The sequence below is a fragment of the Hydra vulgaris genome, chromosome 10, assembly GCF_038396675.1.
Source record: "Hydra vulgaris chromosome 10, alternate assembly HydraT2T_AEP".
Lineage (NCBI taxonomy): Eukaryota > Metazoa > Cnidaria > Hydrozoa > Anthoathecata > Hydridae > Hydra > Hydra vulgaris.
Window position 1 is genome coordinate 13,030,769 of NC_088929.1, and position 144,179 is coordinate 13,174,947.

General features: G+C 27.6%; 2 protein-coding genes across 4 annotated transcripts; both read right to left on the reverse strand.

Annotated features, from left to right (window-relative positions):
* Window positions 1-12,646: 12,646 nt before the first annotated feature.
* LOC100214023 (small G protein signaling modulator 2) lies at window positions 12,647-71,164 on the reverse strand. Its single transcript, XM_065807286.1, has 20 exons — window positions 71,030-71,164; window positions 64,884-64,959; window positions 59,463-59,645; window positions 53,152-53,287; window positions 50,086-50,153; window positions 44,313-44,599; window positions 40,725-40,917; window positions 37,067-37,348; window positions 36,463-36,607; window positions 33,122-33,186; window positions 29,197-29,333; window positions 28,828-28,896; window positions 24,150-24,920; window positions 23,767-23,894; window positions 22,199-22,281; window positions 15,329-15,438; window positions 15,003-15,099; window positions 13,691-13,802; window positions 13,026-13,081; window positions 12,647-12,894 (listed from the first exon to the last, which is right to left on the reverse strand). The coding sequence occupies exons 1-20, from the start codon at window positions 71,066-71,068 to the stop codon at window positions 12,761-12,763; spliced, it is 3,171 nt and encodes a 1,056-aa protein (XP_065663358.1). The 5' UTR covers window positions 71,069-71,164; the 3' UTR covers window positions 12,647-12,760.
* Window positions 71,165-98,597: 27,433 nt separating this feature from the next.
* On the reverse strand, window positions 98,598-136,866 carry LOC100202086 (amyloid protein-binding protein 2). Of its 3 annotated transcripts, none has more exons than XM_065807287.1 (17): window positions 136,638-136,866; window positions 131,881-132,015; window positions 122,066-122,154; window positions 121,535-121,674; window positions 119,107-119,233; window positions 118,860-119,028; window positions 113,007-113,063; window positions 112,788-112,888; window positions 111,369-111,474; window positions 107,863-107,987; window positions 103,637-103,722; window positions 102,952-103,057; window positions 101,922-102,006; window positions 99,703-99,762; window positions 99,456-99,561; window positions 99,268-99,345; window positions 98,598-99,158 (listed from the first exon to the last, which is right to left on the reverse strand). In XM_065807287.1, the coding sequence occupies exons 1-17, from the start codon at window positions 136,656-136,658 to the stop codon at window positions 98,983-98,985; spliced, it is 1,767 nt and encodes a 588-aa protein (XP_065663359.1). In that variant the 5' UTR covers window positions 136,659-136,866; the 3' UTR covers window positions 98,598-98,982. The 3 variants fall into 3 exon arrangements, with proteins under 3 accessions (XP_065663359.1, XP_065663360.1, XP_065663361.1); XM_065807288.1 differs by lacking the exon at window positions 136,638-136,866 and adding an exon at window positions 135,648-135,674; XM_065807289.1 differs by lacking the exon at window positions 136,638-136,866 and adding an exon at window positions 135,030-135,179.
* Between the last annotated feature and the right edge of the window lie 7,313 nt (window positions 136,867-144,179).

The window sequence follows — 144,179 nt, forward strand, 5'->3', positions numbered from 1 at the left end:
ATAAAAAGACCCAATGTTTGAAATGGTCGGGCATATTGAAGCAGACATAGCTTTCAGGATATAGTAATAAAATTGCTAGCGCAGAAGGTGACTTAATATTACTTTGATATTAGGATAGACACAGAACACGTTGGCCAACTCAAGTTTATTCAAAAACTAGGCTCTTTAATTAGCCACGATTGAAGGTTAGTTGTACTGCAACCCAACAACATTCATGGCGCAGCATTCAGATTTATGGCTTAGAACCAAGAGGTTCGAGGTTTGATTCCTGCTCTGGCTAAGGGAATCGCGAAGGAAGGTGTGAACTTCCTGGTTTTCTTCCAAAGAAAATCGGGTTATATTTAGAATTAAGACAACTTTTTAAAGATGTTTGATTAGCAACGGCTAGAAGTAGTAAGTTTTGAACTTTTTTTTTTTTAAGTATTTATACTTATTGGTATTTATAATTATTTATTATATATTGGTATCTTTTTATATACTTATTTATTATATATTGGTATTTATACTTATTTATTATAGTATTTATACTCATTGGTATTTGAGATACTGCGCTAGCCCAGGCGACATGACCTAACAAAAATAATTATAAATATGTTGATAACCAATTAAGAATTTTTTATAATTTTATTTTTTAGATTTTTTCCATTAAAAAAATTAAGAAATGGGTCATTTACGGAGCTTTTGTCTTGTTTTAACAATCAAGTTTTAAGTGATAATTTTCAAGTTTTGGAGGACTTGTTATAGTTTTTAATAATTTTTATTGATTTTTTAGTACAGCTGTAGCTTACTTTTATGTTTCTGTTAAAGATTTTGAGTAATTTAAAGGTTTAGGAAAATTTTTGTCTACAAGTTATAAAACGGTTTAGCAACACCCCATATAACAAAACGACTCGGTTTAGTAGAGACGTTTTGTTTTATGGGGGGTTGAACTATTTGATATTATGTTTAAAATTTTTTCGTTTGGTTTTTCTTCATAGTGATATGTTTGCTCCGTTTTAAAATAAATGTTGCAAAGTTTGAGCTTTGATTTTTGGGAAAGTAACATATCAATGTAGATAAGTGTTTAAGACTTTGTTTAAGGTGATTACAAGATGCATAAATTGTAGTGGAAAAACGTTAGGTTTTTAAAAAGGTTTGTAGATGTTTCAATTATTTTGAAAGTGACATCAAAAAAGTTGACTAATTTCAGGTTGTTTTTTTTTTCTAACTTATATCTACGGTATATCTACTAATTAAGCAATATATATATTTTAATAATAACGTTGTTTTTATTTGTCTTGTTTTTGTTTTTCAGTTCAAGGAAAATAATAGAAATTAAAATTTTATGTTACATATAAACAAAGCTAATAAAGTATTTATTTATTATACTGTCCTCATGTATTTTTATTTTCAAAAAAGAAAAAATCCAAATAATACATTAATTGTATAGGATTTCATCTGTGACCAAACTTTTGGTGTTTTTTTTTTTTTACTAACATCAAACAACATGTGGGAATGCGAATTAAAGACACCAGTTATATAAAGTTGATCATATTTGTTGCTTATCATTTAGTCCGACTATTCAGTTACAAACTGCTGAAAGCAACTTTTATATATCTAATTATAGAATAAAAATTTAGGGCAAAAATAAAACCGCTGGTGTTCGGAATTACCATACGTACGTAGGGTAATTCAGAACACACCTTGGGGTAGTCACAAACACTGTTGTGTAATAACAAATAAAATACTAATTATAACAACTAAGTGCAGAAATTACAAAACCTCAGGATATGCACACCTCCACCAGGCCCTACAATTTTAAAATTTGTGCACTTTTGTGCAACTAGGACCGGCATTTATAACACATAATCCAGTCATTTGTAGATGGATCCTTATACTTTTCTTCGCAAATTAAACAAAAAAGTTCTTTATCACCTCTGGCTCTCTTTTTTTCTTTACATTATGGTACATAACCAGCCTCTAAAAAGATTAAAGTTATTCTTTCTCTTTTTAATTTTACCAGTAGTATTTTTTACTTATTTCTTCTTATTTTTCTTTTGCTCTAAAAGCCGCCTGACGTCCGTGTGTTATTAATGACACTTAAAACGTTTGAAATTACCCACTAAGATCGTTCGTTATTTCCCCACAGATACAAACAAGTTAAATACGATTAATCTATTGAGGTTGCATTGGCATACCCAAAATTTTAATACATGTTTAAAACTCCTTGATTATGGTACTATGTAACAACAACAACAACAACAAAAGGAGTGGTTTTATTTCCATAGTAGCTACAACAGGAATGTTTCTCAAGCAAAAAATTACATGAAATTATCAGAAAAATTTTATCAGGATCAGTTTATTGGGAACAACTAGTGCAGCTTCACTACACTACTGCATGTCTGGAACTGAGTATGGTACCCCCTCTCAGCAGGCAAAAAGAAATTATTAACTATCTTTTTCTACCATGTCGTTTTGACCATGTTCGGAGTTACCCCGCGTTCGCCATTATCCCACTCTCCCCTATACTATTAAAAAATTTTATTTTATCAAAAAGTGCTTTATTATACCGAGTTTTTATTATATCGTCATCTTGGTTTGACGCCACCCCCTAGAAACCTTTTTACCTCTTACCTGAGTGACGTATACTAGTAGAGGTCTTTATTTTATTATTTTATTTCAATTAATTTTACGAATCGTTTTTCAAGCTCAACACCACTTCTTGAAGAAATAAAAGTTTTAAATATTTACAAACTAAATGTTTTGAATATTTTATGTTTTATGCTTAAATCTAAAGAAAATACATCACCTAGTGTATTTATAAATCTTTATAACTTGAAACCTAAAAACAAGTATGATCTTCGTGCTAGTAAAAGTATCGAAGAGCCGTTTTGCCAAACTAAAATGACCAGTTTTACATTTCTTATCGTGGTCCTTTTCTTTGGAATAAAATAATTTTAACTAATTTTGGTTTTTCTTGTAATTGGTCTTTTTTTTCTTTTAAACGGAAAATAAAAGAAATTATCTTCACAATTCAACACAAAATATTTATATCTATTTTTAATACTTTAGTTTTTTTGATTTATACATTATTTCGTTTATTATATAGATTGTGAAGAATATTAGAAAATTGTATTTTTTTTTTTTGTTATATAGATTGTAAAAGGCTTCATGATAGGATCCAGTGATCTTCTATAAGTCCTGCCGTTAATATATTCAATGTAAACTTACCTTGTACATATTCTGGCAAAAAAAAGATAATAAATAATTAAAATGTGCTTTGTTGAACTGAGTTTTTCACCCCATTTTAGGTTTTTTTCAAGCCTGTAATAAAAAACAATTACAGAAAATTTTTCATGTCTAAATTTTTTACAGGCACGAAAAGTTTTTTAACATTAGCAAAAAATTTTAAGTCTTTAGATTTTTATATTTAAAAAGTTTTTGTGATGGCCGCCCTGTGTTTTGCTCATAGTCAGTCTCATTTAAAAGATCAAAAAGTTTTCGCACCTTAATAAGAAACAGAATAGAAGCACCCACTTTCAAACTGAGTGACTTCATCCATAACAAAAAACATGACAGAATCCATTTGTTCGATGCTAACTGTTCAAGAAATAAGAATTCGGATGTCATTGCCTGTATTGTTTAGCTTAGCCCTGATTGGCTTAAGGGCAGCTTCTGAAACTGATTGCACGATATTGTTGCATCCTGAAACCATCTTAGCTTAACATATTGGTATAGTTACTAACATTGCAAACCAAAACAGAAAAGCATATGTAACTTTCTTTCACAAGAAGATAGTGGTATAGTTGCATCCTGTTACTATATAAAAGATTTGAAATTCCATTAATAAGGTTGTTATTTTTGGCAATATTTATTGAATTTTTATTTCTAGTTGTTTGGCTTGCTTTGGGGAGTGAAAATTAAAAGTACTCTAAAATAAAAAGTTTAAGACATTGGTAATTGCAGATTTAGTAGCTGCACTGAAAGGTAATGATTTTTTCAAAAGGGTTGCCATGTAATAAGGTGTTGTAAAAACAAAAATAGCAATGGAAGTAATATTGGTAAAGTTTATAAGCCATTGTTGAGTGATGCTATAGAAAATGTTGTTACCTAATGATGGCTAATGGTTACTAATGAATCATTTATTGCTAATAGGTCATTTAATGCTGATGGCTAGTTTACTTACTTTGTCGTTGTTGATTATGGCTCAACTGCCATATAAATACCTGTTATCATAGATGGTAGATAATCAAGATCACAAAAAATATTTCTATCTAATGTAGGGCTGTGATAAGTTCTTGTACAACGGGACATTTCCCGTTTTTAAGCTCTGTGCCCCAGTATCCTTTTCAAGGAACTCTTTGTCCCGGTCAGTTTAAAATTACTAGACATATTTAATTTTCTACAGTTTTGAACATACGTAAAAATACTGATATGCGATCATTAAAATACTAATGTGCCGATTAATGTCTGCATCTTCATCTTCAATAGATTCAACATATCATCCTTTCTTATCATAAAAATTTTTCAGAAGAAATTTTAATATGTGCTGCGGAGTTAACAACTGCATATAAAATAGTTAAACACTATAAGACATTCAGTTTATAAGACTGCACAACTAAACTCGATTCTATCATGGGAATTACAAAATTCTAGGAATTACAATTGGTTTTTTTTAATGGAATTTCTACAAATTAAAGTAATCCCAAATACATGAAGACGTTTCTAGTACTCATTCATTATTTCATAGAATGTGATGACCTAAAAGTTAAATTGCTTGAGTTACAAGCCTTGCCTGATGAAATCACCAATACAATAACAGCGTTTTGTAGAGATACATTAAACATTTCAGCTAAAGCCCTTGTGACATTTGGGGCTGATAATAACATTTCAGCTAAAGCCCTTGTGACATTTGGGGCTGATGTAGAGATACATTAAACAATTATAACATTTCAGCTAAAGCCCTTCTGACATTTGGGGCTGATAATACTAATACTAATTTTGATGGAAGAAAAAGACGTGGAATAAAAATATGTTTTAAAAATTAAAAGAAACATTGTCTGTAAATATAGAAGGAGGCGGTTGTCCTGCACACATTATTCATAATACAGCTTCTATTTCCGTCGATGTCTTATTGACATAGAACTGTATTTTTAAATATTCTGTAAACACAGTAAAGATAAACACAGTAAACTTAAAGTTTTTTGCTAGTTCGCTGAATTAGCATATAACAGCATATTATCACATTCAAGAAGTAGATGTTTATTGCTCTTTCCAGCAATTGAAAGAAAAAAGTTGTAGGAATCATTGAAGAATTTTTTTCTTAAAAAAAGAAAATCCCGCTAAAAGCAATAATTTTCTCAAAATTCGATTATCAGATGTGTACACTTTATTTGTACACAAATTATTTATATTCATATTTGTACACAAATTATTTATATTTGTATTTATATTTGTACAAAATTGTAATTATATTTGTATTTATATTTGTACTCATTATTTATATTTGTACACAAATTATATATATATACAAATTATTTGTACACAAATTATTATATACACACTTTATTTGTACACAAATAAAGTGTATACTCAAATGTTTTTGTTTAAAGGCATATTAGGAAACTCAAAAAATCAATTATAACTGTTGTTGAAGTAAAAAATGCTTTAGAGGACTTTTTTGAATGACACAAGAAGAAGAATTTGAAAATGATGTAAACTTTTTAACTGTGGAATTAATTATTTGGCAAAAAACCATTATATATTAAAGTGAAAAGGGTTTACTGTTTACGAATTGTATTTATGAGGAACTTATGTATATAAAGTCTTTTATTAGAACCGTATATATAGAACCGTATATATAGAACCGTATGAAGAATGGAAAATGAAAGATGTGCATGATAAATGCTTGCAGACGATTGTGCCCCCCCCCCCCTCACTTCGAAACCCGTGTCGTCGGCCCTGCTGAAGAGACAGAAAAAAAGGCTTGTTCGCCATTCCACCGCATAATTTGCATTTTAAACGTGTGTTTTCATTAGTTCAAACTCAATGGACAGATGAGTGCAATTCGTTTTCTATTGGCACGGTGGAATGTATAATTCGATTATGATTTTATGAATTTTAAAACAATAGTTCTGCAATTTTAAAATAAGTTCTGCAATATAATATGAAAAAGAGCAGCTACAAAAACCCAGAACATCTGAAAATTATAATGAAAATTATTGGGCAAACTAGAGCGATAATGAAGTCAAGAAAGAGTAAAGATGAGTTAAAAATGTATGTAATAAAACATTTTAATAAGCCAGTAAGAAGTTCACACGTTCCGGGAATCACGAGAAACTGTCACGGAAGACTCTGAAAAAATCCTTTGGAGGGAATGATCCTCACACATTACTGTTCTCAAAAATGCAAAAAATAAAATCTTTTGTGACCGTCCGAGAAAAAAAAATAAGTTTGAATTTTTTCATTTATTCCTTAAAATCATGAAATGACAACTCTAACTCTTTTTGCATTTTTACAGCATATCTAAACAAATTCTACTCAAGCACTCATTACATATGGATACTAAGATGAATGTGTACACAATAATCTTTAAAAAGGATTCCTAAATCAAGCCAAACAGATTATAAACTCTTGATGACTTTAGACACTCTTGCTGTTGAAGTCAACCATGCATGTTTTGAGCCACTTTGCAAACTCTGGATGGTTGTTGGGCCTTTTGTATCTTTCCCAATGATATTTAAAGTTGTGATGCAGTGCCTGAGTGGCTTGCTCACTGTATTCACAAGTGATTCTTTTTTCAACAGAATAAAATCTTCCACATGGAAGAACACTGCATGGACTTTTGGGGTGACACTGACCCCTTGGAGATGAAGGTATGATGCTCTGAAGGCCTGAATCTTTGAAGCGAAGTGCGGATCAAGGGTGCTACCAAAGCAGGAGGACACTACAGCATCAAACTTTTGAAGAGTGTTGATGATGCCAAAAATATTGAAGGCACAATCCTGTATAAAGAAATACTCAAATTTAGTAAAGATAAACAGAAACAAAACACTATACCATGTACTTCTGAAGAGATTAGCATAAGGTAAGTTGTAAAACTTAAAAAGTTCCTGCTCAGCCAGTTGCCTCAGCACATCTACATTCCTCAGAAGCTTACGACATTCATTGGAAATGCTGGCTCTTGATGTGCAGTGATCTTGGCCAATCATCAGCCTTTGGCCAAGCCTCTTTCAAGGCCTTGAAGAGGTGATTGACCACACCAAGGAGGAGGTGGAGCTCCATGGGTGCTATGAAGGTGAGGACCAAAGAGCTGTCTGGTTTGTCGAAGAGTGGCAAGTGAATGACATTCTTGAACAGTCGTGCTTGTTTTGGATCTTGCCCATGCGCCTGAAACACAAGAACAATTTTATTTTTTCCAGTTTTTCTGTCAAATTGACATTAATGAAAGAATAAAGGTTAGATCTGGTATTAAGAAACAGTTATTGTTGTTTGGATTGGTAACTGAAATAATCAAAAATTAAGACAGTTATAAATTTTCAACGTAAATAAGGAATGTAATTTTTACCTGAAAGGCATCAAATCACTGTCGCAGTGACCCAAACATCTGAAGGTTCCCTTTTTGAGAGAGTTTTTTACTTCAACATCACACCAAGTGCAGGGATGTGAGCAGGAATGGGACTGAATACCACATACAATGTTGGCCAATTTTAAGTTGCAGGAAAGGAGAAAGTCAATTCCATCAGGATGAATTAAGTCAAGGATCTTCTGAATATTGGTGTAGTTTTCAGGAACATCTTCAGCAATGGCAACCAGAAGCTGGCGCTTGACGCTTGTGTCTTTTGCCAATTGTGAAGCCAGAGTCTTTTTTCGAGGGGGAGATTGTAAGTCTTCAGGTTGTTCAACTTCTTGAACTCCGAGGCTGATCTTGAGAAAGCTTCCTCCACCATCAATGCCAAGCTTCACGACATGTTCTGAGGAAATTTTCCTTTGGAGCAGCAGCTGATCAAGAAGGTCTGCTAGTTTGATGCAGTGAACAACAATTTGACTTCTTTTTTCTATTTTGTCAGTGGTGATCTCAATTGTAGGTTGGGTAAAGTATTCTGCTGATTTACAAAAATCTCTTGAGTATTTAAACCACGAAAATAATGTAGCAGTACCTATTAAAAACAATAAGTTTTACCGTTCTTCACTCGCAAAGGGCGCCCACCAGAGGCTTGAGCCAGTTTCACAGTCCCATGGGGAGAGGCTTCCTTGGCAGCATCTACAGATGCTGCAATTTGCTCTCCAACCTTAGGGTTTTCAAGTGCAAGTGCTGTCATATTTTCACTGAAGGGGGCATTGCTGCAGTTGTGTGGCACCCCTCTTCCAATTATTGAAAGGCAGTCTGAGCACCTCCACTGTGTTGCTTTAGGCTGTGCTGAAGTTGAAGACGGTGGGTTGTCCAGAGGATGCTTTTCAAGGAACTTCATCCGTCCTATCTTACAGATAAGACAGTCACATGCTTGCTCTCTTGTAACTGGTCTCATCCTGATAGGGGAGAAGTCAAAGACAGGAGAAATGGTGACGGACTCTCCCCTTGCTTTTTTTCCTAATGCAAGCCTACATGTGTCACAAATGCCTCTGGGCACTCTTGAGTCACTGAAGTCTATAGGAGTTGGAAGGATTTCTAGCACAACTTGTATCAAGTAGTCTGTCACCTCTCTGACACACTTTCTCATGCAGAGAAAACAAGCTTTTTTCATGCATTTATCATGGGACTTGACTGAATTAGGCATGATCGCAAAGCAGACCTAAAGAAAATCACTACTTTTATGCATATGATTAGGGCTGTCATTGATGACTAGCAAAAGTTGACATTAAAAATGTATCTAAAAATTAAAAAGAAAATGAGTTATTGGTCAAGAAACACCTTGTCATCATTAGATTTAGATTATGGAAAATTTACCTTTAAAATGGGATCCGAAGCAGATAAATTCTCATCCACAGATATGTAGGTATTGCACACTTTATTTTGACAGTGCTATTTCCCGGAATTCAGAAAAAAAATTTTGATTAAAAATATAGCACAAAGCAAATATTTAAAGATTGGTCATTTAGACATATTGGGAATAACTAACAAATCCTGTCTAATAAAAAATTACATATCAGGAAATGGTATCATTTACGGCTTGTTAGAATAGATATAAAACTTTAAAAAGGATTTATATTAATATATTTATATTTTACTTATTTTTTCTTAGTAAAGATGTTTTTGGTCAAATTCATCTCAGTATCCATATCTAAAGAGTGCTTAAGTAGAATTTGTTTAGATATGCTGTAAAAATGCAAAAAGAGTCAAAGTTGTCAATTCATGATTTTAAGGAATAAATGAAAAAATTCAAACTGATTTTTTTTTCTCGGACGGTCACAAAACATTTCATTTTTTGCATTTTTGAGAACAGTAATGTGTGAGGATCATTCCCTCCAAAGGATTTTTCGGAGTCTTCCGTGACAGTTTCTTATGATTCCCGGGACGTGTGAGTTAGGTTATGTTTGGTTATTTAAATTTAGTTAAATCGCTAATTAGTTTATTTTTATTTTTTTTTTAGTTTTGTTACATTTGCACCCACAAAAAAAGAGAAAATTTTCCTGTTAATCAAAATAATTTAAAGCAAATCAAGATTGGGGCAAACGTTTTGCCATTAGAATATCGATGATCAATTGCATTTTAGTTTTTCATTTATTTTTTTAATATAGAGCACCAATTAAATTTTAATATAGAGCACCAATTAAATTTTAATATAGAGCACCAATTAAATTTTAATATAGAGCACCAATTAAATTTTAATATAGAGCACCAATTAAATTTTAATATAGAGCATTAATTAAATTTTAATATAGAGCACCAATTAAAAGTTTTTATGCCCGTTTATACTGTTTACTAATTTCAATTTGATAAAAAAAATTGACAGAACCACTTGACAAAAAATGATTAAGAAACTATTGTTTTGTAACTGCATCCATTTAATACTTTTAATAAAAAAAAACATAGTTTTAATACTATTTCTTTTTAATTCGCTTTCTTAACGTAAATCAGGTTACTTTTTCTCTGCAAGTTCATACATTCTGTAACTTGTTTTCCATCATTAAAATAACTTTTTTTGCAATCTTGACTTTTTGATTCAATTATTCAATGTCAGCTGTGAAATGCGTTGATTTTCGTTTATGCTCTGTTTTCTCTTTCTCTTTTTTAGCATTATCCAACTCAATTAAATATTTTTAACGAACAAAGTTACATAGCAGTGGTGATGAAATCTTTAAACTCATAAAATACCCAAGTAAAGTTTTCAAACGATCTACCAATTTTTGTTTTGTTAATTCAAAACATTAGGGTCAAAGTTATTGGTTGCTCTTATTGATGAATAATTCAATGGAGAATTTGATTTGTCCTAATAGTTTTTTACTATTTAAACAACAAACTTCTTACCCATCTCAAAGAACTCTTTTCAAACTTCTTACCCATCTCAAAGAACTCTTTTCAAACTTCTTACCCATCTCAAAGAACTCTTTTCTTTGAGCCAATTAAGTTATTCTTTTAGAGATGATGTAGTTCTCCAGTAACAGTAAATCTTGCGTCAATAAAAGATCTTGATCTTTCAACATGTTTTAGATTCTGTATTTTTTGAGGACATCTGGTTTGGCAATAACTTCAAGCAACTTTATCATTATTTCCTTTACATCAAAATAGGATGTTTGTCAGTTTTAAAATTTTAACAAAACGAATTTAAAATGAGGAGTCAAACCGTGATTTAACTCAAATGAAGTTTTGCTACAACCTATTTGAAATTGCGAAGCTATATATACTGTCTTGAAACAAAGCTGTTAAAACGTGGCCATTTGAAAGTAGGGAAAATCTACTATCCACATTCTTGAGCTGCCAGATAATTTCAGCCTCAGTAAAATCTAGTTTTTTGAGACACGAGTCTAATATTTTTTGTTTTTCTGTAATTGACTTATTAGAGTCGGAAAAAAAAAGTCATCAGCCGAGTACCAAGAGGCCGTATTCCACATTTTGTGTTTTTTCTGTGTATTATCAATAAATATTCAACATTCAATGGGGTATGTGTCCAATAAATCTAGTCAAATCTAGAACAATACAACTTTTGAAAATATTAAAAAATTTTTTCGGACATATTGGCTAAGTCTTTACAAATTAAATTTTAAAACTTGATTTTCTCGGACACAAAAAATGAACATAAGGCCTCTTGGTTCTCGGCTGACGAAATGTTAAAGAACTTTTCTCTTTTCTTAATTCTATATTGTTTTGCTCCTTTTGCGTTGTTTGTCAAGGCATAGAGGCCACTTGAAGAGAGTTTTATTGACCTGAGGCAAACTGCACATGTTGCTTTAGTATTATCTTTAAGATCTTTTTCAGCCGATAAAGTTATCAAACTCAACTTGCCATCTTCAAATTGTTTTTAATTCTTCGCTTTTATCTAATTTCATAATTATATTAACTAAAATAACAATACTAATGAAAAATATAATACTTTAAAAGGAATAAATATTGGTAATAAGATTTAAAATAACTTTAAAAAAATCAATAATTAAAAAAATCAACTAATAAACAAAAAGTTTTTAAATAAACTTCACAATTTCGGCGTAATTACATTGTAAAGTTTACAATATTGTAAAAGTTTTACATTATAAAAAAAGAATTAAGTCCTTCCTAAAGTATATGACACTTCAGACTTTCTAACTAACCTAAAGAATAAAATAAAAAAATTTAAACTAAAAAGACTTGCTATAAAAGCAATATTTAGTAACGATTATTGGCTTTTATATTATGATAATAGTAAAAAAGCCAATAATCCAGGACCATTCTGGATTGGGCTAATATGCAATTGACGTAAATTATAATATTACAGTTAGCACTAAATGTGGTTTTTACGCCTAATAACTCCCCTGCGGTTTCTGGCATAAATACTTTTTTTTTGTCAGAGGCCTCGCACATCAAAAATAATCACTTATAAAACTAGAAAAACTATACAAATTTCATTGGCTTATTTACTGTTTTTTGCTTCCAAAACATTTTATCTTTTGTGATTGAAGTGCCAGTACACATAAGAAATAATTTAGTATTTAATATATATATATATATATTTATAAATTGCGAGATCTACAATATTTACTAATAAAATAATTTAAATAAATGGGATTTTTGATTTAATAAAATTTACAACATGTACTTAGACTTTATTCGAAAGTTTTGAATAGATATATACAATGTTAGATAATATTCTTATAATTCTTATACATAAGAGTGTGTGTGTGTATGTATGTATATAAGTATATAAATATATATATATACACAAATATATATATATATATATATTTGTGTATATATATATATTTATATACTTATATACATACATATCCACACATACATGTATATATATATATATATATATATATATATATATACATATATATATATATATATATATATATATATATATATATATATATATATATATATATATATATATATGTATATGTATATGTATATGTATATGTATATGTATATGTATATGTATATATGTATATATGTGTATATGTGTATATGTGTATATATATATATATATATATATATATTCTTTGGATTGTTTTGTGAATAACTAGGAAATATCTTGAAGGACTATCTTTATATCATTAAGGAAATAAAAAAAATTCTATTAAAAAAGCAATTAATTAAAAAAGGTGAGCGAAACTAGAAAAAATTCTTTATTGTGTGACCATCTTAGCTGTTTACATGCACTGTACTTTCAACAGAGTTCGATTCTATTTCACCAGGATGCATTAATTCTTGCAGTTTTCGGACAATATTTCTAGCCAAGTTAAGAGCTGCATGCGCGTCGTGTTGCTCGGCCATTTCTATACACACGTAAAACTTTTAATATAAAAATTTTTTTAAAGCAAATTCCTCATACAAACTTTTAAAGGGTAGTGAATTTTTTGTTTCTTCATCAGAACATATGTTTGCACAAAAATAAAAAAGTAAATACCGTTAAAAAACTTTATGATATCAGTAAAATCCATTTTATTATCAATTATGATCTCTCTAAACAAAAATTAAATAAAAACTGTTTATTTGAAGCCTCCATTGACATACAGAGTCCTTTTATAAAAACAAATACACCCTAATACGCACAAATAAATTAATAAATCACACTCATACAGCTACAACAAAAAACCGACTAAACTAGGTTATGCATACAATCCTCAAACTTAAGTAAGTGCGAAGCATTGCAAAAACTTTAATAAATGCAAATCTGCATAAGTGCGTCAAAAGAATTTGCAAACACTGGCATAAGTAATCTTCATGAGTGTCAAGCAATAGCCAAAATTTAACTAAGTGTGAATCGACATAAGCACGCCAAAAGAATTTACTAACACTGGCACAAGTATAAACTTGCATAAGTGCAAATTTACATGAGTCTAAACTACACACTCATTTGTATTTTCGCTTTTTATGAATTTGTTATAAAAAAAATTTCTCACTTTTGCAGATTTAAGCTTTTTCAAGCTTTTTACAACTGCTTTGTTCTAATGTCAGTGATTGTAAATTCTTTTGGAGCACTTATGCTCATATTCATTAACAACATAAAAGACCCAATATCTTATTCATAAGAACTATAAACTAAATTTATAAGAACTATAAACCAAATACCTGTAAAGCTCAATTAAAGCAAGCGCAAAAAATAAACTGAAATTTTCTGAAGAAACAGAAGCAGCAGACCAAATCGTCTCCCAAACCAAGAATATGTCTTCATAAAGAAGTTCTAAAAATAGATTCTTTGATTAAAAAATATTGTTGTTGCAACATTGTGCACTTAATCTGCAAGTAGGTGCAGAAAACCGGTGAATGTAAGATAATGTAGGCAGCCATTTATATATTTTTGTGAATTAAAAAAATTAAGAATTATTCACTCTTTTAAATGAATCACATAAATTAGAATTAAAAAATAAATACACCTCCATGCAATCATTCTTCTTATATGTAAGATTTGTTTTATGTATTCAACATGCAGTACAAATGTAAATGTATTTTACTTTTTTTTTATATATAATTTTTTATTTTATATTTATTTATAATTTATTTACTATATAGTTAAAAAACTTTAGTTGTATTTTATATTGTATTATATTATGTTGTATTTTATATTTAGATCAAAAAGTTTCAAAAAATACTCAATGTTAAAATTACAGAGAGATTAAGAAATATAAAGGAGTTACAATAAAAATTGTCTAAAATCTGAAAACACTGTTGAGCATTATCTAACTAGAACCTTTAAATTCAGAAATTTTAACACCAAGTCAAACATGAAAAATCATATTTGATTTTGAGATTAAAATTTTTGAAGTCGAAAAATGTTCAAGAATGTCAATTTTATTGATTTTTTTAATACACGTTCTGTTTTTAAAAAAAAATGAAATTAATCATTTTCATTAAGTTTACTGCTCTGTTCTTTATGAACATTGGGCTTTCTTTTTGTAGAATACACTAACATATTTGATATATTTTAATTATTAAGTTAAACCTTTCCTGAAAAAAATCTCCTAACATATCATGTTTTTCATTTTTTTATTAATAAACAAATGTTTTTCATAAATAAAAAACTATAGTAATTTTTGGATTACTAAAACATTGCATACATTTTAAACTAAAAAAAAATTTTCATTAAAAAATAAGAAATAAATAACTTTTACAATAACAAATCAGAAAAACTTCTATTATGAATAAATACTTTAATAACTTCTGAAATATCAAAAATTTAACAAAGCGTGGAAAATCAAAAAAAAAAAAGCCTTGCCTAGTAGCCCTTGCCAATTTTAAAATTTAAACAATACCAGGTTTAATAAAAAGGCCAAACTTACACTAATAAATATAATACTTATTGCATAAATTTATTTCTCTATTCAAATTAATTTAAAAAAATTACTAGATTTATTTTTAACAGAAATATGTTTAAGGTGTTTACCTCTTTTAAAGTCTAACAAAAGCCATCGATAAGCAAAATAAAATATACTTTCGTCCTCGTGTACATCAAACACTTCATAAAGCTCAGGATCAAGAATCTAAAATTTAAATAAATAACTAATATTCAAAAAAGTAAACAAAAATAAATTAGATAAATTATATATATATATATATATATATATATATATATATATATATATATATATATATATATATATATATATATATATATATATATATATACACATATATTATATAAATCATATTATATAAATTTAATAAAATTGTATTAAATATATATATATATATATATTAAACTTAACATACTTGGACTAAGGAAGCAAGATTGGATAAGTGCAGATCCATTTTCTCACCATGGGGAAAATTGCCTCCAATTCTATCCATTAATTTTACAAAACACCCATAAACTTTTGCTTCTAATAAAGTTAAAAAAACAAAACTGAAAATTGTTCTATTTATTGATCACATAAGAAATACTTATTCTTTTATATATGAACTTAATTTTTTTTCACATAGTCATGATGATCCTGATTCAATAATGCTTTTTCATTATTGAATCATAATCATCATGAACATAATGATCATGATGATGATTTGACGATGTGATGATGATCATAATCATGATCACAATAATCATAATTATTTTAGCATCCTTTTAGTAGCTCTTGCATGAATTGGAGTGGTCAACAAAAACAATTGTCATGAACAAAAAACATTGTCAGTCAATTATTTATATAAAGTAAATTAAAAAAGTGGTACTAATAAAATACTGATAAGCTGCAATTTACGATGATTGATTTCATATTGATTTACTCCCAACAAGGCCTAAATTTGGCAATAAGTTTATATATTGGTACAATACAACACACAAAAGCTGGTTTTCCCAACATAGGCTTAATCATAAAACAATTTTGTCTTTTAACATTTTTAAGATATAGTTAATGTTTCAAATTTAGTTTTTATACATTCTTTTTCATACATTTTTTTTCCATTCTTTGTGAATTCTTATGTCACCAATTCTGTCTAATTTTAGTTTAAAAGTACTTGTAATGGTGAAAATGTATTACAATTAATTTGATAACTACATCATACAGTGTGCCAAAATTAAAAAAAAATTTTTTGTTCAACGTAGGTTTAATGGTAATAGTTGTTTTCCATACTTATCAAGCTTTAAAAAAAAGATATTTTTTAGTCACTAGCTTTTATATTAAATTTTATATGGCCTGTTGAAGTTAATTTTTTTTGCCAGATTTGTAAGTTTTAAAATAAAAATTAATAAAATATATGTGTTGCTACACAGAAACTGTCAACTATTTTTTAATTAAAATTATTTGCGCTATAATTTTTTTATATATTGATAGATTGATACTCTTTGAAACAAAATAACTTCCCTGCAAATTTTTTGCTTGTAAGTAAGAATTTTTATTTAATTTTTAAGATGATGTGTTTTTACAGGTTTTTTTAGTGTAAATTTTTGCCTACTTTATTTAATTAAAAAAACCTTCAAATCCTCCAGTCTGAAAATGCATTAAAATCTTTACTAAGTATATATATTATAATTTAAAGTTAGTTTTAGCTTCAACAAAGTACCACCTTGGCCAAAAATTAACTTTTAGATAGCAGGTTATAACTAAAATTTTGCCCGCAACAAACAAATCACGAGTTTTTTTAATTAGTTAATTTTTAATTAATCACTTGGGTTTTTAATTAAAAATAAAACACATCATCTTTAAACTTTTAGGCATAAATATACTGTCATTTAAATGATTTCTAATGAATGCATTTTAGAATTTATAGGTTAAAATGAAATACATTGATATATATACCTACATGCTAGAAAATAAATTAAAAATCTCTGACCATGGTGTTTTAAAGGATGTTATCAATGGTATGAATCTGGTAAACCCTAACCCTAAGCTGGAAACATTGCTAATTCATATAAGAAAGAGATGGCAGGACTTAAAAGGTAACCATATTTGTTTCGAAAAAAAGCATAAAGAGTGGCTACAGACAGAGATTGATGTTTTTACTGATATTCCTGTGAAACAAATACACGTGGCAGGCCATCAATTGAGAATTTTGATGACTGTTCACTTCGAACAAAGTACAGGCGTACCAACTCTCTACAACATGGGCATTCATCAAATGAACTACTTTTTGCAGCAAAAGTTTCTCTTAAAAAAGAAAATAAACTTGATGAGGTACATGCAGTAAAGAGAATTTTTAACAATAGTAACAAAATATCTCAACAACTCTCTGGCAATGAGGCTCTAGCTTTACTTTTAGATACAAATATGACCAAAGATGGATATCAACTACATCGAAATGCTGCTTTAAGAAAAAACTGTGAACTTTATCCTTCATATCACATAATAAAGGCAGCAAAATTATCTTGCTATCCAAATGAAATAGAGATAGATGATTTTTTTGCTAAAATCTCAATGCAGAGCTTGGTCAACCACAACAGTTGCTGGTGATACAACTATATTTGCTACTTTAAGACACAAGGCAGGATTTGATGGCTCAACAGGACAAAGTGTTTATAAGCAAACAGTGTCTAAAGATGGTATCCGTAATATACAAATAGAAGAGTCATTGTTTTTAACTTGCATAGTACCACTTGACTTGAGCTCATTTGCTGGTGGAAAAAAGACAACTTTGTGGCGAAACCTAAAACCATCATCAACTCTGTATTGTCGCCCTTTGCATTTTCAGTTTGAAAAAGAGTCTAAAGATATTATAATCTCTGAAGAAGCTCAACTAAAAGAAGAAATAAGGAATTTAAATTGTACAAAAATTATATTAAACAATGGAGAAGTACTTCAAGTAAAGCATGTGATTGAAATAACAATGATAGGCCACTAACTCAAGTCAGTGTTGCTCTATCTGTGGATGCTCACCAAAAGAGATGAACAACATTGATGCCAGCATAGTAAGAAATTACCAGGCAAAAGGCTTGCAGTATGGTTTATCTACACTGCATTGCTGGATTCGATGTTTTGAATGTTTTCTGCATATTGATTACAAGTTGTCTATCAAAAAGTGGCAAGCAAGAACAGCAGAAGACAAAGCACAAGTTGCTGAAACAAAGTCTCACATCCAACAAGCTTTTCTTCAACAGATGGGCCTTGTTGTTGATCAACCAAAGTCTGGAGGATCTGGTACATCTAATGATGGCAACACTTCTCGACGAGCATTTACTGATGCCATATCTTTTGCAAATATAACAGGTGTTAATAAGGAACTAATTTTAAAATTGCACATTACTTTGTCAAGCATATCAAGTGGCTATGAAATAAATATTGAAAAGTTTACCATGATGTGTACAGAAACTGCAAAGTTGTTTGTGAAACTGTACCCATGGTACTACATGCCACAAAGCCTCCACAAACTGCTGATCCACGGCCCAGCCATCGTTAATAGAATCTCACTGCCAATTGGAATGATGAGTGAAGAAGCGCAGGAGGCAACAAACAAATTTTTCAAACGGTTTTGTGAACGTCATGCTCGAAAAGCTTTAAGATGTATAGCAAATGAGGACATTTTGAAAAGATTTCTATGCTCATCTGATCCTGTCATAGCATCTTTGAGGCAAACCTGCACTTCAAAAAAAAAAGACTTTCCTGTTGAGGCTTTGGAGTTATTATTATCAGGAGAAAACATTGTAAATACTTCATTTAAATATATGCAGACATAGATGGTTGCCTTAAAGTTGTAAATTGTGTATGAATGAGTTGATAAGACATGAAAGTATTTTTTTCATAAGATTGTATACCTATTAAAAACAGTAAAATGTAATTTTTTAATGTTTATTGTGTGGATTGTGTTTGAATTGAGTTGATAAGATGTGAAAAAATGCATTTTTTTAATTTTTTATTGCTGTATTTATAATTATTAAGAAAAAAAAAAATTAATAAAATCATTTTTTTAGTCACAAATATGTTTAGAAGCTCTAAGTATGTTATTTATACCAAATTTAATAATATTTAATAAAAAAATAATTTTGGCACAAAAATGGGCATTCTGACCCTCTGTGCATCGTAATGAAATGTATAGTTCAAAGTTTGTCGTACAACTAGCACAGAGTAACGCCTACCCCTATCTAAATTTCCTATCAATTTTATGTTATTAATGTTTAACATTTTGTAATCAACTGGAACAGTAATTGTATGCTTTTTTTCTTTTTAACTGTTTTTTGGATTCAATTATTAATAAGTTCCACTTGGTAGTCAGTAAAATGCAAACTGCAAACAGCGAACCGGTAAAATGCGAACTTTTTTGCGAACTATTATATTTTTAATGACCACAGCAGTTATGATATTTAAAAAACATTTGCTTTTCAATTTTTTAATTTAATTTAAATATAATGGTATTTGATATATTTTATTTAAATAAGACTGTAATTCTTTTAAATTAATTATAATTTATGTTTCTGCCTGAAGTCCATAAAATATATAGGAAAATAAACAATTTAACGGCAAATGGAAAATGAAAAATACTACATCATTAACAACCAACAGATCTTTATTTCACAAAAAAGTTTGCATTTTACCGGTTTGCAGTTTACAGTTTGAAGTTTGCATTTTACCTATTACTGTTCCACTTCTACTAATTTGATAACCTGCAAAATATTAAGAATTCAGATCAGGTTATCCTGCTACTGGTAACATGTAACACAGTACAATCTGCTTCATGTCCTACTGCCTTGTAGGATACGCCTTTTTAGGCAAAGGCTAGGAGATACCAACTCCGATTTAAAACACCACATGCCTTAGGGCTCTTGGTTGAGTAAAGGCTAGAGATGGTGTCTCGATAAAAACACTCATTTGGGCAGATGTTAAATGCACCCGGCTACTGTCTTGTAGAAGGCCTCCTAGGCAAAAACTTAAGGGGTAAACAGATTCTATCTGTTGACCAGCCTTGCACCCCTTCTTCATCTATTAGGCTGGAGCAGATGTATTTTTAATACATTGTTTCCAGTTTAGGATGTTGAATGCTGGATCTTCTTGACTCAATGCATGGGTTTTGCTTGTGCCTCTGTTTTTATGACTAGGCAACTCATTCTATTATCTCCTAATGAGGGTACAGCTCTAAAAGTCAGTTTTATGGTTCTAAGGCCGGCTGGTAGTCAGGTTTCCCTAACTCTGTGGTATCTCTCAGAGAGGCTGATTCCATCAACAGCTGAAAAATATCAAAGTATTAACAGTGCCATGTTGCGCATGGATGGTGTACCTGTTTGTACTTTTGGTGTGCATTGTGGAAGCCACATTTGGAGCCCTTTGTTACGGCTTATTAGTAGTAATGAGGCAATTGCTTGGGCTATGAAACGGTGTTCTGAGTACTATCTATGCCTTGAGTCAAGTTCTTCAATCTAATTTAAAAATGAATAAAGTACCAAAAACTATAAAACACAAAAAACCATCATCATCACCAAGTTCTCTAAACCTACCATTCACTAATATTCGTGGTCTTCGAAGTAACTTTTCTTCTGTTGAGTCTTATCTCTTGCAAAGTTCACCAGACCTACTTGCTCTTTGTGAGACTAATTTGAGTTCGTCTCATCTTGTGATCTTAGTGTTGATGGTTATCTTCCTTTATTTCGTAAAGACTCCAATAGTCACATGCTTGGCCTGGGCATTTACATTCGTAAGAATTCACCTGTTTGTCGCGAAACTAGGTTTGAATCCACAGACTATTCTTTCATGTGCTTTCGTTTAGCACCACTTCACTCTATTGCCTTTCTCTTTGTTCTATATCGCTCTCCTTCATCTCAAGACTGCACTCTTTTTGACGTTATTTCTGATCATATTGACCAAGCCCTCTCTCTTTATCCATCAGCTAATTTAGTTGTTGTCGGTGACTTAAATGCTCACCACTCTGAATGGCTTGGCTCTAGTGTCAGTGACTCTGCATGCATTAAAGCCCACAACTTTTGCCTTTCTCAATCCCTAACTCAAATAGTCAACTTTCCAACTCGCTTTCCTGACAACCCGAATCATTTACCTTCTCTACTCGACTTATGTCTTGTTTCTGATCCTAGTCAGTGCTCAGTTTCTCCACATTCACCCTTAGGTTCTTCTGATCACAGTTTGATCTCTCTAAAACTAATATCTCATTCTTCTTCATCACCTGATACCCCCTATTATCGAACCTCTTACAACTACAGTAAAACTGACTGGGATTCTTTCCGTGATTTTCTTTGTGATGGCCCTTGGGTAGAAATCTTTTGTCTTCCTGTCAACAAATGTGCTTCTTACATAACTTCGTGGATTCAGGCTGGCATGGAATCTTTTATTCCTTCTTGACGATTCCAGGTCAAGCCTCACTCTCCTCCATGGTTTTCCTCACACTGTGCTGCTGTGATTGCCAGTCGAAACCGTTACTTCCATATTATCGGCAAAACAATTCTCCAGAAAACAGACGTCTGTTTATTACTGCTAGAAACCATTGTAAAAAGGTTTTGTCTAACGCCAAAGCCCGCTATTCTCAGGTCATAAAACCTCGTATTTCATTACAAAAATTAGGCTCTTGTGACTGGAGAATCTTTAAATAGTATCAATAATAAGGGCAAATCTGTAATTTTACCTCTCTTGTATGGTTCAGACTTTGTCACCTCACCTAAAGATAAAGCTGAATTGTTTGCTTAAAACTTTTCATCAATATCATCTCTTGATTTCACTAGTTGCGTTCTACCTGATATTGCCAACAAACAGGTTGATCCATTGCTTGACATTCATATCACTCCAGCATCTGTATCTAAAGCGATGATTTAGATACAGATAAGTGGATGACCTCATAAACGTTTTTAAATGATTAGTTGTTTTAGTAAATGTGCTTTTATTTTAAACTACTTTTTTATAATTACTACAATTATAATGTCAAACTACTTTTTTATAACTACTAAAAAAGCTAGTACACAAGAGTGAGCTCTAAACGTTAAAAATTAGATATAGAGATTAAGTTGAAAATAAACGAAAAAGAGAAAAAAGATGGCATTTTTTGTCCTTTTGTAAATTTTTTATCCTATAGTGTTATACTATGCACAAACAAACACTAACTCAACTAAGGAAACATTTCCATACACACTAAACCAATAACATCAACAAAAACAAAATAATCAATAAAACATAAACTCTGTAATGCACTAATAGTTTAAAAAAATAGCTGTGAATATACCGTCATCCAAAATAACAAGAAGAGGAGCACATAGGTCACACATCCCTTGAATGTAGCCAATATTAAGTCGTTCCCAAACATAGCTAAATTAAAAAAACATATTCAAAAATTGAAAAACCCTTTTCTTTTTGAATAATTTTTAAGGTGCTCCTACTAGAAAATTTAACTATCATGGAAGAGCTTTTGAAGAGATCCTCACATACTAAGATAGGTTGGTTTCGTAACTTTAATAAACCTTAGGAAATAAGTTTAATGTTATTCATCATGATGTTATTAAAACTTTACTATTTTTAACTGCATTTTGTTAGTTGTAGAGGTAAGTTTCAGTTCTTTAATTATTATTGTTTTTTAAACCTGGACTGATAAATTCGCTTTTGTAGTTAAAATTTAACATCAATACAAAAAGATATTTTTGAAATAATTTAAAATCAAGTTAAAAACATTATTTTAGTTTACCGCATTTAATCTTTAACAAAAATATATAATTATCAAATGAAAATAGTTATTTAGGTTTATACTAGTTATTTTGATTCCATCTGAAATAAATCTGCGGTAGTGTTAAAGCGCTTGCTTCATAAGTGAGAGGTTCCAAGTTCGATTCCCACTAGGTCCCTGGTAGTACTGCGCTTAACTTGTTTCTCCGTGCAGCATCCTTGTTTGCCAAGGTTCGTGTTTCGGAGTTTTAGAATTGAGAGAGGGTTATAACCACTATTAAGTAGCCTCCTCATCTGTAGTGGCCGTCTCGGCCTTGAAGAGGTGAATAACAAAAAAAAAAAAAACAAAAAAAAAAAAGGTTATTTTTAAAAGATATTTATTAAAATATAAATAAAAAAACACGTTGCTTTAATAAATTCTAAAAATGTAAAACGTTTTTTATTTTATTTCTTTAGTTTTTAAAAAAAAAATACAAATAAACTTGTTTTGGCAATTATAGATAAAAAAATATTCTTTAATGTATCTTTCAAATAAAAGTAAAACAACAGTGTCCTTTGTTAACAAAATATTTGTTTTGTTGAAAGTCTCAAGTTGTGCCATAAACTAAAATTGCTTAAAAACACTTGTTTTTAAGCAATTTTAGTTTCTGGCACAAGTTAATATTAGGTGAGTGCACACAATTTTTATTCAAAACAGATTTTTCACAAGAGAAAAAACGCAGATTTGTGAAGTTAATATTAACTTCATAACCAGAAAGATTTTTTGTAAATATGTCAATAAAAATTTGTTTCAGAAAGCTATTTCCTAATAAAATAAATACAATTTGTCTCTTGAGGATCCCTTAAATGAGAAAGTTTTGTGCCATTTTTGGAAATGTCAGTTTTATGGCCATAGGTGTCATCAAACCTTAGACTTTAAATTATTATTGGCCACATCAAACTTCAGAATATTTAATTCAGATTTTATAAGTCAGCACTCTAACCACTTTATACCATAAAACTTTAAACATGAAATGATAATCCATATACACAAAGTAAAAATGGTTAAGTGTACTAACTAATTAATTATAATAATATTAATTAAAGTCACAAACCATGTCTTGATTAAAGATAAAAAAACAAAAATAAAATTACCACATTATTATGTTCCGTAGCTTTTCTAGATTTGCTTCACTAGAGAAAAAAGGGTTGGTACGATCACATCTAAGAACATCTTTATCAATGCGATGAATGTTAAGAGCAAAGTCTTTTAAGTAATCATCCTAATAAAAACAAATATAAATTATAAGTAGTAACAAAAATAAATCTTATATAAATTTAAAAAAAAAATACTTTTAAGCATAAAATTTTAACATTTATATATTTAAAAATAGCTAATAAATGTTTTGTATAAAATTAATATTATAAATTAATGAATAATTATTTTTTTTGTAAAGATTTTTTTTATAAAATGTTACAAATTTTGAATGTATAATTTTGTACGTATAATTTTACTTAAATTAAACTTATTTTTGTACCGAATAGTTACTTCCAATTGAGGTAACGGAGTGCTTTTTTTCTATAGGGATATCTTCACCATTCTCATTAACAACATCATTTCTATTAGACTGTGATTGGTCATCAATCATTTCAGATGAATCATTGTTTAAATCAGTCTCTTCAACTAGCTTCAAGCAAGAATAACACTTTATACTGTCATCAATCTTGTCAAGTATGTCATGAAAACTGCTTCCATCAACATCCAATTCTTTACCACAAACACAGCATGCTTGTGCAATATTAAAACTTTGAGTTTTAGGAACAAACTTTTGATGTAAACCTTCAAATTGATTTTGAGAATCTTTAAAATTCCTCCCTTTTTTCTTTATAATATTTTTCCATGCCAAAACACCTTTCTTAGAAGCTTTTTGAACCATTTCTCTTAAACTATGCTTTGTTTCAAGTATACTAGCGATTACAGAAAATTCATTGTTGTTATCGCTGTTAGGCTCTTCTGGCATTTTAATGTCATTTGAAATAGAATCAAGATTATCGGTACAATTATCAGATGACAAAGTATCATTTAAACTAGACTTTGCATCACTTTGAATTTCATGATGGAAAAATGTTTCTCCATTAGCAAAACCATTAAGAGCTAAAAGTTCTCTTTCATTTTCCTGCAAATGCCTTTCAACAACTTTGCATTCATTTAATATAGTTGCATAATTCTCCTTAACAATTTTATCATAAACATCAATTAGATTGTCTTGTAATGCAAAAGTATAATGTCCCAGTATATACGGCCATACCTAAAAAAAAAAGAAGTTTACTTTAGTATATACAGCCATACCTAAAAAATTGAAGTTTATTTTGAGTAATAATATCAGTTTCAAAATTTACTTTAAATCTTTTTTTATCATGTAACAAAAGTGATTATAGCTGTATTAGCATAAAAAGATAATTAAAAAAAAAAGGAATATGAAAAAAAAGGAACATACAAATGTTGGTTCATTTGATTCAAAAATTCATATTCAAAATTTATAGGAGTTTTTTAAAGTTAAAAAAAGAAAGTTAGAAGCACAATATACACAGTTTTATGAAGATAAAATTTGAAAAAAGTACATAAATAAATACATTAAAGAATTATTATTCTATATTTTACATGTGTAACCTGCTCTAGCAAAAAAAAAAAGCTCTTTTAACAAAAAACCAAAATAAAAATAATAAGAACTTTATAAAGAAATGATAACAATGTTATAAATGTCAAAACATTTATCAAACAATATCTTTACTTTCAAGTTTAGTCCCAGTATTTTCAATGAACTTGATAGAATATCTGTTAAAAAGGAATTTATTCAAAACTTAAATTTCGAACAAGGTGGAAAAATTTTTAAAACTCTAATTATCTGAAAGTACAAAACTGAGAAAAAGAGCAGAAAAATTTTATTACTCATTCACTGTAAAAAGTCCTTAGTAACACAAGCTTAATGCAATCTTTTCTGTTCAAAAATTGACATAGACATCAAGTTTGTTTATTCTAATAACGTATTACACTTGTCTTATTTAAATAGTGTTTGAAATATACTTTTGAAACCAAACTAAAGATTTAGTTTCAAAATTTTTCATCAAAGACATGAATTTTACCAAATAAATTTTTAACAGACACAATTTTTATAAAATGTACTATACTTTTTATCAATTTTTATCAAAATCCAAACAAGGAAAAAAAGAATATTTTTGACTAGATTAGTGTTGATGATAATTTATACTGTTTTAACTTTTGCAACAAAAGCCCCTTTTTGTTAGAAAAGGTGGCATATATTGAGCAAATAGTCATAATTATAGCCAAATTTAATTTTTTTTGCCACAACTTTAATTTTTGGGTAATAAAAGTATAAACACAACAAATAAATAAAGCAAATCAAAACAAATATAAACTGTAAATAAACACAAATGATATGTAAGTAAGAATGCCTTAATTAGTTTATATGATTTAGAAATATCTGGAAAAAAAGAAGTTCGTTCTCAAGTTTGTTCCGCCTTAATATACAATCTAACTCTAAGTCATTTAGCATAAGTTTAACAACAACACAATAAAAAGTGAGAACATTTTTTTTTTTAAATTAATGCTTTTATATATTTTTTAAATGCCAATAACACAATCTCATTTTTGTATTATATTGTATATTTTATACTTTAATTATATATATTAAGAATAACAAAGCTTTAATAATAAACAAATACAATAGTTTGAATTTTGCTAGTATTTTTACTATTATATATTTTACAATCTTTTATTATATTGACTGTAGAAATAATCAATACAAATAACTTTGACATAAATTATTAATTAGTTACATGTAAAATTTTAAAATCTTATGTAACTAAGGAACCAAATAACAAATAAGATTTTTTTAAAAATAACTTTTTTTTAAACATTTCAATTAAAAGAAATGAAAAATACTTTTTCTCAAAAAAAAAATTTAGGTACATATTGCTATGTAAAAGTTTCAGAAATATTTTTCAAATAAAATCCAGGCAAATGACTAAAATAGTCATTTGCCTGGATGGTTTGGATAGGATAAATAATGATAATGATTTAACACATACTTTCTAACTAGATATGAAAAACCTCTGCTATAGGGAAAAAGAATCAAAACAATTGATGTGGATACAAACGATGAGTATGAAAACAAACTTTAAATAAAAGATGTTGAACTTTAATACTAGCTTATTAACAGGAAAGTTGGGAACTAGTTGGGCAACATCTTTATAACCAGACATTTATAACGACCTTTTTAACTATACCGAGCTGGTACATACTTATATAATGAGAAATACTGTCAAGCGTATAGGTATTATAAATGGTATTGATTTAAAAACCAATTTTATTAAACTGTTGAAAAAATATTAATGATAATCAAAAAAAAAAAACTCTGAAAAAATCTAAAAAAACCTCCCTAAGAATAGGGAGTCCATTATAGTTAATGAAGGTTTAAGGAATTTTTTTAAATACTCTTCTTGTAGCTGAAATAAATAAATTGAAGATTATTGAAACTGTTGTTTATGAAAACTTTTGTTGCACCTTAAATATCTTGAGTATAATATCTTGAATACCTAAACTTTGAACTTGTAAAAGAATTTAAGCTGTGCCACCACCTGTTACCAAACCTACAACTGTGACTATAAATGATTATGTCAGACAATAAATTTTCTTTCGATAACAATATAAAAATTTTTATGACCAAAACAAACAACAAGGATCCATCATTGTCAAGCACAAATGAACTTTAGTTCCAAGTTTTTGGTCAATAATAAAGTTCAAACGGTTTAAAATTAACATCTGGCCATTGTAGCTAAGTATATAACAATTAACTTTTTGTAAAACAAAAATAATCTTAATATACCCCATCAGATTTAATATAAAATTTTATATCTTGTACATGTTACTTATGATTTAATAAAAATATCTTTTACTTGATTGTCATAAGATATACACATCAATAAGATAACAGCTTGAATATTAAAAATTAAAACAGCACATATTATTATTGTGCTATAAATATAGTGGATGGTACAACACTTCATAACAAGACCTGCAGATATTTTCAAACCAAAATATTCAGGCATAAGACATATTTGATTGGACAAAATGATAGTTAAGATAGTTGATTGCTTTTACTGGACAAATATCAAACAATATTTGATAATTGGATTTCAAGCCCTGTTAAGCTAGTTTATTTTTAACAAACCTCTCTCAGCCCTATAACTTCAAAACCTTGAAGAACATGTTTGTTGCACAAAAAAATATAAACTTTGAAGAACAGGGTTGCTACTCAGAAAAACACAAACCTCGAAGAACATATTTGCTGCACAGAAAAACACAAAATTTAAAGAACATGTTAGCGGTACAGAAAATACAAACCTTAAAGAACATGGTTGTTGCAAAAAAAATACAAACCTTGAAGAGCAGGAATTTGCTGCCCAGGGAAAAAACACAAACCTTGAAGGAGTTTCTGAACAGAAAAAAAACACAAACCTTGAAGAATAGGGTCGCTGCACAAAAAAAACAATTTGAACAGAGTTTTACCAGGAATTTGGTGGGTAACAGATTGGTCATTCTTGTTTACTTTGTATTGTGAGAACAATTTAATTTTAGATGTTTCACCTTCCAATTTCATTGTTGAGTGCTATATTTCTCCATTTCACAAAGACTTCAATAGTTACAAGTTTAGCTTAGGAATATACTTACATATTAATTAATCTGCTATAAATTAGATTTAAATACTCTGACTATTCTTTAATGTGATTTAATTTGGCACAAAAAAATAATAACATGACAGCGGATTCAATTAACCACCTTTCTCTTTATTCCTTATTTTTCTCCTTCTGTTTTTGTCCATTTTCTTTTATCTATATTGTTCATGAATATTATCTATTGCTTTTATTTTTTGTTTATTATGATTATTATATTGCTTGTGATGATTTAAATGCTCCTCACATGACTCAGCTTTAGTGCCAGAAATTTTGCTGGCACTCAAGATAAAAATTATTGCAAGGTTGAGTGCCAGTAATCTTGCTGACACTCAAGCTAAAAACTATTGGGAAACATTATCTATAGTCATCAAAATATTCTTTACCATCTTCAAAATGCTAAGCTTATTGTTATCACATTTTTCTGATGTAAAAAAAAACAAGTAAACAAGTAATAAGCACCTCTTTTCTAATATCACTTTGAATGCCACCCAAATAAACCAACCGTCTTAATTCTGTTTTACAGAACATCTATAAATAAATAAAAAGTTAATTAAAACATTTTTGCAAAAAAATAAAAAATAAAAAAAAAATAATAATAATAATAATACAAAAGAAAAAAATTCAAAAAACACAAACAAAACAAAGAATATTTGAATACTATTCAATGTTTAAAAATTTGTGATTAAGGTCCAGCAGTATTTGTTTTAATGTACAACAATACTTAATAAACCTTTTAAAACATTCAAATTGCCACAAATTTGTAGAAAATTTTAGTTAAATTTGGTTAAAGTTTGCTTGTTTTCCAAAGTAAAAATAAAAAATCTTTACCAATCCCCTTTTTTTCATACTCTCCCATATTTCTTTAGTAAGACCTTGTTTACTTTCTGTAAAATCACCAGACCATGGTAATACTAAAGATGCCAAATGCGTACGAACAGTTTTTAAATGTCTGTAACTTGCAAGCCCTAAACAAAAGTACTTATAATAAAACATCATTAACCAAATTTTGACTTTATTTTTGATTATTTGATTATTGACATTATTTTTGATTGTTTTTTTTTAATGAAATACTCAATTAAGCAATTTAGAAATTAATTCATTAAAAATATTCTAAATACTTGAGAATACTGTAACAGTTTTTTTAAAATCATCTCTATACTTTTCCTGGTACACACAACTAAAGTGTAATAAACCAAACATAAATACAATGCTAATACATAAGAATTAGTTGTAAAGTAGTTTTATAATGCAAAAATAATACAATAACATTTATAATGGGATAACTTTTTATAAATTAAAATTTTTTTTTGAGAAAAAACTTAAAAATTGTTAAAACAATTTTAAGTTAAACATATTTATTTTGCATATTTATGTATTTTTTATACTTATATATATACTATGCTGTTATAAATACTATGCTGCTTTAAAGGTTTGTTTTAAAAAATAATTAAAGATAAAAATAACTTAAATGGTGCATGGTGTGGGATGAGTGTACCATGAAAATCAAATATTACAAAAACTGATAAATTAAAAAGCTCTACAGCTGCTTTTATACTTATTTGTACCACAGGTCTTTTGATTGAATATATATATTTGTACCACAGGTCTTTTGATTGAATATATATATTTGTACCACAGGTCTTTTGATTGAATATATATATTTGTACCACAGGTCTTTTGATTGAATATATATATTTGTACCACAGGTCTTTTGATTGAATATATATATTTGTACCACAGGTCTTCCGATTGAATATATATATTTGTACCACAGGTCTTTTGATTGAATATATATATTTGTACCACAGGTCTTCCGATTGAATATATATATTTGTACCGCAGGTCTTTTGATTGAATATATATATATATATATATATATATATATATATATATATATATATATATATATATATATATATATATATATATATATATATATATATATATATATATATAGGGTAATTGTATGCGCTTATCACAATGTCCTTATAAGCAATCTTTATCGCTGTAATTTGCTGACAACTACACTTGCAATAAGTCTATAATTTGTTGTACAGCATTGTTTCATGGATAAATGAAGGAGTATCTAGTACCTTTAAAACTTTATTATTAATTTAACTAATTTTCTTTTAGTTATTAGGTTATTTAGTTATTAGTTATTTTCACATTATGCATTCTTTACTGTTTATTTGAGCCAGTTTAGATTTGAACAAAAACTTTTTATACAAAATACTTTTTATAAAATCAAGTAAACCATCTTATCATTTTTTCCCTCCAGAATTCTTAAATAAGAGTGACTGTATACTAACATATCAAGCCTAACAACTAGCCAAATTTCAACTTTCATCAGAGCTAACTAGTAACTAAAGCCAAGTAGTCTAATGGGCCATTGATTTAGTATGAGGCATGGGTTAGGGGACGGAGAATTCCCTATAAAGGTCGGCTTACTAAAATTGTAATACCTGGTTTGATCAGTCAAGATCACTACCAAGTAGAAAAAATAGCTTAAATGCAAGAAACTCTTTAAATAAGTTTATTTAGAGGAAACAGAGTTACAGCTACAATAGTGTGCAAAGGTATTTTAATAATTTATTCAATTTTAATAAATTTTATGTTAATAATGAGTAATAGTAAATTATTCTATATGTAACTTTATTTTATGCTTGATTAGTTATGTACACACTAAACAAAAGTAGTATATGTAATAAATATTGTTAATATTTCGATGGGAAAGCTTTTAATAAGCTGAAAGGTACTCTAATCACTCCAGATTACAGTAGATCATATCTGTCCAATTTTCTTGCTGTTGACAGAACCTAAGCCTCGTTTGGATGTGATTTTTGGTCATCATTGGTTTTTTTAAGGTTTTCACAGATGGCAAATCAAAATTTTTATTTAATACATAACTTATATTTGACCTAGAAAGATTGTGCAGCTCAGGAATACTTTGTCGCAACCCATTGTGATAACATAAATGAGTTTGCTATTATTGATCTTCCCATTCTCCTTTGTTCCTGCTTAATGTTACCAGTGGAGTTGCTTTTTTTGTAGGGATACAGCTGATTGAGATACTTCCAACTGAGTAGCAAAAGTTTTACTAGAAAACTATATAGAAAGCTATATAAATATAAAATATATAAAATCTTCTTAAGCTCAACGATTGACCTACATTTACCAGGCGATGGTTGTTTGCTTTTCCCTTTTTTTTAGTTTTAATAAAATCTAAAAAGTCATAAAACATTATTACATTATTTTACACTATTTTATGTATCACTAATGACAATTAATAAAAGAGAAATAACAAATAATATTTGAAGTTTAGTTTGACTTTTTCTTTTAGATAACCGTTTTTCATTAAAACTGATAAAGTTTTGCACACTACCGTATATACTTTAAAAAACAGTGATGTTACAGCATTTGCTCAGTTAATTTTATCTGAGCTTAAAAAACAAAACCTTGTAAACTCTGTAAACAACATAAAAGACAGGCATATGATGGTGCTTCTGTCATATTTATAATTAAAAGTGGTTTTTTAAATTTGAAAATGAAAAGACTTTCACTTAATGCCATCTATGTTCATTGCTGTGCTCATGCTTTAAATTCATTGACCATCAATGCCAGTAAACAGCAATGGCCAGTTTTTTTTTGGCACAGCTGAAAATTTGTTAACATACTTTATGTCTAGTTTACCGCAACTTCATGTTCTCTATGAGCATCAGTTTGCATAAATTAACAGCAGACCTTTTAAAACAACTTTCTGATATAAGATGGGCAAGAAGGAAGTCTGCAGTTTTTGAATCTTGCTCTACTCTTCCAGCCACTCTAATAAATGTAAATCTTCACACTAAATATGACACTTGGAAGCGTCAGAACAGTAGCTTTTGGACTATCCATTTTGATAAAAATTATTTTTTTGTTGTTGCTATATTTGCAAAAGCTGTTAAACAATGTTTTTGCAAAAACTGTTAACCTTTTTGTGATATCAAACTAATTGCAATGCAAAGATGGAAATTTTGTTTGTAAAACAGTTGATTGTTACAAAAAAATATTTATTGATATGAAAAATTATGCAGTGTTGAAGGTCTAGATGTGTAAAATCTTTTATGAAAAAAAGTTTTTTTTTTTTTTTTTAATATTTTGCCATTAAATAATATTTACAATTACAAGAATAAAAGATTTACATGACTGGGGCAAAAAAAAGACTACAGTTGTCTTATCACTAAGTTGCAAAAAAAAAAAAAAAAAAAAAGCATGGCAGTAGAACTTTGGAGAAACAAAAAGATTGATACATGTTTTGAATACAATTTGAAAGATGTGCATGCATCTCTCTCATTTATTTCCTTTCTGAGTTGACTCACCTACAAACAAAAGATGTGTTGAAATTCAAGATTGTGAAACAAATGGCACTAGGTCTCCCTAATTTTTCTATACTTTATAAAACTACTTGACTCTTTCTGTTGCAACTGCTACAACTGAAAAAAATAGACTAAAGATTATCAAAAATAATTAGCAATCAACAAATAAGAACCAGCAATAATAAGCATCAATCCGTCACTATAATACTGTACTATAATACGTCACTATAATACTGTCACTATACTATAATATATCAGTATAAGTCAAAAATAAGTCAAAATAAGTCAAAATAAGTCAGTATAATCACAATAAAAAACTTGTAAGAACTAATTACTTTAACAATAATATTATTTATTTTTCCAGATTTACAATAACTATGTATAACAAATTCACTTACATCCGTTAAAAGCTCTTGCTAATATTTGATGCTTCATTTTCTCACATGCCAAACTCAAAACAACTCTAAAAAAAAAATTCTAAATCATGATGTTAAATATACAAACATGAAGTATTATCATGAATGCTAAATGACATAATTTAAATATCTAAATATCATGACTGCAAATAAGAACTAAGTTGTTCTAACAACTTGCAACAAAGCTGCAAGTAACCACCTACAGTTTTAAAAGTGACTAAAAGAATAACTGAAAAATAGAGAGATGCTAATTATAAAGCAGGATAACATTAAATAAAGAATAGTCTTAGTTATAGAAAAAATATTGTAACAGATTTAAAATAGAAAGCAAACAAAGAACTTAGACAGTTTAGGTATGTCAGTAGTACTTTATTAGTATCGGACGTAGAATTTTTTAAATATATATTAAATTTAAAAAACAGTTATTAAATTTCCCTTAATATTCTTTTAAAAGTTTTAAAAGTTGTGACTGTAAAATTTAGAACTCCTTTGGTTTAGTGAAGATAAAAAATTTGGATAATTAAAATTTTTCGAAAACTAAGATTATTAAATGAAATTTAAAACCTGTTGATTAATGTTTTTGTTCCAAAGCTCTAATCAATGCACTTTTTTGTAAAACATTCTTACTTAACATAAAAATGAACATATTTAAATTTTGAGTTTTGTGTCATATCAGAAACATCAAAAAATCTTGTGTCTGCCCTGCTTTATACAATTAAATTATATATTTATACTTATTATATACTTATTATATCTTACTCATAAATTTATTATACAATGTATATAATTCAAGATATAATTATATATAAGATATAATAAATGACATTTAATTGCCTCTGGTACTTGTCATTGTCGTCATTTGTCATTGATGGCTCTAAACAGACAGTGAAAAATTTATCCTAATAATATATTTGTTAATGATTCGGATTTTTTTTTTCTTTCTCTAATCCCTGCAAATGTAATCTAATCAATCTTCTTACCATGATTACCAAGAGTTTCTTTAAAAACAGTTTTTGTCAAGACAGGAGTATAAACTTGAGTTATCAAGACAGGAGTATAAACTTGAGTTATCAGCAAATTGAGCCACTTTAAATGTAAGGTTGTCGTGATCAAGAAAAAAAACAGGACCAAGGATAGAACCTTGAGGTACACCAGAAGTTACTGAAATGAAGAAGAGTGTTGGCTTTCAAGGATTACTTTAATAAAGTGTTTAGAAAGAAATGATTTAATGACTTCAAAAACTTTACCAGATACACCACATGAAGTAAGTTTGTGGAGAAGACCAGCATGCTAAATCTGGTGGAAAGTTTTAGATATGTTAAGATATGTCAATAGCCCTAGCTTCCCAGCCTTCATCTAATGCACGATAAAATCTTTCAGTCACAGCAGTTAGCAAGTAACCGTAGAGCAAAAGGAATCAAAACTGTATTTATTGTCTGACAGTAAGTTGTTTGACTAGATAGGATGTGACAAATTTGTAGATCAAAGACTCAAAGATCTTGCTAAGAAAAGAAAGAAACTGATTGAACAATAATTGGAGGGGTCATAATGTTCTCTAGAGTTTTTAAAAATTGGAACAACAGATACCATTTTTGAGCAGGCAGGAAAACAAGACTCAGTCAAGCCCTTATTAACTAGTTTAGATAGAATTGAAGAAAGTTCTGGAGAACAATTTTGTAAGACTACGACAGGAATGTTAAGCCACAAGCCGTAGAAGAGTTTAATTGAGATATGACTTTATCAAACTTGACTTATTTGTAGATAGAGCACGGCCTCCAAAGCAATGAGCTATGCAGTTGTTTCAATCCTGTTAATTAACCCTAAGTTGTAACATAGGGCTCCTTGAGTGACCTCGACAATGTGTACCAAAAGCATTAACAAGGATACCACCCATGCGCAACATGGCACTGTTAATACTCTGATATTTTGCAGCTGTTGATGGTATCAGCCTCATTATCCTAGGCAGGAAACAATGTAACACATGTTTTCATATACGCCAACCTATAAGATGAAGAAGGGGTTCGAGGCTGGTTAGCAGAACTATTCTGTTTACTCCTAAAGTCTTTGACAAATAGGCCTTTTACAATACAATAGCTGGATGCAGTTAACATCTGCCTAAGATGATTATTTTTATTGGAACACTATCTTGAGCCTTTACTCAACCAAGAGCCCCAAGGCAGGGGATTCATCTCTATGCATCATCTCTAGCCTTTACTCAACCAAGCCAAAAGGCAGAGGAACAAGTCGGAGTTTGTTTTTCCTAGCCTTTGTCAACAAAAGGTACACCTTATAAGGCAGCAGGGCAAGGGGCAGGTAGTACTATGATACCAGTAGCAGGATAATTGTAATGATCCTAAACTTCTTGTAGGCAGTAATTTAAAACATCAATAGGAATACTTTGGAAATGCATTAGGAAAAACATTACATCCAATAGAATACTAGAGATTAAGGTGAGCATAGGCTTTATAGTTAAAGTTGCTAGTTGGTTACTGAGCTCATACTGCATCAGAGGTTTAAACAGAACACAAGCATACATAATAAAAGTAACTTATGGGTGAGTGAACATCGCCACAGAGGTTCAGACAGAACACAAACATAATATAGTAACTTATGGGTGAACCAACACTACATCAATTGGTTCAAACAGATTATAAACATACATAAAGTATCTTACAGGTGAATGAACACCGCACCAGAGGCTCAAATAAAACACAAACATACAAATAGCAACTTAGGGGTGAGTGACACCCCACTAGAGGTTTAGAAAGAACACAAAAATGTATATATAGTAAAATACAGGTGAGCTAACACAGTAACTAAGACACCTCAAACAATATAAAAGACAATCGCGCACCAAAAGTCTCTTTCTGGATATTTACGAATATGCGATGACAATCTAAAATGGTTAAACAATATTTCATTCTTTAGAGCCACAAACAAATATTTAAATATAATTAGAAATAATAATTTAACAAAATATAGTTATAACTAGTTTACCTCATCCACATACCTATCTAAAGTCAAGTTTCTAAAGTAAAGTTTTATGTAGTGTAAGCATCCAAGTTAGACCTCATAAAGTGTTTGAGCCAATTTTCTACGACTTGACAATATTTTTCCTTTTATGTCTGATATAATGGTATACGTATAATGTATGAAACACTAAAATATTTTACTCTGATTAATGAGAAAAGTGGAGGGAAAAAATGTATTCTAAAAAAGTTATTTTTCTTTGCAGTCCATAACAAAAATGTAGATCTTTTAAATAAAGTTTTTATCTTAGGACATTTTCTTTTAAATACTTTCTTTTAAAAAAATAAAAATACCTAGGAAGAACTGTGCGCCCACTTCCTACTCTCATACTACAGTACACTTTTGGCAGTAGAATTCTTTTTTCTTGAGGTGTTTTACGCCAAGGTTTTAAAAAAATATTTGGAGATGTGGTTAACTTCTTTTTGAAGTTAGACTCATCTAAAAAATTAATATTTGAAGTCATAAATAGAAACAATTATTACATACAAATAATTTGGATAAAGAATATTAAATAATTCTAATAATTAAAAGTGCATTAGTATTATTAACAGCAACATTATAGAGTATTACAATGGTGTTCAAAAAAAGGCTTAACTATATAAAAATTAACATAAAAATTTCAAACATAATCATATTTTATAAGAACACAATATTCTAAATCTAATGTAAAAAAAAAACTATTTTTTGATCATAAAAACCTGCCAAATGTTTTAGGTCTAAGTTAATTTTTTAAATTTAGTATTACTTTATTATATAAAACACATATAGAGGGCATAAGAAGACTTTTTTTTTAAATGTTATTTTACTATTAACTTATATAAAAATAAAAAAGCATAAAAAAAAATTATTACTATTATTTTAAAAATTCAAATTAAAAAAAAAATTAAAAAATCACACCTGTGTTTGCAGAAGATCTAAAAACAAGACGAAAAACATGATCATTTCCTGCAACAAGAACATCATTTCCACCTTTCAATTTATTAGGCAAAAGTTTTTTTAGCTTGGGCCAAGTTAGATTATGACCTTGCTTAAAGAGTGGAGGGTCTAATCTTCCGAGTGGATAAAGCCCTTGCTCAAGACAAGATAAAAAAGAAAATAGTGATGCATCAGATTGGAAAGTTAAAGGAGGAAGCTGTGTCCCATCTTGATTAATTAAGACAAGATTCCCATTAGAAGCACCTAAACAAAGAAATTACCAAAAATATTATTGTTTGACATACTTTTAGCATAAGAAAAGTTAACTATAAGAAAAAATTAAACAAAAACTAACTGAAATTAAATGAAATTAAATAGAGATGTGTACAGTCAGTATACAAGTTTAAGGTTAAAAATGAAAAAAAAGTTTTTTCTAAAAAACTTCTTTTAAAATAAATTTTAAATAAATTTTAAAAAATGCAAAAATTATTTATTAATCAAATTTTTATTGTACATATTATTAAAAACATTTGTTAAAAATAATGATAACTTGTTTAAAACTTAATGTTTTCTACATGAGAGAACTAGTGGCAAAAAACAATAAAGAAGTTAGCTTTTGAAAAAATATTTTCAGGGGAGCCAAATGGCTTTAAAAGAATTGATTGTTCCCTAATAATAAAAAAAAAGTAGTATAAAATTATGTAAGGTCTCAAATGAAGCAAAATTTTATAAAAGTTTCAACAAAAATTTCAACAAAAATTTCACAAAAAAAAAAGATTTAAAAAAATAATTATTTTAGATTTATTGTATAAAAAAGTATTATTTTATGACAAAATAATTTTTTTTTTAACATGTTTTTATAATATGATTACTATTTTTAAAACTTTTATAAAATTCTTTTGAGTACTAAACAAAAAACTTTTTTTCGGTTTAATTAGGAATGAATCGAATCTATTAAGATCAAGTGGCACCCTATTAAAAAATTGTTAAAAGCAAACTTCTTTACTATATAGGGCACATACAAACGGTGTAAAAAATATATATTAAAAAAAAATACTGTTTTGAATACCACCCTATTATATATATATATATATATATATATATATATATATATATATATATATATATATATATATATATATATATATATATATATATATATATATATATATATATATATCAGGCCTTGTTAAGAAGCGCTACGCAGCTCGCATTTTGCTTGCGAAAAGGCGATTTGCCTACGCGTTCAGCAGTTTTGCGCTACGCAAAAACTTTTTTAGAATAACTCAAAAACTCTTTTAGAATATTTAAATTATCTTTTGATTACCGTTAAGTAAAAGCATTTAACCGCAATTGTAAAATAATAGATTTTTTTGTTAAAGAAACAGTTTGTTTCATAATTTTTTTTTGTTATTAAAAATTAGTTAAAAAAAAAAGTGTTTTAAGTTTTATCTTAAGGAATTAAATATATAAATTCCTTTTAAATATAAAAATTATTTTTAGTCATAATAAGTTTAAAAAATGCACGATTTATTTTGATGTAAATATTTTATTAATAAGATATTTTGTTTATTGTTAATTCAATAACGTAAAGTTTTAATGACGTTCATTTAATTTATGAAAATAAATTATGATCACGAACATGTTATCGGTAACTGGATAAATAACAAAAAAAAACTTTATTGTTTAAAAACATTATTAAAAAGAGTTCACAAATTAAATAAGAAAAAATGTATTAACAGTTAATAAAATAACCAAAAACCAAATATAAAATCATAAGAAAATAAACAAATATTTTACGTTTCATGAAAAAAATATTTTTTTCAAAATAAAATTTAGTTCATATTTGAAAAAAATAATAAAAATGATTTTTTTAATAAGAACTTAGATTTTATTTGTAACTTTTGTTATAGTGAGAAAAAAACAAACTGTTTGTATGATTTTTAACGCGTTAATAAAATAACTTTAATTACAATGCGGTACTTGAAAAGACGTAGTGACGCAATATAACTTCTAACGATGCAAAATATATTTGCTGAGTTGAGTTACTTATAAATGCGCTACGCGTTTTCGCTACGCAGCGAAATCTCGTAACAAGGCCTGATATATATATATATATATATATATATATATATATATATATATATATATATATATATATATATATATATATATATATATATATATATATATATATATATATATATATATATATATATATAGACACACACACATTATATCTTAATATTAATACAAAATAATTAGATAGAATTAACATCTTTACATAATAACAACTTGAATATATAATTTTTTTTATATAACTTAATCAATATATAACTTTTTATATAAAATTTTTTTTGTCATTTTCAGGAATTCTTAAAGCAACAGAACTGTTTATTTCTATAACATATAAATTATTTTTATAATTTATGTTATAGAAATAAACAGCAAAATCTCTAAATAAGGTTTTTTTTTTAGCTGTTTGGTCTTTTTCTTTTTTTCAGCTGTTTCCTTGTCAAGTTCGTATGGTCTATTAGCTTTCCAAATATTTTCCATTACCATGACTTTAACTTGTAACCTCTAAATTGATGCTCGAAATCTTTTTCCTGATGGAAAGCAACTTTTTGTATTTAGAGTTTTTGTGTACTATCTAGATTTCTATAGTTCCTTTGTGTCTATAAGCATACAAAGCCCATTATGATCCATCTTATGTAAGCAATTACATACATGCAAGTTAACAAGAAAGAAAAAAAAGATTACCAATATGCACATACATATAATTATAGTTAGGTTTACTTGATTTTACTTCCGTTTAAAAAAAGTTTATTGCAAAGTTGAACTTGAATAACAATGCAGATAAAAAAAAAATTAAAGAAAATAAAACTTACATTTTTTTTTAAGACTTAAGACTTTTTTTAAGACTAAAAAATATACTTTTATTAAATGAAAAAAATTTCTTAAAAATAAATTGCTAATATTGAAGTAGTTAAAATTTGTTCATCAAACATAAAACACTATATAAACAAAATATAAACGTAAAATATAAAAGTCTTCGGAATTAGGTTTGGCATTGGCTAATGCCGACCTAACTGCCAACCAAAAAGTGATTGAAATTGGCTTAAAATTGTGACCCCATTGTGGGTCACAATTTTGATGGTGTCAAATTTTTTTTGCCAATCTGATGCCAACCTCTAACAGTTTGAGGTCAGCAATTTATTGCCGATCTCAATTTTTCCTAATCCCAAGGGCTGAAATTTACTAAGCAAATTAAGAATATATGTAAATTTTGAAAGAAATTCTTTTATAATGAATTCTTCACTTTTTTCTTACTTTCACAACATTTCATTATACAAAATATTACACAAAATTTTATTCTTGCTATTTTCTGATTGATTAATGTCTAGATTATATAAGGTCAAACTATTTGAATAAATGTCTAATTATTTAATAATTCAATGATTAATTAAAATTGAAAATCAATCAAGAAAGAACAAGATTAAGTATTAAAAAAAATGCTAACAAGCATGTCAACGAGCATGTCAACGAGCATGTCAATTGTTTTTTAAATATTTAATGTTAACATTTTTAGTTAAATTTTAATTAAATAAAACCAATATTTGAAAAAAAATCTGCTATATACCTAAACTGTGACAATGCAAGTACACAATGTCTGATAGATCTGTTGTCACAGCATGATCCCAGTACTTGCATTTATCGTCAATAGATTGGAAACTACTTGTGTGCAACATAGGATTTGGTGTCCATTTTAAAAAAAGATCATCTGCAGATTTGTGTAAAGAAAGATAACCTTGAAGGGAGCTTTCTTCATCCATCTAAAACAGATGTTAGAAAGTAACAATTTAAAGGTTATAACTATTAAATAACACTTACATACACGTGTGCAAGTGCACATTAAATACACTTACATACACGTGTGCAAGTGCATATATATACACACATATATATTTATATATCTATATATCTCCATTCTCTCTCTTTTTTAAAAAACATACAGAATATTTTTTTTAAACACTAAACACTATTTGCGCCAGATTAAAAACTTATTTGTTTGGTAATAATTAACTGCGAGTTATTTTAATGAAGTAGTTAACATTTATTTAAATGTTTTAAAAACTACGCACTGTTGCGATAAAAATTTAAATTACAAATACATAAAATATTCTCATTATTTACAAATATTATTGAGTTTGAACTTTTATAAAACTTTTTTTTATCAAAATATCCAAATAATCAAAATATTCAGCTACAAAAGAATTGTCTATAGTACAACGTAAATGAACAAAATTAAAAAAATAAAATTATTTTGCTTAGATTAAATTTTTTTGAAAACAATTAAAAGAAAATTTAATTTAAGCAAAATAATCTAGCAAGCATGTAAATATTTATTTAAGCAATGATATTTTCATAAATTACATTTTTAGTATTAGTATTAGTAATAGCTGTAACTGGGGTGAGCCAGTGAGTGTGATATTAACACACTTTGACAGCCAACTTGCTTAATTGCTATTCATTCAGCAATCAAGACCTGTTATTAGCTATTAACTAATTGTATGTTAACCAACTTGCTTGTCCTATCCCATTAATTGGCTGATCTATTAAGTAAAAAGTTTTCACAATTTTATTTCAGCCAAAGTACATGGCCATACATTTCAAAATATTAAGTTTCACAAAATATTAAAGTCCACTTAAAAGCTAAATCAAAATCTGATTGCAAAGAAAGAGTTGATGGATGAGTTGATGCACAGGAAAATATTTCATTCAAAATTTTGGTGTCATCCACATACAGCTTGGTTATGCTTCTTAGAGTTTCAGGCAAATTGTTTATAAATGGGGTCAGTAATTGGACCACAAGAGTGGTCCAATTACTGACTCCTGTGGCACACCACTGAAAATTTCTGCCCAAGAGGATACATTTTCGCCTATCACAAATCTTTGTTTTCTTTCTTTTAAAAATACTTCATTGTATTGTCAGATATTTTATAAACTGTTAGCTTAAGCAACAATCTTTTATGTGGCACTGTGTTAAATGCCCTGGAGAAATCCAAAAAAACAACATCAATGGGTTTACCAATCTCTAAGATGGTTGAAATAAAATCAAGTGTTTCAAGTAAATTCATTGAGCATGATTTATTTTAATAGTCAGGCAACAGCACATAACTGTGCTGTTGCCTGACTATTAGTTTGAACTTATATAGAAAAGTTTCATGTTTACATCTGGTTATACCTTACATTATTTTACATGCAATTAAAGTAAGTGACACCGGTCAGTAGTTTCCTGCTAAGATTTTTTCGCCTTTTTTGTACAGAAGAGTGATATTTGCTGATCTAAATTGCACTGGCAGTTTGCTGGTTAAGAATAACTCTTTAAAAATATACGTAAGTGGAATGGCGAAGGCTGATACACAGGTTTTAAAAAAAGCTGAATGTAAATTATCAACACCACTTAATTTTTTTTCTTCCATGTCTTTTAATCTTATGTGGACATCTTTATATGTAAAATCTTCATTTGTCATAATGAATGTTTCAGTAGTTTTTAAATCAAAAGAAGGCAGTACAGCATCATCCTCTTTCACAAATGCAGCTTGAAAATTTTTGTTTAAGATATCAGCAATATCTTTTGAATTGTGAGTGGCTTCACCATTTGCTCCTTTTAATACTTTTATAGAATCTTTGACCGCTTGTTGATTGTTCTGTAGAGAAGCTACAGATTCTTGGTGGCTCTTTTTACCAGAATAAACTCAAAGTTTTGTCACATTTTTTCAATCTTGACTGCTACATTTTTGCTTATAATGAGAAACTTCAATTTAGCATTAACCCAGACTGGTCTAATTTTTAAAGAGTTTAATGTCTTTTTAATTGGAGTAAAATGATTACATGCCACCTTGGTGTAAAAAATCAGTTCATTAAACATTTCTTGTACATTTTTATTACTAAAGCATTGTATCCAGTCAACATTTGAAATTAGATCAGATATGAGTTTAAAATTGGAATTAGAAAACATAAATCTTTGTTTGCTTTTATTGTCACAGATTGCTTTATCAGACAAGATGAAACTGAAACATATTATTAGATGGCCTCTGTTTACGGTACCCAAAACAAATTTTGAATTTACTTTATTAACACTTGCTGACTGTGTTGTAAAGACCGAATCTAAGGTATTCACAAAATGTTCATCTAACAGCTGGAAAGTTGGTATGTTAATATGCTGATAAAGAAAATCATCATTTAAAGTATCTGTAAATTTATATTCAATTCCATTCTCATTTGAAATTGCATCAACACAGCCATTTGAATAGCTGATTGATGAGAAATTGAAGTTGCCCACGATAAGTAAGTTTTTGAACTTATTTTTGTCTATATATTTGCGTGCCAGGCAGAAAACCACACCAAATTCTGCCATCTAAAAACTCATTTGGCCTGTAGATACGTTCAAGTAAGTACTTGTCATTATCAAAATAAACAACTGCCCACACTTGTTCTAGTTTACAGGGATTTAGAACAGCATCATTTAGTTCATAGGAGTCTAATGAGTTCAGTGAAAAAAAAAATTCAGTTTCATCTTGTCTAATAAATTTAGTAATAGTTTATTGCCGGTTGTTGCTGCATTTTAAAAACTGAAACTTATTCAGGTTTTGAAATGCAACAACAATTGCCAATAAAACATTACTTAAAAAAACTTTATTTCTAACTAACTTAGCTTAACTCTTGAAAATTTTGTTGCTTGGTTTCCTAATAATGATTGATTTTATCACTTGACAGGCGCAGCATTCATTAAAAGCGTATATGTTTAAAATAAGGTATCAGGGTTTATTCTAGGAAAATAATTTAGGCCACAGTACCTCCATGGCGGAGAAATTTGACACGAAATATTGCGGAATGTAGGCAAAAAGTAAAATTTGTTTATTGTTGTTCAATAAGCAAATTTTACTTTTTTACAGGAATTATCTATTGTTTAAACCTATAAGGCCTTTATTCCACCTTTTTATTTTATTTTAATAGAAATGTGTTATGAAAAAGTGTTAATGACACATATTAACACAAGCAAAAATAATTGATTAAATTGAACAAAATAATTGAAGAAAGTCTGGTATTTTAATATAGTCAACTACAAATGAGTTAATTAAATGTTATAAGAGTTAATTAATTGTTATAAACAACCACACATATCTTTAAAGACATAAAAATTATTTTAAAAACCAAAATGTACCGTGGCAACAATAACATTGTTCTTTCCATACAACAATGTTGTATCAGCATTTTGGTGTAGTGATTCAACATGCTCTCGTGCCATTATTGGAGTACCTATCATTGGTTTCTCATCAAAATAAGGGGTAGTAAACAAGGATCTCTTAGTTGAGCTTGGGCTCTTTAATGTATTGCTCGTAACAGGAGAGCTGTAAATTCGATGTCTCTGAACCAGCTCATGAGCAGTGGGATCATTCCAAGTAATATCAGGAGTTTTCATTCTTGAGAAATCCAAAGAACATGGACCATCTAAATTCAAAATTAAATTTTTTTTTACTTTTTATTTCTCTCGGTTATGCACCAAGTAATTCCTGAAATTTAATAAAATATATAACTCATAAAAACTTATTATAAAACATATAGTTAAAACTTAAAAAACAATAATATAAACATTGAATAAAAAAACTAATCATTCATTTTGTTTTAATAAGATATTTTAATATTTTGGTGTCTCTTTTGAATTCAAACATTTTACAACTAAAATCTGACATTATTAAAACTTTATTGTTACTATTTCTAGTTATATCAGATTTCAAAATGTTCAAGTTATTCGGACATTCTATAACACAAACTTTTGCCTATAAGTAAAAATAATTTAAGTTATCAAATGTTTTGACCTTAAAGGTATAAAATATTACACCATAAATGAAAAAAATGTTCAAATGTCACTCTGTCTAAGTTTTGAAGAAATGCATCATTTAACTAAAATTTAGACTGAATTGAACTTTTGTTAAATATCTTCACCACTATGACTGAAAATATCATTAACTTTGGGGTAAACTGAATCAATCACAGCATTATCATCAATATCTTTAACATTATAAACATCATCTTCATCTGATGCTTTTTTTTACTTTTTCTATTAACTTCTCATTTGTTAGTAAAGGTTAAGTTTTCATCTGTTGAAATGACATCTTAGCTGATGATCTGTTGAAATGACATCTTAGCAGATGTATCTTGAAATGACATCTTAGCTGATGTATCTGCTGAAATGACATCTTAGCTGATGATCTGTTGAAATGACATCTTAGCTGATGTATCTGTTGAAATGACATCTTAGCTGGTGTGTCTGGAGGTTAAAAATTGTTTTGACCCTTAAAAGGGTCATCATTTTTATCAGAATGTGTAAGATTTCTGCTAATCATCCAAAATTGCTGCTTTTGCAAAACATTTATTAATGGTGGATGTTTTTACTATTTGCCATGCAAGATCAAACATTTTAATTGGCCTTAAATAAAAAAAAAACAACAGGAAGATCTTTTTTTTATCAACAGCTACAACCAGTCTTAGCAATTCCAAAGATCTGTAATAAACTTTCAAAGTGTATAATTCCCTGATCCATTGGTTGAAATTTAGATGTGGTATTCTAGATTAAATTATAGATTATCAATCATGGGATGTGCTGGGTAGTTATTTTTTTTTTTTAATTATCTTATTTTTATTATTATTATTATTATATATTATTTTATTTTTATTATTATTTATTATAAACATTTCTTCTTTTGTAAACTTTGTATCCATTTCTCGTATCCATACTTCAAACAGTATGCTATTCATCCAGCTTTTATTTTAATTTCTGTTTCTACAAGGTAAGTATTTAACTCCTTTAAAGCAGTGTTTCTACAAGGTAAGTGTTTAACTCCTTTAAAGCAGTGTTTCTACAAGGTAAGTGTTTAATTCCTTTGAAGCAGTGAGATAGCTTTGATTTACCTATTACAAACATCAGAATTTTTGCTGCATTAAACGATGCAAAATCATTTGATACTAATCTTTTCTGCGAACATTCCTTCTATAGGGTAGGGTAGGGTAATATGGATAGTTGGGGTAATATGGATATATTCAATAAGTATCCATGGAGTAAGTTATCTATAAATAATGCTAAAGCCTGAAAATTACCAACAGTTTACACATATAATTAGCTTCTTTTTTAGCATTAACGATGTTTATATTTAATTTACATGAATAGTTAAAATGTAAAACATTTTATTTTGAAAAAAATAAAAAAAACATTTGTCTGCAGACCTCAGTAATATTACTTATCCAAAAATAATGCTGTAAATTCATTAGTTGGATCATGATGTAACAACATGTAAAATTTACTTTATAAGTTCTCTAACCCATATTGATAAATAAACAAAAATCTAAAATGGGGTAAAATGGATACACAGGTAAAATGATAGTGGAGTAAAATGGATATATATAAAACCCTATTAACATAATAGAATTTTGTTACAAAATCATAAGCTACATGACATTTATTTATATACTTATGTTCGCTTTTAAATATAGTATTATACATATTGACTAGGGTAAAACTTTAACTCCAATCTAAATATTTTATTTTTGTATTCCTTGTTTTATTTTATTTAGGGATGTACCGAAGCTAAGATTTTGCTGAAGCCCAAGCTTCAGCCAAAGTCACTTTGCTAAAGCAGAAGCTTTTGCACTTACATAGGTCAAATTTGCTATCTTGCAAATCTAGCTAACTAGGGATAATACGAATTGTTGAAAAACATTTTTTAACATTTTACTACATTTATAATATGTACTACATATTGCAAAATATATATACTGCAACTATATGTATTTCACTACCACCACAAATCATCAATTTTTTTTTAAATTGCGCAATGTCATAGGATTTTAGGATGTAGCTGAGTCTTGTTTGAACAAGTTTGATGTTATATGGAAAAAATGTCCACAAGTTAGTAATTATTAATTACAAATTAGTAATTGAATCAGGGGGTAAATTATAAAACTAGTTTGATTTATAGTCAATATAATCAAGTCTAAACTTTAAAATTATATTATAAACAATGTTTAGTATACCTTAATTTGTACTTTGAAGTACAATAAAATTACTATTTAGTAATTACTAATTACAAATGATGAAAGTTATTGTGATTATAGTTATTACTTTATTGCGTTTAAATTAATTATCTATTGTTAGAATTCAGGCAAGATATAACTTAAAAGCGCAATCTGTTTTCCATGCTCAAGCAACAGCATGTTTCTTTTGGCTTCAAATATATTTCCTGTTGTGCTAAACAGACATTCACTTTTAACGGATGAAGGAGATGTGCACAAAATTTTCATTGAGAAGGTTGCCAAATCCCACTTATTAGTATCTTTATCAGAGCAGGTGTAATTGTAAGCACCTCACTAACTATAAGGGCATTCATTTTATGGTAATGTTGGAAGGATAAATTCTGGCAATTCTGGTATAAGTTAACTTTATCCATGTTGAAACAAAAAAAGTAAGAATCTATTTAAAATTTTAACTAATATTTTAAATCTTTAACCAAGGAAAAAAAAATGTTCTTATTCTACTTATAAACAATAAAGAATAAACATTTATAGTTGATAAATAATTATGCGGTGCACTGAAAATTAAAAATATTAAATGCAACCAGACCCATAACTATAGGAAGACACGGCCTGCCTGTGTACAGCTTTTGTCTGCTTGCAGTCATCTTTACATAATAAAGATAAAATATAATTAAATTATATAATTTTGCCTACAGGCAATTCAGGTGTACATATCTGTAAGTAAATTTCTAGTGGCAGGGCTAAATGCAATAAAGAAAAAACAGAAAATAGAAAATAACTAACTTGAAAATTAATTGATTTGAAAATTGATATCAATTTCAATTAAATTTGTAATAAATATATGAAATAACAATTTTATTTAGATATTTTTTATTTGTGTCATTTTCCTTTTAGAATTTGAGTTTTTCTTCTTGGATTTGTAGTAATATACTTTTTTTCCCCTCCATAAATGTTTTTACATTTCTGTGAAGCATTTTCACTTGTACCCATTTGGTCAAAGAAGTTGTGCCCATGCTTATTAGTTTTCTTTTTTTGAGCATAACGATCGGAAACCTTAACAAATTCAACTACATTTGCTTGTTGTAAATGATACTCTAAATGAAAGCGGTAGTACTCTTGATATAAAACTTCCTTAAACATATTGTGATCCGTTTCTTTAAAAAAATTTATTTGAAATGGGGTTCTATCTTTTATTTCTATATATGTAATCATCTTCGTATTTATGAAAATGACTCCTCAAAACTTAAATAAAATATAAAAAAGCACACATTGATTTTGATACGCTTGTAAAAAAAAAAAAGTTACAATATAGTTTTTAGAATGTTGCAATATGTACTATGTAAGCCGCGGCATATGTCAAGGAATCCAAGTAAATGAGCAAATTACAAGTAGAAGAATTATAGTAATTATATTGTAAAATTATTATTGTAAACAATAAAATATTTTTTATGTTTAATATAACAGGAGCTTATTACCTTTAATTACTTAAAAAAACTCTCTAATTTTATTATCATATTTTACTTTATAACTAAATTTTATATTTTATTTAATTAAAGTTAGTTTTATAACATTTTAGATAAAATAATAAGACTGAAATAAATTATCATGCCTGAAATAAAATATCAATGCAAGACTATTGATACATACAATCACAGCAAATTAATGACTGCCATACAGCTTGTTAAGAAAGGGGAGTTAGTACACAATGTATCAAAGTCTTTGGGCCAAATTTTAACAGTTCAAGATGTTGTTGCAAGGTTGCAAGAAAAAAAGAAGAAAAAAACTAAAAAGAAGACTGTATCAGTAAAAAAAAGAAAACTGCTAGTCGTGACCAATACAACTTGACCATTTTAATTTATGAAAAGTAATAAGTGTGATATATGCATCAAATATAATTAGTATCCATATTACCCCACTGGTGGGGTAATATGGATATATTAAAGATGTTGTTAAAAAAGGATTAATAAGTTAGTTCTTGAAAATATATTTATGTTCTACTCATTGTGAAGTTATTATACACACCCTGAATGTAAAGAAAAACAGTGAAAGTTTTTATGGTGGTTATTAACTAAAAAAAATATATCTAAAATTCTATCCATATCACCCCATCCCACCCTAAACGTTCCCTTCATCTTCAGAGATTTGAAAATCTTTTACAACTTTTGATTCAAGTTGACAGTGTATTTTTTGGAATGCCTTACTTTATAGTAACCTAAGACTTGGATGATCCTTTCACAATTTCCTTTAAAAACAGCATTCTTTTCTTAAAATTATTATGCACGAATTTAAATTCAAATTTTTAAAATTTTTGTTAACAAAATCAGGAAACTCAAGTCACTTAAAACAAGGGATAAACCATAGGCAAAAAAATCCCTAGTATTACAAATGGATAAACTTAGATGGATACACACAGATGGATACACATAGGCAAAAACAGCACAATAACAGTTTATTATATGATCAATCAATTTAACAATCAAGATATTATAATCAAGATCAATCAAGATATTATAATGATCAATCAATTTAACAATTTAATATATTACTAGAAATACTACAGTATTTAAACAATTAAACAAAATAATACTTACCAAATATAAAATTAGACAAAATCGCATATAATAAAATAACTTTTTTAATGATTATTTTAATGATTTAAAAAATTTTTCACATAAAATAATGACACTGTTATCATTTTAAAAAGCTGAATAATTAATAAACAGCTTTGAGCATAAATGTTTCATAGTGTTTAGTGAGGCCTCTCTGATGTAATTTTCAGAAGAAATTGTTTAAATCAGACAATAGAACTAAAGAAAATTATTAAAATCCAATAAGAATATCTCAATGATTATGACATTTTATTCTATAAGAATCAATATTAATATACATTAGTAAAAAATACTAACCAAGCAACCATACTAAAGAAGGACCATTAACTGGGTCAGAGAGCAAAGCATCAGGCTCATAAAACTCACTAAAAAACAGAATTTATACAATAGATATTTCTCTAATACACAAAGTGATTCCTTATTATACACACATTATTCTTTTAAAAATAAAAATAAAATGCGTGCGTGCGTGTGTTATATGCAATCATATGGTTAACTAAAAGGCTACAACTTTTAACTTTTATTGCTTTAAATTAAATCAATCATTTTCACCATTAATTTATTGAAAACAATGATTTAAATTTTATAAATAAGAATCTCTATAAATAAGAATTTAAAGAAATTTCTGTCAAAACAAAACACAAAAAAGTTTCCAACAAACAGATTTTATAAACAACATATTGGTGCAAAAAACAAAAAATTAATTTGTATGGAAACTGAAAAAAATCATTTTTGTCGCATCAATCAGAGAATTTTATTCAACAAAATGAACGAAAGCAAAAAAATGAGAAATATTACCCAACAACACACAAATAAATAGTAAAAAAGGAAAGTTGTAAATAAATCCTCTTTGAATAAAAAAAGTACCTAAATTATTATGATACCTAATAACTATTTAAAAAATCTTTTGTGAATATTTGTGGTCTTGCAATATTCATCAGACCTGTTTGTTCTTTGTGAGACTAATTTAAATTTGGCTGTTTCGTCTTTGAATATTAGCGTTGATGGCTATTGTCTTTCGAGCTAAGACTCCAATTGCCACATGCTTGGCCTAGACTACCTATTTGATGTGAAAAAAAGTTTGAATTCTCTGACTATTCATATATATATGTATGAGCTTAATTTTGATTTGAATGTGAGTCAAATTTGATCAGCCTTGGCGCAGTGGTTGAAGCGCTGACTTCAATAGGGAGGTAAAAAGTTCGATGAATGCTCGGAAAACTTATTAACTGTAAATTATTTTTAAAAAAAATTTTAGTTTAAAATAAAATATTGTTAAAAACACAGACCAGATAATCGGTTAAAAATTAATTTATCTCAAATCAGTTGAAAATGAAAATTTATAAAATAGGTTGAAAAATAATTCGGTTGAAAAAGAAAACATAAATTGGTTGAAAATAAAAAAGACTATAATCTGTTAAAAACAATTTAGGCCTCAGTAGGTTATCTGGAAATTAGTTCCACTTTTTAGTATATGTTCTTAGTAGGTCAAGATTTTAGGTCTAATTATCTGACTCGAAAACTTCTACATTTTTCTTGTGGGTTTTAAGTTAAACTATTCTCTACTGGATTTCTCCTTCCTCCCTCACCCTTTGCAGCTCTCCTTTGCATCTGTTATTTCTAATTGTAATCATTTTATTTTCAACAAGAACTCTCTAGAGAACGAGAGTTCTTGTTAAAAAAATGTTCTCTAGAGAACATTTTTTTGTTATTAAAAGAAATTGATGCAAAAAGGACTACTACTACAACGACTACTAAATCTGTATACTATATCAGAAATAAGGTTCTAGATACTTTTGGAAAACTTTTGAGAAAGTCATTAATTTACAAGTTTAACATTCCGCCTCTAATACATGGGTATAAAGCTTTCTCAAGATACTTTGATACCTTGTATCATATCTTTCCAAATAATAAAGCAGAACTACTTGCAAAGAAATACTCCTTTATGCTTTTTTGGATTATCCATCAATACTGATTTTCCATGGAATCTATATATACAACTTAAACTGCAAATTTTGCATCTGCCTAAGTTCGCCTTCTTTAACATGCATGCGTGAGATTGAGGAAGGAAGGGGTCCAAGGTGGTAAAAGCCTTCTACTTTTTGTCTACAGGACCTTGTTTTTTTTAAAGGACTTTTTTTAAAAATTGACAATTGTGTACCCTACATAGGTAATACTACTGTGGTTACTACTTGAGAGAGTTATATTCACTCATTCCATCAACAAAAACTTTAGCTCCTTTACTCTAATTGTTCCTTCATGATCAAAATACTTTTATTTGTTTAGTTTTTTTCTGTGAACGGAAGTGCTTTGGAATTCTCTCTAGCATTCTTGTTTTCCTGACACGAACACAATATATATATATATATATATATATATATATATTATATATATATATATATATATATATATATATATATATATATATATATATATATATATATATATATATATATATATATATATATATATACATTATATTATTAGAAAATCACTTAACAAAATTTTTTTCCATTTAACACTGTGTTTCATCAACAAAGATTCATCAGAAATCTTTTTTCTGATGAATCATTGTTGATGAAACACAGTGTTAAATGGAAAAAATTTTTGTTAAGTGATTTTCTAATAATATATAATTGCTCTGTTCTTTTAAGAACATTGAGCACTCTATTGTGTAGAATACTTTCTAAAGTTGTTTTAATATATATATATATATATATATATATATATATATATATATATATATATATATATATATATACACATATATATTTGTATAAATATATATTTATATAAACAAATATATTTATATAATTATACAAACAAATATATATATATATATATATATACATATAACCATATAAACAAATATATATATATATATATATATACATATAATCATATAAACAAATATATATATATATATATATATATATATATATATATATATATATATATATATATATATATATATATATATACATATACATATATATATATTTATATAAATATATATATATTTATATAAATATATATATAAATTTATAATTAAGTATTAAGTAATTCAAATTTATATATATAATATATATAAATTTGAATTACTTAATACTTAATTTCTAATGTTTTTATCATTTGAACACAACTTGTCTAACCCATTTAAAAAGTAACTAATAATTAAGTAAATCTTTTTGAAATTAGAAAACTAAAAGGTAATGAAAAATTGTAAGCTAATGGAAAATAAGTAAAATAAAATAGTATAAAAATAAATGTTTAAAAGTAATTAAAAAGGTTAAATCATCAAAAAAAAATTTATATATTGAAAAAAATTACATAAATTAAAAAAGTTTACAGAATAAAATTTACTTAGCATGCTCAACTAAAGAACCAACTATGGTTGTTAATAATCTTTCAAGAAGAGCTAATCTTATCCACAAAAACTTTGTGCAAAAACCTGAATAACCATTTAATCTTCGCTTTTCAGGACTGTTAAGCTCTACTTCTGTAATAAAAATTAATTAAAATAAAGAGTACTAATACTTAACATACTTTAATTAATGATATAATTTGTATTAAGAGGGATTAAAATATAACAATACAGAAATATAAACAAAATCAGACTTTTGGATAATAAGATTTAACCAATAAACATAAAATAGGATACATATATTAACGTTTCATAATACTATTCAAATTTTGAAAAAGTTTTTTAAATATTTTAAATGCTTATGAAATCCAATAAAGTCCATAACCTGAAATTTTTTTTATTGTTTCTTTCAATTGTTGTATTCAATTATGAGCTTTTCCCCCATTTTGAGAAGAAAATGTTCTATATTTTTCTTGATTTTGCTTTACATGTTTATGTTTTTTCTTTTATTCAGAATTATTTTCTTAATATTTTCTATTTTCTCTTTTTTTTAATTTTTTTTTTACTTCCTTAAATAGACAACTTTGCCATTTGTCATTGCAATTATATATATAGTTTATTAACATAAATGTATTATTACTTATATAATACATTTATGTTACTAAACAGGGTCTGTATTTGTATATAATACATCAATATTTATATCAAGACATACAATGCATTAATATCAGTATATCAGCAAAAATACAACTAAATCTGCTTTTATACAAACTATAATGAACTTTTAGTAAACAAGCTAATTGTTAAAATAAACAAATTCAAACATATCGACTTTGTTATTATTTATTAACTATTTTAACAACAGTGCTGTTTATATATTTTTATCAACCCTGCTGTTCATAAATTTTTATCAACTTCTTTGTTTATACATTTTTATCAACTTTGCTGCTCATACATTTTTGTCTTGGTAAAATTTACAACTTTTTCAATCAGCAAATTTTATCTTATAAAATTTCATTAAGCAATATATGAAATTATTAAAAAACATTATAATTACAGAGTTATAATTAGAAACAAAGAACTTTGTTTTAATTGATAAAATAACTAATTTGATAAAAATGTTTTAGTTGATACAACTGATAGTATTTTCTGTTAATCACAATATTCTCTGTAAATAATCTCTGCTAATCATAACATTCTTTGTAAATAATCTCTGCTAATCATAACATTCTTTGTAAATAATCTCTAATAATCATAATTTTCTCTTTTTACATTTTAAAACATCTCACTCAACCTTATTTCAGAGCATTTAAATTTAGCAATGTGATAAAATATGGTTTTAATTTAATACATTTTATGATTAGATTTCTAAATCAACAGTTCAAAAATGAAAAGTTGTTATCTAAATATAAATATTAACAGTTTTGAAATTAAAAAGATTTTCTTTTCATATTCAAATTTTTCGTTTTCTTAAAGTCATTTATGATGCACTAGTAGTTTACGAGATGCACTAGCTGGTTACAAGTCTCACTTGATCAAAGCATTTAAAAGAGCTGGAAATGAGTCTCGCTTGTTTAAAACATCTAACGAGTCATCTAGTAGAGCTGGTTACGAGTCTTACTTGATCAAAGCATTTAAAAGAGCTGGAAATGAGTCTCGCTTGTTTAAAACATCTAACGAGTCATCTAGTAGAGCTGGTTACGAGTCTCACTTGATCAAAGCATCTAGAAGAGCTGGTTATAAGAATTTTACTAGATGAAAACATCTAAAAGAACTGGTTATAAGAGTCTCAATGGAGAAAAGCTAAATTTTAATTTTAACTACCATAATGGCTAACTTTAATTTATCTTACTAAACTTATAAAACTAACATTATTTAAATAATGAATTAAATATAGGAAAAACTTTTAATTTTAAATATAAATATTAATTTAAAATATATAGTAGTTGTTTTTTATTTTTACTTTTAGATTAAATGCATTGGTTGAAATACTGAAAAAAAATGCATAATATTGGTTAACTGAAAAAAAATGCATAAGATTAATTAACTAAAAAAAAATGCATAAGATTGGTTAACTAAAAAAAATCAAGAGTGGAGAGTTTCAAAATGGGAATCAGTTTGGAGGAAAAAAAAAATTGAGAGTGGAGAATTTCAAACTGGCGATCATTATGGAGAACAGTGTAGGCTTTGTTCATCACCATTTTACTGAAAAATTTAACTTATGCTAAATTAGTTAAATCAAAAAATTAACAAAACATTAATAAAACAATGCTGAAATGTTATTATTTAACAAAACAATGTTATTATTTATAAATTTTATAGATTATTCATTTTGCAACAGGTTCTTTAAAGTGTAAAATAATTCTTTTTTCAACATACAACATACAACTTGAACAATGTAAAAACTCTAAAAATCCATTTTTCTCAATAAAATGTAAAATCCATTTTTGTCAATAAAAAATAATGGAATAAAAATACGCAAACATTTTATTTTGTTTTATTTATAAAATTTGTATTTATCATTTTTTAAGTACCAACTATTTTCTATTTCTGAAAAATCAGTGAAAAACTATTTAAAAATTTTCAATATTATAACATTAAAAACCGTTTGATAGGTAATTAGTTTATCAGAGACTTTGTTGTAACTAGCAAAATTTTGCATGTGCACAATTTATTATAAAATTTTTTTACAAGTTTTTACAAATTTTTTACAGTTTTAACATAACAGTTAAAATTAAAACTTGTGTTTATAAAATAAATTTAACATACTTTTCGCTCATTTTTGATTATTCAGGATATCAATCATAGCAAAGAATTTAAAATTTAAACTGACAGAGTAAGATATACATATGTATTATACATAAAATATTATTGCTAGCAAATTGAAGTTAAAAGGGGGAATAAAAGGTGTATAGGTTTAAATAAAACAAAATTTCTGGCAAAAAAATAACATGCACTCGTAAATAAAATAAGTTATCCAAGTTAAACTGATGAGCTTAAAGTTTTGCATGAGCTTTAATTTCATTTTTTGTAAAAATATACTTATATGCTATATACTTTTGCTCTCAAACATTTTCTGTTGTTGTTTTGAAAATTGTTGTTTAGAACATTGAGGTACTACTAAATTTTTATCATGAAACTTTTTACTTCATTTAATAATTTTGTTTTTTAGGATCAGTAGGCCCTGATCCTAAATATGTGCCCACAAAGCAAATTAAAATAGTGTACCATATATTTATATTTTGATTTTAAATATAAAATATTAAATATAATAGAATCACAAATATTTTTCAAAATTTAAATGGTGTGAAACTTTAGTATATGCATTTTTAAAACAAGTTTTGTTTATTTATAAAAAATTATTTTCAAAAACATTGATTTTTCAACTGGACAATATTGACCAACAATTATTCATTTTGGTCAAAATAGCAATACTGGTCATTTAATCATAGAAGGGGCTCCCCCATCACAACATCTTAAATATTTAGTAACAAGTTTAGTATGAGTTGCCACAAAACCACTAACCACTCCTCCCCCAAAGTGTGATGTAATTTATGGACAGCCCCATATCCAAGCTGTGTACTTATTATATACAATATAATAAGTATCTTTTTCTTTAGATTTGAACTATTTGTAACAAATTATTCTCATAGAAATACCGTAGAAAACTATTTTGAGATTAGAAAAGTTGAGAGATTTTATTTCTGTAGTGCCTGTATCCAAGATTAACTGCACAAATGATTTTAGATATCTTAATTAAACTACCTTTTTTTTTTTTGTTAATTAAACAATAAGACCCGCGGGCCAACCACGGCCCTCAGCAACCTTTTATCCGGCCCGCCAGTTAATTGTAAAGATAATAAAAAAAACTATAAACATATATAATATTAACAAATATATAATATTTAAATTTATAAATTAATAAATTTTAAAATATTTTTTGTAAAAAAACAATCGTTTTAAATAATTAAAAATGTATTAAAAAAATTCTGCCAGCAATTAATCGCAGGATTAATTTCAGGCACTGCCGGCAATTACCATTTGCGTTTTTTAATTGTAAATAGCATCTTCAAAATCAAAACAACGAAAAATCGACAAGGAATGTTGTTTATTTAATGATGAATGGCAAACTAAATACTTTTTTGTTAAATGTAATTCAGTGCTATGATTAATATGTAATGAATCAGTTTCAGTGTGCAAAGAATATAATTTAAGGAGGCACTATGATACAAAACATTCAAAAACTTATAATCAGTTTGTCAACGAGGTGCAGAAAGAAAAATCAATTAAATTGAAAAATAAGTTATTTGAACAACAAGATTTGTTAAAAAGGGGCAACACTGAAACAGAAAATGCTGCTATTGCAAGTTATAAAGTGAGTCTTCTTATAGCTAAAAATTGTAAACCATTCAGTGATGGGGAAATTATTAAGGAATCTCTTGAAATTGGGTTCAAAAACATTTGTCCTAAAAAATTGAAAATTTTAAATATCTCCCTCTCAAGACAAACAATTACACAAAGAACATGTGATATTGCTGATGATCTGAGTTTGTCATTGACTGAAAAAATAAAAGCATTTCAGTATTATTCAATAGCTATTGATGAATCAACTGATATATCACAAACTGCTCAATTAGCTATTTTTATTTGTTGTATTGATAATGATTTTCTTGTTACTGAAGAGCTACTTGACATCTATCCTATGCAAGGCAGAACAACAGGAGAAGACATTTTCTTGCCATGAAGAAAGTTTTTTAAAAGTTCAACTTGACTTACAACAGATTAATTTCAATTACATCAGATGGTAACAGCTCAATGATTGGAAAAAAAAAGGTGTTGTTTCCAGACTGGAAAATGAAATGGCAGAAAACAACTTGTCATTAATTAAGCTGCATTGTATTATTCATCAGCAAAATTTAACAGCAAAGACTATGGATGTGGAAAATGTAATATCTGTAGTAGTTAAAGCAATAAACAGCATTAAGTCCAATGCATTACAAAGTAGGCAATTTGAGGCTTTTCTTGCTGAAAATGACTCTGAATATGGTGGTCTGCTTTATTATACTGAGGTAAGATGGCTTTCTAGAGGTAATATGCTGAAAAGAACTTATGATTTGAGACAAAATATGTTGGATTTTTTCAAAATTATCAACAAAGATTATCCATCAGAGCTAGAAGAAAAAGAGTTTATTGAAAAATTTGCATTTCTAGTAGACTTGACCCAACATTACAATATACTTAACAAAGAACTCCAACGAAAAGATCAATTAATTGGAAAAATGTACAACATTCTAGCTTTTCAGTTGAAATTAACTTTGTGGAAGCAGCAGTTAAGAACTGGAAATTTCCATCATTTTCCAAATTTGGGTGAGCTGAATCCTGGAAACACAGCAAAATTTGTTACCTGTATTGCTGAATTGAAAACAAGATTTTCATTTGCAGATGTTAAGAATCATGCAGACAAAATCCAATTGTTCACAGTGCCATTCTCTGCTGATATTGAAACTGTACTAGATAAATTCCAAATAGAGTTAATTGATCTTCAATGCAGCAATGCTTTGAGAGAAGCATATAATAAACAAAATTTATTGTTATTTTACAAAAATCTTGACCAAAATAAGTACACCAACTTAGTCAACAATGCAAAAATGATGGGTGTCTTGTTTGGTAGCACATATTTGTGTGAAAGTGTTTTTTCTCGTATGAAATTTGCAAAATCCAAAACAAGATCTGTACTGACAGATACTAGCTTGCAGAATACATTAAGAATCGCAACCAGTCAGTTGCCTATTGACATTAAAAATATTGTGAAAAAAAGGCAAGTTCGTGATTACCAATAAACTATAATTTGTATTATACCTAATGGCCTTGTGACCAGCATATGTTGTTAGCTAGTAAATATGTGTGTTTGAGTGTTATTCCTTAGCAAATCAATATTTTTAAATAAAATATTTTTAAAAAACTATATTATTAAAAATCTCCAACCCTATTTAACAGTTGAAAAGCTAACTTTGGCCCTTATCAAAAAAGTTGTGGCCACCCCCTGCTATAGACGAGGAGGCTACTTATTTGTGATATAACCCTCACTCAACTCTAAAACTCTGAAATATGAACCTTGACAAAAAAGACCGCTGCGTGCGGAAACGAGTTGAGCGCGGTACTACCAGGGACGTGGTGGGGATCGAACTTGGAACCTCTTACTTATGAATCTCTCTTTGCTTATTAGCATTATCTTTTATCAAAATTCTTGTTAAGTAATGTTTAATAACTATTAAGAAAAAATAAGATCAGCATTAAATTTTAAATATACCTGGAGAAAATCTTCCTTTAGATTGGTGAATATGTGACATATGTGTAGCCATTCGCAGAACACTTGCAGCAGTAGAACAGAGTTTAGAAAGTTTTACTAATACATCAAAACTATCATTTGTTGGAGGAAAAAGTCCACCAACACGTTTCTTTAACTTGTGAGTAACACAACAATCTACTGCACCTAAAAAACCAAATAAAATGATGTTTTTATTTGAAAATATAAAATTTTATTAATAATCATGTTAAAAAATAAGCTTTTATTTCTAACAAGTTAATGTTGACAACCAAGCAAGAGTGTGTACATATATATATATATATATATATATATATATATATATATATATATATATATATATATATATATATATATATATATATATATATACATATATATATACATATATATACATATATATATATATATATATATATATATATATATATATATATATATATATATATATATATATATATATATATATATATATATATATATATATATATATATATATATATATATACAGGCCCTGTTATGAGATTTCGCTGCATAGCAAAAACGCGTAATTAAAGTTATTTTATAAACGCGTTTAAAAGCATACAGTTTGTTTTTTTTTCTCACTATAACAAAAGTTACAAAGAAAAGCTAAGTTCTTATTTAAAAAATCATTTCTATTATATTTTTCAAATATGAACTAAATTTTAAATAAAATTTTTTTTTTTCATGAAACGTAAAATAATGTTTGTTTATTTTCGTATAATTTTACAGTTGGATTTTGGTTATTTTATTAACTGTTTTAATTAAAATTATTTCTTATTTAATTTGTGAACTCTTTTTAACAATGTCTTAAACAATAAAGACTTTTTTTTTTTGTTATTTATCAGTTACCGATAACATATTTGTGATGATAATTTATTTTCATAAATTAAACGAACGTCATTAAAACTTTACGTTATTGAATTAACAATAAACAAAATATCTTATTAATAAAATATTTACATCAAAATAAATCATGCATTTTTTAAACTATTATGACTAAAAATAATTTTTATATTTAAAAGGAATTTATATGTTTATTTCTTTAAGATAAAACTTAAAACACTTAATTTTTTTTAACTAATTTTTAACAACAACAAAAAAAATTATTAAACAAACTGTTTCTTTAACAAAAAATCTATTAGTTTACAATTGCAGTTTGCACAATGCTTTTACTTACGACTTTATTTCTTCTGAATAAACGTCACGTTATCGACATCAAAAGATAATTTAAATATTCTAAAAGATAAAAGTTTTTGCGTAGCACAAAACTGCTGAACGCGTAGGCAAATCGCCTTTTCGCAGGCAAAATGCGAGCTGCGTAACGCTTCTTAACAAGGCCTGATATATATATATATATATATATATATATATATATATATAAACTATGTTCGATGTGTGACCGTTAATTTCCAGTAATTGGCTCTCAAATACGCTGAATGCAATGCTGCAAACTATTTTTTGCTACTACTTTGCAATACTTTGTATTTTTACCTTTGAAGTTTTCAAATAAATTAACTTAAAAACGCTCTTTTGTTACATAATTTATTGATTGAATTTATAATAAAATTCAAATTATTTGAACAGTCAAAACAATATATCATTAGCAAACGTTGATTAGAAACTATACTTAAATGTTCTTAAATTCAGATTTTGTGTCAAAGTGAGGCATCAACTTGCGGCGCTCCAGTTGAACACAAATATAGCCATCACGATTTTCATGACCATAAACTTTGGATGCTGATTCAGTCACAATTTTAATCACACGTTCAACACTTTGATTGTGACATGGAAATGGTTCAATGTCAATAACTATGTCTTCAACTGACGAAAGCCATGCCAATATTTGTACAGTTGGAATATGTTTTGCCAGAACAGGTTCCAAGCGGGGCTGTGTTTGCCAGTCAATCAGTTCTTCCTAACTAGTCGCTTGAAATCGTATCTCAGGGAGTTGAAATTTTCGATTTGGTATGTCATCTTCACGAGCACGAAGAATTCTCTTCAACACAAGCTTACGGATCACTTGACGGTTGTCTTTGAGCATAGCCAGAATAATGCTCTCGATATGAGCCGGGTAGCTATTGCGCTTCAAAACTTGCTGAACAATTATTCGATAACGCACAGGAAGAAATCGTGATGTTTCTATCATTTTATAATAGTGTGGAGCAGCATTCCAGCAGTTTGAATGTTTCTTAATGTCAAACCAAACAACCGCTTATGAATTCACAATAAATTTAGCCAAAAGTATTAGTTCATTTGATGGATCTTCAGTAGATATATAGAGGCATAGAACACGGTTTGCTAGTGTCAACCACCTTGCATGGTTTAGTCGCCCAGGTGTTCTAGAATTAAATCTATCTGGTACAACACCTGTCTTCACCGCATTAACAATTTCGAAAAAGTACAGTTGATCACTGCTTAACAACTGCTTATTGCATATAATAGGTTCACCAACAAATATGGCAAAGCTGACTATGGGTTCCTGAACAGACATTGAAATAGACTTGCCAATTGGTCCATTAAATGAATGGGGTCCAGTTGTTGCACCATCTAAGGAGTGAAAAAGATGTCGCAAAGGAAGCTCGTTCAGATGTAAAAGACAAATGGACCAGTGCAGTGGTCGACCAAGTTCAATTTTGATTCTGCGTATAACTCCATTGTTTAAACCAGTATTAACATTAGTTGAATCAGAACCAATACAAACAAGGTTCGTGCAGTCAACAGTATCAATTATTGAATCTGCAATGGATTTGGTTGATCCACTTGTTGGCGTACAATGATCAACATACTTTGAATTTGGCTCTGATAAAATGGAAATATGTTCCTCAGAAATCACAGTCTGCCTATCCCCCTCAAGTTTTAAAGTCTGATCTTTCCTTCCATCAAAATACAATCCAGTAATTCTACAATCAGCATTTTTACAGGATGTTCTCAGTAGTTTTCGTTTTCTGCGAATTTTATTCCGATCCACTGGCCCCATATGTTCTATACCAAAATCAACCAGAGTTGCTGATACAATCGCGGCAACTGCTCTATCTGATATGCCAAAACCATCTGCTTGTAGAGCAATATTTTTTAAACAACGGTTTTTCAGACGAGTAGATGTGACTTCGGTATCGACATCTGATACGGAAGGGGAATAAGTTTCGGTGTCAGAATTGTTGTCTGTTTCATTATCTGATTCATTATCAGATCTTCAACGACTCTGGCACACTTAACTGCAGTCTATTCCTTTGATAATGAAACAGATTTTCGTTTTAAACGCCTCTCAGCACGTGCGGATTCCTTCTTGTCGATTCCAGCTATTCTGCCAACACGTATAGTGCGTTGATCAGTTAGGAAGTCATGCTCAATTGCTGACACCTTCAGAACCATTGGACAGCAACAAGACGAAAGTTCTTTGCATTTACACGAACAAATGTCAAACAATGTGTCAAGATCTTTTTCTATTTCATCTTGTTTGACTGTTGCAGACTTTGATCGAATCACTTTCTAAACATTGCCTATGTACTTCTCCAGCTGTAATTCTATGCCTCGAAGACTTATAGTAGGAACTGATGCTTTAATCTATATCTGAGAAAGTTTCTCTGCTAGTCTCTTACAAACAGACCGTAGTGGTTCAGTTTTATAATTCTTCTCAGACAAGTATGCTTTGCCTACTTGCTTGTGGGTTGGCAAACAAAAATTGGGTAATTCACGACCTTCTCCAAAAAGTATATGACGATTCTTTGAAGCTTTAGATCTTGAAATCATTATTGTTTTACAATTTTATAACATATCAGAATTTCAGTTAATTTCTAAAAATACAAGATGAGACGGATAAATTCTGCAATCAGTTGATAAAAACAGAAATTAATAAACAATCATATAAAAATAGAATAATAAAATAATAATAATATAATAATATAAAGTTATAATAGCGTTGGAGTTAATCATATCATTAGGGTTAATTTAGTTAGGTACGTATAGGTTTGGTTCAATTTCATAACCTTGGGATTATATCTAGTATTAGGGTTAAATGCATGTTTCAGTTAATGCATGTACTAAAGTAAATATACTTAGCATATAAAACCTCAAAACTTAAAAATGCAAAGTATAATCAATTCTTTAGAAATATTTTTTTTGTAAATATTAAACAACACTACATCACGCCACTTTTCACAAATTCTAAAAAAAATTAATTTTTATGATCCGGCCTAATATATATATATATATATATATATATATATATATATATATATATATATATATATATATATATATATATATATATATATATATATATATATATATATATATAGGGTATATAGACCTTAATTTAACGGTCTCACATCGAACATAGTTTTTATATATATATATATATATATATATATATATATATATATATATATATATATATATATATATATATATATATATATATATATATATATATATATATATATATATATATATATATATATATATATATACATATATATATATATATTAGGGTGCATCCAACGCCCCATACATTCAAAAATTGATCTGTCCCTATTCTTAAAACTTTCTATTGGTTCTCACAAGACACCCTGTTAAATTTTTTCAAAATTGAATGAGATTTAGGGGGGCCACCTCAAGTCTGAAACTTGCAACAAGACCCTAAACAGAAGGAAAAAAAGTTTTTCAAAAGTATGTCATGTTGGGTCTCAAAAGAAGCGAAACTTTATAAAAATTTCAAAAATAGTTATCATTTTTTTGTTAAAAATACCTTGAAAATTTTTTTTGACAAAAACATGAAAAAAAAGTTTTTTTTTTATTTTTTGTTAAAAAATAATAATTTTTATGCAATAGAACTTAGAATAATAATTCTTGTGTAAAATTTTGTTATTTTTGAAATTTTTATAAAGTTTCGCTTCTTTTGAGACCCAACATGACATACTTTTGAAAAACTTTTTTTCCTTTTGTTTAGGGTCTTGTTGCAAGTTTCAGACTTGAGGTGGCCCCCCTAAATCTCATTCAATTTTGAAAAAATTTAACAGGGTGTCTTGTGAGAACCAATAGAAAGTTTTAAGAATAGGGACAGATCAATTTTTGAATGTATGGGGCGTTGGATGCACCCTAATATATATATATATATATATATTATATATATATATATATATATATATATATATATATATATATATATATATATATATATATATATATATATATATATATATATATATATATATATATTAGAAAAGCTTGCACATTAAAAATAGGAAAGCACATTAAAAATACATATAAAGTTGAAAAATTATATACTTTATATATATAATTTTTCAATTTTAATATATAATAAAATAATTTATTCATTTTATAAAAACCTCTAAAATAATAGTACAGTTGAATAAATCATACCACATAGTGATGTAACAAGATTGCTATCAGTGTGTATAAACTTTTTTGATACTGCTTCTCCAATTAGTTTTTTTGCCTAGAAAAATATAATTGGTTACAATATTGATTTTTTAAATACTATACTAAACAAATATACTTTGCAGTATAACTTAAAATATATTACTAAATCTTTAATTACTTGATATTGTTGACCTCAAAGCAAATATTGAATTATTTTGCAAGATTTACCAGACATAATTACTATTTCTAAGGCTAACTTATATTTTTTATTGAGCAAAATTTTATTACATATTTATTTTTTAAAAATTGAAATATATGCAATTAAAATACAAAAATATACATTTATTTTATACAAAAAAAGTTGGTTGCAGCCTTGTTTTATCCAAAACAAGGCTGCAACCAACCACTAATATAGTTGAAAGGTACTGGAAGAAAAAAGATGAAGTTTATAGAACAAGATAATGATTAACAGATAACTTAAAATTTTGCAAATTATATAAATCAGAAAAACAAGATAAAGGAAGCAAATTCAAAAAGAACTGATGTTCGAGGAAAAAAACTAGACAAATAAGAACTTTTGGATCACTTAGGAACAGTCACAGTAAAAAGATGAATAATTGAATTTGAGTGAATTGAATGTGTGAAAATGAAATAAGTCAATTGAATGACGAGTAACACGAGAATGAATTTTAGTAGATGGCACAAGAGACACTAGCTCTTTAGAGCAGTGCCCATTATAGTATTTATAGAAAAGAGAAAGAGAAGCAACATTATGAATTAAAAGCTTGTTAGATACTTTGTTAAATGTTCAAGTGTCTTAAGGGATCTCTAAAAGTATTTCTTTAATTTTTTTATTTAAATTTAATAACATTATGGAATTAGGAGGTGAGAGCACATTTTTAAAAAAAATTTTTATTCATGAAACACCCTATTAAGTGCATATAAAAAAAACTCATATTGGTAACAACTTTTCAGAGTAAAACCGGGTCAAACCGCACATCATATCATTCCACACACTGATCAAAATTATCAAATAAAAACAAAACGGATATGGCTATGAAAAAAATAAAAATAGATTCAAATACAGAACCATCTCCTCTATTTGAATTAATAAAATGCCAATTCAACTCCATTTTTTTCTTTTTTTATACAACTTTAACGGGGAGTCAAAAATTCTTATATATTTTGTATCGTTGCGAACAAAATAGCGCTTGAAGTGAAACTGATATAAAAATAATTTTAGCACTTTCTTGTTTGATATTTAATTTTAATTATGATAGTATAATTTTCATTCAGCTAGAACAAAAAGTTAAATAATAAATCAAAAAAGTAAAAAAAACTCTTTCTTCTGATAAAATCGCAGACTCAATTAATTACTTAGTTTAGTTTCTCGCAAGTGACTAAGTCCTATCTTTATCTAACTAACTTAGCATTAATTCCAGTTTAATTAAAAATGAAGTATAATGTTATTTGTTAATTAATCATCTTTTACTCATTAAAAACCAATTATTATATTATTTTTCAATATAATCATCACTCACTCAATTCAATTTAACTTACTCACTTTAACATGTCAACTAAAAAAACAAAAGCATACAAGAAAGACGATATACTAGCCACATTAACTGATATGAAAGAAAGTCAAACATGCATTCAAGCATGGCGTTCCAGTCTCAATGCTCAAAGATCGCATAAATAACAACAACAAAGGCTTCCATGGCTCAGGTACAACAACAGTACTCTCAAATGAAACAGAAAGATTTATGGTGCATGCGTTCCAACTATTTGGTGACTGGGGTTATTGTTTACCCCAAATGAAATCCTAGAATTTGTATGTGGCTACCTTAAATGTGAAAATCAATTGCACTTATTCAAAAATGGCAAGCCTGGTAAAGACTGGTTTTATGCCTTTATGAATAGATGGTCATAAGAAATTTCAAAAAGAAAAGTGGATAATTTAGCATTTAAAAGAGCCACTTCTTGTACGCCAGAAATAATTGATCGTTATTTTGAATGCGTTGCCAAGCAATATCAACAGACTGGTATAACTTCTAGGTCGCATATTTTTTTGGGTGATCAAGGCAAAGCAACCGTAGTGTGTCAAAAAGGGACAAGACGTGCATTTAACTTTCTGGTAACAATGAAAAAATTTATCATACTGTAAACTATTCCTGCAACGCTGATCAGCATTTTGCATCACCATTTGTGATATACGAAGCCAAAAGAAACTTTTGTCCTCACTGGGCAAGAGGTGGTCCAATTGGCACCAAATATTCAATTTCAAAATCAGGTTGGATGGAGCACGATATGTTTATTGAATGGCTGAAGGAAGTATTTATAGCTGAAACTGAGCGTTGGTTGTATTCAAATTTTAGTATTAGATGGGCATACAAATCACATAACTTTGGAAGCAGTATTGCTGTGCAAAAAACACAATATATTCTTGATTTGTCTACCAGAGCATTCTTCACATATTCTACAACCATTGGATAGAGGTGTCTATTGTCATGTCAAACAAGCATGGAAAGAAATTCTTACAAAGTATTACAAAGACTTAAAATGTAAGAAATTGGATCAACAAAATTTTCCACCGTTGCTCAAACTGCTGTACGAGAGTGGTTAATGTTTTACACGTTTGCATGCAATTGCTGGTTTCCAGTACACTGACTTATTTCCATTTAATAAAAACAAAATAAAATCATAAGGTATTAGCAATCACACAAACATTGAATCCACCTTCATCAACATTAGCAGCCTCTGCAGCACTTACACCATTTTGCTTAGACACAGCTTCATTATCTTAAACAGCCTCCACAGCACCTACTTTAACTACACACCTATAACCATCTTTCTCAACTACACCAGCTTTAAGTTTTGATAGGTATCAAGCATACCAAGCATACTACCATGTTCCTGTAGTACCGCGCTTAACTCGTTTTTACGCGCAGCAGCCTTGTTCATCAAGGTTCGTGTTTCAGAGTTATAGAGTTGAGAAAGAGTCATAACTACAAGTAGCCTTCTCATCTGTAGTGACCTTCTCGGCCTTGGGGAGGTGAATTATAAAATAAAAAAATTTTAAAATGTGTTGAGCGTTGTAAAAACAGTATCGAGATGAGGTTGAAGAAGTTTTTTCAAGCTAGAAACCAATCGCATGTTAAGAAATGGAAGCAGTGCAAAATGTCAAAACTTGGCGGAAAATATATTACCGAAAAAAATGTGATAGAGTTCCTCAAACAAAAAGATGAAAAAAAAAGCAACAAAGGAAGCCATGAAAGTTGCTAAACTTAATGCAAAGCATTGACTCTCTATGCCAAGTACTCAATGCTTGAGCAACCTCAGCAAAACAATAATGAAGAACAAGTACCAGCAGCGATTAAAAATGATTAAAAATCGCAAAATGTAAAAAGTGTAAAGTACAGTTACACACAGAAATGTTGCAATGCGAGAATCCAATGTGTCGGGAACGGTTTTGCAAAGAAACATGTTTACCAAAGAAATGTGTAGTTGTAAATTTTTTTGTTGCAAAAAATGTAAAAACTTAAATATAGTTTCTTAAATATAAGTTGTATTTAAAAAAAATAAAAAAAAGTTACAATTTAAAAAATTCACTCTTTTCTCAAGTGTGCGGTTTTATCAGAATGTTGTTTAAAGCCGAACAATTTTTTTCTTTACATTTAAAATTTTTTAATAATTTTATTATTATTTTTTTAACATATATTTACATTATCTTATGTAGTTGTTTATTACCTATCTAATAAAAAAATGAAAAAAAAAAAAAAATGAAAAATAAAAAAGTTATTTAATTTTTATTGATAAGTGTGCGGTTTGACCCGGTTTTACTTAATATATTAGCAACAATTTATTAGTTATAAACTTTCAATACTTGCAATTGTTGGTCATATAATGCTACTTTTATAGGATAATTATTACACATAAAAATTATTATCGGATAACATGTTTTATTAGTAAATCGTTTTTAAAATATTGCTGATAGCGAAAACGCGTAACGCATTTCTAAGTAACTCAACTCAGCAAATATATTTTGCATTGTTAGAAGTTATATTGCGCCACTAGTGTCTTCTCAAGTACAACACATTGTAATTAAAGTTATTTTATTAACGCGTTTAAAATCATACAAAGAGTTTTTTTTCTCTCACTATAACAAAAGTTATAAATAAAATCTAAGTTCTTATTTAAAAAATCATTTTTATTATATTTTTCAAATATGAACTAAATTTTAAATAAAAAATTTTTTTTCATGAAACGTAAAATAATGTTTGTTTATTTTCTTATAATTTTACAGTTGGTTTTTGGTTATTTTATTAACTGTTAATAATTTTTTTTTTATTTAATTTGTGAACTCTTTTTAATAATGTTTTAAACAATAAAGAGTTTTTTTTTTGTTATTTATCAGTTACCGATAACATATTCATGATCATAATTTATTTTCATAAATTAAACGAACGCCATTGAAACTTTACGTTATTGAATTAACAATAAACAAAATATCTTATTAATAAAATATTTACATCAAAATAAATCATGCATTTTTTAAACTATTATGACTAAAAATAATTTTTATATTTAAAAGGAACTTGTATATTTAATTCCAAACAAGAAATGTAATAGTGTTATGCAAAATATTAAATTTTTCTATTTTATTTTTTTTTAAGGTTATTTAGGTGCTCCCAGAAGTACTTACGGTCTTATCACGGAGCATCACCGGAGAGCATTTAACTAGAGGTTCATGCCTCCTTTCTTACCAATGTTGCTTATTGGGCTAGAGCTGGCGTTGAACCTCAGACCTCTGGGATTTGAGCTAGAACTCTAACCACTGCGCCACACCTGTTCAAATTAAAACAACAACCTTGTCAAATTTAATAGAGTTTTGCCTTAAGAATTTTCAGGATTTCGTTAGCCATAGAAAGATTAGAAGTTAGACACTAAATATGTGCAACAAAACTTAATTATATAATTATATATATATATATATATATATATATATATATAGGCAAAAAGGAGAGGTTTAGATTAAAATGCTTTTATTGTAAATATTTATATTTCTATGCATCAATGTGGTAAAAAAACCTTATAATAATTTCTCTCATTTTAAATAATATCAATTTAACTCATTTTAAATTTTTTTTTTAAATTAGTTAAATTGATATTTTTTAAAACTCATTTTAAAATTTTTTTAAAAACTATTTTAGGTTAGAGAGACAGATAATTCTCACCCAATAATCAATATATAGCACTATTATATGATGTAAAGTAGTGAGATATAACTTTTGTATTTTATATTAAAATTACTTAATAAAAATAAATTATTAATTAATATTTATATTTTTTATTAATTAATAATTAATTAATTAAAAATAAATAATTAATATTTGGCAGTGGTTTGAAAACAAATTATAAAATTGTTTTTTTTTTATAAATGTAATAAACTTTGTTAAAAAAATTTTTGATGAAAAAAATGATCTTTTTGACAGTGTAGGTAGTGTCTTAGTGCCACTTGAATATGCCTGAGGCTAAAGACTAATAATATGTAGGCCACTTTTACACCTTTTCTTTTGATAACAAGTTGTAAGCATTTTAATTAAAATAAACAAAGTTATAACAATTTATGTTAAGAAAAACTATATTTGATCATAGATTCTTGAACAAACCTATACCAAAAATTTGTTACACAAAACCTTGTAACATAAGACCATAGTTTCTTCAACAAATTCATATATCAAAAATATATTATTTAAAACCTTATAGCTTTATGTAGAATTGTACTATTTCTATAACACTTTTATCTTTAAAACACTGTATTAAAGCTTTCTGATATTAATTAATCAATTTAAAAACTATAACTAACATCACTACAATAACTTATTTTAATAACTTTATTTGATGATATCACTGATGTGCTTACATATACTGAAATTTGTTATGTATATAAATAAGAAATATATTAAAAATAAACTGTGAGAAGTTTATTTTTGTTTAATTATAAATTTATATTAAGTAAACAACATAGATAATAACTTCTGAATTATTCTGAAAAATATGAAAATGAAACTTAGTAAAATTTTAGTGCAATACCCTTATAAAAAATTGTGAATAAAAAGAATCCAAATCAAGTAATAGCAACTTACCTCTCTTTTTACGTTTTCAAGTAACTCTACTTTATCCATATTGAGGCATTTTTATTTTAAATCAATAAAGATCATATTTATAGGTATCCATAAAACATATCATTTTTGATTAAAATTAACATCCCAATATTTCCTTTAAAATGGCAAATGGTATGTAAATAACAATGCAAATATATATATATATATATATATATATATATATATATATATATATATATATATATATATATATATATATATATCATATATTATTAGTGTGTGTTGTGTGTATGTCTATAATTAATACGTATAATTTACTTCATTTATTTTTCATCATTACTAAGAAAAAATTTCCTTTTACTCTGAAAACAATTTTTTGTGTTTATAGGGAACAATTTTATTAGGCGGGAACTAGAAAAAACTTTAATAAATAAAAATATTAATTTGTGTTTTGTTCGAATTAAACATCGATAATATACTAAGTACTAACTCGTTCGGAAGAAAACTTAACTATCAAGATAAACGCAGCAGTTTGTTTGTCCTTTTCTTTCCAGGGGCCGTTTTCACGTCTCTCCGTTAAGCTTTAACAAAGCTATAAGTCGAAAATTTTATTACTACATTTCTAAGTGAAAAAATGTTAAAAACTTTTTCTTTAATAAATTTAAATAAAAACTAATATCAAAATAATACCTTTAAATTTATTAAATCATTTTTTTAAACATTTTTTTAAAAAATACAGTTAAAAATTTTTTTTGACCAATGCTTAAGTTCAACCGAGAGACGGCCTCAAGTCATACTAAAATTTTCAAAATAATAGTTTCAAAATAAAACCCGAGGAAAAAATTTAAGAATTTTCGTGAAGAAAAATGATAAAAAGGCGTTTTAACTAATAGCACCCAGAATTAAAAATTTATTTAAGTAAAAAAGTTATTTTTTTATTATTTAATTTTCAAGTATCGATTCAACAATAATCTCTCCCCTGAAAACTTTAATCACAAGTTTGAAATAAATAGAAATGAAAACTATTATCAAAGAGCAAATATGAGTAACACATATAAACTGCCCCAAATCTTAAATAAATATACTGAATTTATCGAGGACCAAATATATGGAATATTCATCAAAAAGGATTCAAATGTATGGCAGAATCATTAAGTTCATTTAAGTTTCTAATCAAAAAAGAAGTTTTTAAAATGTTGTTTGAAATTAATTTTCAGTTTTTTATCTTTATTTGATTTTACTGATCAGAGCCAACGACACGATATGGGGGAAGGGGAGGATGAGCGGAGAAGTGGTTTTTTTTTTTTTTTTTTAAAAAGAATTTCTCAAAGAACGAAGAAATAAATACAGAACGCGCACAGCGAACATGTTGATTATGTTCAGCACTGCAACTAGTGATCATTAAAATCAAAAATATTTGCAATGCTGTGTCAACGTTAAGAAAAACATTTTTAGTTTTATCAGATTTGATAATGCTGTAAAGCGCAGCGTGACTTATCTGGAAATTAGTTGTGGTGCGGGAAGAGCATTTTTTTGCTGGTACACATGAAACTGCTTCAAATCAGATGCAAAGTTGCTGTCTAAATCCTCCAGAGTTAAAAAAGCAGCGGGAACTTATTGAAAAGACATTTAAACAGCGTTAGCTGCGACAGCATGTGCTTCCCATCTGTATCTGAAAGTAATTTCACTACGAAGACAATCTAAAAGAATTTTCCAACGGTCTGTTGATACAAAGTAAAACATATAGAACAACTGTATTAGGTAGAAAAAGTTAACTGCTGCATCACAAAAGTTAACTACACTGCGACCAAATATTTTGCAGATAAAGCACAAGTATTCCAAAACCTGATTAGCCAATGCTTCTCCTGAATGTCCACTCTGTTCTAGAACTCAGTGGACATTCTTAAAATTCTAAGAATGCTAGAAATCGTTACATTGGTTGAGCAGAAAACTGATCTATAAACAACGACAAATAACTGATCCACATGTGACATATCTGGTGTTGAATCAACATAAAGACTGAAGTTGCCAGTGGAATTTACTTTATTGACAATGCTTAAATAAACTGTTTCAGCCATTAGCTCAAAAAGTTCTTAGCGAATTATCAAAATAGCGAATTGTAAGATAGGAAGGGTTTCCTTTTTCAATATTGCCATATTTCGAAATATGACCTGCTGAGAATTGATCAAATTGCCTTTTAAGTTCAAGATGACTCAAGTAACTTCCATTTTTGAAAGAACCAAACTTTTCTTTGGTGCCACTAAAGGCAAGTTCACGTTCAGCCAGTGTACGGATGTAGGGAATGAATCACATCAGCATATGTTTTTAATACTCTCACTCCTCCTTTATCTGAATATCAAATGCGTGCTGTAATCTTTAACCTTGTCTGGGGGTAAAGTAAAGTAGCAGACAGTTTCAGTCAAGCTGACTTCGTTTTCGTGATTCTCAATTCTGAAAATGTTTGGCAGTCTTTCTATCCGCCCTCAATAAACTAACAGAAAGTAGTTTTAAAAGTTTACAAGCAAAGCAATATAGAGTCCCAATAGTTATAACACAAAAACCATTCACGTCGATTTTTCTCGCAATTAGCTTTCCTTCCAATAAAAACTTTTGGCTAGCAAAGTTTTTTCTGTTTGCATCCTTGGAAACACGGCATGGTTTATCAAAAAGACCTTTATGATGCTTACAATTTTTTGATCCAGCAGCAACCCATAAGGTTTTATCCTCCACAGACAATTCATCCTATAGACCAAGAGCATTTTCTTTGTTACCTGTATCCACGTTAACCCTAAACCATTTTCCACCGCATTATTTTCTATTATATGAGTCACTTGGTTGACTGCGCTTCATTTTCTTTCCACATGTAGCTGAATTTCAAATCTGAACAATAATTGCATTAAAAATTTAGTGGTCGAGGTCAATCCCAGCAATAGACATACAATCAAGAATTCATTTTTTTTCTGATAGCAGTTCTTTCAAGGTCGGTAATAAGTGTGATGCAGATGAGACCATACATAATTTACGCTATACCCCGGATTGAATGGTGAGGTTTAAAACACTATTTAATACTTCATATGATATTATATACATCTTTGACCTATTTGGTGTAAAAAGATAGTAAAAAAAGATAGTAAAAAAAATCTTACCTCTACGCTATATATTTTGGTCTATACATTTTGGTCTGCTGCCCTAAGCTTGTGCTTCTTTTGCTTATAGGTTTATTCAGGAACGTATATATATGTATATATTTTTTTATGCATGTAGCATATGTATCTGTGCGTATACCTATAGTAAAGGTCTTTAACTTACCGTTTGTGGTAAAAAACGGCTCTCAGCTACTCTAAGATATCTAGCAAGACAAAATTAAGTACAGATTATGTCAAAAGGTATTAAATTTATCATTTTTTGAAAAAACGCAAATTAAAATATTAGAATGTTTTTAAAAACATACAGATTGTTTTTATTTAAAATTAGAGTAAAGGCATTCTGAATGTTTTTACTTTTATTTTTTTACTGTAGAACATGCGTGAAGTGCTGCTTCTTCGAAATTCTTTTAGATTGCTGCAACAAAAATGTGCCGATGAGGAATTGGTTTGGGAAGGCAGTTTATCAGTTGATTAAAAGAAAAATTGTTTCAATAAGATTAATGGACCTAAATTTGAATGCTTTTACCAGATAAAATTAAAAGCATTTAAATAACAATGATAATTGTGATTTTATTTATGCAATCCATATTATTGAGAAATTAAAACAAAATCTGATAACTATTTGATATAAACGAAATTATAAATAAAAACAAATAAAAAGAGCTCATTAATATTTCATTAATTTTAATGAAAATTGCTGCGTAAAAGAACTTAAGATCTTCTACATCTTTTCTTCAAATAAATTTGTCGTTGCGTAATTTATGGACGATCCCTAACTGAAACTTTGTTTACTGAAGATGGTTTTAAATTAAACTCTGGTCCTTATCATCCAGGATTTAATACAGTGTTTCTAGAGCATAATGTTAATAAGCGTGTAGGCTGAGTACTTTTTTACATAAAAGAAAACGTTGCGTTTAAGATGCGAGATAAGTGTTTCTGATTAAAATAGAAAAATTTTAACAGTTGAAGTAAAAAACAATTTAAAAATATTTATATAAGCTGCTGCTATCGGCCTCTGACTGGAAGAACTGAGTACTTAGCAAATATTTAATTCATAATTTAAAAGAAAAAACTAACCAAGAAAAGGTAAAAAATTACTTACTGAGCGATTTCAATTTAGATTGTTTTTAGTATAATCAAAAACAAAATAAAACAAAGTTTTATTATAATTTGTTCGAAACGGGAACAATACTTAATATTGATAAACCGACTATAATTACAAGCTATTCGTCCTCTTTAATTGACAAAATTCTACTCAATGACTTTTTCAATAGAATGCTTAAAATGGGCATCGCAAAAACTGATGTTTGTGATCATTTTCCTACTTTTTTTTTTTTTTTTTTTTGCATTAGCGCTGACCGCAAAACAAGTATGCATGGACAGGTAACAATTATTAAACGTGTTTATAATAACACTAACCTAAATCTATTTTAAAACTTTTAAATCAAGAACTGAGTTTATAAATTTCAATGACGATATAAACATCATCTAAAACTCTTATTTTAAAACTTTTCATATCTACGTTTCAAATTTTCCGCTTAAAATACTTCTTAACGTCAAAGACCTACCTTGTACTTGAATTACTAAATGAACTAAAAAGTCCTCAAAAATAAAGTCAGAAAAGCCTAAAAATGCCTTCACAGTCTATAAAAATCTATTTGAAAAACTTGGCAAAAACGCCAAAAAAACGAAGTACAAATAAAATTCGTAGCGAGTTTAACAAATAATGAAAGAAATTACTTGTAAACATTAGACAAGTGCAAATTCTATGTCGGTGTCATGAAATAAATTAACCCCCATAATAAATTAACTTCCTAAGCGTAAAAAATTATCCGGGGAGTCTATTTTGAAATAGATTAACTCCCCTTGAATTAAATTAACCCCTGTCGGCGAAACAAATTAACTCCCCATAATATATTAACTCCCTTGGAACAACTTATACGAATTACGGAAAAAGTATTTCAACTTGATGTTTTCCAAATGTGTTTGTTTTTAAATCTGTTAATTAGTATTGATATGGATATAATAACAGTAGCACTATAGTATTGATATGGATATAATAACAGTAGCACTATAGTATTGATATGGATATAATAACAGTAGCACTATTTGTTTTCTTATTATATATTGAAATTTTGTTCAACTATTATAAGTTTAGGAGTTATAGTTGATTATAAGCTGTGTTACTTACGGGACGCAAAAAAAAAAATTGCATTAAACCTGTCGTTTTCCGTTGAATATTTTAAGCCAAAAATTTAACCTACATACACTGGCTACTTAAATTGAATTAAGTAGTTATAATTCAGCGTAAAATTATTTAGCTTGTTGTGGACTCGAAGAATAAATCACAATAACTGAATTATTTCTTTTTAACTTTTTATTACCTAAAACAATCAAAAGAAATAATAATAAAACAACAACAATGATAGCGATCAATTTCATCACATTCTTCCCGACATCTTAAAGTTTTAAGCAGGCCATTGCTCAAAAATCCAACCGATTTGGAGCCAGGCGCTTTCGAGTTGATCGACTTGGTAAAATATCTTTTTCAACTTTACTGAACATGGCAGGTAGAGACTTACTGGATATGTCGGAAGATCCAATGACACAGTCTCATCTGGTTTTTGTAACTAGTGTGCAGTCTCATCTGGTTCTTGTAACAGGTGTGCAGTAGATTTTTTCAATGAGAATAGATTTGGTGTTTAACTGTAAGTTAACTGTAGGTGAGTCTTAAGTTAGTGGTGCGAGGTGACGAATAGAAACCGTAGATTCACGACCGTTTGCATACTTAATAAGAACATATGGTGGGTTTGCTTCCATTAGGAATACCTCATCTACATCAGGTTCATACTTAAAATTTTTAACATATCTCTTTAATAACACCTTGCCAGGTTGTGTAAACCATAGTAGGGTTGAGTGTCCAGTAGCAGAACATCTTTGATACGTAAAGAGTCGTTCATGAGGAGTTTCATTAGTAGTGGTCCTCTTAAGTAAGAGGTGCTCTCACTCCACCAAAATTAGGTATTACACTTTTGTGCTGGGACTGGAAATCAATACCAAGAATAATATCGGCTCACAAGTTGTCCATAATATGTAAACTTACATTGTGATAGTTTAAGTCATGAATTTTTATGTTAACTACACAAATCCCAACAACAGGGGTTGACAAAGTTGATGCCATTTGAACAGAGCTGTGAGTTGATAATGTTTTGAGAGAGAGTTGGCTGATTAGTTTAGGGTGAATAAAGTATCAGAGCTTCCACTATTATGAAAAGATAATTCAAAAACGTGGAGTTATTCATTGAAACACACACAAAGACACACAAGAACAAGAATAAAGACACTCAAGTAGTTCAGCATGTGTAGTTGAAAAACAATTTCCTTGCTATGCATTTTCAAACAACGATTCTGTTTATCGCAATGAAGGTAAGCTTAATGCAGAGATTCAATGTATACTTATGCATATTGTTTGTGAAAATAGTGATAGTGTTATTAAATTTCAGGTAATATTTACAGATAGCAAGGTTGCATCTACGATGAAACTTGGTCATGATAAATTAAAATACATTTTTAACTATTGAATTGCACCTTACTTCAGTGAACTTTTAAAAGTACAAGTCTGTGCATTAGAATGGCTGGCTGTTTGCTATGATGAAAGTTTGAAAAAAGTCGTTTAAGAATCTATGGTGGATTTAGTAGTGAGATTTTGAGATAATTTTAATAACAAAGTACGATGTATTTGGATTCTAGGTTTCTTAAACATGCCACTGCAATTGACTTACTTAAGAGAATAAATGATGGTTAATTTGGCTTAGATTTATATAAACAAGTAAAACTATTAATGGGTGGTTCTAATGTAAACTAAAAAGTTCTCAGGGAAAAATAATTAGAAAGAGAAAAGGCTGGTTTAAGTAAACTAGTAAACATTGACCGTTGTAACCTTCATGTCATTTATGTAGCTTTCCATACTGCTGCAGAAACCACAAGTTGGAGGCTAAAGCCTGAAAGTCTAAAGGCTAAAGTCATAAATAGATCTTATTGACTTTTTAAGGACTCTCCTGCTGTGCATAAAGGTTATATTTCTGTTACAGATTATACAATCTTTCCCTTGTAGCTTTGTCCAATAATGTTGATGAATGTCGTCTAACCTTCTGACTTTTTATTTTTTCTTCATAATATTTATATCATTCTAGATGGGTCGAGAACTAACAGGTGTCATTACGACTCAAGGAGATCAAAGTATAGAAAAAATTGGTTTTTGATTGAGTTGATTCTAGACATAACCGACCAGCTTTTATAATGCAATCATTAAAGAGTTATTTAGCTGTGAAAAAAAAAAAACAGTTGAAGATAAACTACCCAAATTAAAACTTTTATTTTTTTTCTGTATCAAAAACCTTTTGCAGTCTATCATATAAAATATAAAACCAATCATCCGATGTAGTCTTTTCTAGACAAAGAACTATCTTTTCATTTTTCAGTTTTGAAAAAGAACTTCAGATATTAATATTTAAAGATTGAGTAAAACCTGCAAATGTAAAATAGTTTAAATAGGAAGCTGCAAACATGGTAATTGGAGAAAATCTCTCAAAAAGTCCATTACATCGTTGCGTGGTAAGAAGTGCAAATGTGTTTGATCTAAGTTTAATATCCTCTGTACCATTTACTCTCGGGTGCTTAGTAAGAGGAAGGAAGGAGGGTGGTTGGGAATAAAAGGGTTTGGGGAGGGGGGATTTTAGTCCAGATCTAACAAACGGATTTTCTTTTTTTTTAAATAGTACTCTATTGTGGTTGTTTTTTTTTCTTTTCAAAATATTTAATTTTCAAGACCAGAGCAGGTATCGAAACTTAGACTTCTTGGTTCTGAGTAAGAACTCTAACCAGAGCGCCACGGCTGTATTTGCTTATGTATATAACAAATGTACAGTCAACATAAACAGTATTTTTTTTAAATCAAAAAAATAGTACTAACAGATCACAACAACAACTAAATTGTTACTAGGATAAATTTACGTTATCTATTGCGTTCTTTATAAAAATTTTCCAAGAACAAATGGGTAAAGGAAAGCTGCTAGTTAACTACAGTAGAAAAGGATAATAAACAATTTACCTTATTAATTACGTTAATAATTGTTTTGGCAGTTTAAATGCATTTTGAAAGTTAATGTATACAACATTTATTATTGGATGATTAAATATGCAATATATATATATATATATATATATATATATATATATATATATATATATATATATATATATATATATATATATATATATATATATATATATATATATATATATATATATATATATATATATATATATATACAATTTCTGAATTTCTTTCATTACAATAAGTGCATGCAAGTTAGATGTTAAAAAACTTCTGAGTTCTTTCCATGGCTACACATGCACGTGAGTTATATGATAAACAATTTAAAAGTTTTTTCCATGGCGCAAAGTGCATGTCAATTAAATGTTCAACAATATCTATCCGTGGCAACAAATGTGTGAGAGTAAAATGGTTTTATATATATTTCAGAGTCCGGTTACTTTTTTTAAAAAAATTAAAATTAGAAGTTTGTTTAACCCAAGTAGAATCATTGAAATTTTATAGCAATAGTAGCAGGGAGCAGCTCTAAAGATGTAAGACTGGCAAAAAAATTCTATTGGCTCTGCAGAATTTTTTAAAAATCGAGTTAGGCTTTAAGTGGTGAAGTAAAAGTTGACTTTTGGACAAGTGATTTTTGGAAAATTTTTTATTTGATAATTTTTTTTTATTGTGAAAAAATAGATCTGGGTAAAACTAAAGTAGTAGATTTCAAGTAGATACAAATTATCACGATTAATAGTTAAGCATTGGAATAAAATTAGCATTGTTTCTAATGATTAAAATTTATGGCTATAAAAATTTTTTTAATGTAAATAATTTTTGAATTAATTCGTTATCACCTAAAAAGCTTAAGAAATTTTTCTAAATGTAGAAATTATTTTTTCCCCTGAAAATCGCAGTAAATACCCAACTCGCATCCCTTTCCCCATCACATTTTTTTTTTAATAATTTAAAAATGAACTTTCTACAGTGTGAACTCTAAGTTCTTTTTTTTCAACAATGTATAAACATTCACGTAAACGTGAGAGGTTATACACTGTTCTTTAACATGCAAGAAAACCAAAACACTAGGCCGGGTGAATAAGAATGAGCAATTGCTTATACTCAGTAATTGGTCAGCTTTACGTAAATAAAAACTTTAACAGTTTTGCTAAAATTTTTATTCACGTAAAGCTGAGCAATTACTGAGTAGATTGCTTAACTTTACGTGAATAAAAATTTGACCAAAACTGTTAAAGTTTTTCTTTACGTAAAGCTGACCAATTATTGAGTAAAAGCAATTGTTCATTTTTATCCACTCGATCTATTTAGTTTTAAATGAATTGATCTAAACAGACCAATTCAGGCTACACATTAATTTCCATTTGGCATATTTTGCCCGACGGTGGCTTGGCTATTATTAACAGTAAATAAGAAAACTTAAAAAAAGAAGTGAAAGAAGTGCTACTACAACCACCACTATCCCCATACTCCCAGGAAATGTTTCATGGGAATGTCAAAAGTACAGTTTGAAAATGCCAGCACAAAACCCAAGTATAGAAGAAGTCTGAATCTAGCAGAGTCAAGAACATCAGTAAAGCTAATTTTATCTGTTGTTCATTTATTAAAGCACAAAGGCTGGCCAAAAGATGCATAACCTCAAAATCGAATGCTAAAAGCTGAGTCAGTTGGATCTTGCTCAGTGGCTTCTCTTAATTCTCCGACAAAAGCTTTTACTGTTTTACTGGATTATGGGTTATCTGAGAAGGACTCCTAAACGCTGAAAAATAAAACCATGGGTCAATGAAATAAAAAGGAAAACTGCATGCTACCAGAAATAGAAATCGTAGTGCCAGAATATTCAGTTAAAGTAAATCTGCAAAGCCTTTTAAGTCATACAGTCTCTCTCTTATGCCTGTTGCATAAAAAAGTGATAATATTAGGGGCTCATTAAATGTTCAAGGGTCTTGAGACACCCCTAATAATATGGATGGAGAAATTTTACAATAAAAGAATTTAGAAATAAAATGATGGAAGTGGGTTGTTAGATTCTTGGTACAATGCAGTCTTGGTGATATTTTTCACGTACTCTTCTACTAACAAAACCTAATTTATGCATCATAATTGGAAAAAAAGATTCATCCAAAAAGCAAATCTAAAAATAACGAATGTAATAAAAAATAATTAAACCAAATCTCAAAATATGTGAAATACATGAAACATGGAACTTTTATAATATTTTATCCTTTTTCCAGTAGTCCTTGGTAAAATTCCTTCAAGCGTCTCTGCACCGTACGTTGATGTATGCCAATGTCTTCTTCTCTTTTTGCTTGGTTAGCAGGTTTACTGCATTTTTTCTGTTATCAAATTTTAATTTTTTTCCATTTCTAGTTGTTACAAGTTTTTTTTTTATCACAAACCAAAACAGAACAGATTCCAAAGGTGCATTCAAGTTTAGTTTTTGCTTTACTGTCTTAATCGTATTTAAAGAAAATTTTACCTACTGTTTTAGACTGAATCCTGTCATTATTATTCAATAATCCACGAGTTTTCCCATATTAACGTGGAAAGATGAAGTCCTGCCAACAGCTAAAAAAGTAATCAAAAAAGTTAGGTTACATAACTGACAAAAAAAAAATAGCAGACGCTTATCTCTCATTAATAAAATGCGTCTCATTAATAAAATGCAAAAACTTTTCAAACAATACAGAAAACATAAACATCGATTTTTAAAGTAAGATAATTCTTTTTTACACTTAAACCCTAATTTTAAATTCTTTTTTGTCCTGCCGCCGCTGCTAGAGTCTTTAATTCATTTATTACTATGCTTTCTTTAAATATGGAAGACACTCCTCATTTATACATTGACAATACATCCTGATATACCAGACCCGTAAAGGTTATAAGAGATTTATATAATTTCTCCCTCCTAAACACATATCGAAGATATGATATTAGGAGAAAAGGTTTAGTGCGTCGGGGGTTAGAGAGGTTTAGTGCATGACAGTAGTTCAGCGCGCTGTCATCAGTGTCATTTTAGCGTAACAAATTTTGAAATTTTTTCAATAGCAAAAAAATATATATAGAGCAAAAAAGACTTCTAATTGTTAAAGCAAAAGTTTAAAGTTTTCTAATATTATACACGATCGTTCCATATACAGTCTGCAAACTCAACTTATGCTAAAGACGTTTATAATTAGACGTTTTTACGTAACGCTATACAAATGGCGTAACTAAAAAGGTGGCGTAAGCAAGCAGAAACTATCAAGAGCCCTCTTTTGGAGAGTCATAGCAAATCTAAAATCGAAATTTTCCACTTGGATAAGACAATATGTTTCGTGTTTTTTCAATCTTGTTATTTTTTTTAAAATACAGTAACATAAATTCAAAAATTGAAAAAAAAAAAAAGTTTAAGCAAAAAAGACTTGTTAAAATAGTTTTCTTATTTTACACATGATCCTGTATATAACGTTATATAAGTGGATTTTTTACATTAGTATATAACATTTTTGTTTATATATATTGTTTATATATAAGCGCATAAGTTTTACGGATATGCGATAAAGCTGTGTTTATTTAGAGAACCAAAAGTGTTGATTAATTGCAATCGGTATAAGATATTTTTTTATTTTTTATTATTTTGTTTATATAAACTACAATTTTTTTCTCAAAAAAAAAAAAAAAATTACTAATGTATAAATAACAAACAGACAAGGGCTCAAAAAAGATATGGTTGGCAAAATACCAATCTAATACCAAACAAATCTGTTGGAAAAAATAAAAAAATAAAAAACATGTATATACTGTAAAATTACCTAAGATCAGTCACCGTGTACCTTCGGTCATTTTAGAAAAAATATAAAAAAAGCAAGTTTTGCAAACTTTTTTTTCTCAGATAATATTTGTAATTAGTTCGTAACTATGGAATCTATCAAAAAAGTAATGTTTTTTATGCAACCTGCTGAAATAATTCTTTAGCAAAACAACAATTTGAAAAAATGCTTACTATTAAAATCTAAAATAAGCAAATTATTAAAATAAATGATCAAATTTAATCTTAGCATTTTTAAGAATCACCAAATTAATTATATTTACAAAAAAAATTATTAATCTTTGAAAATTAACTACTTTTTTCATAAAAATTATTGAAATTTTAAAATACTCTAACTTCGGTCATTCCCTGATAAACAACGAAAAAGGCAATTAGCAGTAATAATGTGAAATGTGTTGCGAATGTAAAATTTACCAGTAAATTTTGTAATTTACCAGTAACTTTATCAGTAAATTTACCAGTAAATTTTGACATTTTTATAATGGATTCACATCATGGTATTTTTTTTTTGAATAAAAAATTTGTTCATGATTTCAAAATTAAGTAACGGTTCTTTGCATAAAAAATATCAAGCTTGTACATTCTTTTTGGAGATAAAAATACAGCTCAACGACAATTATGGATGCGTTGCGAATCCTGTGACGCTAGGTTGTGTGGATCTTGCTTTTCTACTGTGGTCAACGATACGTGCAAGAATTGCCAATAAATATACGAAGCTCATTCAGAGCAAAGTAGTGTTTTTTTGTTAATTGAAAAAACCTTTCAAAGTCAAAGTAATAAAATAGTTGACTAATTACAATAAAAGTTAAAAATACTACTACTTATATTTAAAAAGTCCTTTTTTTATGTGCTCCTTCTTGTTTTCTTTGGTGCCCCAAAAGATTTTTTTTTATACCCAGGGCGACACCCTCCCTAGTTAGTGACTTACCTGAGTCTATGTCATAATTTTACAATAAAATAACATTTAAAAATTAGCTTTCATTATTTGTGACTTTAAGTTTGTGATACGTTATTAGTATTTAAATAGCGGCCGAACTTATGAGATGGTTTTGAAAGTTCGGTCAAAGTAGATGTTTTCATTTGAAATTAAATATTGAGTAATAGTTTTTATTTTTCATTTTTTTATTATTTTTTATTTTTTTTATAAATGTTTATTTTACAACTACAAAGTATTTACAAGTAACCAATCACAGATTGGCGGTAAAGATATACAAATATAAATATCATAAATGTAAAGTTCGAAATATACGAAGTAAATGAAAATATAGTTGCATACAACTTCGAGACATGATTAAAATAAATACCAAATACAACAATATAATAACGTGAACGTAAAAATAATCCGAGAAATATATTTCTATATTCTTCCAATTAAAATAAAAAATACATAAAAAAAAATCTCCTGAGTTTTTGGAGGAGTGTTTAGATGTTTCACTATAAGTTTATTTACCAGATTTCAAAATAATGTTTGTGTATAAATATGATAAAAACGAAATTTGTGTAAGATTGATAAAAATAATTACTTATTTGTAGTTATAGGAAGCTCGCAAAAGACTTAAGTCAGTCTTGTCATCAAGTACCTTTTTCAGAGACGTGTAATACACATAAAAAATCAGTTGCATACGTGGTTTATATGTATGTGTTACATATATACCTTGTCATTAATATTATTATTTTTTTTTATCGAGTTGTAATAAAAGTTAAGTTACATTTATTTATTTTTTTATTTAAATTTAAAAAAATTTCTTATAGTTGTTTAATTTGATTATTGTAGTTTTTAGCTTTATTTTCAGAGAGTGTTCGTTGTTTAAGTTTAATAGTGATTCGTTTCTAGATACTAGTTTGTTATATTAATAGGGACCGCAATATGTAATTGAGAATTTTGAGAGTTTTGTTGTTTCAAAAGGTATCTTAAAGTTGCCTGTTGCTAATGTATTGTATTTATTTATATTGTTTTTAAAAAAAGTGTGCAGTAAAATGTTCTGGAATCAGACTTAGTTTATATTTAAACATGAAAATTATATTTTGAAAAACATTTATTTGAAATATATTTAGTGCGTTCAATTGTTCCAATAAGGATTGAGCATGAGTAAATTTGTTTTTGTTGTATACTAATATTGAAGCGTGTTTTTGATGTAAGTAAAGTGGTTCTAATTTAGACTTCTGGGCACTGCCCCATGCTATATTGGCATACATGAGATAGCTATGTATGAATGAAAAGTAGATAAGTTTTAGACTTTTTTGTGACAAAAATGGTCTTGTCTTGTAAAGTAAACCAATGTTCTTTGATATTTTTGTGTTTATGTATTTATGTGGGGTTTCCAGGAAATGTGTTCATCAATTAGAACTCTTAAAAACCTTGTATTCAGAGCTCTTTTGATGGTTATATTTTCTATATTAATTGTTGGTAGGTTCAGGGATATTTTTTTATTTTGTTGATGAGAGTGGAATAGTATATCTTAGTTTTTTCTATATTGAGTGACAGTTTATTTGATTTAAACTATATATTAATTTTTTTTAGTTCAGCATTTGTTATTGCAAAGAGGTCTTCAATTGTCTTTGCCGAGTAAAATAAGTTTGTATCGTCGGCAAACATTATAGTTGTATAGATATTAGAGGCGTTTAGAAGATTGTTTATATAAATAAGAAACAAAAGAGGAGCAAGAATGGAATCTTTGGGTACACCACATTTTGTTTTTGGCTAAACCATTAAATCCTTTAAACAGAACTGAAACTATATACCAGAGATGTAAAAGAACTCCATGGTGAGTAACTTGCATAAAAATTATAAACTGCTTTGGGTAATGTTACCAGGGAAACCATATTAATAAAATAACTTTAAGAAAGGTTATCTCAATAAAAGATCTTAAATTTCAAAATCTTTTTGAACTAAAATGATAGCCACAAAAAAGGATTGATTTAAACGAGAGATTTTTGTTCATAACAACAATTGCTAATGTAACATAGAAAACACTATGAGAATGGGATTAGTTTTGGCTAATTTTGAGTTTGTCAGGGAATATACTATTTTTAAATGAAGATGATATTAAATAAAATAATGGTTTACAAATGCTGTCCATAACATAAATAGCTACATTACTGGAAATACCATCATATCCACATGATTTGTTGCGTTTAAGTTCAATAGTTGCTTTAATAAATTCAAGTTTAGTTATCTTTTCATTATTTATACTAGTGTTGGGTTTTTCTCCCAAAAAATTTTTAAATGTTTTATTTGGTTGCGCAATGTTAGAAGCAAGAGAGGGGCCTACATTAACAAAATATTTGTTAAATTCTTGACATATTTGTTTCACTTGTTATAATTTTTTTTATCGGAAATTCATTTTTGTGGTAAGCAAGTGTGCTTCTTTTTTTCTCTTCTTGTTAGTTGGTTTATAACAGCCCAAGTCCTTTTTATATCGAATTTATGCTTATCAAGCTGATTAGAAAAATATCTTATTATTGCTTTTTTTATATTATGTTGAAAAAACTTTTTATAATTTTTGTAGAATTTTTCATCATCTTTATTTTTTGATTTTAAAAATTTTACGTAAAGTTTTTGTTTTCTTTTGATGCTTTAATTTAAGTTATTGTCATCCATGGATTTTTATATCCTTTGTTTTTTATTTCTGTAGTTATTTTTGGGCATATATTATCAAAGATTTTTTGAAATGTGCTTGAGAAATTATCAAACGCAATATTAGGATCTGCTGATGAATAAATGTTGTCCCATCGTTCTATTTGGAGTTTTTTTTTAAATTATTAAGGTCTTTTATAGAAAGATTTCTGTAAGTCACAAAGATTTTTTATTGTCAATATTAAATAGTACTTCGCGTGCTATATGGAAAACCAGAAAATGATCTGAAAAGTCTGCAATAAAAAGGCCTGATTCAAATTTAGTATTAAGGAACTGTTTGTTAAAATATTGTCAATCACAGAAGATGATTGGTTAGTAATGTGTGTGGATTTAAATATGGTGGGTATTACATTAAATTCAAATAGTAAGTTGAAAAAGTTTTTTATGTTTGCAAACTTTTCATAACATAATGCGCCCATATTTGTATCTCCCGCGAATAAAACGTGCTTGTTTTGTTTACTCATTTGAGTTAACTTGTTTACCACATGGCGGTCGATATAATGAGGAGATTAAAAACGATTAACCAGAAGTATTGAACACTGAAGTGTTCAATACTTCTGGTTAATCGTTTTTAATCAACGCACAAAGTTTCAATAAGTTTATTTGTTTTTGAAAATGTGTTGTTTTTTTTTTATTCAAATTTATCAAGAATATATATTGCAACGCCACCTCCCTTGCTGATTACACGTGGTTGACTTATTATTTTTTATGAATCTAAATTGTAAAAGGAATTGACCGTATTGAAATTGTTCATTGACCGTATATTATACTTAAAATGTTTAAATCTTTGTTTCGTTTTTCTCTCTTAAATTCTTCTGTTTTGTAATATTCATTATTTAAGCAGTTAATATCTATTTCAGTCAAAAAATTATAATCATTTTTGTTATATTTCAAAGTTTCAAAAATAGGTTATATTAATTTTGTCAAATTAGCTTCATTGTTATGCATTGTTTTAAATATATTCATTGTTAATATAATCCTTAATAAAAACCTTAATTTAGTACTTAAATATAATTAAAACGTAAATATGTAAATTATTTTCTTTATAATTTTTAATTTTTTTTTAAACATCTTCGCTTCCAACAAGGCTGCAAGCAGCCACTAATTAAAGTTGGAAGTTACTGTAAGAGAAAAGATGAAGATTGTAGAGCAAGATTACGATTGACGGACGATTTAAAAGATTGCAAATTATATGAATCAGGAAAGCAAGATGAAGGAAGCGAATTCCAAAGAGCTGATGTTCGAGGAAAAAAACTAGACGAATAAGCGTTTTTGGAGCACTTAGGAACAGTCACAGAAAAAGGATGACACTTAATTGAATGACGAGTAACACGAGAATGAATTATAGTAGAAGGCACAAGAGACGCTAGCTCTTTAGAGCAGTGCCCATTATAGTATTTGTAGAAAAGAGAAAGAGAAGCAACATTACGACGATGTGATAATGGTTGAAGGTTGGCTGCAAGAGCTGGTCCAACTATGTTTACAATGCGTTTTTGCACCTTGTCTAAAAGAGAAAGGGCATCATTAGAAGATCCGCCCCAGATATGGCAACAGTATTCCATACAAGGCCGGATTTTAGATTTATAGAGATAGAGAATAGAATCCAGAGTAAGAAAGTGACGAGCTCGATAAAGAGATGCAACCTTAGCAGATGCTAATTTTGCAACCGATTTGATATATGGTTTCCAAGAAAGATTGGAAGTAAGAGTTAATCCTAGAAGATGAAGAGTAGGTGACTCATCGAGTACATCACCGTTCATAAATATATGAAGATCTAAATTATTACGATAACGATTGGCTGAAAAAAAATTGAGTTTTATTTAAATTAAAGTTCACCAGTCACTGTGATCCCCCTGCTGTAGCAGAAGTGAGATCCTTTTCAAGCTCAAATGCCCCCTCCAAGCAATCAGAGGGTGTTGGTTTCTTATCACGACAAGAATAAATGGTAGTATCATCAGCAAACAATGCCACCTTAGATGTGAGAATATCTGGAAGATCGTTAATTTAAATTAAAAAGAGTATAGGGCCAAGGATAGAACCTTGAGGAACCCCTGAAGTTACAGAATAAGAAGAAGAGTGTTATCCATCGAGGACAACTTTTATGCTACGATTGGAAAGGAAGGACTCAATGATCTTGAAGATGTTGCCGGATACACCATAAGAAGAAAGCTTTTGGAGAAGACCAGCATGCCAAACTTTATCAAACGCTTTTGAAATGTCAAGAGCGATGGCCTTAACCTCTCGACCTTCATCTAATGCACGATCTAATTGCTTTCAACACCCTCATTCTCGTTTTTCATTTCTCTTACCACTAATCGATTATATATGACTTTCGCGTATTTTCCGTTACCACGATGTATTTTTGCTTGGACAAAAAGCTCTTTACGAAATCGCATTGTTTCATCGCTATAGTCTTCGTTAATAAATATGTTTTTTCTCTTGAGTTTACGAGCGTTAGATAAGATGTTTTCCTTGTCCTGCCAGTTTAATATTTTGCAGACAATAGTTTTAGGCTTGCCATTAAATTTATCGACTCGATGTGCTCTTTCTATAACAACTGGATCCGCAATTTCAAGGTCTTCCTTAAATAGAAGGCTTACTTTTTTTAAAACATCATTAAAAATTTCGTTGTTTGCTTCTTTGATTCCGACAATTCTTAGATTGTTACGTCGGTTTCGATCTTCAAGATCGACTGTTTTTCTTTTATTTTCATTTGAATCGTTGCTTAATTTTCCGTAAAATGATTTAATACCCACAATATTTCTTTAATTTCTGCCATTTTGCTATCAACCTTGCTCACTTTTGTCTCCATTAGATCACCAACAAAAGTAAGCCTACGTTTTATTTCTTCAATGTCTTTGGCCAAGTTATCAACTTTTTCAAAAAAACTGAGCAAACTTTCCTTAAAACGTTTGAAAATTGTATCTCCTTGTATTTTATATATTTATTTTTTTTTGAAGAAGAATATATACAAAAATTATTTAATTTATTCCACTTTTTTTTTACTTCTTCAACACATCTGCTCTGCTCAAAGTGCGTAGTCGCACTTTTTTTTTTATAAGAAAATGTCATCGAAAGTGTATGCAAATACCTAACTTAAGTAAACTTCAAATTATGTAATGTAATGTTAAAACATATGTCAAGTTTTACTTTTATATAAAAATTGCATTGCGGCATTATCTCCTTAATTTTGATTTATAGTAATTGCTTGCCGTATTCTAAAGTTGTTTGTTCATAAAATAGTGCTAAAGTATTTATCAATCAATACGCCTTAGTGACCGATGTGGTTAGCTTGAAGTGAATAACCGTGGTTCCGATCTTTTCGCTTGCGCATTAATTTTTTTTTTAACTTTTTTGGTTTTTTAAAAACACAAAATAAAACATTTTTGAAGTTCTATAGGTAACACCTCATAAATAAAATTTTGGACAAAATTTATAAGTTAATATTTTAAGAACTAATAAGTTTTATTATTTAATATTTCAACTGTTAATATGTTAGTATACGTAGTTTATAAATATATTAAAATAATTATTTCAAATACCATATTTAGCAATAAAGTTTTTTTGAAAGATGTTTTATTTGAGTAAGGAAAATTTCTTTATTCATCTTTGAATAACAATATTCAATTCTTGCTTCAAGCTCTTCCAAATTCTCAGCTCTCCAATTATTCTCGTACACTAGTCGTTTTAAATCACCCCAAAGTTTTCAATTGGTCTTGCTTCTGGAACGTTAGCTGGGTTTATATCTTTGGGTACAACTTTGTTTTTTTTATAATTTTAAAAAGTCGATAACCGACTTTGCGTAATGTGATCGAGCTAGATCAGGCCAGAAGATAAACTCATTGTCTTTTTTATAATATTCTGATACTAGAGGAAGTAAAGTTTTTTCTAGAATCTCTTTATAAATGTACTGGTTGATTGCCTGCTTACTGTAATGAATATAAAGAGGGCTTATTCCACGGGGGCTGATGCAACAAGAAACTAAGGGCTTGTCCTAGTACTTTTTACGCAAATTATATCTTACTTGGTCAGAACATTGAGAAGGATCAGCGGCATAAAATCTATCATTACCAGCTAAGCTATTGTTTAAGGTAAAATAGCTTTCATCATCCATAACAAAATCCAAGTTTTTACAATTTTCGTACAATTTACGACATTTAGGACGCATAGCTTTCTTCTGCTGATGGCTACGATCTGGACGATTTGTTTTTTTGAAAGATCGAATGTTAGTCATTGCTCTTATTACTATCCTAACAAATTAGAAGAATTTTTTATAATTATACAAAAAGCAATAAGTTTGATCAACTAAGAATTCTTCATATAAATATTAGAAGTCTAAACCGCAATTTTGAAAATCTTCTCAATTTGTTACAAGAAACCAACAATTTTTTTAATATAATTTGTTTAACCGAAAGCTGGATAACTGAAAAAGATTTAAAAACTACTTCAAATTTTAATCTTCCTTACTTTGATTTAATTTCTCAAGAGAGACTTATCAATAAACGCGGTGGAGGAGTTCTTATTTATGTAAAGAAAAATATTGCGCATTATATTAGGAATGATTTGAGTGTTTCTGACGGCGACAAAGAAATTTTAACTATTGAAATTCTAAACAATCAATCACAAAACATTTTACTGAGCTGTTGCCATAGGCCCCCAAATGGTGTGGCCGAGAACATGAGCATGTATTTTGAAGAAAACCTTTTCAAAATAGGCATTCTTGAAAAAAAAAAGAATTTTATTCTAGGGGATTTCAATATGAATTGCTTCCATTACTTTACGGACATTAAAGTTAAAAATTTTTATGATTCTATTTTTGAAATGGGAGCTATTCCTTTAATAAATCGCCCTACCAGAGTAACTCCTAAATCGGCTACTCTAATTGATAACATTCTAACAACTGATATTTTTAACAGTGACTTAAATAAAGGTATTTTAAAAACAGACATATCTGACCATTTCCCTATCTTTTTTATCATAAACAACTCTAAAATTATGACCAAAACTAATATAAAAGTTAAATTACGCAACTTTAACCAAAAAAATGTTGAGCAATTTAAAACACAATTATCATTACTTCATTGGAAGAACATCGACTTTAGTGATAACGCAAACAAAATTTACGATGATTTTTTTAATACATTTTACTCAGTTTATGATGCCAATTTTCCTTTACATGAAAAAACATTAAATCAAAAAAACATTAATTCTCCCTGGATTACCAAAGGTTTAAAAAAATCATCAAAAGTTAAGCAGAAATTATACATAAAATATCTAAAAAACAAATCATTCGCCAATGAGAAAATATACAAAGACTACAAAAATCTTTTTGAAAAAGTTCGAAAAAACTTAAAAAAACATTACTATTCTAAAATTCTCAATAAAGCCAAAAATACTTGTAAACGCTCCTGGGAAATAATAAAAGAAATTATCGGTAAATCAAAACCGTGCTCAGGTACCCTGCCACACATGATCAAAGTAGATAACAATAATATAATTAATTCTCAAACAATAGCTCACGAATTTAACAAATTCCTTGTTGAAATTGGCCCTAAACTATCAAAATTAATTCCTAACACTGAAACATCATTTAAAGATTTTCTAGTACCGATGGATAATTGCATTCACTCGGATGAGTTATCTAAAGAGTTACTATTTGATGAGTTCGAAAAAGCCTTTAAAACACTAAAAAAAAAATAAAGCAGTTGGACCGGACGAAATCAATGGTAACATAATTTTAGATTGCTTTGAACAATTAAAATATATTCTTTTTAAAGTCTTTAAATCATCAATCGAACAAGGAGTCTTTCCTGATCAATTGAAAATTGCGAAAGTTATTCCACTATTTAAAGGTGGTGACAAATCTGACATAAGTAATTACCGGCCTATTTCTATCTTATCTATATTTTCAAAAATACTAGAAAGAATCATGTTCAATAGAGTATTCAATTATTTTAGTTTAAATAATTTATTATACAACAATCAGTTTGGCTTTAAGAAGAATAACTCAACCGAGCATGCAATTATTCAGTTGGTACGTGAGATTTCCAATTCTTTTGAAAAATCTCAATTTACATTAGGAATTTTTATCGATCTTTCAAAAGCATTTGATACTGTGGATCATGATATTTTACTTTATAAACTTAATTATTACGGAATAAATGAAAGAGTTAGTAAATGGTTTCAAAGTTATTTATCCAACAGAAAACAATTTGTTTCTTGTAATGATCTTAATCATACACAGTTTTTAAATGTTTCCTGTGGTGTTCCGCAAGGTTCCATCTTAGGCCCTCTTTTGTTCTTAATATATATCAACGACTTGCATAAAGCATCAAATCTTCTAAGTTTTATGTTTGCTGATGACATAAACTTATTTCTATCTAACAGTGACATCTACCTACTATTCTCCGTTATGAACAAAGAACTTCAAAACATATCTAAATGGTTTAAAAGTAACAAATTAACATTAAATGTAAACAAAACAAAATGGATTTTTTTCCACCCGCTCTCCAAAAAACGTTCTCTACCCCAAAATTTACCAAAAATTTTTATTGACCATAATGAAATAAAAAGAGATTCTGTAACTAAATACCTGGGGGTTTTCATTGACGAGAACATCACATGGAAACATCATATTAACTATGTCTGCTCGAAAGTTTCAAAAAGTATTGGAGTTCTATATAAGGCGCGTACTCATTTAGATAAAAATAATTTAACTAAACTTTATTATTCTTTTATTCATAGTTATATAAGTTATGGAATTATTGCCTGGGGTAGTACTGATCAAAGCAAGTTACAATGTCTCCATCGCCGTCAGAAACATGCGATCCGTGTAATTAATTTTGCGGAACGGTTCTCAAATTCCTCAATATTTTTCAATCAAATGAAAATCCTCAATGTTTATAAACTAAACGTATATAAAAATTTATCTTTTGTTTATATGTGGAAGTATGATTTATCTCCTTTAATTTTTAAAGACCTTTTTATTTTGAAACCTTTAAGCAAGTTTAACATGAGGAATAATAACTATTTAAATAAACCACTCTGTCGAACAAAGTTCAATCAATTCTATATCACTTATCGTGCAGCTCATCTCTGGAACAAAATTATTTTGCCTAACTTCGGCTTACCCCTAACTTATTCTGTTTTTAAAATTAAATTAAAAGATCTCATTCTCTCTATTGAAAATATCTTAGAATATTTTTAATTTGTCTTATGATATATAATAATTTTGAAATGTATGTTCAATCTTTGTTTTATACTTGTTGAAATTTGTTTCTATTTATCTAAGTACTGTTTTAATATTTTTATGTTAATTTTTTACGTTCTCTTATTGTAAAAAGGCGTTTTTATAATACTTTATGTACTCTGTTTTGTAAAAGGCTTCTGACGATAAGATCATTTGATCTTCTTTTAGAAGCCTTGTTTGTATTTGAAAAAAATATGTAATTTATATATATTACGTCAAATGTAAACAAAAACTTACGGAAAAAAAAAAAAAAAAAAAAAAAGTCATTGTTTTTAATACTTGGGAAATTCGAGTTTGACTACAGTTATAAACTTGAGCTACTTTCTTTTGGGAGCACCCTGACTTTTCAAAAAATGCAGCAATCTTTGGAACATTTTCTTTAGTAGCTACCTTAGCGATTCGACCATTTCCAACTTTTCTTTTTAGAGATCCATTCTCCAATTTTACGATTTTATTGTAAGCAGTTGATCTGGGTAAACCCCATTCCATAAACTGTTTAGCAACAAACGCTTTACCTTTTTCTCAATTTTTTTGGAAAAAAATTTCCATAATTTTTTCGAGGTCCTTTACTTTGACCATTTTATTTTCAATATTTAAATAATATTTTTAGCTTAATTAAATTAAATTTAAATAGATTATAAAATCCTCTTTCAAATAAGTATAAAGGCTTTTTGCGCGAAATAAATAAATGATATTATAAATTATATTAAAATTTTTCCGAAATTTTATTTATAGGGTGTTATCTTATACATAACATATATAAAGATATCACATACTATAACAAACTAATGGAAGAGAACTTTAGAAAATGTTAAAAAATTTCTAAAGACATCACCGGTAGGGATTTGTTCCGCATATGTAACAATAGAGATAATCACTGAGCTATTGAAGTTTTGCATGTATAAGAAAAACAAACCATTTTATAAATCCTAGGACTGCTCATATTTTTAATTTATGTTAATGATTTTAACAATCCGTCAGTATAACTAAATTTTATCATGTTTGTAGACGATACAAATCTATTTTTATCTAACTGCAATATTAGTCAGCTATATGCTGACAGGAACATAAATGAGAAAAAGTAAATGATTGGTTCAGGTCAAATAAACTTTCTTGTATCGTTGAAAAACACAATATACCTTGTTTCATTAAAAAAACACAAGAAGACAATCTTCCTCTAAAACTGCCAAAACTTATAATAGAATACCAACAAATCTAAAATCAAGATATTATAAAGTTTTTAGAAGTTATTGTGGATGATCATTTATCATGGCTCCCACATATAAAACATATACAATCAAAAATTAGTAAAACCATTAGTATTATGTATTGAATTCGCTCATACATAAATTCACAAAGTCTAAAGCTTATATACTTCTGCATAATTCATTGCTACCTTACTTATGCAAATATTACGTGGGCAAGTTGTTAACCAACAAAACTTAAAAAAATTCTATGCCTCCAAAAACATGCTTATAGAACTATATACAAGAAAAAACAGGGGGACCACACTAAACCTTTAATGATGGATATGATGAGCATATATCAGATAAATATTTACCAACACCTAAACTTTATGTATAACTATACCAATAATCTAACTTCTGGAATCTTTATAAGTAAGTTTAATAAAAATCTAAATGAGAAGTATTTCTTAAGAATAAATCAAAGTAACACATATAGATTACCTACAAAAGTAAACAAATACACGGAATATAGTATAACTTATAGAGGACTAAGCTATGGAACATTTTTCTAATCATTAAATTTATTTCAGTATCAAACAAAAACTTACGTTTTAAATCTTACGGAATAGTTTTTATTTTTACTTACAAAAAAAATTTTTATAAGCATTACCGTAAAATCGTCTAAGTTCGGTCGCCATGTAACTTCGGTCATTTTAGAAAAAATATAAAAAAAGCATGCAACTTAGCAATTTTACGGTATATATATATATATTAAAAACACATATATAAATATAATTTTGATACAAATAGTTAAAAAGAAAATATAATATTGATAAATACTATTAGTCACAAAAAGTCATAAAAGAAGATATTTAAACACAAGTTTCCAATTAAATATATAATATCATATTCAACATATAATATATAAAAATTATATGTAATATTTAATAATACAAACAATTAAATAAGAAGATATACCGTAAAAGTTCGGTGGGCGTTAACCAAAATTTGAAAAGTATCAAAAAAAAAATTTTGATGCATTTTTAAAGAGAAATTTCGGTACTTTTAAAAGATTCTTTTATATATTTTTTTTACAATTTTTTTCAATAAATTTGTCCCTATACAAATTATTTTCCTTAGCAACCATAATTTTAACATTGTAATAGAACATTATGGCCCAATTTCAAGTCTAAAAATGTTTTGCATCAAACTAAAAATCTATTATTTAACCAAATCTTATAAAAAAAAAATCACATTTATTGTAGTTTAACATTGAAAAAATTAGAATTTCTTTTAAAAATGTGAAACCAATATGTAAAGTTTGAAAGCTGAATTTAACCATTTTTTACTTACTTTACATTAAACAATTTATTATACAAAAATCAGTTTGGATTTCAAAGCGATTACTCTACTGAACATGCTATTATTAAACTTGCTGACAAAATATATAAGTCGTTTGATTGTGATGAACTGGTATTAGGAGTTTTTATTGATCTTGGAAAGATCAATAAAAACTCCTAATACCAGGCCTTTGAAACAGTTGATCACAGTATTTTACTTTCCAAGCTAAAATATTAGGGCATAATTACGGCTTAACATTTAAGTGGATTCAAAGCAACTTGTCTAACAGAAAGCAATTTGTACTACTAGAAAAGTCAGGAGCCCTTGATATTACGTGTGGAGTTCCTCAGGGTTCAATCATAAGTCCATTATTGTTTTTAATATATATTAACGATATGCATAAAGCTTCCCAAAAAATATCTACAATTATGTATGCTGACGATACAAATTTATTTTTTAATCATCCCGATGCAAAGACTTTGTTTGAAACTATGAATATTGAACTCAAAAATTTCAACCTCTAGTTTATAGCAAATAAATTATCCCTAAATTGTAATCTTTACTCTATTTCATAAACAATCAATTAATCTTCCGTTTAAGCTGCCTAAACTGTTTATTAATAAAAATAAAATTAAACGTGAAAAACACACAAAATTTTTGGGAGTACTTTTTGATGAAAATTTGTCATGGAGAAACCATATTGGTCTTCTTGAAACAAAGGTGTCCTCTGTAATAGGTGTTTTGTATAAGTCAAGACCTTTTCTCGATAGTAAATCACGTATTATGCTTTACTTTAGTTTTGTACATAGTCAGCTTTTGTACGCAAATATTGTATGGGCCAGCACCCATAAAACCAAATTGCTAAAATTGCAAAGTCTGCAATACTATGCATGGAAAGCAATTAATTATTTAAATAGGTTAGTAAACCCGGCCCCAGTGATGAAAAGCATGATGGTTCTAGATATTGAGAAACTTAACAGGAATGGCTATCAACTAGGAAAAATTAAATCACAGTCAAGTTTTCTAATTACAAACCGTGGTCCACCAATATGGAATCATTTCCAAAATAAAAATATTAAAGACCTAAAATGCATTTCATCGTTTAAACAACAAACTAAAATGCATCTCCTTAATTCCTGACATATATTATAGTTTACAGTATTTGTTTTCAGATTGTTTTGTATTTTTTCTTTTTTTCTTATGTGTTTAAATTTGAAAAAATGAGTTTTGCTTTATTAAATTTTTATTTTACTTTAAAAATTAAAGTGTTTTTTTATTTTTATTTTAATGAGTGACTAAAGGGGCTCTATGAAAAGGTTGTGATGATAAACGGATCATTGTTACCTTCTTTGAGTCCCTAACTGATTATAACAGTATATATATATATATATATATATATATATATATATATATATATATATATATATATATATATATATATATATATATATTATAAATTAAAAAGATTAAAAACGTTTTTTATAAAGGTTTTTTATGTTTACGATGTTATTTATTTTATATGAAAAATTGTAATATTGTTTAATCTGCGAAATAAAAGTTAAATAATAATAATAAACTCTATCTTGCCATAAACTCGGGTGTTATGGCTACATGATGATTTTTTTTTTATTATGAGATTTTATAAAATTTAGAACTTTATTATTATTATTTAACTGTTTTAATTTATTGTTACAACTTATTTACTTTTTTTATTTTATTGAGACTGATATGATTACTTTTAACTTTTTATGGCGGCATTATTCATTCATGGCGGCATTATTTATTTATGGCGGCATTAGCTGTGTAGTTTTTAAAAATTTTAGAAATCTTATTTGTCAAAATTCCTTTACTAACAGCCAAAAGTATATACAAATCCTCTTTTTAAAGATTTAAAATCATGCAGTTTTTTATTTTAAATAATGCAGTAAATCTTTTTCATTTTAAACTATGCAGTAAATCTTTTGTTATTTTAAAGACGTCAAATTGCAATTTTATGCAAAACTCTAATTTTTAATAGTTTATAAGAGATAAATTTTATAAGGTATAAAGAAACAAACAAAAGATTTATAAACATTTGTTTTAACTCTGATAATATTAACAAATACAGAGCATAAAAGTTGCTATCAAAGTAAAATATTTACAAGTCAAATGAAAGATTTATCAAAATAAATTATAATTACGTTAAAAAAGAAATTAAAATATGAAAAGCGACATTTTCTAAAAAAGAAAATTTTAATAACAAAAATAAAAAACAGTGCACAAAAAAAGATTAATATTGTAAAAAATAATATCAAAAAAAAAAAAAAATTTGATTAAGGACAGATTATATAAAATATTAAATTCTAGTTATCGCATTAGTCTTTTAAAAAATCTCTATATATTTTATATATATATATATATATATATATATATATATATATATATATATATATATATATATATATATATATATATATATATATATGTATATATATATATATATATATACTAAGAACCACTTTTTATGGATCTATCTTTGACATTTTGTAAAATAGTTTTAACACACACTTGATCAGTATAGTCTTCTTGTGGTTCAATATATAATGCTTTAGAAAATTTGTCGTCTCTTTCAAATTTCCAATCAGCTAAATTAGATCGGTAGTGAGCAGCCTCAACATGACAACCTATGTAATAATTTGCTTAATTTTAAAGAAATATAAAAATTTTTATTTAACTATTATCATTTAAAACTGGACCTAAACTAAAATTACAAAAAAATCAACAACAGGTTACCAGTTTCTTCATACAAATGTATCAACCCCCGGTAATCATATTCTAAACCACTGTACCAAACACCAAACAATTTTCTTCCTGTAAATAAATGCATAAAATTAAAATTTAAAAGCATAAACGAAAAAATATATATGGTTTAAAGACCATTAACATTACAATAATTCTGATTTTAAATTTTAGAATCTCACCTATTTCTATAGATCTTTTATATAATTGCTCAGCTTCATCATACTTTTTCATGTCATAATTGTATAGAGAAGCCAAATGACCAATGGAAAGAGCAACTTCATAGTCCTAATAAAATTACCAATAAAAAAAGTTTATTTAAAATTTTTTCAAGGAGCAATAAGTTCAACTTAAACTATAAGTGACAGAACGAGTATTAAAAAAAAGTACTAGTTTAAAAAATAATTTTAGAAAAGAAAGAAAACTCACAGAACAACTAAGAAGCTTCTCTTTGATATAAATTGCTTTTAAATGATTGGCTTCAGCTTCCTAAATAAAAAATCACTTTTAATCTACTTCTTAACAGTTTACGTAATATCCCAAAAAAAAGATATTGCAGCAAAATGCTCTTATTTATTTAATGTTGTTAAAACCTTCTTTCAACTCTGAAACATGAACAAACAACTTATGAAGCAAGGGCTACACTGATTCATATCAAACGTAAAATCAGACTTGCAATTACTATTTGCTTAATTATCTCCAATAATTTTCACACATGTTAACCGGATAACATTAGGAAACTCATTAAAAAAAAGGGGAATTTGTATGGTGCACATTCATGGTATTTGTAATGAAATAATAATCACTACATTGCTCTATTTGAACATGCGTTTGATTTGTAAAAAAACTTTAATATTATCAAAAATCATCATTAGGAATAAGTTGTTTTAAAATCTTTAAAAAAATTTATATGAAATTCTTTTGAAAATAAAAATAAATATATTAGGCATTTTTTAATGTCACAAATAAGCTATGAAATCTTATTCCATCAAACCATCTAACTAATCAATCTTCAAATCAATATGCTTGAAACTTTCAACCAGATAGGTTAAAAATAAGGTAATAAATTTGATGCAGACTAACAAAGCATAAAAAAACCAGTTAATAAAATCATGCTAAATATCTAATATAGTCAACAAAAACAATAGCATAGGGATATGTTATTAGTGTGTGTGTGTATATGTGTGTGTGTGTGTGCGTGTAATATAGTGTGGTGTATTTGGAATATGAATAATTTTTCAATTCATGATAAGTGAGTTGTTTAAAGCTATTTTTAGCTACAAAAAAAGTCTATAACATTAAAAAACCCCCAAAAAAGAGTTTTTTATTTAAAGTGTCATCAAATGTATCATCAAGTTGAAATATGTGATTAAATGCACATCAATTTGAAATATGTAATGAAATAATCAGCATTAAATGTGTTATTTAATTTGTTATTAAATGTTTCAAATTTTATTATTTTTATTGTTTAAACATTTATAAGTTTTATCCTATTTTAAAATTACAATATCTGAAACCTTTTAAATACTAAATAAAATGTCAAATGAAACCTCATTAATAATTAACACTTTAGTTAATTAGTTTTTTTTAATAATTAGCACTTTTTTTTGTCACAAAACCATTCATTCAACCATTATTTCAGACAATATTGTTTTAATGTGTGTGACAAAGTTTTAATATGGGCTAGTATGGATAACAAAATTCTAATATTTATGATAAATCCCTTTTATAAACAACAAAGTTCTAGTCTGTATGCCTATTTTCTAGTTTATTAAATAGTTTTATTCAGTAGGCCAAAGTTCCTATATGTGACGTTTATATGACGTTTATACGACTATATATGTGGCGTTTATATGACGTTTATACGACAATATATATGTGACGTTTTTTGCTTATTGTTTTCGCTTTTTAAAATAACTTTTATTTCTTAATTGCAATACATGTAAAAAGAATTTAGATAATATCAATAAATAGATACTATAATATAAATGAGACAGTAGGGAATATAGTAATGAAGATAATCATTTTTAATTCCACTCTACTTTTAAACTTTATGATAAAATTTGCAAAAATGCTTTGGAAGCTTATTACACATTCACAGTGGTTGGTTTTTGGTTGGGACAGGCTAGCCATAATTTCCAATCATAAAAATAGCAAGCACTTAAGTATAAAGTAGTATTAAAACATTAATACTCAATAAATTTTAATTTGAAAATAAGTTTAAATTTTGGCACACCTTTCAATTTTCATTTTATATTACTTTTCAATATGTATCTAGAAAAATCTAATGTTTCCGATTTAGTTTGAAAACAAAAAATATAAAAACTCTAAAAAAATTATTATTACCTTGGGTCTTGTTATTTTGACTTTTAACCATATTTAGATATAATATGTATGGTGCATATCAATCAGTAAAAAACCAATTTTTTTTGTTTACATTTATCTGTGATTTTTTTTAAACTTTTTAATTGTACTACAAAGTTTTAGTTTTTTTAATACTTAAAATTGACTTAAATAAAAACTCTATAGAGCAGATTTTTTTACAAAGGTTTGTATTGCTACTACTTGTGTAGTTTTAAAACTCAAAAATTGCTATGTACATGTTATGTAAAATATAACAATAACTGCATAATAATAAAAAAAAACACCTTGTACTTTTTCATAGATTGATACAATCTTCCTAGGTTACCATAATGCTTTGCTGTTTGAACATTATACTCACCAAATGTATTTCTAAATATACACGTAAAGTGTAATTACAAAAATTATGACGTGTGAATGCAATTTAAATTTAAAAAAAAAAAAAAAAAAAAAAATTAACATAAGTTGCATAAATTAACATAAATTAACATAATGACAACAAATTATTACTAAGAGTTTACAAATTATTACTAACAGTTCATTTTAGAAAAGTTACTCAAAATCAATTTTTCAAGTTGAATTTCTCTGCGATTTTTTTAGTAAAACAGTTTGAAATAAGTTAAAAAAATCAACATTTGTTTTTCATATTTCACATTTTTTCTTAATGCATTCCAATAAAATATTTTTCGAAATTTAAAATGATCAAAATTATCATTTGCAAACATTAAAGAAATAAAGTATTTAATATAACTTCATAAATAGCAGGCATGATTAAAAAAAGATTAAAAATCATTTTCACATGCTTTAATTTTTTTATAGAAAATTATTGAAAATTTTGAGAATTCCGAAACTACTTGGAATTAGCAAAAAATCTGGGTAGTGACATTCCATGGATTTTTCATAATCTGTTGAACATTAATTATTCACTTAAAATACTATTTGGATTGGTTTTGATCAATTTATTTTTGATCATCGTATAAGCTGTAAATTTATTATTTGTACCGGTTAAGTAAAAAGTAAAAATAGTATTAACTTAAAAGAAAAAATTAGTGGTGACAGTACATTGCTACCTTTCAGGAGGGTAGTTTTTGTTAGTAATGCATGTAGTAATGCCACATGTGTATCACCTTTAACTACCTGAGTTATTTCTTTTATCACCTGCATATGCAGAGTATTTTAGATTTTTATTTCCTGTAGGTTTATTTTACTCTTTATACAGCATTCTAGATATTATATGTATAAATTATTATAGACAAGTAATTAAACAAGTAGAAAGAACAAATATATACACAATCAAGTTTATTTTAAAAATCATACTTTGCTAAACGTAATGAATCCATATGAAGACTTTCTGCACACTTTAGCAACCTGTCTTCAACAATTGGGTCATCACTGTCAATTGCAACTTCTTCCAAAATTAAAGCTAAAACATCAATTTTTTAAATTAAAACAGAAATAAAACTTTAAAACTATATGTGGACTCACAGCTCACAATTAAGATTTTCAAGGTTTATTATAAACCATATACGCCCATATACAGTAATATATAACATATATTACTGTATATGGACAATATGCATGTTTCTACTTTAAATAAAAATAAAATAAAACTCAAATACACTCATACACAAAAATGCAAAACAAAACCTTATTTTATGCCAACGTAGTTTGATTCTTTTGTAAATCAAATAAAGTAAACACATAATAATTCATTTAGGTTGCAGAAAAATTTCAATCCAACCAATGAATGTTTTGCAAGTATTGCTAGCTATGTGCATAATTAGATACTGTCCACTCTAGCCTCATAGCAAAAAAGATTAAATTTACCTAAACCAAACCTTAAAACCTTGACCAAAAAAATTCCTTCAAGTCTTTAAAAGATTTTCTGAGAATTAAACTAAATAAGAGTAAATAAAAGTTCTACCAATTCAATTGTAGTACCATTGAATTGGTAGAACTTTTATTTTACATACCATTTTATTATAAATAAAAAATAATTTACCTTCCACTCTTTTAGATGATGAAAGCAACAAATGATCAACTGGAAGAATTTCTAAGAGCACCATCAAAGCTTGTTCAGCATGAACCCTTAAAAAAAGTCATTTTTTATTGTCATTGAATATATATATATAAATATATATGTATATATATAGATCTATAGTTAGGTGTCTTTGGGAAGAGCGGAAGGAAAAAAGTGATTCTTACGCCAACACATACGCCACTTTTAATTACTTTTGACTTTCGTCCAACATTTGCCTGTTGGACGAAAGTAAAAACCATTAATTTAATTACAAATAAATCGTTTTTTAAAAAAACCACAAAAACGCAAATTTAATTGACCAGAATGTTTTAAAAACATTCTGAATGTTTTTAACAATATAAACAATGTTTTTATTTTTATTTTTTTTAATAAAATGTTTTTATTTTTAATTTTTTTAATAAAATGTTTTTATTTTTAATTTTTTTTACTGTAAATCATGCGCGGAGTGTTGCTACATCGACTATCTTATAGCCTGACTCGCAAGGGAGTGCTGCTACATCGACTGACAAATAGCCTGACTCGCAAGGGAGTGCTGTTACATCGACTGACAAATAGCCTGACCCGCAAGAGAGTGCTGCTACATCTACTATCTTTTAGCCTGACCCGCAAGGGAGTGTTGCTACATCGACTGAGGGTTTGGTTGGGGCAGGCAGTCTCTCAATTAATAAAAAAAAATAATTCTGGTCTTGCATTTTAATTTTTACTTTTTGTCAACAAAATATGGAAAAAACTTTCGGACAACATTTACGGGTTGTATATATATATATATATATATATATATATATATATATATATATATATATATATATATATATATATATATATATATATACATATATATATATATATATATATATATATATATATATATATATATATATATATATATATATATGTGTGTATATAAATATATTTATATTTATATATATATATATATATACATATATATATATATTTATGTATATATATACATATATATATATATATATATATATATATATATATATATATATATATATATATATATATATATATATATATATATATATATATATATATGTATATATATATATGTATATATATGTATGTATATATTCACACACACATATTTGTATACATTAAATCAGTTATATTCTTCTTAGCTTTACATCATGCACAGGAGCCACCTAGGCATAAAATTACAAATAAGATTAAAAAAATGTTATTTAAAATATTTTTGTATTAGTTCGAAGCGATTTGTATGAATATGATTTTCAAAATAAAAAAGTTTTAACATTTTCACCAAAAAACTTAAAGCTTTAACTTTACAAAAAATGTTTATCTTCTTCTAGCTTATTTGTTTTTTTTTTACTTCTCCGTAGCAAAGTGATGTAACATTAACACATCTTTTTAAAATAAAATTTTTTTCTAGCGTGCAACTTAAAAAATTTGGTATCCAATATTTCTAAGTGTTTACCAATGATATTGCTGCCATAAACTGTTAAAAATTTTAATTTTTTGTGTAATATTATTGATAGATAATTATTTTTGTTGCTGTAGTGCCACTGTCAATTTTACCCTCTATTTGGGGTAACTTTGACAGTAAAATGTTTTATGCTTTAAATGTTAAAAATACCTTATAAGGGTAACATAATAATTGTAATTTTGACAAATAAAATAGAGAAAACATTTGAAATATATACTAGCACCATCCTACAATTTCTTTTTAAAAATTACCACATTTAAAAAAAATGTAAAGTAGTGCTGAAAACATAACAAAAAATTGTTATTTAAAAGATATCAAATAGATTCAGTTCTGATATTGTCTATTTGAATATATAAAAAAAAGTTTATTTTTTTAGATTTGCTTTTTTTGTTGATTCCATTTCATTTAATCTTGCATGAGATTCATCAGATGTCTGACATTTTGCCAATGTTCTCTTGATTCTTCTTCTTTTTTTGTCGCTTTTCACAGGTTGTGTGTGCTGAAGATGTTTCAATAGTGAGGCTTCTAGTTGTTTTTTTGGAGTCAGAACTTCCTGTATTTCATCTGAGTTTATGACTTGCATTGGTACAGAGCTTATATTATTCATTGATTGCTGGTGTAACTTAATTTTGATTTCCGTTATTACTTGCGCAAATAATTACACCCAATGTCAGAGGCTCTGCCATTGACAATTTCTTACTTGTTATTCTACTTTGCTTTAGTGGAAAACACAAGTTTCAAAAGCCATTATAGCATTGCTTCAACTGAATGCCCCGCTGTCTTTAACCAATTTCAGCAACTGTAGAAAAGTTGTTTTATCTACATTTTTGTATAGCGTTGTATCATAAGAGGTTTTTAAACAGTTCTTCCAAGATGCTTTGACTGTCTTGCAAACACCTACATCTAAAGGCTGTAAAACACTACTTGTATGGGCAGGTAAACAAAGTAGCTCAATGTTGTTTGCAATACAATAGTCTACAACAGTTTTTGATATGTGAGAGTTGTGTCCGTCTAACATTAGAAGCTTCAATCCTTCTAATTGGTTTGTTTCCGCAATAATTATCTTTTCAAACCATTCAATAAATTGGGAGCAGGGGGGGAGGAATCCATCCAACCTGAAGGAGAACAGTTGTAAAGTTCATTGTCCGGACTGCTATTGCACCACGTGCTGTAAAGGTGAAAACCTTTATAAACAATTCATGGTAATAAAAATTGACAAGTTGCAGAACAGCATACCTGCACTGTGAACACTGTTTTAATTGAAGTACCAACCATTTTATGTGGATTCTTTAATCTGCGCTTGCAGAGAATTTTCTGCTTCCGGTTTGAAATCCTGTTTAATCTACATGTCGGTTTGAAATCCTTTTTTATCTACATTGAATATATTTTGTGGCTTATTATTATTATTATTAGATGAATTTTCTCAACAACAACATTGCACGCATACACACAGTTAGCAGAAGAGATTGTCCAATCCAACGGGTAAATTCGTTTTTCCATTTCTCCTCAAAACCACTCATATAATCAATTCCAGGCTTGCCATTCTTAAAGCTAGTGTCTCTACCACTATTGTTTATGTAATCTTGCACAATACTCGCAACATTGCAATGATCTATCCCAAAGCCCGAGTCTCCAACTTTCTGAATTGTATGAACAATCAATGTTTCTTCTTCTCTTGTCAAAATTGTTTGGCGTCCAACTTATTTACAATGCACTTTCTTGAGATGACTAATTAATACGGTAGTGGTGTAGTGGTAAAGCGCTTGCTTCATAAGCAAAAAGTTCTGAGTTCGATCCCCACCACGCCCCTGGTAGTACCGCATTCAACTTGTTTCTCTGCACAGCGGCCTTGTTCGTCAAGGTTCGTGTTTCGGAGTTATAGAGTTGAGAGAGGGTTATAACCACTATTAAGTAGCCTTCTCATCTGAAGTGGCCTTCTAGGCCTTGGGGAGGTGAATAACAAAAAAAAATAAAAAAAAATAGTGTTCTATTAATATTGCATATAAATGCTGCTTTACTTATACTGACATTGTTTTCACTCACATCATTAATGACTTTCTTCATGGCTTCCAGATCATACAATCTGTATGTTGAACTTGGTTAACATTAAAAAAAGTTAAGAATAAGTTTAATTTGTGTTCGCCGTTTTGTGTCATTATTATGTTTACAATTACGTGGATAAAAATAGCTATATTTGTTCATTCAACAGATAACTGTCGCGTTGGTTAAAATAATTTAAACAATAGTCAACTTGTAACTAATAAAAACATTTAATATACACATGTTACCCACCTGGCAATGTAACCCTGCATTACCTTATAAATACAAACACACTTTTAATCAAACACCAAAAAGAAACATCATTTAATCAAACATCAAAAAGACCAAAAACATGTTCTTTTCTTCTTTCATGCAAAACTTTTTTTTTCAATGCAGTACAAAATCATCTTATCTTATGTTAAAAGTAAACTGATTTGGTAGAAAAAAAAACTCATTTATGTTTCTAGGAAAATGTTAGAATATACAACTCTTTTTTTCTAAATAAATATTTACAGTTAATTTTTGCTTTTTTATAGAGTTTTTATATACTCATACATACATATTTTTATATGCTCATACATACATATTTATATATACTCATACATACATATTTATATATACTCATACATACATATTTATATATACTCATACAAACATAAATAAAATAATAATATAATAGTACCTAGCATGTTCAAAATCACCTTTACTGTAGTCTCGCACATATAGAGCATAAGCAAGATCTTCATGCGTCATTGCAGTTAATATATTTTTTTCGCCTAATTGTTCTTTACGAACACTCAGAGCCATCTGAAAAAAAGTGAATATATAAAGTCTTTTCAACAAGCTCCTTTTCAACATTAAACATTTTTTTTGTAATAATGTCCTATGAATTTATTTAGTTAGCAAAAAAAAAAAAATAGAAACATAAACATTATTAAATACTGTAGTATAAATATTTAAAAGTTATTTAGTAGATTATTATTATATTAAGAACAAGATTGTTATTAATAACAACAGTAAACATGTGATATTAATTTAAAAAAAAATTAGAAGTAAACTCTACAGAAATATTATTTGTAATATAAACATTAGGGTAGATGAGAAAAAATTTTGACTTTGGATAGTGATAATTTGTTGGATAGTGATAATTTGTTGGATAGTGATAATTTGTTGGAAATTATTGCTCCTAAATAATATGAAGTAGATTAGAAAAAAATTGTTTGATTTTTTTAATGTCTTCCTTTGCCGCCAGGGGGCTTTAAATCACCATATTTGTATTTTTTTATGCTTTTTATCATTATTCAATTACATAGTAATAAAATAGCTACTCAAGATTAAATTTTATAACCAAATGGTTGTAAAATTTAATCATGAGTAGTTTAAATTGTTGCTCGTGAACGATAAAAGTTAAATGGGGAAAAAAAAACTCACTTTTTTTTATTTTCATTTGACGCTAAAAGACCTTATTCTACCATATTTGTGCATTTTTAGGCTTTTTTTGTTGTTATCAAATTACTTAGTAATTTTTCTTCTAAAATTATTAAATTTTATTTTAAATTGTGATAAATTGTTACCATTAGATGATATAACAAAAATAGAATAGTAATCAAGTTTTTTTTGGCATTCTTTTTCTGTTGTGGGACTTATATTGTGCATTTTTAGGCTTTTTATTGGTATTTTGGTATTGGTATTTGATCCTAATTTTTTCAATTTTTTCCGAAATAAAACTATGTCTGGATTTATAAACCAGTATTAAATTATAAACTAATCATCTATTGAGTGATTCAAACTAGCACTCTTTTGAATTATTATTATTTATTTATTTTAGGCATTTTTAGGCTTTTCTTATCATTTTAATTTACATATTAATTTACTATTTATTATTGTATAAATTGTAGTGATTCTAATTAACACTTTTTAAAATTATTGTTATTTATTTATTTAAAAAAAAATTGTTGAAAACTTTAATATTTATGAGTGTATAAAGATTAGTATACTATAAGTATGTAAAGACTGTCGTATTATTAATATTATATAGATTACCAATATCCACATATATATCAAATAAATGAACTTTTGTATATGATTTATTGAATTTAAATCTATTTTTAAATTTTGTTTTGCAAATTGAATAAAACTAAGTTTATATTTATTTATAAAAAAAACATGAAATCATAGAACAAACCAAGATAAGGCGTCAAAGACGTCATCATCAACAAATATCAAGAATGCTGTTATAGATTTTTTTGATGAAAACAAAATATCACTTGATAATGTGATTGCTATTGGCTCTGATGGAGCTAATGTAAATACTGGTGTGAACAATGGTGTAATAAGATTGCTGGAACTGCATTTGGGATATCCTGCTCAATGGCTAGTGTGTATGTTCCATTTTAATGAACTACCATTAAGAAATTTAGTATCGCAATTAGATGGCACCACTTCAGGACCTACTGCATTTAGTGGCAACATTGGGAAACCACTTGCAAATTGTCATGAGTTGCAAATTGTCAAATTTAATGTCAGACAGAATAACTTACCGAATGTTCTACATAATATTGTGACAAATAATATTAGAAAAGATCAACAGTACCTTTATAACATGTGCAAGTCAATAAAATAGGTGAGGTGAAAGAAAGTTTTAAAAAAAAGCTAGGCCCGTTGGTTCATTCTTGATGGCTGACAACAGCAAATCTAATCCTTCATTTGTATGTTGCAAGCACTCCTCCTTTTACCGAGCCTGTAATACTTACTGATTACATTCTTCGAGGTTATGGTCATTTATGTAAAATGTCTTTCCTTAGGTCTTTTAAATAAAAGGCAATAGTTATTTCTTGATGCTATGCTCTAAGTAAAGATTTTTGTAACTAAAAAAGCATTGGAGACAAAATACAATCTTGACACTCCTTTATAAAAAACCTCCAACCAGACAGGTCTTTTTTAAATGCATTTGTAATTTAATCAAAAAAGGAATTGGCTTTTACTTTATCCTAGCAGGAGTTTGTTCAAAGCTGCTTGAGTGAAAAGTATTAATATTATTAATTGTGCTGTGAGCTAATTTGAAACAAAGTTTCTATCAGAAAAAGTACTTTAGAGTATCAGAAAGAAAATTTGTAATGAAATAGATAGTATTTAACACTAAGTAAACTTTTGAGTGGAATATATTTTAATCATCAATCTTTTCACAGGTTTTTGTTAAACAGCATAAATAGTAACATCATTGTTCAGCTCTGATAAGACAACTACATTGTCTGATCTGACAACTGCATCAAAATGATGTTCCTGTACACAATCTTTTCAATGTTTCAAGCATAACTTTCACACAAAAAACTAAATAAAATAACAGTTTTTTTTTGTTAATTCACCTCCCCAAGGCCCAGAAGACCACTACAGACGGGGAGGCTACTTAATTGTGGTTATAACTCTCTCTCAACTCTATAACTCTGAAACACGAACCTTGACGAACAAGGTCGCTGCGCGGAGAAACAAGATGATGAAGTTAATGAAAATGACATTTGTTTGTCAAACGTTTAAATATTTATAATATATATATAATATAAGCCTTTATTGTCTTTCTCCTTGTTTTTCATGATCCTTTTTTCTATCTTCAGCATCCTTCTACCTTCAGCATCCTTCACCATATCTCAAGACTTAAACTTTTTTTATCTTTTGTTATTTCTCACACAAAAAGCTAACATTTTAACTGCATACTTTCAAATCAATCAGCTCTTTTGATTATTGCTTTGTCTTTTTTCAAACATCTGCTTAGTTTCTACTCATTCTACTTTGAAACTTATTTTTTTTCATCAACAAATTTTTGTGTGATTTTTTTTTACTCACAGTACTTAGGGTCTTCTGTTTGACAACTCTTGTAAATTCAGATTCAGAACTGAGTATTCAGACTCATTTGCGTCCATGGTTTTCTCCAGCTAACGCAGTTTCTATTCATGATTTTTAATGTCCGTTTTTATTAAACAATAAGTAAAAACAAATTTTTTAATAGTAAACCCAACATGAATAGTTTTTGCACAAAAATAAAGTCTACCTTTAAGTTAAGGGACTCACTTACCTCATAATATTTTACTGATAGTCTAACATTATAAATTATCAAGTGACTCACTCACCTCATAACATTTCAATGATTGTCCAACATTATCAATTATCAACATTATCAAGGGACTCACTCACCTCATAATATTTTACTGAGAGTCCAACATTATCAATACTAAGAAGATAAAAAGCAAAATCAGAAAGACAGTCTGCATATTTTAAATGACGTATTCCAAACCAATATCTAAAAAATGAAAAAATAAATATTTAAAAAGAAAAAATATTAAGTTCAAAATAACTTTAAAAACAGATTAGTAAACAATTCACATGATTGACTCAATTGAAATGTTTAATTACAAATGAATGATGTAAAAATTATGTTACACAATGGCAAATATTTAAATGAATAGCTTAGTTAAAACATGTCAAAATATTAGCAAACAATCTACAGACATAACAACACAACTCTAATTCATAACTTTATATTGTAAATATCTATATTATGTTAAAATTGTAGTAATATTAACAAAACAAGTATGCATAATACATGATATAATAATTTAACATCACAATGAATGTTTTAACTTTTTATATGTTCCAAATCTAATGGTATTAGGGACACAAATCTGTTGGTATTCTTATATAAAAACAGATTGGTATATATTCTAAGCAACTTTAACAGTTTTAGCCTTTGCTGCCATTTTTAGTTTTATAAAAGTAACTAGCAATAATAACAAACCAAATGTATAGATGTATAGATATCAGTCACTAAATTGTCTAATTTCGTTGAAATAATGAAATGAAAGTTTTTTTTATTAGAGGTACCCACATAAAGATTGACCAATAAAAATTCTTAATATTGTGGATAAAATTGTGTGGGTGATAATAATAATATGCATAACATGATATAATAATTTAACATTGCAACGAGTGTTTTAACTTTTTAAAGGCAAGTGAAAAAAAGTAAGAAGTAAAAGTTAAGAAAAAAAAAAAAAAAAGTAAAGAAACAAATGAAATAAAATGTTTCATTTTAAGAAACTTTTTTTTTTTTTTATAAACTAACAGACAACAATGTTTCACTACAAAATTACAGAGTAAAATACAAAATGACACAAGCCACCATTGCTTGTGTAATTTTTACTAAACATTGCTTTGTTAAATAACATAACATGTAATAATTATCTTCACAAATCACTAAAAAAAAACACCGTTCTCAATATCCATTGTAAGAAATAAAAAATTTTTTTTTAGTGTATGTGAACTGATTTTTAAATGTATTGAGGTGGTAAACCGGTCTTTAAAAATTTTTAATCCCATTACTGGAGACATCAACAATTTGATAACAATGGTAAATAATATCTCTCCACATACATAATATTAAATCAAGGTTATTAACTCTGTTGAATAAAAAGTAAATCTTGAAATTAATTTAAAGTGCATTTCTCTAGAAAGCGTTTTAATTAATATAAAACACAGGTAAATAGCTTGAGTGCTGACTTATAATAGAAACTATAGAAACAATGCATTTAAAAGAGTTGTCATAGAAACTATATAAACCTTGCCAGTTTCAAAGCTTCTAAAGTATACACTCTGGCTTCACAGAACAACCTTTTGATAATGCATGCTTTACAAGCTTGTCGTAGTGTGTCAACAATTATCTATAAAACAAATAATGACAATTATATTGTATATGTAATCACCATGGTTTTGTATATGTAATTGCCTATTACTGAATGATTTTATGTCAAAACATTTTATAAAAGAAAAAGAAATTACTTTTGGCGGTAAACTATCATTTAACTCTTGAACTGCTTGTAGAGCTAAATTGTATGCCTGAATAAATTTAATACATCAATATAGAAAAACATATAAAAATAAATTAGATAAAAAATACAAAATAAATATATATAAATATTGTTTTGAATGTTTATTATTGTTTCATACTGATATTTTACTTATTTTATTTTAATATACATATTTTACTTTGTTTTTATTTAAACGCAGTGCAATTTAATATTAAAAGAGCAAACATTTTGTTTCTTTGTTATATGAAAATATGTTTTTCATATAACAAAAGAATGATCACGTCATGCCTCAGTTATTCAGTTATGTCATGCCTTAGTTACATCAGAGAGTTATAGTGTCATGCCTCAGTTTATGTAATTGTGTTTAAAATGCAAGAAGTGAATTAATATTAGAATGTGTGTTGAGAAAAAATTGTTGCAATGATTTGTAAATCAAATGTAAATCGAAGCACATAACTTACAACATTTAGATAATGTTATTTTTTGTATTTTTTATGGCATTTTTTAATGGTAATTTACCTCCTTCAGACCAAAAAGGCCACTTCAGTCAAGGAGGCTATTTTAATTGTCATTACAAACCTATATCAACTCTACAACTCCAAAACACAAACCTTGATGAACAAGGCCGGAGCACAGAGAAAGGAGTTAAGTGCTGTAATACCAAGGATGTGGCAAGGATTAAACTCAGAAATTCTTGCTTAGATAAGCCCTCTACCACTACATTACTACTGAATATTGATGCACTTAAAAGATTTTAGGTTGACATTGTTATAAAACAACTTAAAGATGTTTAAACTGATTTTAATTTATCTATTTAAAAAAGATGTTTTTATAGTATCGTAAAGAGTAAACTTAAAATTTTGCAAACTATTACTTGGAAAATTTGCCTTAAGCCAAAGTAAAACTTAAAATATCCTGTGTATATTGAGGGTAATGAGTTTTGTAATTAAAATCAAAAATTAGTTGGTTTAAAAAAAAATCTCTTTCCGTGCTGTTGTTTTCTAAAAGTTTCCATGATTGTTTAAGTCATCAACTTAAACAAATTTATACTGTAAAACTGTTTAGGTTGATGATCTAGAGCAATCATGGAAAATTGTAGGTTTTTAAAATGTTATGATGTTATTAAACTTCATGATGCTTTTATAATGTAGAATATGTGCTTTGTCTAAAAATATGTATTGATAAATTTCTGCATGTAAAAACACGCAATGAGTAATTTATGTAAAATCTTTGATTGTTTTTTCTTTAAATTTCATATTAGGAGTAACAAGTCAAGACACATTAACAAAAAGTTAACATTTATCTACTTAAGTAAAATTACAAAACAATTTTTGTACCTTTCTTAAACCTGAATTGTTCGTTTAAATTTTCATATAAAAATGTACTAGCTATATCAAACTACTTTATTGTTTATCAATGCATATTTCTCTAACAGAATTTATCCTACTTCATTTTCAATATGTTATCCAAATTAATGAAAAAATTGTTTTTGATCAACTAGCTTTTTTTCTAATGATATAAAATTTTTTCTTTTAAAAAAGTACTTAACTTGTTCAAATATCAGATTTTATGGAAAAAAAAATTTCTTGATTCGTTCTTTATAAATATGGGCTCTGAGCAGTGCTTTATTTTTTATCTGATGAAAATCTAAGATAAAGCATAAAAATGTCCAACTTTTATTAAGTAATAATCTTTAAATGTGTTTTTTTAAATGCTTGCTATAAATACTTGCCTTCGATGTTTTTTTATTAATTTATTTTTATTCTAAGTTATATTGATGACCTCTATGAAAATGTAAATGAAAAAATTAAGAATAAAATTTAAACTAATAACTAATCTTTTACAATTTAAACTTATAAGTTATCACAACATATATTCGTAACAAGACTTAATAATATCTAGAGATAAAAAAAAATCCTTTAAAGCAGGCCTTGAGGAGATGAATATTATTAAAACATAAAAAAGAGTAGCCTTCTTAACTGTAATGGCCCCCTTGCCCTTGAGAAAGTAAATAACAAGAACAAAAAATTAAAAGACCATTAAAAGCTATTGTTCTAGGCCACGATCACACACATGAATATATGAAGAAGTAACACACTTTTATCACATATACAACACTTAAAACATTTTTTTTATTTCAAAGCGCATTTGTTAAACAAATAAAAAAAATTTATTAATACAAAACTTCATAATATAACTTTGTTTTATACAGAGTGTGTAATATTTTGTATCAAAAAAGTGTATTATATATTAATAATATACTAGTAAAACTAATTTAATGACATTTAAATTTGATTTGATTTAGATAAATATAGGTAAATATATATATTTTAAAAATGTCTTTGCTTCTAACAAGGCTGAAAGCAACCACTAATTAAAGTTGGAAGTTACTGGGAGAGAAAAGATGAAGAATGTAGAGCAAAATAACAATTGACAGACGACTTAAAGGATTGCAAATTATATAAATCAGGAAAGCAAGATGAAGAAAGCAAATTCCGAAAAACTGGTGTTCGAGGAACAAAACTAGATGAATAAGAGTTTTTGGAGCACTTAGGAACAGTCACAGAAAAATGAAAAGACTTAATTGAATGACAAGTAAAACAAGAATAAATTTTAGTAGATAGCACAAGAGATGATATCTCTTTAGAGCAGTACCCATTATAGTATTTGTAGAAAAGAGAAAGAGAAGCAACATTACAATGATGTGATAATGGTTGGAGGTTGGCTGCAAGAGTAGGTCCAACTATGTTTATAATACATTTTTGCACCTTGTTTGAAAGAGAAAGGGCATCATTAGAAGATCTGCCCCAGATATGGCAACAGTATTCCATACAAGGCCAGATGTTAGATTTATAGAAATAGAAAATTGAGCCCGAAGTAAGAAAGTGTCAAGCTCGATAAAGAGATGCAACCTTAGCAGATGCTAATTTTGCAACGAATTTGATATATGGTTTCCAAGAAAGATCAGACATAAGAGCTAATCCTAAAAGATGAAGAGTAGATGACTCATCGAGTACATTACCATTCATAAATATATGAAGATCTAAATTATTGCGATAACGATTGGCTAAAAAAAATGGAGTATTATCTGAATTGAAGTTCACCAGCCACTGTAAACCCACTGTAAGGTTATTACTGTTAGCAAATTAGCTGTAGAATGAGAAGATCGAAATCCATATTGATGGTCAGAAAGTAAGTTATTAGATTCAAGATGAGAAATTAAGTGTTTGTTAATTAAAGATTCAAAAACCTTGCTTATGATAGGAAGAAGACTAATAGGACAGTAGTTAGATGAATCAGATCGCTCTCCAGAATTTTTGAAGATAGGGATAACAGATGCCGTTTTCCAGTAGGCTGGAAAACAAGACTCTGATAAGCACTTGTTGAATAGTTATAAAAGTATAGAGGATAGCTCTGGAGAACACTTCTGCAAGACTATAACAGGTATGTTGTCCAGGCCGCAAGCTGTAGAAGAGTCTAAGCAGGAAATTACTTTAGATACAGAAGTTGGAGTGATACGAATGCCAAGCAATGGATCAACCTGTTTGTTGGCAATATCAGGTAGAACGCAACTAGTGGAATCAAGAGATGATATTGATGAAAAGTTTTTAGCAAACAACTCAGCTTTATCTTTAGGTGAGGTGACAAAGTCTGAACCATACAAGAGAGGTGGAATTAAAGATTTGCCCTTATAATTGGTATTATTAAAGATTCTCCAGAAGTCACAAGAGCCTAATTTTTGAGACAAGATTTCATGACCTGAGAATAGCGGGCTTTGGCGTTAGACAGAATCTTTTTACAATGGTTTCTAGCAGTAATAAACAGTTGCCTGTGTTCTGGAGAATTGTTTTGCTGATAAATATGGAAGTAACGGTTTCAACTGGCAATCGCAGCAGCACAGTGTGAGGAAAACCATGAAGGAGAGTGAGGCTTGACCTGGAATCGTCGAGAGGGAATAAAAGACTCCATGCCAGCCTGAATCCACGAAGTTATGTAAGAAGCACATTTGTCAATAGGAAGACCATAGATTTCTACCCAAGGGCCATAACGAAGAAAATCACGGAAAGAATCCCAGTCAGCTTAAGGTAGTTGTAAGAGGTACAATGATAGGGGGATTCCGATGATGAAGAAGAATGGGATAATAGTTTTAGAGAGATCAAACTGTGATCAGAAGCACCTAAAAGTGAATGTGGAAAAACTGAGCACTGACTAAGATCAGAAACAAGACATAAGTCGAGTAAAGAAGGTAAATCATTTGGGTTGTCTGGAAAGAGAGTTGGAAAGTTGACTATTTGAGTTAGGGATTGAGAAAGGCAAAAGTTGTGGGCTTTAATGCCTGCAGAGTCACTGACACTAGAGCCAAGCCATTCAGTGTGATGAGCATTTAAGTCAACAACAACAACGATATTGGCTGATAGATAAAGAGAAGGCTTGGTCATTATGATCAGAAATAACATCAAAAAGAGTGCAGTCTTGAGATGAAGGAGAGCAATATAGAACAAAGAGAAAGAAGATAGAGTGAAGTGGTGCTAAACGAAAGCACATAAAAGAATAGTCTGTGGTTCAAACCTAGTTTCACAACAAATGGGTAAATTCTTACAAATGTAAATGCCCAGGTCAAGCATGTGACTATTGGAGTCTTTACGAATTAAAGAAAGATAACCATCAACACTAAGATCACAAGATGAGACAGCTGAACTCAAATTAGTCTCACAAAGAGCAAGTAGGTCAGGTGAACTTTGCAAGAGATAAGACTCAACAGAAGAAAATTTACTTCTAAGACCACAAATATTAGTGAATGATAGGTTTAGAGAACTTGGTGATAGCGATAGTTTTTTGTGTTTTATAGTTTTTGGTACTTTATTCATTTTTGAATTTGTTAAAAATTTGACTCCAAGCATAGATAATACTCAGTACACTGTTTAACAGCCTAAGCAATTGCCTTATTACTATTAATAAACCCTAAGCTGTAACAAAGGACTCCAAATGTGGCCTCGGCAATGCACACCAAAAGTATTAACAGGGACACCATTAATGCGCAACATGGCACTGTTAATACTTTGATATTTTTCAGCTGTTGATGGAATCAGCCTCTCTGAGAGCTACCACAGAGTTCAGGGAAACCTGACTACCAGCTGGCCTCAGAACCATAAAACTGAGTTTTTGAGCTGTACCCTCATTAGGAGATAATAGAATGAGTTGCCTAGTCATAAAAACAGAGACACAAGCAAAACCCATGCATTGAGTCAAGAAGATCCAGCATTCAACATCCTAAACTGGAAACAATGTATTAAAAATACATCTGTGCCAGCCTAATAGATAAAGAAGGGGTGCAAGGCTGGTCAACAGATAGAATCTGTTTACCCCTTAAGTTTTTGCCTAGGAGGCCTTCTACAAGACAGTAGCTGGATGCATTTAACATCTGCCCAAGATGGGTATTTTTATTGATACACCATCTCTAGCCTTTACTTAACTAAGAGGCCCAAGGCAGGGGGTATTTTAAGTTGGAGTTGACATCTCCTAGCCTTTGTCTAAAAAGGCGTATCCTACAAGACAGAAGGACATGAAGCAGATTGTACTGGGTTACATGTTACCAGTAGCAGGATAACCTGACCTAACATTAAATAGTAGTAGGATAACTTGACCTGACATTATATAAATATATAAATAAATTATACAATACAAGTATGAAAAAAAGAGCAAATATGATAAGAAAACTGATTTTGATTATTTTTTCTTATCATATTTGATTAGCAAATATGATAAGAAAAATGATTAAATATAAATTAAATGTTTAAAGAAACACAATAAATTAACAATCTACCTTATCATATTGTGATAAAGAAAACATGTACATGCTACATAAAGTGTAGTAGAATGCACAATTTGGCTTCAAATTACAATTTTGCATATATGTCAACAAAATTGAAGCATTTAAAATAGCAGTATTGGCATCATTGTAATTACAATTAAGTGTCAAAACATGACCAACTCTAGAAAAAACAGTAAAAACATCAAACTATTTTGTATCAAAATATTTATAAAAAATAGAAAGAAGAAAGTTTTATTACCGTAATGCAACTTCAAAGGCAATAGATAGAATGTTATGGTCAATATTTCCATTTAAATCAACAATATCAATGCTCTGGTACACAATTTTGGAGCAATCATACAAACCGTGTTCCAAAAAAAATGCACCTTTAAAAAATAAAAGTCATGGTCATAGAAATTTTGATAAAAAATTAATAGATAACCAGAAATATTTTCAAAAAACAAAGCATGGTAGTTATAGCTTGCAGTAAAAATAACCCACAAAACTGTTAAAATATTTGAAGATTCATTTGAAAGTTTAAATAATTTTCTTCACATATCTTGCAAATCAGAAAAAATATAAGCTTTATTTATAATAATAGCATATACAGTATAAAGTTTATATTAGCCCCCAAAACAAGGAACTGCCTTTAGCAATATCAATTTAACTGCCAACCTAAAAGTGTCTGAGATCAGATTTGAAAATTTTTTGCAGACCTGATTTCTATGTTGTTATGGTGACCCCTTTGTGTTAAAAAACTTTGTGGAAACCTAATGCCAACCCAAAATAATTTATAATCAGCTAACTACAATATAAAAAACCAGTAATAATAAGAGTATTGTTATTGAATTTATTATTAAATTCAAAAAGTTTTCATATCAGTAATTCTAACACCTAAAAAAACATTTATATTCTAGTTTTTTTTATTGAATATTTTTTTTATTGATTTATCCATGTTAAATTTTATTGATTGATCTATGATCACTTAGAAATCAATGAATGTTATAATAGTAGATTTCAACCTTGAAAATTTCATAGCAAATAAAATAAATCCTATATATTTATATGTTCATCAGCGTGTTAGCCAGTAATAAGGTTTTTACAGCATTTATAGAATATTAAGACTTTATATCAACTTATATCTCACTTGCCCCTCTTACCTGATTCCAGAGTGGCCATCCATGGTTCTGCTGCTATGGAATCTGCTAGAGAACCTTTTTACAATATATACCTCTATTTTACAACAGAAGGCCATTAAATAATAATTAAAAAAAAGTGTAAATAACAAAACATTTTTTAAAACATATTGAGCAATCTATGAAAAGTTTAGCAAAAGTTTTTTTTAATTTTATCAAAATGGGTTTTCCCTGAAGAAATTTTCTTAATTACACAATTGTATAACAACTGGGACCAATTTTTTTAAAAAAATATTATTTTTTATAATTTCATTGTATTTCTTATTATCATATAATTCCTTTTTTTTTTTTGTCACTTTTATTTAATTGAATCATTAAAAATTTATCTATAATTTGTATTTATAATTACCTCTTATTTTTATTTACAATTTATTAATAAATTAAATTTTATAATTTGATTTTTGTGTACTAGATATTTATATTTTCTCTGAATTTTGCATGCCCATTGTAAAATATATATTATTGTAAAATTGTAAATATACACAAAATCAAATAAAATGTCAAGATTTCCCTATTTCTTATGCAAAACTTAGTTGAATAAAATTTTGGTTTAAAAGAATTCTAGTTAAATGAAATGATTTTCTTTTAGTTATCATATAAAAACTAATACATAAAAAGGTAAAAAGTTTGAATAATGGCTCTGGCCAAATAAGCGACATAAGTAAGGGGTCTTGAACATTCTGTTTAAATGCTCTTCATATAAACAAAACATCTGTTTTTAATGATCTTTATTTAACCATAGTTGTTTGTTTTATTTTTTAGATTGACAGTCTTTAATAAAAACAATAATTGTTTTATATATCTTATTAAAATTTATTTAATGTAAAATAACTTTTTTTAATTTTGTTTAATAAATAATTTTTCTGCTGCAATTTTATCAAACTTCAGTGAAATAATAAATATTAAATAAAAAGATAGATTAAATTATTTTTATTTATAAAATTTTTATATAATAGCTGTGTAGTGGTAGAGCGTTTGCTTTGTAATCAAGAAGTTCCAAGTTCAATCTATATCAAATCCTTGGTAGTACTGCATTTGTTCCTTAAGGTTTGTGTTTTGTAGTTAAAGAGGGTTGTAACTACAACATAAAAAAATAAAATACAAACAAAAAAAAAAGAAGAAAAAGTAGCCTCCTACTTTTTCTTTTTTTTTCTACTACTGGCCTTGGAGAGGTAAATTAAAAAAACAACATTTATTTGACAATCATGAATTTATTTTAAATGATTAAAAGAACTTGTTTTAAATGATTTTATTAAATTTATTTTAAATGATTAAAAGTTTGTAATTATTGCATTCAATTTTAAAAATGCTCTAAATTTTTTTTTTAAATTCTAACCATTAATTTACTTTTTTTTTTTTTTTTGTTCTGAACCTTTAAAAGCCAGAAAGATGATTTAAATTTACTTGAGAAAAACATAAAAAAACACTTAAAGTATATAAACCTGTAACAGATGATAAAAGTTTAAATATTAAAACTAAAAAAAAACTAACCTAGTTGCAAAGCCTTGTAAGTAAACTCAATTATTTTCAAAGGATCTCTAAGGTACTCAGCAGCTTTTTGTGAAGCAAGAAGTATGCCAAAATTAGGACGTTTAACTAAAAGTATGTGCACACATTTGTGCACTATGTTCCTGAAAAAAAAAGAATTAATTATTTTTTAATTAACTATAACAAAATTACAAAAAAAAATATAAAATTTTTTAAAAATTTTTAGAAAACTATATTCAATGATTAAGATTATTTGGCAACTTACAACAAGTGGTAACTAATAATTACAACATAACTTTATTTACAAAATTTTAAGTGATATGTTGCGCTACTGCAGCATTTGTAGCTACACACAAGTTATAACTATATCTTGTAATGTAATAAATTTATTTAAAGTTTCTAACCTGAGTGGAGAAATGCATTTTTTCTTATCTCACTTGCTGAGATTTTTTTTGTTTAAGCCTACATAATTTCATTTTTTCATTTAGCATACTTGAACAATATTATCTAAAATTAATTAACTAAACTATTTACCAGTTCTCTGTGTCTTTAATAGCATTTTCGAAATGTCTCAAATCAGAAAGTTGAAAATATAAATTATCCGTCAAACATAAGTTGTAAGCCTAAAAAAAATTAATAAAAATTTTTCATTAAAATAGACTAAAAGCAGGTCTAAATGAACAGTTTTTGAATAAATTGAACTTTTTTTGTCTTTTCAGAAAAAAATTTTTTAATAATTTTTTTTTAATTTAGATTTAATAAGAAGCACTTAAACTACAAAAATATATAAATTGGTTATTTTCATTTTGTTGTCTTCCAACTAACCTAACGGTGAAATAGGCTGCAAGAAATTGAGTCTAGCATATATCGAAATATTTATTTGTTATTATTGAAATATTTCTATAGTACAAAAAACAAGAATGTTGCAATTTTACTTGAACCTGCAACTTTACTTAATTTATGCTCCCAACATTTGATGAAAATATAGTATTAAGCTTTGCCTGGTTTACCGTTTGTAAATAAATTAGTTTATTTTGTATGTTGTAAATAACTAGCAAAAAGTTCCAGTACTTGTTTGTGTGTTCTAATAAAAAACCCAATCAGCTAGTTTAAAAACCATTTCAAGAAATTTTAATCCATGATGCAGTAAATGGATATAATATACATACTAACTATACATAATGATAAGTTGTCTGATTTTATTTGTGCAATTGCAGCATTGAGTTGTTTGTCAGTGTGATTCCTTATTTTTTTGGTTTGTTACTATATGAAAATTTGTTATTTGAATATTTCTTGATTTAGTGAGTATAGTAATTGTTTAATTGCTTAAATTGTTTAAAATTTATTTATTTATCAGAAAATCATACATTAATTATTTAAAAAAATAAAAGTAATATAATAAGTTTTACTAAAAAAAGCTACAGATAAAAACCACCAGGTAAAAAAGGGCCCGACCTTTTATGCTGAGATTTCAGAAACAGTTCCATTTCCAATGAGGGAACCTAAACAAACTACTGTATTTTATTTTTAAACATGCACAATGGAGAATCAACTAAGATTTGTGAAAGGGCGCTCCATTTAGTTATGACCTTATTTGTAAAGAAACTGCATTGTTCTTCACTTCCTTTGACTAATTTATGTTCAAGTCGTTTGTTGTGTCTATGAAAATTGTATAATGTATTGCTTGCTAAGAAATTCTATGGTACAAAAAAAGTTTTTTTTTTCTTCATAATTTTGATCGGTTCAATTAGATCTTTTTCTTTGCTCTTTTAAAGTTTTTAAACTTATAATTTAAAGCCTTTTCTCATAAGTTAAATGTATAATATTTAAAAATTTTTGTAGCTCTGTGTTGAACGATTTCAAAAATGGTAATGTTAAATTTCTGATGTGGTGACCAAACTTGACTCACAAATTCAAGATGTGGGCAGACATAAAGGACACATAGTGTGCACCATAGTTCTAAGCTAAAACTATGAAAACCCTTCTTCAGCCTGCCTAATACATGGTTTGCTGTCGATGCTGCTGTTTTAACTAATATGCAAACTTTTAGGTCATTTGAGATCATTATAGAGAGATCATGTTCAATTGTTTTTAATTTAGTCGGGCATCTGAGGTTGTCAATATTTAAGTTCGTGTATTGACGAAACAACTTTTTTTGTTTGCTGCCAACATGCATTATTTTACACTTTTCAATATTAAGAGACATATTCCAAATATCTGACCATTCAACAGTATTATCAATGTCTTTTTGAAGATTTTTTATACCATTTTCCAAGTTAATTACCCCAACAATTTTGTTGTCATCAGTGTATAATTTCATGTGATGAACAATTTTATCAAGTAAGTCATTAATGAAAATTACAACAAGAAGTGAACTCATGACTGAACCTTGAGGTGCACTGCTTCACTTCATTTAGATGTATGGCATTAATTTGTATAGGATGTTGCCAATTAGTAGGCCATGATTTAATCCAGTTGAATAGCTCTTCTCGAACTCCAAGCTTTTTAACTTGTGCATTAGTTGATTATTTGGAACCTTTTTTGGAAAATTTTTTTCTAATAATATCCAGAAAAAATTTTAGGTGGGGCGCAAAAAAAACATAAAAAAATTTTTTCATTGAAGAAATTCTCTATGAACTTTTTTAAAAATAAAAACTGAAATTACAAAATAAAAAAAAATAAAAAAAGAAATAACAACATAGAAATTAAAAATTCAAAAAAGTGATTGCTGAGAACGAAATAAAAATATAAAAAATTAAATAATTTGCTAAAAAACTAAAGAGTGGGCCGCAAAATTATATGTTGTGGGTCGCGAGTTTTGACATGCCTTTATATATAACCATTTATAAAACGTAAAAAAACCGAATAAAAATATCTCAATAAGTAAATGCTTTAAAAGTCTAATTTAATTTGATTTATTTAAAAAAATGATAATATTAGTGCTATAACTAAAAGATGTAACTTTAAAAATTATGATACAAGTTCTGCTGATAAAATCTTAAAAACAAAATAACTATTCTTTTTTTATATATGGAGTTAGTAAGAAAATAATGCAAACAGATTTGATTTCACAGTATATAAAAACAAAATATTTTAATGGAAATAAAATAAAACAAAGTAGAAGGAATTCTTCATTTAAATACAATATTTATTTTGTCACAAGTTGAACTAAAATCTTAATGTTTTTTTAATAAGGGACTAGACCCTAGTCTGAGAAATAGTGTAAATGGTTTAAAAAACTCTGTGGTAAGTTCATTTATTATTAAAACCAGATATTTTACAACGAAAAATATTAGGCAGATTTATGAAATTAATATTAACCTCTCAACCGGAAATATCAATAACACTTATATTGTTAATAACACAAATTATGCTTTTTTTAAGGTAATAATCTATGTGGGGAAACTCATATTAATATATGGACATAAGATACATTATTATATTTAGTTAATAAATCAGTGTGAAAAAAAGTGTTCAACAAGAAGTCTTTTTTTAGTTTTTCTTCTCACTTTTAAAAAAACCACCTTTAGCAGTCTTTTTACTGCAAAACTAAATTTTAAGGTTAAGCGCTAAAAGTTTTCCAAACAATAAATTCATATGGTTGAAAATTTCCAAACAATAAATTCATATGGTTGAAAATTTCGGAACAATAAATTCATATGGTTGAAAATTTCGGAACAATAAATTCATATGGTTGAAAATTTCCAAACAATAAATTCATATGGTTGAAAATTTCGGAACAATAAATTCATATGGTTGAAAATTTCCAAACAATAAATTCATATGGTTGAAAATTTCCAAACAATAAATTCATATGGTTAAAAATTTCCAAACAATAAATTCATATGGTTGAAAATTTCCAAACAATAAATTTGAATTGTAATTGTATTTTAGCGAAGGTTAAGAAACCCTGGATAAAAGCAGGGTTTGAAGTTGTTAGTGACACTCAACTACTCAAAAATCTTATTATTAAACTCGACAAGCAGTATTCTAATTAAAAAAAAAAGAAAAACTGAGGCTCCTCTAAAGATTTAACAAATTGGAAAAACTTCAAGAGTTACTTAAAAAAAGGTCTGACAAGGATAAGCTTGAAGACTTGATATTTTTTGAAGATCAGAAAGGGGAAAGAAAGTTTATTCTAAGGGCAGAGGATAAGAAATTTAGTAGAAAGGTAAAACTTTACAATTAAAAGTATTAAGTGGTATTTTTCTTATAAAACATTTCGTTATAGTTTATATTATTTTATGCTTGTTGACAGCAGAGAGGATTAGAATGATAAATAGAACGAAGGATGTGCGATCAGCAAAATCTAATTATGAAATTGAACTCAATTTTGATTTGAGTTCTGATTCATCTTATGATTCTGATTTTAAGCCTAATAACTATTATCATAAAGAACCATTTCAATCTAACAGTACAGTAACTGCAGAAATTCCAATTAATGTGTATGCCAGGAACGCTGCCCTAATGGCTACGTTAAGTGATGTTTTGCCAAATGTTTTGCAAAAAGTGACAAGTGCCATTTTAACTGAAGCTGGTGTTGAACTTACAGATATACATTGCAGTAAATCAACAGCCTTTAAAAAAATAAAATGAGCAAATGAAAATATGTTAACCTTAGAAAAAGAGGATGTAAAAAATGCAATAAAAGCTTTTTCTTATCCATATGTTATACATTTTGATGGAAAAACACTTTATGAAATTAATGCAGCAAAAAAGTTCAAGGTTGACAGGCAGGCAGTTCTTGTAAACATTGAGGGTGAGACGCAACTAGGTGTTCCTCTTTTAACTTCCTTTTCTGGTGAGGATCAATAAACAAGTATTTTGAACCTACTAAAGGAATATAAACTTGAATCAAAAGTAGGACGTCTTTGTTTTGATACAACTGCAAGCAATACCGGGATCTAAAATAGTTCAATCATAAAGATATCCAACGATTTAAATAAATGTCATTTAAAATTTGCATGCAGGCATCACATAACAGAATTAAGAATGGTGCATTTTTGGAAACATACAACAAATGAGTTGACTACAGGACCAGAAAACTTATTATTTCAAAAATTTAAGAGCCTACTTAAACATCCTAATTTTAGTTATGGCACAAGTAATTTGTGCAAGTTTAACTAGAAGAAGGTGATGTAGTTAAGTGAAAAAGCTGCTGAAGTTTCTATGAATTTTTAGGAGAAGATAAAGCGATGACAGAAGAGAGCTGACTGAATTATTGTGACTTATCGATCATCTTCTGTTTATAATATTAGGAAAACTGGAGCTATCCATGATGCCCTTTTTCTTAGTAAAGCAACTTACTATCTGAAAATGCAACTTTTGTTTTCTCAACTTGACTTCGTTCAAAAAGCAATGATCTCAAAAAAGAAATCAAGCTTATCGTGGAGTTTGTGGTCTGTATTGTGTCAAAGGCCCCCAACTTAGATATAAAGCTATCCATCAGATGCTTCAATTCAAAAATATTTGTTGGAGTCCAAAAGCATTTGATGCTGTGCTTGATTCGCTTTACAAGCACACTTGGTACTTGGACTTAACTATGATTCCATTAGCTCTACTGGATGAGGATTTGCCTTTACATGAAAAACAAAAAATTGCAGCTGGAATTCTTTGATTTAAAATGCCCAAGACTGAACACTTAAAAAATAAAAACAAAGAAAAAGAAAGAAAAGAAAGGCAACAGAAAAGAGATAGAAAAAAATGCTGGTACTGAGAAAGATCCACTAAAGACTGCCTTTCACTTCCACTGCAATGCTGGCATACACAGCCTTTGTTTAAAATTTTTGAAAGTTTTGCCAACGGCCTTATTGTGCCATTACGGAAAGCCGTAAGCATGATGCAGCAATATGTCCATCGTTACAACAACGAACAGGAAAAGCAGAACCGATTGATATCAGTTGACAAAGTTTGCTCTGCTTTCAGAATTTCTGGAAAAGCTCCACCAGTCTTACCAAAAAAAGAGTATCTGATAGTCTTTCCTCCTTAGCGAAGAAACAAAATACAAACAAAAAAAAGATTAATTAGATAAACTATAGAAGAAACTTCTACAAAATCTTTTGAAATATTTAAAAAAAAAACTTTTCGATTTGATAAGTAATATTGAATCGTGATATACAAAAACCACATGTTACAAAACCAACATTTTCGGTAAATTTGAAAAAACCTTTTTAATTCTTATTTATCTTTAATAAATCATTAACGCGTATTTACTAATGATGTAAGGTACTTCAGCACATGTTTATTTTTTCAGAATATCATTGATACTGCTCATAAGGAATATTTTTTGCAACAAAAAGTAAAAAAAAAAGCGAAGTGTGGTTTTTGAAGACAAAGTAAAAAATTGTAGTCATAACTTAAGGAGTATTTTATTTTATTCTGATTAAAATATTACAAATAATAAACGTACATAAAATGAGTAATTCTATTCTTATTTTAAATATATACATTTGCAAACTATATTATGAATCTAAATAACAAAGATTTAATTTAATTGTTGAATAGGTTATAAAAACAACGCTGCACCACGTAATAAACATTTTTTAGCCGATTTAAAATGTAAGTTATACTGTTTTTGGAGAAGAAAGAAAAAAACCATACTTTTTTAATCAAAAATACAGATATTTATCTAAACCCTGAAAAATAAAAATATTATAAATATTTATGCTGGCCTTGCCCTCAAGACCCTTAGAGTAATCCGTTTTTGGTCATTTTTGGGTCACTTTTTTTCCAAACATATGCTTTGAGGACAAGGAAAGAGTGGTTCAATGGTGCTGAAATTTTTTGTGAGTAAGTTTAAACATATGTGCTTCAAATCTAGACGGTTTGGTTTTTCAAATTCTAAAATTTTTTTTTTCTGAACACCCCTAATGTATATATGTATGTATGTATGTATTGATGCAGAGGACAAACAATTTCTGATCAGCATGATGATTGATAGAAAGGCGTTCATGGGCTCAGTTGATCTTAAACGTACCCTTGTGGGAAAAAGTCATAACGGAAAAGTTGCTGAACAAGAAAGAATCAATTGAAAAAAAAAAAAGAACATTCAAATATCTTGAGATGTTCTAACAACTTTTTAATAAAAACAGATAAAGTTTGTCTTGATCATGATGTAAATGAACTTAGATGCAGTTATGAAGCGCTCTCACAAAAAAAACCTTGAAAACTGGCACAACTGTGTTTTTACCACACAATATTCATAAAAAACTCCCAAAATTTTTGAAATGATTTAATAATAAATTATCTTTTAACAGTGAAGTAAAAGACTAAGGTGTATTTAACTATAATTTAAATCAAAAAGCTTTCCAAAAGGGAAATAAAAAAGTCATATAAAAAGTCTATTTAAATCTATAAAAAGTCATTTAAATCTTCAGATATGAAGTTAATTGTTGAAAAATTTTTTATTTAGTAAGATATTGTATTTTTATTTTATATTTAAAATTAAACTAACATAGCAATTTAAAATTAAATTAACGTGATTGTTCAGTTTGTTGCATTTTGTTATATTCCATGGTGGCTAAGTGCATCTATATATGCAGCAGCTCTTACTAATGATTAAATTAGATTTAATTAAAGATCTTATTAATTCCTTATTAGAGTAAAAAGTTGCTGATTTAACCATGGTTAATGCTGCTCTGAAAGCATTTAGCAATAACATGTAGTGTCTCACTAAGGAGTCAGCTCGCTGTCTCTCTTTAATGACAACTTATTGGATACTCTAAGGCAAAAGATTGTAAATAATATAAAATAACTTTAAAAATAGAAAGAGTTTGATTGACCTTCGAATACTTCCTTTTCGCTTAGAGAATTTCAACAACTCTGATGAACCTGGAGTAAAGTTTTGAAGTGACTTTGAAAACTGCTTAAAAAAATATGTTCCAGAACGCTATGCAAGTTGTAGAAAACAACAGAAATATGTTATGCAAACTAAGAAAAAAGCACTTAAAATCATTAAGATGGTATATTAAATTCTGACCGGATCGTCTATTCTTCTAGTTTTGATTTAATAGATTAAATTTTTTATACTGTACACAGATTAGATTTTCTTATCACATTTAATTGTTAATCATCAGCTTTTTTTTAAAAATTTGAATTTACATTATACTTATAAATTTAATGTTCAAATTTTTGACTTAACATGTTTAATGTACAATATATATTTGAATTTCAATTTATTATAACAAGTGTTTATAATGGGCTACAACAAATTTCAAATCATAATCATCTTTTTATAAAAAAATTATTATTTTAGATTTCACTGCCTAGAAAATGATATTTTTAACCTAAAAACTAAAAATATGCATTTTTACAAAAAACCTTCATTATTATAATTTTTTTTTATTTTTATTATAATTTTTTTTTTATAAAATAATGATTATTTTTTTGTTTTTATTTAATTTCCCTTCTTTTGAGACCCAACATGACATACTTTTGAAGAACTATTTTTTTGATAATTATAGGAACCTGTCTGATGTTTAAGGGTCTTGAGCCACCCTAAAAAATTTTTTTTTTCAAAAATTTTTTAATTCTAGTATTATTTTATTATATAGAACAAATTTAGAGGGTGTGAGCAGACATTTCAAAAAAAGTTATTTTAAGAACCACTCTAATATATATAGATATATATAGATATATAGGCCTTTTTGTAAGTGGTGTGTGGTTGCACGCCTTAAATGACCAGATATATAATATTTAGTTTTGACAACTTGGCCACAGCATTTTGCATGTTTTGAAAATTTGCGTGTTTTAAAAATGCACTGAAATAACTGGAAAGAAAATTAAAAATACAGAAACTATAAACTCAAAAGAGAAACTAAAATCTTAAATAATAAAACAAATAAAAGATAAATCAGTAAAAATAAATAACATAAAATTAATATTTTTTAAAATTAGAAGCCCCTCAATTAATAGTTCAAACCTAATAATTTTTTTAATTTAAAAGCATCTCAATTAATAATAAAGCTAATAATTGTTCACAGCATTAGTGTAAAGCTTAAGAATGATTTAATGTTATATTTATGAGGTGTGACTGTAAGTTTGGTATTGGATGCAGGTTCAAATCCTTTAAACGGATCGTTTCTTAAATGTTATTTTTGCTTAGTAGACATTAGAAAATATCAAAATTTCAAATTTTCACATAAGTTTTAAAGAAATAAATAAGCTTGGATTAAGTAACTTTAAAACTCCAACCATTTTCTAAATTCTATGAAGTGAAACACTTTAAACTAAAAAAAAGACAAATTTTATGTTTGCATTTTTTCTGGTTTATCTTTTATATTTTCAATCATTCGGGAAAATTTATATTTTTTAGTAGAGTTTTTTTTAATTTTTAATTCTCTTTTCAGTTTTGTTTATTTTTAATTTTAGTTTAATTTAACTTTGGTTTTTCAGCGCGTTTTATATATATATATATATATATATATATATATATATATACATGTGTATATATTTATATTAATATGTGTGAGTGTGTGTTTGTATGTGTGTGTGTGCATGTGTGTATAACAACTACACATACATGTACATATATATACACATGGGTATATATATATATATATATATATATATATATATATATATATATATATATATATATATATATATACATACATATATATATATATATATATATATATATATATATATATATATATATATATATATATATATACATATATATATATATATATATATATATACATATATATATATATATATATATATATATATATATATATATATATATATATATATTTATTTATTTATATATATATGCACATGTGTGTATGGGTATTTGTTATAAGATATTTGTAATAATATTTAACTTAAATTTCATTTTATGTTTAATTTATTGCTACTTGATATTATTAAACCATTTAAATCATTTTATATATATGAAGACAAAAGTTGAGAAAAGTCTTATTTCACAAAAATACTAGTTTCCTTATTTTTTTACACAGAAAAAAGAACACTATCACTTTAAAGACATTTATTAGGGCAATTAGATTTTTTATTTTTTGGTATTATCTTAGGAACTGTCTTGGGTATTGCAAGGAAATAATTTTATTTAAAAAGTCTAAACAAAGCATACATTTGTAACTAGTCTGCTATGCTTATATCTTTATAATTGATTTATAATGATAAATCATTAAAAGTAATATAAAAAAATAAAAAGTAATATAAAATATAAAAAATAAAAAATATAAATCATTAAAAGTAAGCAATATAAAAAGTTAACAATATAAAAAGATTTTATTATTATCAAAAAACATATCTATTAGGTTACTAAATATCATTAAAAGTTTTAAAGATACATTTATTTCTTTTTACATGTTTTTATTATTTACCTTTTCATATATATCTATAATAAGTGAGTTTGGAATATTTTCAATTAATTCACTATACAAAGGTAATTTGTTTGCAATAAAAACAGATGCTACATCGTAAAGTGGGCTTGCTGTATAACATGGATCTTTTTGAGCCTAAAATAAAGATGCAAAAAAAAATACATTGTGATGAAAAAATATAAAAATTATTTGCTTTAAATAAAATATTTGTCAACATTATTCATCTCCCCAAGGCTGAGAAGGACATTACATTCGAGGAGGCTACTTTATTGTGATAGATAGGAAAAGGTAAGATTTGTATTTTGGAGTTATAAAGCTGAGGGAGGGTTGTAACCATAACTAAAGTAGCCTCCTCAACTGGAGTGACCTTCATGGTCTTGAGGAGGTGAATTGAAATAAAATAAAAACATATAGAAATATAGTAGGCTATACTTGAACACATACAGATAACAATGTTTTAATAGGTTATTTTTAAGTATAACAATAGAACAACACAAAATAAAATTATTCTATAGAAAACATTAAGGTAATAAAAGTATTACGGTGTAACTGTAAATGACGAAGAGTTATTTTGTGTGATTTTTTTTATTGGTAACTTGTTTTAAGCAGATGCAACAAGGGTTGCTTTTGGATAAAACACTTTTGTGTGATTTTTAATGATTTTTTACAATAATTTTATTAAACTACGTGCAGATGATAGAAAAATTACTTATGTTATATTATGTACCACAAATCCCTAAATATGCAAATAAAAAAAGTATCAATTAAATATCAGAAAGTTATTCAAAACAATTGATAAATTTAAATAAGTGAAACTCAAAGTTATAAACGTTGAATACAATGTCTTAACATACAGTGCATTAGATAGAATCTGAAATTCCCACATTATTTTTAAGTTTTCCTAAGCACACAAGCAGAGCTGGATTTACAAATAGGCCTCAAAATTCCCGCTTTACTTTAAAAATCAAATAATAAATAATATATTTTGGTAATTTAATTATGCTACTGTTCTTACAAAACATTTAGGAGCAAGGTTCAGGTTTTTTTAAATCCAGTTAGCTTTTTTCTGTTGTTCATTTTAAATACTTTCTATGCTTTGAAAGAAACTTTTTTTTGAAAGTTTTGTTTGCAACTTCTTATTACACGGTAACTTTGAATTTCAAATAAAAAAATAATTAGTATCATTAAAGCATTTTCTTGCTTAGATTCTAAGCTTTTGCTTAGACCTTAACTAAGAGTTTTTTAAATAATTAAACAAAATTTAACCTAATGCCCGATGCTCTAAGCAAAATTTTTAAAATTAATTTTGTTAGCATGATATATATATATATATATATATATATATATATATATATATATATATATATATATATATATATATATATATATATATATATATATATCATATATATATATAAATATATATATATATATATATAAATATATATATATAAATATATATATATATATATATATATATATATATATATATATATATATATATATATATATATATATATAGAACTCTTATATGGTGTCAGAAAGTTTTTTCCATATTTTGTTGACAAAAAGTAAAAATTAAAATGCAAGACTGGAATTTTTTTTTTATTAATTGAAAGACTGCCTGCCCCAACCAAACCCTCAGCCTACATCTACTCATCTTTTAGCCTGACCGCGGGTCAGGCTAAAAGATAGTAGATGTAGCACCACTCTGTTGCGAGTCAGGCTATTTGTCAGTCAATATAGCAGCACTCCCTTGCGAGTCAGGCTATTTGTCAGTCAACGTAGCAGCACTCCCTTGCGAGTCAGGCTATAAGATAGTCAATGTAGCAACACTCAGCGCATGAGTTACAGTAAAAAAAATAAAAATAAAAACATTTTATTAAAAAAATTAAAAATAAAAACATTTTATTAAAAAAAATAAAAATATTGTTTATATTGTTAAAAACACTCAGAATGTTTATAAAAACATTCTGGTCAATTAAATTTGCGTTTTTGTGGTTTTTTTAAAAAACAATTAATTTGTAATTAAATTAATAGTTTTAACTTTCTGACAACACACAAATGTTGGACGAAAGTCAAAAGTAATTAAAGTGACGTATGTGTTGGCGTAAGAATCACTTTTTTCCTTCCGCTCTTCCTATATGCAACAAACTATATATATATATATATATATATATATATATATATATATATATATATATATATATATATATATATATATATATATATATATATATATATATATATATATATATATATATATATATATACTTGTTTAGATCACAAATTTAGCGAAACTAAGCAGGTAGATATATTGCCTTATCAAAATTATTTTAAAAAATAAACAAATTATTTTTTAAAAAACTTGTTTATTTTATTTTAGCATAATGAAGACAGCTTATGAAAGTATTGCTCAAAAATGTAAAAATAAAGCAGTGAAAGACAAAGAAGCAAAAAAATTATCAAACTTGATGCATTTTTTACAAAAGTGAAATACAAAGAAGTAGCTACACCAACTTCTTTGTAATCTACAGCTTTACAAGAGGACGAAGCAGTGTTTGAAAATCAAATTTCTGAAAGTCAAGTTTCTGCATCAAGATCAGGAGTAACATTGCATTTATTCAAAAATGTTTTTAAACAGAAATAGACTTGTATATAAATAGGAGTAACAATATACAGGAATGGGGTTGCCTATCTAATGAAGATGTTGCATTTTGGATAGAGCATGGACCATGAACCATTTTTTATTTGAGAAGGAGTGATTAGCAAAAATATATAACATATAATATTATAGCAAATAGCTAATACATTCGCCCTTAAAAAAAAAGCTTTTTGCTATTATTGTCTTGCAACTAATGGTTTGAATGATTGGAAAAATGCTGAACCATTATTAAAAAGTCTTGAAAAATCATGCAAGCATAGGAAGGCTTTAATGGTTTATGTTCACAAAAGTTCACAAATTTGGCTAGATTCACAAAAGTGGCAATACATTAGATTATCAACTAGTAAAAGAGACAAGAAAATAATTTCACTGGATTAAACTTTTTAGACTGCAGATCTCAATAATACAATAATGCTTTTAACATTAGTGGAAAGTACAAGAAGTTAATTATTTTAGAAAAAACATCTAGACAAAGTATTTTTACCATATGCTGGACATTCGCTATATTTGCTTTGATTGTGAGGAGTTTGGAAGACGAGACTGAGTACTCGAGTCAATTCTGTCAAAGTTTAAAAAATAATTAACATGATTAATTATTTCTGAGGCATTATTAAGTATTTCTGATAACAACATTTTTGATAAAGCAGCAAGAGCAGAGGCATAAAATATACATCTAAAAATGAAAGAATTTTAGTTTGACTGTAAACTTTGCAAATCCAAAATTTAATGTTAAAGTAGATGTGTAAAGTAGTTATCTAGAAACTGCTTTGACACATTTATTCTGTATTATTATATCAAATATATTATTATCGTAAGTTGATCAAAGAAAAAAAAAATAGATCTAGAGAAAATTGAGTGGACTTATTTTACTCTTGATTATTAACTTTTCTTGCAAAAAAAAAAAATTATAACTAAAATTAAATAAGAGCTATTAAAGATCAACAATGATACAAAACACTTTAAATAATTTTACTTTATTATCCAGTAGTGTATATATATTAAAAACAATCGACATAGAATTTTTGATTGATTGATGACTTTTCAAGAGAAAAGTGCAAAAAGAAAGTTGTATAATAAAAGAGCTTTTAGTGCATATACTCACTTGTTTATTCATTTTTGTTTAACCAATGAATTTTCAAATAAAATACAACAAAAAATAAAAGTATTTTGAAAATCTCAACTTCTTCCACAACAAATTATATAAATGTTTATAGAAATATAAAGATTTTATAATTTGTTTTCAAAGAACTAACTATAACATATATGTTTGACAAAAAAAGTTAGAAGCCCCAAACCTTCACAGAGCCAAGGTTCTAGAGCCTCCTACAAGATAAATCTGTCCTTGCATAAAAGATATTATAATTTAAAATAACGATTGAAAATAATGTTACCTTGCATTCACTTATGTAAAAGTTTCTCTTTATTTAAAAAATCACATTTTAAAAACTGCATAAATTTTGAAATACTTAATTACTAATCAATCAAATTTATTTTCAGGCTTAAGACCCAAGATACAGTGGGTAAAGTAAAGCAGATAATTAAGTAACAACGCTCTTGAATATAAACAAAAAAAAAGCTAAAGAGATAATTTTATACATTAAAATAGTTTAGAATTAGATGCATACAATTTTGTAAACAACATTAGGTTATTTTTTTTAATTTTTATTGATATTATTATTGAAAATTTAAACTCTATAATTATAAAATGTCATCAAACAATATATTTTGGATTGACTTTAATATACTCTAAAAATTGTTCATATTTTTTTTTTTTTTTAACACTGTATGACATTTATTATAAAACAGTTATTTTAACTTAAAAATGATTCAATTTACATTTTATGAAAGCAACAAAACTAATTATGTATTTAAAATACAAGCTCTTTTGTTTATTAAAAGTTTAGCCTTTAATAAAGGCATTTTTTTTTAAGCCTTTAATAAGGGCTTTCATAAAAATCGTTAGTCTTTAGTAAACAAACTTTACTTAGAGGTTTTATGTAAAGCTTGCACAAATATGTGCAAACTTTGCATCTTTTAAACTAAACATTTTATAATTGGTTAGTTTCATCTTAAAATGACTCAAATTTCTTACCAGGTAAGCTTCATTTCCCATGTTAAGCCTTTATAAAAAAAGTAAAACTAATTTTAAATTCCCTGAAGCAGCTATATTATACTCAAACATTCATTTTCAGCCTTTAAATGCATTTTCAAAGCATTCTTTATGTTTACATTTCCGTGGTCAAGAGTCTTTAATTTAAATTTTAAATACATGAACGCGTTTTTACTTCTGAATTGTCCGCAGATTTTCTTCAACGATTGGAATGTAATAAACGAGAGTAGACAAGGCAACTAAAGTAAACTACGCAAGGCGTTAAAGTTGTTGTTTCTATTTTAAAAATTGCAGAAGAATTTTCTATAAAAATTATAAACTAATTCCAAGTTTTTTCTTCTTACTAATTAACTATAGTAGACTACACAACTATAGTATATATTGATCTAATTCATAAAAAAAAGCAGAAGCATTTTCTACAAAAGTTATAAAACTTATTCCTAGTTTAATTTTTTATTATTGCAACACAAATGCAATAAACTAACAACTGAATGTCATCGCATTTAGAAGCATTTAGAATTTTTTGGTGGAGGAGGAGAGGGAGGGGGGAAGGGATGTTGATACCAAAACTAAAAAAAATAAGATCTTTAAATTTTTCAAAAGGGCCTCTAAATTTGTAAATGAGCCCCTTAATTTGCTAAGCCCCCTAATGGGGCGGTCTGGGGTAGTCTTGCCACGGCTCTGTGGATCTTGTTTAAACTTACCTCAGTGGTCATCCATAAATTACGTTACGCTTTGGGGAAAGGGGTTAGTTTTTTGTGACAACTCAACAACTCATGCGGAATTTGTTACTAAAGAGTTACGCTGTTGAGACGAGAGGGGGAGGGGTAGGGATCTAAAACGGTCAAAATTTGTGGACAACCCCTTGTACAAATACTTTCTTAAGTTTTCATTTTAAAATAAATTGCGCAAAAGAAAATTGGATACTAGAGAGTAAAAAGTTCAATGCAACACAATGGTATCAATTTCGTATGTTACATCATAATGTAACCATACAAAATTGAAGTTTAACTTTTAAAAAAAATTAATCATACAAAATTGAAATTTAACTTTTTATTCATTTTTTGTTCTCTTTGCTATTAAAGAGAACAAAAAAAGGAATAAAAAGTTAAGTAATTCTTATGAGATTATTAAAACTAATTCAAGGCCTTACCGAGTTTTAAGAGGTTTTTTTAGATACAGGCCTGGTTGCTAATAAAATGGTTTTCAACTTTGATATTCAAACCCTGATATTCAAATTTTTTAGGGGCCGTCCATAAATTACGTCACGCTCTAGGGGGTTAGGTGTTTCGTGGTTAGTTGTGACTACTCATACAACTTATTTTGTCGAACCATTTTCCTTAGTTCTTTGGGGGTTTAAGGTACCGGGATTTTACTGTACTACTTTTTTACTTTCCTAATTGATAGGGATTGACTATATCTTACCCATCCAAACACCAGAACCCGACACGGATTAATCAGTCATGACCATTTTGTATACAGGTATGAACTTAACATTAAGCTTCGAATATATAACAAATATATAACGGACATACAACGGGTTTGAATGTGAACACGGTATAGCAAATCTTAACTAAAACGCATACGAATATATTTAGAAAATTTGTAGTAAAAATCGCGTTTTTATGTTTACGTTAACTTCCAAAAACTCATTGGAGATATTTGTATATATATATATATATATATATATATATATATATATATATATATATATATATATATATATATATATATATATATATATATATATATATATATACCCAGCGGGCATTTGTTTTTAAAAGTTACGTTCTAAATGTAAACGTTTAACATCTTTTGTGTTGACATCGTGTATAAGAGTATTTTTTTATAATTATTATTTCTTATTTTATTATTTTCTTATATTAAAGTTTACAATGAAATAAATCGTGTTAATAAATAAGAGTGCTGGAACAAGCAAAAGACATAAACTGTCTTATCATCGAGCCCCATTTACATTGAAAAAATCGCCAGTTAATATACAAAAAGAAAAGTAGCTAAGAACATAATGAGAATTTTACACACGTTAGTTACAATATAAATATTAATATAATATAAATATTAGTGTTGAAATATAACGCAATATATCAAAGATTAATAACAACATAAAAGTGTTAAAGTTTTTTTATCAAAAAAAAGTTAAATAAAAATAAAACTGCAACAAAGGAGAAGTAGTGCCAATAACTATTTTGTTTAGATAATTTATATTATTTATGTATTATTTTTAAAAGAGATATTTTAAATCAAAGTCATTTTGTAATAAGAGATTAGATTCTTTCCTAAATTGTTCTAAAGAGATGTTTTGAATATCTTTTTTTTTTGTAATAAATTTTGAAAAGTGTTAAAGTGTTGAAAAGTGTTTGAAAAGTCCATAGAAACGGTCCACGGTATTGGATTTGGTAAGAACTTAGTTTTAAATTAGTTTTTGGTACAATAAAGTTGTTAATTGAAAATTTAGTAGAATACTTGTGCGAGATTTCACTAAAGTAAGATTAAAATACAATAGGAGAAAGCCCATGTTTTATTTTAAACATGAATTGTAGAACTTGGTGTATATTAAGTTTATAGATACTTAGGGCACCAAGCTTCCTTAAAAGAGGTTCGCAATGAAAAGTTCTGTGTGCACCAAATACAATCCTGCATGCGTGTTTTTGCTTACTATAAAGTTTTTTTAATTTACTATAATTAGTACTACCACATACAATATTACAGTAAAAGATAAAACTATGAATAAATGAAAAGTTAAGATATGGTTTAGTTTTATATAATATGGAAATATTTATTGAGATTTTATTTTCCATGTATTTTATATGAGGTTTCTGTGGCAAATTTTCATCTAGTATTACTCCTAAAAAATTAAAGATTGGTTCCTTTTTAATAAATGTTTTATTGATTAAAAGATTAGGTAATATTAGAGGAATATCATCACCTTTGCTAGGTTTGATGAATAAAATAAATTTATTTTTTCGACATTTAACGAAAGCCTATTACTTGTAAACCACTCGTTTATTTTTAATAGTTCTTCATTAAATATATTAAAGAGAACTTTTATGTTTTTGTTGGAATAAAAAAGATTGGAGTCGTCCGCAAACAATATAACATTTAAAATATTTGATGCTAAGTTTAAACCATTTATATACAATAAAAATAATAATGGTCCAAAGATTGAACCTTGGGGCACACCATATGTAATGTGTTTTTCTTTTTAAATTTTTTTCTAAATAATATTTATAAAAAAATAAATTGTGATCTGTTGGCCAGGTAATCTTCAAACAAAAGTAAAATTTTATTTTTTACTTCATAGAGTTTTTTTATAAGTATTTTATGGTTAACAGTGTCAAAGGCTTTTGACAGATCAATAAAAACTCCTAAGGTAAAATGGTCATCATTGAATGCATCTGATACATGATTAATCAGTTCAACAACCTCATGGTTTGATGAATTATCTTTTTTAAACCCAAATTTTTTACTGTACAGCAAACTGTTTAACATCAAATAGTTATAAAGTCTGTTGTACATAATTCGTTCTAATAATTTTGAGAAGCAAGGTAAGATGGAAATAGGTTTGTAGTTTGAAGTATTAGTTTCGTCACCAGATTTAAAATTTGGAGTGATTATGACAACTTTAAATTTTTTTGACACAACACTTAGTTTTAATGAAGGTCAAAAATATGAAATAATTACTGTTCGATGATATCAAAAACTGACTTAACAATATTTACAATAATTTTGTCAATGCCCGCACTTTTATTACTTTTAAGACTATTAAAAAACATTCTTTATCTCGCTTAGATTTAAATTAGATTCGTAATAGTATTACACGGTTTAATATAAGATTCAAACTTTATGGTACTTGGCGGAATTTTACTCGCCAAGTTCGGCCCTACTTCAAGAAAAAATGAGTTTAGTTTTTCAACAATTTTTTTTTTATTATAAATCATTTCCTTGTCAATTAAAAGCTTTTGGCGGAGATTATTTTTTACATTTTTATTTTTACCAATTATTTATTTAATTATATTACACGTTTTTTTAGTGTCACCGTTGGTTTTTTCCTGCAACTTAGCATAATAAATTTTTTAGAGTGTTTTTTTGTTTTTTCAAATAAGTTTTTATATTTTTTTGTAGTTTATTTCATTTTTATATGTTTTATGCCTTAATATTTAACTTAATTATGTTTTTTTTTATAGTTTTTTACTTTATAAAGTTTTTATAATTTTATATTTTATAAAGTTTTTGTTTTTTCTTAGACGATTTTGTTAGCCCTTTGGTCATCCAGGGGTTTAAAAGAAACTTGGATTTTATAATTATTTTTTTAACAGGAAGTGTCATACTGTTTACAGAATTGCGCTAAAAATAGTTCATATGCATTATTAACTTCATTGGATTGTAAAATATATTGTAAAATATACGTCTCATATATTTTAAAGACCGTTATACTCATGCCAAGCCTCTATTATTTGAAATGAAAGTTTTTAATATATATGAGCTTAACATTTTTAATATTCTTTGTTTTATGTTTAAATGTAAAACCAATTCATCCCCTATTTCTTTCCATAATTTGTATTCATCGAAAGATAAAAATAAATACATTTTGCGGAATGATAATTTTATAAAGCAGCCCATTTTTCAAACAAATCTTTTTAAATTTTGTATTGATTATCGCGGACCATTCTTATGGAATAAAATAGTTTTAAAAAATTTTACTAAGGACTTTATTCATCAAAGTAACTACTTTTCTTTTAAACGAAAGCTTAAAGAACTCATTTTTACAATTGAAGATGTAACAATATACTTTTGATATTTTTTTTTTTTTTTTTTAGTGATCTTCCTTTTTACCCCCTATTTAACTATTGATTTATAAAAATTATATATGCATCATTAACAATTGTAATATATAATAATGTATCTTGTATTTGTAACGGAATATTTTAAGTTTCTTACTTCGTTAACTTATTTCTTATCTTGTAAATATTTTATAAATTTTAACACGATCATTTCTTAGCGGTACTCGACGACAAGACCGTATGGTCTTCTACGAGTTCCCGCGTTCTTTTATTATTTAATAACGATTATTATATATATATATATATATATATATATGTTTATATTATTTTATATTTGTATTTTAAATATTGTAACGAAATGCTTATTTATAATGTAATAAAAAAAACAAAACAAAAAAAAAAAAAAACAAAAAAAAAAATTCAAAGATTCAAATCGATTTTTTCTGATAAAAGAGTTCGATAATACAATAAGGAGTTTTCATTGATCTGTCGCGTTAAAATTGTAGAGTTCGAGGGGAGATTATTTTGGGTAATGTTATCAGTAATTAAGAATATTGGAAAGTGATCTGTTAAATCAGTTTTGATTATGCCTGTTCCTAAACGACAGTTTTGAAAATTGTTAGTATACTAACAATTTTCAAAACTGTCGTTTAGGAACGGGTACGTTAGGAACGTTTAGGTACTAGTAACTATATTATCAAGTAATGGCGATGTAGTCTTAGTTATTCTCGTTGACTTATTTATTGTTGGTATTAGGTCATATTGGGTTAGAGTATCTAAAAAGTATTAAACATTTTTATTTGAAGCATAATTAAGCAAATTTAAGTTAAAATCACTAGCTAAGTAAACATGTTTCCGTGTTAAACTAGTTTTGGTTTAAAAAACTGCTTAAATAAGTTTTAAATTTTCTTAAACTACCAGATGTTTGTCTATAAATAGAATAAATTACAAAATTTTTCGTGGTTTTGTTTATAAATACTATGCACTACGACTCACAATCTGTTTCATTAACATTAAGATCATTACGTAAAATAAAGTTAATTGAATTGTGAACTGAACGGGGCGACTGAATAAGTGCGAATTTCATAACTGCGAATCTGCATAAGTGCGACTGGCATAAGTGCGAACTGGCATAAGTGCGAACTGGCACAAGCGCGAACTGGCATAAGTGTGAATCACTTGCAAGAACTGGCATAAGTGCGAACTAGCACAAGCGCGAACTGGCATAAGTGCGCCAAAAGAATTTGCAAACATTGGCATAAGTGCGAACTGGCATAAGTGCGAACTGGCATAAGTGCGAAACAATTGCAAAAACTGGCATATGTGCGAACTGGCACAAGCGCGAACTGGCATAAGTGCGCCGAAAGAATTTGCAAACATTGGCATAAGTGCGAACCAATTGCAAAAACTGGCATAAGTGCGAACTAATTGCAAAAACTGGCATAAGTGCGAACTGGCACAAGCGCGAACTGGCATAAGTGCGCCGAAAGAATTTGCAAACATTGGCATAAGTGCAAATTGGGAGGAGGCTGAATAAGTGCGAATTTCATAAGTGCGAATCTGCATAAGTGCAAAGCAGTTGCAAAGGCTGGCATAAGTGCGAACTGGCACAAGCGCGAACTGGCATAAGTGCGCCGAAAGAATTTGCAAACATTGGCATAAGTGCAAATTGGCATAAGTGGCGAATTGGCAAGTTCGCACTTATGCCAATTCGCACATATGCCAATGTTTGCAAATTCTTTCGGCGCACTTATGCCAGTTCGCGCTTGTGCCAGTTCGTACTTATGCCAGTTTTTGCAATTGATTCGCACATATGCCAGTTCGCACTTATGCCAGTTCGCACTTATGCCAATGTTTGCAAATTCTTTCGGCGCACTTATGCCAGTTCGCGCTTGTGCCAGTTCGCACTTATGCCAGCCTTTGCAACTGCTTCGCATTTATGCAGATTCGCAGTTATGAAATTCGCACTTATTCAGCCTCCTCAACTGAACTACTAACACCACCACCAGCGTAGTTAAAACGCGGTTGGTCAACTGATACGTAATTACTTAATTCAAAATTTGAATTTTTTCTGTTTGTTTTAAGCCAAGTTTCCGTTATACAAATTATTCGAACTTCGTGGTTTAGTTGATGCAATAAGAGTTTAAGATTTTCAAAATTTTAGTTAATACTTCGAATGTTTACATTTAATATAGAAAAGTTATTTTTGTTCTGACGGAGATATTGAGATTCAATTATTAGATTTAATTATTACAAGTTATTTTTGTTCTGACAAAGATATTGAGATTCAATTATTAGATTTAATTATTACAAGTTATTTTTGTTCTGACAGAGATATTGAGATTCAATTATTAGATTTAATTATTACAAGTTATTTTTGTTCTGACAGAGATATTGAGATTCAATTATTCGATTTAATTATTACAAGTTATTTTTTTTCTGACAGAGATATTGAGATTCAATTATTCGATTTAATTGTTACAAGTTATTTTTGTTCTGACATAGATATTGAGATTCAATTATTCGATTTAATTATTACAAGTTATTTTTGTTCTGACAGAGATATTGAGATTCAATTAATAGATTTAATTATTACAAGTTATTTTTGTTCTGACAGAGATATTGAGATTCAATTAATAGATTTAATTATTACAAGTTATTTTTGTTCTGACAGAGATATTGAGGTTCAATTATTAGATTTAATTATTACAAGTTATTTTTG

Bases quoted from the DNA above. Each gene is read 5' to 3' on its own strand.
- LOC100214023 (XM_065807286.1), bottom strand. From the start codon at position 71,068: ATGGATAAAGTAGAGTTACTTGAAAACGTAAAAAGAGAG. The intron at 15,439-22,198 runs GTATATTCACAG...TAACTTTATTAG, and splicing joins TCTTGTTATTTTGGATGACG to AAGCAAAAGTTTATGGGTGT. The intron at 12,895-13,025 runs GTATTTACTTTT...ACGTGTGTATAG, and splicing joins TATCATAAAGTTTTTTAACG to AAATGGCCGAGCAACACGAC.
- LOC100202086 (XM_065807287.1), bottom strand. From the start codon at position 136,658: ATGGGAAATGAAGCTTACCTG. The intron at 122,155-131,880 runs GTAAATAATAAA...AATTTTTTTTAG, and splicing joins TTATAGATATATATGAAAAG to GCTTACAACTTATGTTTGAC. The intron at 99,562-99,702 runs GTGAGTTTTCTT...TAATTTTATTAG, and splicing joins AGAAGCTTCTTAGTTGTTCT to GACTATGAAGTTGCTCTTTC.